At 37.6% G+C, this 122,601-nt stretch overlaps 3 protein-coding genes across 6 annotated transcripts in view; 1 reads left to right on the top strand and 2 right to left on the bottom strand.

Annotated features, from left to right (window-relative positions):
* Positions 1-1,663: 1,663 nt before the first annotated feature.
* gna12a (guanine nucleotide binding protein (G protein) alpha 12a) lies at positions 1,664-41,191 on the bottom strand. The gene is made up of 4 exons (XM_077213321.1): positions 40,334-41,191; positions 31,553-31,768; positions 4,955-5,005; positions 1,664-4,337 (listed from the first exon to the last, which is right to left on the bottom strand). Exons 1-4 carry the CDS (start codon positions 40,652-40,654, stop codon positions 3,768-3,770), a joined length of 1,158 nt encoding a protein of 385 aa, XP_077069436.1. The 5' UTR covers positions 40,655-41,191; the 3' UTR covers positions 1,664-3,767.
* A 5,246-nt stretch (positions 41,192-46,437) lies between these two features.
* Positions 46,438-76,298, bottom strand: card11 (caspase recruitment domain family, member 11). 3 transcript variants are annotated; one of them, XM_077213318.1, is made up of 24 exons: positions 76,072-76,298; positions 63,134-63,349; positions 60,983-61,120; positions 60,346-60,671; positions 60,030-60,209; positions 59,761-59,907; positions 57,855-57,980; positions 57,566-57,760; positions 57,256-57,405; positions 57,109-57,160; positions 56,878-56,984; positions 56,672-56,775; positions 56,430-56,482; positions 56,195-56,330; positions 55,817-56,015; positions 55,608-55,734; positions 55,056-55,296; positions 54,790-54,874; positions 51,578-51,673; positions 51,354-51,474; positions 50,483-50,665; positions 49,341-49,465; positions 48,232-48,347; positions 46,438-48,084 (listed from the first exon to the last, which is right to left on the bottom strand). In XM_077213318.1, exons 2-24 carry the CDS (start codon positions 63,333-63,335, stop codon positions 47,880-47,882), a joined length of 3,414 nt encoding a protein of 1,137 aa, XP_077069433.1. In that variant the 5' UTR covers positions 63,336-63,349; positions 76,072-76,298; the 3' UTR covers positions 46,438-47,879. The 3 variants fall into 3 exon arrangements, with proteins under 3 accessions (XP_077069433.1, XP_077069434.1, XP_077069435.1); XM_077213319.1 differs by lacking the exon at positions 46,438-48,084 and adding an exon at positions 49,183-49,248 and having other exon boundaries at positions 48,260-48,347; positions 49,395-49,465; positions 76,072-76,200; XM_077213320.1 differs by lacking the exon at positions 46,438-48,084 and adding an exon at positions 49,183-49,245 and having other exon boundaries at positions 48,260-48,347; positions 49,395-49,465; positions 76,072-76,200.
* A 26,077-nt stretch (positions 76,299-102,375) lies between these two features.
* The window catches only part of sdk1a (sidekick cell adhesion molecule 1a), a 391,713-nt gene continuing 371,487 nt past the window's right edge, over positions 102,376-122,601 (top strand). For both annotated transcript variants that reach the window (XM_077213331.1, XM_077213330.1), the window contains exon 1: positions 102,376-103,548. In XM_077213331.1, the coding sequence (XP_077069446.1) occupies positions 103,209-103,548 (340 nt within the window). In that variant the 5' untranslated portion in view covers positions 102,376-103,208. The remainder of the gene's footprint in view (positions 103,549-122,601) is intronic.

Raw genomic sequence — 122,601 nt, 5'->3', positions numbered from 1 at the left:
ATAAATGGGAAAATGGCAGATTTAAACTTTACACACAACTACGACATCAGAAAGCTAATAGTAATAAGATGCAGAAACAACAGTAAATGACCCCAAATAATCTGCTTACATACAAAGGCTATTGGCCTTATAGGCTATAAGTGGCTCTCAAACAATGGGTTGTGACCTAAAAATGAATAAGCCATGCAAAATGCAAATGATGAAATGCAACTATTCTTATGATAAGAAATTTTAAACAGGGTGTTGTTGAGGTCAAAAGTTAATCAACCTATGGTATTTGAAAGGACATTCATAAGTCACATGCATGGTAGAAGCCTGCCTATGGCTGATTTTAACGTCTACATACTGTAAAAAAAAAACTACTGTAAAATGCAACAGTACAAACCTTTTAATTGCTTAACAGTAATTAACTTACCACATAGAAGCTAATTTTAACATTGCAGTAATTTTACTTTAAAATAATGTATGTTTTTTTGTAAGTGCAAACTATGAATTACCATATAATTTATGATGAAATACAATAAAAGTACATTCTCAGACATTATGTTCATATCAGTAATGTAAATGTTTTGTTACATTGTATGTTATTTAGATAATGTTTATTGCATTATTTTTGCATCAGACAGTTTGTGTGTGACTCTGGCCACTGTCTGAGTGTTGGCCATGTTTTAAGGACAAGACTTGAAAAAATATGATTGGCATATTAAGGGGACAGTTCACCCAAAAATGAAAATTCTGTCAGTATTTACTCTCCCTCATGTTGTTCCAACCCCGTAAGACCTTCGTTCATCTTCGGAACACGAATTAAGATGTTTTTGATGAAATCTGAGAGCTGGATCATTCCTCCACAGGCTTCTAAAGGATTGAAACTTGGTAGCCCCGAAAAGTTATTAAAGACATCGTTAAAATAGTCCAAGTGACCACAGTGGCTCAATCTTAAGTTTATCAAGTGACGAGAATACTTTTTGTGCACAAACCCCCCCCCCCAAAATAAAGACTTTATTCAACCATCTCTTCTCTTCCATGTCATTCTCCTAAGCTGTTGACATAGTGTAACAGCGCAGCGCTTCTGTGTTGTACGTCACACACAGGCTCACTATTGGCCGACGCTGCGCTGTTACACTACATGAACTCACTCGAGGCTCACAGAGAAGGAAATGAATAGTTGAATAAAGTCGTTATTTTTGCACACAAAAAGTATTAGCCTCGCTTGATAAACTTAAGATTGAGGATTGGACTATTTTAACGATGTCTTTAATAACTTTTCGGGGCTGGCAAGTTTCAGTCCTTTAGAAGCCTGTGGAGGAGTGATCCAGCTCTCAGATTTAATCAAAAATATCTTAAATTGTGTTCCGAAGATGAACGAAAGTCTTACGGGGTTGGAACAACATGAGGGTAAATACTGACAGAATTTTCATTTTTGGGTGAACTAACCTTTTAATAATCTATCACTTAATAAAATAAAGCTACTCTAAAACAAAGCTTTTACACATAATGCCTAAATTGTAAGATATACAGGCACTTATATGCCTTCCTGTAATACCTGAAACATTTACATTGAATTTTATGCTGTATTTCAGTTAACCACAGCTGCCAAAACCAAAAATATAACAGGATATTGTGCATATTGAGTTATACAATATGCAGTAAAGAACAAGGCAAAAACCATAATTTTTTTTATTGTATTTATACAGTTCTTATATACAAAACACACATAATGCAGTTAATCTGGAATTTCACACTTTTTACAATCACTGGATACGTAAAACATTAGGGAAGCAGAATATACAAGTGGAAAAAAGTACAGTAAAACTCAGAAAGGAACAGCAGAGCAGCAAATGTAATGTAAATACTGTAGTTAAATCATCTTCAGCAGAATAAAATCGCAACTGGAAATAGTTTATGTTTATTATTCTCCGAATATAATTTATATCAAATTAAGTACACACCATATGCTTATCTTGATTACGAGTTTTAATAGCCTTTGTACTTGTGTCTGGGTTTCTTCTCCGGTATTTAACTTTTAAACTCTCCCAATGGAGTTACGGTCTTGAAAGAGTAAACAATGATGAACACAGCCTTGAATTAAAGAATCTATTCTGCTTCTTTATGTGCACAAGAGGCAGACATCTTCCAGTAAATGCACGTTTTGCTCCCACTGGGAAGAGCTGTCAGGGACAAAGGTTCAGGGTGTGTCCAATTTCTCAAATCAAATCCCTTCCTGCCAGCGTTCAGTAAGCCAACATGACACTGCAGTGATTACAAGGAAGGACAGAATTTAAATGCCTTTAGGGCACAGAGAAACATTGTCAATGTTGCTTTGTAATAGAAATGAGCCACATTGTCCACTGCAGTACATAAAACAGAAAGAATTCAAGAAAAGAGCTTGATGCTCTTTTTAAAACTTGAAAACTATTTGATAACATATCTCAAGCTGTCTCTCAACACAAAACAACAGCAAAACAAAATTCTGACAAGCGGACACCTGCACTGAAATTGAAACCGCTCGCCCTCCGAGGAAACTGTGAGTCAGCGACTACCTCTGATGACAAAAACAGATGTCTGAAAAACAGATCAAATTGTGCCACCACCACCAACAAACACTCCTCAGCATTAGCAGAAGTCTCAGGGAAGTCACTTCACACCCTGTTCATGGAGTAGTTCAAAATAATAGACCGCAACATGGGTGCAACAAATCGGGGGCTCGTCCGGGATCGCAGCAAGGGACTCTTGCAGCCACATCAGCTAAAACTAAAAGCACACAGCTGTTCACAGCTGCCATTCAACAAGGCCTGGAGAATAAAGCTCAGTCCCTGGCTGAAATCAAGGAAGAACTAAGATCTTAACATCTGCTGATGGAATAACTGAACAGCTAAAGGTCGACTCCCTCTGTTATTCTCCTTGTAGAGTCATGAACTACACAGGTTATATACATTTCGAGAGGCTTAACATCATATGAATAGTCATAAAGTACATATGCTGTGCAATAATGACATTTAAAGAATACCGTTAATGCATTATTCATCTTAAGTTAGTGGTGTTAGGCATAACCAGTGATTTGACCCTACTCTAAATTTCAAAGCTTGTAGCTTACCATGAAGAGACAAATAAAAGCAGACGCAGTTAGCGTACAAAAGCCGCTATTCACTCTATGTACAAAAACCCTGCTTAGTTGTTAATGAGAATTTTGCATGTCATCTATAAACTCACAAGTATAGATAAAGCAAAATGCGATTTAAATGTTAGATTATATCAAAAATAAACCTGTCAAATGACATTAAATTAACTACTTGTACCAAGCAGGATGTTCAGTGCAGGTTTGTCATTTATTTTTAGGATGTTATTTGGGAGATAAGCCAGTATGAAGTTAATGTGCATTGTTTGAGTTTATCCTTAAGAAAGGAGGTGAAAATACTCTAAAATGATTTACTACCAAAATGCTTCATTTTTCTTTGCATTAACAAACTGTAATCCCTTCAAATGTTCTTGGCTTTTCCACCATCTAAGGTGTCTTCAAACCTCCTGTTTCACAGGAAGAAATTAAAATGAGTGATGACAGAGAGATTCATTCATTTTTTTGCATGAATATCATGTCTCTCATATAAAGCTCTGCATAATGGAGTACTTGATCAGCTAACACAAGATGCAAAGTACATTTTGCACTATGATCTTTTTCCTGCACCAGAAGTCCAGATGGCACTTCCTCCTGCGACAGGATGGAAATTGGACTCAAACAATGGCAAAAACAGATCAAACTACTGTAAATGTCACTGCAACATTATGTCCTTAAGGTTCTCCTGAAGAATTGTATCTTTGACGGCATGAAAGACAAAGCGAATGTTCTCAGTGTCAATGGCAGTGGTGAAGTGGTGAAAAAGTGGCTTGCTGCGGTTGCGACGTTTGCGGTTGAAGCACTGCACTAGATAAGCCTGCACGTCCTCCAGTCGGTGAGGGTCTCCCCGGAAGTCGGAAAAGTGCTTGCAAATGCTGACTTTGCGTACCTTCTCCACCAGAAGGTCCATCTTGTTGAGGAAGAGGATTATGGACACATTGGAGAAGAGCTTGTTGTTGACTATGGTTTCAAAGATGTTCATGGACTCCACCAGGCGGTTAGTGTGCCGGTCTTCCATCAGCACCTGGTCATACTCGCTGGAGGACACCATGAAGAGGATGGAGGTGATGCCATCAAAGCACTGAAACCATTTCTGTCTCTGGGAGCGCTGGCCACCCACATCTACCATCTTAAAAGGGATCTTCTTAATGATAAAATCATGCTCCACAATTCCCTTGGTGGCCTTCCTTGCCAATAGGATGTCCTGTCGGCTTGGTAGATAATTCTGTAAGAACAGGTTGAGTTAAATAAAGTCAATTTTAAATATATTTTGTTTGTTGTTGTTGTTTTTTTTAGCACAAATCAAACTTTTTTATTATTAAAATATTTTTATTGACAAGGATAATTATTGGCAGGATCTTCTTTACCTACGTATGCAACTTAAAAAAAGAAAACTACACTTTTTGCAAACTTAACCATTCTGATTTTTGTGAAATCTATGTGGTAAAATAAAAAATAAATCAAAAGCAAAAATAAGAGTGGTTTGAAAATTGACAAAATGATATTTGAAGCAGTTTTCAAAAGGCCCACATCCAACCCAAACTATAACATGTATCTGTTTTGTATTTGGCCTTGGTTTCCATGGTCACACAAAACACTTCCAGGCCTTTTTTAATCACTCATTTGAGACACACTATGTGTTCTTGGCAACCTTGGCTAATATCAATCTCAAATAGACCATTTTACTTTCATTTTCAGCAGTTCACCTCTGCTGGGAAACATTGCATAAAAAACACTATTCTGATTGACTATCTTTTCAAATGACTATCTTTGTTTATATTGCATGGTCATATACCATGAAGAACTGGCACTATTAATTAATGCTGCATTATCATGACTCACCAGTTGGCCAATCCGATCCAAGTTGTCCAGGAAATATTTTACTGATTCACTCTGTAAAAAAAAAAAAGACCACAAAAAGTTAAGTGTTTCACTCTGTACACAGAACAAGAGTAATCCAGCTTATTCCCATTTAGTCAAACTAAAAATAATAATTACATAAATTACATCAGTCCGGCATCAACTAATTAAGTCACTATAATTCATTAAAGGATTCATACCTCGAGGCACTAGTGATACTTATTTTTTGCAAGAAATTACTACTTTTATTCAGCAATGATGCATTATATTGATCAAAATAATGATTTTTTTAATGGAGGAGCTCCGGAAAGATAAAATAAGTGACAACAGTAGAACAAGAGAGAGGACCAGGCTTGGGACATTTATGGTAATGCTTTATCTTTATGAGTGACAGTCGGCCGTGAGGTGGCTGTAACTTTCATTTTGTTTTTGCTTATATTGTGATTAAAGTTCACATTTATAGTTGCCTCCTTAACCTGAACATGAACTGTGTTACATACAACATCATAAAAGACTCTTTCAAAAACATTTAAAAAATCTTACAGACCCCACAGAAGAAGATTTTCTACTTCTACACAAGCAGAACAATAAAAGTTTATATAAAACACATTTTGAGTTTGTATTCTCTTATTCTTTTTTACAATTTTATTAAAATAAATAGGGCAACACGATCCCAAAAGCAGTTCTAATTCAGGAATGGAAAGTCTAAAAGTAACAGGATGTTCCTATATTTGTCTGAGAACTATTCGGGACACTCATACCACACAGTGCCCGTCAGCAGAATTTCAGTTAACTCTAAAACGTAGCTTTTACACATAATGCCTATAATCTCCTGTTACTTCATTAAGTGCTGTAGGGAGATGAATAATCATCCTCAAGTACAGCTCCCTTGGACCAACATTTGGTTAAGTGCACATTAACACATTTTATAGTTGTGACTGCATTACATTAAGGGTGGTTTACATTACAGAACGTTGGCTGTAATAAATGGATCCTTTTATTTCCAAATATTACAAATGAACAGGCACAAGAATGACTGGAGGCTTTTTATCTTGAACTCAGCTCAGACTTTCACTCCTATACAACAGGAGAATCAGGCCAGAGGTCAGAGCCCAATCCATTAATAAACCTGACTGATGAGATGTCTGAAGCTCAGGGTGATCAGAGTCAGTACTGGATGTTCACACTGGTCTCTTCTTCCAAGAATCAATTATATCTGCTGCCTTCATAAGCCACAATCTGCTGATAACTGCATTTATTGGCCAATATCTGGAGACTTTTCCCAGCAAAAAACATGTTCTGTCTTAATGGAATGGACTCCCTAGAATGAAGAAATAGAGAGATGAACTAAATTGCTGTGTTGAGCATTATTTCCTGACAAAGTTGTTTTCACGCAGGCTTTTGTATGGCAGACACTGCGGCCTTGGCGTTTCAGTGAACATTGTCTGGAAAAGCAAATTGTGTCCTCTAGTTTGTGTGTGTGTCTCACAAAGGCCCCTAGCCTGGCCCATGTTCCCAACAGGAAACAGCTGTGTGTGAAAACAGGGGATTAGTAGAACAGCGCTGGCCCTCTATAACAGACTGAAGCCCAACACCCAAAACCTGCACGCACACACACACACACACACACACACAAACACACACACACACGTTGGGTTTCCATGTTTTATGGGGATTTCCATGGACATAATGATTTTTATACTGTACAACAAACTGTATATTCTATCCCCCAAGACTAACCCTACCACCACAGAAAACTTTCTGCATTTTTACATTTTCAAAAAAAATAAAAAAACATATTTTAATATGATTTATATGCTGTTTTCCTCATGGGGACCAAAATATGTCCCCACAAGGACAAGGATTTTGGATATTGCTATCTTTGTGGGGACATTTTGTCTCCATAACGTAGGATATACCTGAACCACACAGACACAAATACACGGCACACTATCATCAGGACTTAATGTAACACCGGAAGGAAATCACGTAGATATCTGATATCGCCTGTGGCATTTATCAGTCTCGGATCTTTCCTAGGAATACGAACAATAAACACACACAATAAAAATTAATCTACTCCACTAAAAAAGTATATATAAATAATTATGTGTAAATATATTATTTTAGATGGGCAATGTATAAAATATTTTTTTATTTATATATTCAAATATTACAACTAAATTGTATTTTTTTAAAAATTTTATTTACATGAAAAAAAAGTCCAAAAGTAGTACGAAATGAAAACTAAATAAAATAATTTTTGTTATCTGAAATAATTAAAATAAGGGAACTAAAATATAGTCGTGACTTGCTATCAATAACACAAGACTGCACTAAAACAGTGTTTAACATTGTTAAATGACATTAGCTAATGCATTAATCTCAGCAGCCCAAAAATAATATTAATATAAAATAAATACTGTGAAAAACTAAAAATAAACACTTAAAAACAGTCAGAATGAAAACTAACAAAACTAAATTACTTTTTTTATAATAATGGTAATGTAATGCTATTGACAAAACTTTAAAAGTACAATTATATAAATGTGTATAAATGTTATTGATAAATTCCTCCCTATGCAGTGTAGTAAGAAGCTGCAGTAGAGCAGAGCTAAAGCACAGGGCTGTCGACCGACCCTTATCTGAGCTCTCTGATTGGTCCCTGCTCTGCACAATAGTATATGCTGTAGGTCATTGGCCAATAAAGCTTGAGGTCTCCCTCCTCCCTCGATCTGAACTCAACGCACACATGACGGCCTGTTGAGAGTGTGGGAAAGATCTACGCTGAGGCCTTGCAGGCCACAGCCACAACTTTAGCACAATGTAGGAAAGTGTGCCCATGGGTATTTGTGCAGTGAGTAAGGGGAAGCATGATTGAGCACGGCCATGTTCAGAGGTCTTAACCCCTCCCTTCCCAGTGGTGATCTCAGTCGCTACAATTCTGCCCAGTCTTCTTCAAATAAACAGCAGATCAGCAGAAATGAGATCCAATTAAAGGCATCCCTCATGACCCTCGACTCAAATACAGACCCTAATCGCAAATAAACTAAGGGAAATGCCTTGAAGGAAAACATCTTTGAAAATTTTGAGAGGAACATGACATAAAACTAAGCCTGATAAATCTTTCTTTAGTCTCTGTTTCACTCAAATGGGATGAGAGTCGTCTTGGGAGAGAGCTTATATGAAGCTGAGTAAAGGGATGAATGCTTTCCTAGAGCTTCAGCGAGTTGATCAGGGCTTCTTTTCACCTCACACTTTGTTGTTAAAGTGATGTTTAACCGCCAGATCCAGCAGCTGTGCTTTGTTGGTGGATAACCGTTCCACAGTGACTGCGAACAGACATATCACCAAATGTTTTCATTTTTCTCTCTGTAGGAAACGTATTGTGCCTAGAAAAGTGAAATACAGCTGTGTGTTCCTATTTTTCGCAAGTGACATTGTTTGGCTGGTTGAAAAGAATACTTTACAATAATAGTTTAAAATAAAAGAAATGCTCGTCCTCATGTCATTCCAAACCTGTATGGCTTTCTTTTTTTACATTGAAAACAAAGACATTTGGAAGAATGTAAAAAATGAATGGGTCCAATTAATGGCAAACATGAATGCTAACGAGCAAATGAGATTTCAGCATTTAAAAAGATTTTCAGCAAATTATGAATTAAATTTAATTCTGTTCATCCCAACAATTTAACATGTATAGCTTCAGAGGACTTTCGATACAAAATATTATCATTTTGGGAGCTTGAATACCCGTGTCCACATTAATTCTAATTCTACTGTTTGGAAAAGAGGAGCTTAGACATTCTGCAAAATATCTCCTCCATGGAAGAGAGAAAGAGTAAATGATGATGGAAATGTCAAAAATGTCAGGTAACACTTTACAATAAGGTTCCATTAGTTAATATTATTTAACAAAGGGAAAAATATTTCTAAAGCATTTATTAATCTTAGTTAATATTCATTTTAAAATTTACTTATGGAAGCTTGTTTCCACCACAGAATAAAAAAGGTAATTGCGACATTTTATCTCACAATTGTGACATTTTTTTCTCAGAATTGCAAGATATAAACTCACAATTGTGAGATATAAACTTGCATTTCTGAGAAAAAAGTTAGTATTTTTCCCCCTCAGAATTGGACTTTATTACTCGTTAATAAAAAAAGTTAGAATTGCGAGAACTCATAATTCTGACTTTATATTACACAATTCTGACTTTATAACCCGCAATTGCCAGTTTATATCACACAATTGTGCGGAAAAAAGTCAGAATTGTGAGAAAATCACAATTACCTTTTTTATTTTTCTTCTGTGGCAGAAACAAGCTTCCATATTTATTAATGCATTATTAAAATCAAAAGTTGTATCTGTTCATATTACTGGTTACACTTTATTTCGATGGTCCACTCCACTTTAGATAGAACTATAAATAACTGCAACTACATGTCAACTAACTCTCATTAGAGTATTATAAGTAGACTTAGGTTAGGGTTCAGGTTAATAAGTTGACATGTAGTCGCAAAGTAACTTAGTAGAATGTCTGTTGTGGAGCATCAAAAAGTGTTAGTAGATATTAAGCTGACAGTCTACTGTTAATCTAATGACTGGTAGTTGCAAAATGTCTAAAGTGGACAATCAAAATAAAGTGTTACCATGTTATTTAATGGACCTGAGCTAACATTAACTAAAAATGAAGTTATATTTCAAATAACATTAACAAAGAATAATAAATGCTGTAACAAATGTATTGCCCATTGTTAGTTAATGTTGGTGAATGCGTTAACTAACGTTAACTAATGGGACCTTATTGTCAAGTGTTACCGAATATCAAGACCATAGCAAAACTTCCAGATTCATTTCTGTTCATTTCAGTCATAAAAAAAATCCCTCTTCTGTGGTGACGATGTCTGCCCTCGCCTCCGTAAATATCAGACTATGTAAATAATCCTCACGCAAAACAAACAGAGTTTGATTTCCCGGTCCTTGGAGTGGGATTGCCTGTTTGGTTTGGATGACAGAAGAGAACTCATATTAATCCCCCACATGGAGCTCCTTCACCTCCAGAACTTCACAGAACCTCGGGCTGCTCCCACACTGTTGATCTAGCTGTAACCGTACACCTTGCCTTTTATCTTTGCGGATAGACTCGTATTAAGATTTTTGAGTTTGGAGGAGACCAGAAGAAGGAAAATGGATGAGTGTCAGGGAACTTACATTATGCCAGAGGTATGTTAGCAATAACATGAGCCGTGCTCCTCAAAACAAAAGACTAGAATTGTGTAACTAAACGCTGATTATTTAGTTACACTACCGTTCAAAAGTTCAAGGTTAGTAAGAAATTAATGACTTTATTCAACAAGGATGCATTAAATTGATCAAAAGTGACAGTATCATGAGACATTTATAATGTTACAAAAGATTTCTATTTCAAATAAATGCTGATCTTTTGAACTTTCTATTCATCAAAGAATCCTGAAATAAAGTTAATCACAGTTTCAGCAAAATATTAAGCAGCACATTGTAGCAAATTAGCTTTAAGAAATATTAATAATCAATAATAACTTCTTATAGTTGATTATGAATATTTGAAACAGTTAATAGAATTAACTTAATGTTGTAAATTAAAATTACAAACAATTAACCTGCTTATCCCGTGAACACTCAGTGTTAATTGTTTATCAATTATAAGAAATGTACATTTCCGGGGTATAGGAAATGTCTTTCTTACTTTACAGTACTACTTAGAGCAAGTAGTCAAAATCTATGATTAGGGACTCCAGTATAAGAGTTTGAGAAACTGACAACTTTACGTGTGACATGAACAAGACTTTATTAACTAGACTACACATTTAAACTACTCTAATATACACAGAGAGCTGAAGTGGAATACAGGAAAGCAAGAAGTTATAGCATCGTTTGAAATTCAGCAGATCAACATCCTTGAGCAAACCATCAGTTTAGTTCTAACATGCCCTTCTTTAAAAGGGGTAAGGTTACTTAATGCATAAAATAATGAGACTAAGTTTGATACTTGCATGTCTCTCCAATTTGAACTAAACTGTCCTGATGCAATTTTGCTGAGGCTCCAGTTGATCTTTGCTGATGTTGTCTTGATGAGAAAGAAGTGGGAGTCAGAGGATCTTTGGTGAATGGAAAGACAAGGCCGCAGCCTTGCACAAGCTTGGGGGTGCTTAGAAAACTTCTAGTTCAGCATCATCTTCATTAAGATTTCAGAAAGGGACTAAGAGACCTTTGGGGGAAATTTTATGACCCATTGTGTTCTAGCAGGGCATTTGAATATATAATTTGATTGGGTGTTTAAGAAAAGAATCTTCATGATTCTTATAATACTAATGCATCACAAATTTAGAAAAAAAATGTAATGTAAATTAACAAATGTGGGACAAAGATTGGAGTTAGAGCATATCCCTTTGTTGGCTGAATTTGCTGGATTATTCATTAAATATAATAATTGAATAATTTGTGTCTGATTGGTCCAGATGCTACATCATCTGTTTTTAACATCGATATTAAGAAATGTTTCTTGAACATTAAATCAGCATATGAGAATGACTTGTGAATTATCATGTGACACTGAAGACTTGAGTAATACATTTTAAATACATTTTAAAATGTAATAGTTATTTTAAATTGTAATAATATTTCACAATATTACAGTTTTACTGTATTTTTGACCAAATAAATGCAACTTTGGTGAGGATAAGGGACTTCAATTCTTTCCATAAAACAATCGACCCAAATCTTTTAAACTGTATTGTATATTAACCACAATAAAAGTTATGCAATTAATCATGATTGACAGCACTATATATATATATATATATATATATATATATATATATATATATAATTTTTGTTAAAATGTAGTTAAATTGTCTGTAGTTAAAATGTAACTTTAATCACTGGATTAAGTTCAGTGGAACAACCGTGATAGATGGGTCTATCATGACTGTTCATATGCGTCTGAAGGAGCTCCGTGCTCTCCAGAGCCCCATCTATATATCTTTATGTGACACATTGCTGCTCGCTCAAAACAGAAAACGGCCAAAATGTCAAACACATGGGCAGACGACCTGAGAAATCTGTCCACAGGTTTCTGACATCTCACATTAGTGGCAGTGGATGGCAACCACTGCTGAAAAATACCATGACAGAAATGTCACTTCCAAGCAGAAGATCTGCACACCCTGTCAATCTAATGCATTGCTCTGGTTCAAATGAGTAATAGAAGAACAGGAGACACCTGTACCGTTGAACCACAAAATAATGTGGTGTAAGCTAGGGCCACAACTAAAAACTGTTGATTAATCTGCAAATTACATGATTGATTTAAGAAGAAAAGAAAAAGTATTTTTTCATAATAAAAAAAAGAAAAAAATATTTGAGTGCTATTACTGACATTACTTGTGCTTATACTGTAAATGTCAATAATTATTTTCTACAATGCCACTAGTCACTGTTCTTATGAAAATATGATTATAAATAGATTTATTTTAAACATTACATTTAATGTCACACAATCAATTTTAATCAAAGGGACAAAATTATTGCTTCATACTTGTCAGATAATGACTTAATTTACAACATTTAAAGAGAACATAAATTAAGTTATGCACTGCAGAAAAAAAAAAGATTTGTTTAATATAAAGTTGGTCATGTTTTTCAGACCTGTAAAAGTTTTCACAACTGTAAAATGAGGTCAATGGGGACAAGTCTCAAGCATCCAACTATTCAACAGAGAACATTTATTATGGATTTGTATTGATTTTATCGGTTAGTTGTTGCAGCTCTAGTGTCATCATTTCCTCAGCTCAATTTAAGTGAACTGTGGCTGTGACCTCAGCAGCAGAAACAGTCTGTCAAGTCCTCTGTAATGTGAGAATGTGTAAAAAGCGTGAGACTGAGAGCCGTGCCGCTGTGTTTGTTCCTCCTTCGGCACTCTATGGCTCTGTGGGCATTTCCCACTTTTCTCTCCTGTGTCTCACCTCAATCAGTTCAGCTCCTATCTTATCCATTCGCCTAATGGCGGCCCCTCAGGGAGACTGACCCTAGACAGGCCTGGAAACAAACCACTGTCGGGTGGAATAAAAACAGTGAGGGAGATAAAAAAATAGTCAAGAAAAACAGTGTGGGTGTGTGATGTTTTCAACAACAGCCAAACATCCAAGGACACGGCTGCCTGTAAAGTCCGTTTTCCTCTTCCAGTACTGTGCTCCCCTTGGGTCTGTTTTCAAAAAGAACCGCCCACTCGCCATCTGTTTCACAGGGACTCAAAACTTAATATCTATTGCTAATCCTCACACTTTTCTAATTAACATGAAAGTGGAATTAAATTTTGTCCTGAGGTTTACTGAACACGCAGATAGAGCAATATGAATTCGTTCAATGTCTCTCTGAGCACATTATTCCCAGAGGACCTTTCTGAAAGCAATTTTGATTTTGGAATTTAAAGTGTGTGTGTGTGTGTGTGTGTGTGTGTGTGTGTGTGTGTGTGTGTGTGTGTGTGTGTGTGTGTGTGTGTGTGTGTGTGTGTGTGTGTATGCGTGCGTGCGTGCGTGCGTGCGTGCGTGCGTGCGTGCGTGCGTGCGTGCGTGCGTGCGTGCGTGCGTGTGCGTACACCCCAGTTCAAAAGTTTGGGGTTGGTAAGATTTGTTTAATGTTTGCTCACTAAGGCTGCATTTATTGAATACAATACAATACATATCTGTATCTGTAAATATCTGTTTTCTATTAATACATTTTAAATTTATTCTTGTCATGGTATTGCTGAATTTTTAGCATCAGTCTTCAGTGTCACATGATCCTTCAGAAATCATTCTAATATGCTGATATGATGCTCAAAAAAACATTTCTTATTCTTATCAAAGTTGAAAACAGGGTAGTTTCGATAAGGCCCCATTAAAGTAACAAAAAAAGAGACCCACATGACTATTTTTCAAGTCTTTTGAAGTCATACAATAGCATTGTGTGAGAAACAGATAAAAAATGATGTTGTTATGCACTGATAATATTATAAACTAATAACCGTTGTGAACGAATCCCTTAGATATTGAGATGAACTCGAAAAACAATTTATGAACAAACCATTCAGACTGACAAACAAATAATTTGATTCATTGAAATGATTAGACTCAAAAAGATGTCCTTTTACAGATTTGAAATGTCCAGTCTTACCTCAAATCGACAGTACATACCTCAAAAAGTTTCCTTTAGCGTTCCACAGAACAAAGAAAGTCATTTAATGTATGAGTTAATGATGAGAGATTTTTTTGGACAAAAAAGACTAAGATTTTGAATAAAAGTAAATAAGATATTTTTTTTTAAAAGACAAAAAAATAATTCCAAAAAAAGGAATCATTGTGAAAAGATTTTTCGAAGGAATTATCACATCATGATATTTTAACCTTATGAATGGGAGTTTAGACTGGAAACCACCTGCAGACACACGAACAAACCTTTCATTTCCATTATAAGGAGTGAATTAACCTTGATAGGCCACTTAGGTGTATAATCCCCAGCCTAGGAATGTCAAGGCAATGGAAGTGTTTGTCACGGTCATATCAAACCTCAGCAATGCCTGTGGAGTACTTTGACTAAGTTGTACTATAATGGCCTAGATAGGGCAGACAGACAGATAGGACACTGGAGGAGCAGGCCAAAATGAGCACACATTTATCGCTCCTGACAGTCTGTCTACAGATAGCACATGACAGATGACAGGGCAGTCGAAGAAATATGGCTGAATGCACCAGTGACACCTCTCAGAGTCAAAAGCCTTTCTGCGCTGTCACTTCTATTATGCCTTCAGAGAAATGAGGGGTTATAGTGATGTTGTGGCCAGAAAAGAGGGAAGAAAGGGGATGTAGGAATGATAGGAATCTGGGAACATTGATTTTACTGCTGTTTGAGATGTTGGATTGCAGGTCAAGGTCTTTAAATGATGTTTTTTGACTAAATTAACTGTTTGTGTCCCTGATCTATAAATGAACGCAAATTCAAAAATGTTTAACTATAGTTCCCCTGGGGACATTTTCCTGGTTGCAGTCACACCACCTTTAGGAACTCAGAAGGTACACAAAGTCTCCGATGTACTTCAGGTGAAATCGAAGAACGAACTGATGTGACGTCATTTCGAACAAAATCAGGCCAAAATTGGGCGTTCAAAACAGCTTGCCAATGCTAACTTTATGGATAGTTTGCTACGGCTGGAAAACACCATTGTATAACCATTGGTCCATGGCAATTGTACAATAGGAAGATGTGTGCAGAGCACCTTCTTTGACGTGAAAATCTTTTACGGTTAATTTCTCCTGTTCAGTCCGTTGAGGCCAGACATCCACGAGTGAAAACATGAACACATCGGAGAGCTGCTTTATAATAAAAACGTCTCGGTTAAGTATGTAACCCTAGTTCCCTGACAGGGAACGAGACGCTGCGTCAAACGCTGTGGGAACGCCCCTGCGTTGTGCGTCATGAAGCACGTATGGAATCAGCCCAATGGAGAGATGGAACGTCATAGGCGGGTGACGTCATCGATCAGGAAACTATAAAGGACCCCATAAACACAAGCGCAACAGCTTCTGATAGGCCTGAAGGAACCGCTAGCGGGAATGCCGGGAGTATGGTGGAATGACGCAGCGTCTCGTTCCCTATCAGGGAACTAGGGTTACATACGTAACCGAGACGTTCCCTTTCAAGGGAACTCGAGCTGCGTCAAACGCCCATACCCACGTCGCCATAGGACCAAGTGACCGCCATGTGAGAACTAGCGCACAGAGGACGAGAGCACCTGTGCCCCAGAGGTAGAACTTAAGTCTAGGTCTTAGAACTTAATGAAAGTATGCGGTGAAGACCATCCAGCCGCATAACAAACGTCACTGAGGGAGACTCCTGACAGTAAGGCTTTAGAAGCCGCCATACTCCTGGTAGAGTGGGCTCGTACAGCCAAAGGTGAAGGCTGACCAGCCGACTCATAGGCAAGTGAGATGGCCTTGACCACCCACTTGCTCATTCTCTGTTTAGACGCGGGACACCCCTTCTTGGGTGGCCCAAAGCACACAAATAGTTGTTCTGACTTCCTCCACAGGGCAGTTCTGTGGACATAGGCGTCTAACGCCCTAACAGGGCAGAGTAAATTAAGTTTCTCCTGGTCAGACGACAGAAATGGAGGAGGACAAAAGGCCTGCAGAACTGTAGGTCTAGCAACATTAGTAGGGACCTTGGGAACGTAACCTGGTCTAGGATGCAGAAAAGCCTTAACCATGCCAGGCGAAAATTCCAGGCACGAGGGTGAAACCGACAGAGCCTGCAAATCTCCGATTCTCTTTAGTGAGGAGATACCAAGAAGAAAGATAGTCTTAAACGTGAGAAACTTCTCAGGAACTTCTTCGATAGGTTCAAGAGGAGCTAGGGAAAGAACTTCTAATACGATGGCCAGATCCCAGGCCGGCACCCTCGTACGAACTGCTGGCCACGAAGGAAACGAGTTATAAGCGGGTGTCTCCCAAGAGAAACTCCACTGAAAGGGACGTGGTAAGCAGCCAGTGCTGCCACATACACCTTTAGTGTGGAGGGGGATAGCCCTGTGGAGAAGTGCTACTGCAGGAATTCCAGCACTGCACCCACTGGGCAGTTAACTGGGTCCTGCAGGTGCTCTCCACACCAAGAAGTGAAGAGTTTCCACTTCAAGGCATAAAGCTTCCTCGTGGATGGAGCTCTGGAGTGAAGAATGGTCTCAACAACCTCGGTTGAGAGACCAGAGTTCATGAGCTGGGCCCCCTAAGAGGCCAAGCCCACAATACTGGGCGGGGGTGAAATATCATGCTGCCCGCCTGAGAGAGTAGATCCCTCCTGACCAGGAGCTCCAAGGAGAGTAGTTCCAGGAGAAAAATCAGGTCCGCAAACCATACTCGGGCCGGCCAGAACGGGGCTACTAATAGTAGCTGACCCCGTCCCGGCGAACCCTCTCCAGAACTCCAGGTAGCAGAGCAATCGGGGGAAAGGCGAACAGACGTGAACTCAGCCACGGCTGCACCATAGCGTCCAACCCCAGAGGGGCTGGATGGCTGATGGAAAACCACAGATGACAATGCGCGGTCTCCTTGGAAGCGAATAGGTCCACCTCGGCGCGACCGAAACTCAACCAAAGGAGCTCCACCACCTCGGGATGGAGTCTCCAATCCCCCGGCCTCGGCCCCTGTCTCGACAGGGAGTCTGCTACCACATTCAAATACCCAGGAAGATACATTGCTCTCAGAAATAGTAACCTCCCTTGGGACCACAGGAGGATCTGACGGGCCAACTTGTAAAGCCGGCGAAACCGCAGGCCCCCCTGATGATTTATATAAGAGACCACCGACGTGTTGTCTGACTGAACTAACACATGATGACCTCTCAGGTCTGCTAGGAAGTGTTTCAGAGCCTGGAAGACCGCCAACATCTCTAGACAATTTATAAGCCGTTGATAGATGATGGTCCTGCGACAGCCCTTGGGCTGGACGACCACTCGTGACCGCCCCCCACCCTGTGAGGGAAGCATCCGTCGTTAGCGTTACGCGACGACAAAGAGCCCCCAACACAGGCCCTTTGAATAGGAACCAAGTTTCTTTCCACATGACCCAAGCCGAAGTCAGCACCGTGTGACTTTGACCGTGCGGAGCGGATTTCCCCTCGCGGAGAATCCCTTGGTCCTGAGCCACCACTGTAGCGATCTCATGTACAACAGGCCGCAAGGTAAAACGTTGGACGCTGCTGCCATCAGACCCGACAGTCTCTAAAACTGTTTTACAGTAAGTAGCTGGCCTAGCTTTACTTGTTTCACAGCTGAGAGAATCGAAACGATGCGGGTCGGAGCGAGTCGCGCCTGCATCGAAACCCAAACCCAAACGACACCCAGAAAAGTGGTCTTCTGAGGAGATAATACACTTTCCTTTGCGTTCAGCCTCAACCCCAACTTCCTGATATGAATGAGAACGACATCTCAATGTTGAACCGCCATCTGCTCTGTCTGAGCTAAAATCAACCAATCGTTGATGTAATTGAGGACACGAACACCCTGAAGCCTCAGGGGCACTAGTGCTGCGTCCATGCATTTCGTGAAAGTGCGGGGAGATAAAGCTAGGCCAAACGGAAGAACCCTGTACTGGTACACCTCGCCCCCGAAGGCGAACTTCAGGAACTTCCTGTGTTGTGGAAGGATGGAAATGTGGAAGTACGCGTCCCTTAGATCTATCGTGATAGACCAGTCCTCGGATCTGATTTGTGACACGATCTGCTTGATAGTGAGCATCTTGAATTTTGGCTTCCCTACCGAGCGATTCAATAGGCGCAGGTCTAAAATTGGACGCAACCCCCCATCCTATTTTGGAACGATGAAATATCGGCTGTAATAGCCTGACTCCACACTGGGAGGAGGAACCCGTTCTATAGCCTCCTTTTGAAGGAGTGCTTTCACCTCTTGTTCCATAACCAGAGCCTGCTCGGGGCCCACCACTGTAGGCAGAACCCCTCTGAATCTTGGTGGACGACACCTGAATTGGATAGCATAATCCCTTTCTATCGTCTGCAGGACCCAATGAGATATTTTTGGAATGCTTTTCCACTCTGCCAGAAATTCTACTAAGGGTACCAGTCTCTCGAGACTGGCCTCTGGTGTAACTTGAGCAGCAAACGCAGCGCCCTGTAATGGCACACCGGCAGGGAACAACTGGTCTAACCGCTCTGAAACCCTCCTCAGAGGGAGCGAGCGTCCCTCGGGAAATCGCTCGCTGGGACCGTCTGCGCCCCGGCATGAAGGCGGGGTTGGCAGAACGGGCCCCTGAGGGCACCGAGGAAGAATGGGCACCGTAGAAAGAGGTGCACACCTTTCCGCCTCGGTGGGGACCACCTCTCAGTGTCCTGCGCGCCGTGGCGCCAGGACTTCTTCTTAGCCGAAGCCTTCTTAGCTAATATAACTGTCCTCAGATCAGTTCTATTACTGGAAGATTTCGGCTGAGAGTGCCGCGGCTGAGCCCACTGTCCAGCAGGGGGAGCACGAGACGCAACACTCTGCTTCAGCCCTATACGATGAGCTCGCAGACGGCCGGGGCTGCTCCCGCCCAGCAGCCCCAGGGACATGAATTTTTAAAGGGAGAAATTTCTTAAAAGCTGTTGTTTGCTTTTCCTTCTCCTGGAATTTATCGATGACAGAATTTACAGCACCGCCAAATAAACCCAGGGGGAGAGAGGAGTGTCTAAAAGGAAAGCTTTTTCTTTTTCTTTTATATTTGTCTGATTTAACCACAGATGACTTTCTGCGGCCACCAGAGCTGCCATAGATCGACCCACTAGCTTGGCCGACTCTCTGGTTGCGCGCAGGGATAAATCAGCAGCCTGACGTAGTTCGCGAACCACGTCAGCACAGACCTCCTCACTCTCACTCACGTCCCTCAGCAGGTCAGCCTGGTATGCCTGCATAATAGACATAGTATGCAGACATGACGCAGCCTGACCCGCCGCCGAATACGCTTTACCCACAAAAACCGAAATATTTCTAAGAGGCTTGGTGGGTAATGCCGGTGCCTTAACAGATGACGCAGCCTCGAGGGAGAGAACACTCGCAAGCGTCTCTTTTACGCGAGGCATAGCCGAATAACCATATGATTTTGCCCCCACAATATTAGAATATGTTGAAGTCTGGGGACTAAACACTCTATATGACACCGTTTTTTTCCACGATTTTGACACCTCAGTGTGGAGATCGGGAAAAAACTGCAAGCACCAGCGTGGAGGTTGCACTCGTGACGGCAAAAATCTCTCATCTAATTTTGATTTAGAAACAGACTCCTGTCTAGTCACTGGCCATACAATGCTGAGTTTTTCTACAGCTCTTGTTAATACCTCCACTAGCTCATCACTTTCGGGAGTGTAAGGTGACGAATCCTCCACATCTCCCTCATTTATAACTGGTGCCTCAGCCCGAGCGGAAGAAACCGCAGCGCGTGCTTCCGAACATGGGACTGAGGCACTGGATCTCACAGGTGAAGGGAGAGATAAGGCAGAGCCCGTCTCTAACCCCGCTGAGAGATCCATATGCGATCCCCACGATACGCGTCGTCGCTCTGCCTCGGCAAGAGCGGGACCCGAACCGCGGGGAGCGCGCACCGAACCGCTCTCCTCGAAGAGCGCCCGGCGGGAGCGGAGCGTCCTTAATGGCAGACGCTCGCAATGCTCACAATCAGCTCCCTCGAGAGCTGACTGGGCATGCTGCACTCCCAAACAAACAACACAAAGAACGTGTGTATCCCCACTAGTAAAATAACGCGAGCAGGGAGGGACACACTTCCTAAACTGCTGTTCATTCGCCATATCTCTCTTAATATATATATATATATATATATATATATATACATACATATATAAATTGTTTGTGTGGGGCAGAGTATGTAAAGACAGACAATATTCACACAGGGACAGATTCACATATAGCGCGACTGAAGGCACAAAAAGCTGTTGCGCTTGTGTTTATGGGGTGCTTTATAGTTTCATGGTCGATGACGTCACCCGCCTATGACGTTCCATCTCTCCATTGGGCTGATTCCATACGTGCTTCATGACGCACAACGCAGGGGCGTTCCCACAGCGTTTGACGCAGCTCGAGTTCCCTTGAGAGGGAAAGCTGTACTTCTGATGAAACAAGTCACTGATTTTAAGCAATCCATTGTATAAAGTGCTATAAATAAATGTGACGTAACTTTACTAGAGTGCCAAATAGCAGAGCTTGTGCAAACATATCCACAATGTTTTTCTTATGCTTTATTAAAAAAATGCTTGCTGATTTATACATTTGTGTATAATAGTTGTGTGTTTAATTTGTTATTGAGAGGAAAGCGGACAGCACCTATTTACAAATTCATCTAATCATAGCTCCCAGCAATGTGGGTGGCGTCTGGATGTTCGGCAATGTCATGTCTTTTGAACTTCATTTAACCGACTAAGTGAAGAATGAAAAAGTACTTCGCCGTGAGTATATCGGGGCCTAAAGCCGGCCAACAGCGATATCATTTAGGCACGGCAATCAACAATGCAACAACTGGAGCTGTGTTTGTGTGGTGTGTCATGGGTTTCGTGATAACGGAGATGTAGACGTATAAGTTATGCGATTGATAGAGCAAAGAAAGGAGGGCTAAGAGACAAAATCTCCTACGACAACTTGCAGTGCTAAACATCATTAAGGTTGAGAAAAGAACACAACGTCGCAGACAAATGCGGCAAGTAAATGCCGTTAACATTATCTTTTTATATATTCATGTGTTTGTGGAGTAAGTATATGCAAGCTGTGTGTTTACAGATGGCTTTTTAAAAATGGCGCGTGCAGGTGTTTCGTATGGCATGCGTCCCAGACAGCAACAAAGTGTCAGCTCAGATCAGGCACACATCTGGTATGTATGGAAACCACATGTACTAGATTTGGCCCGGATCTGGGGCAACACTGTTGCTTTCTGGGGTTCGACCAATACATGTACAGTTCACTTTGTCACTGGTAGTTCGTATTGTGCTGGGTTAGACTACTCTGAAGTAGTAGCTAATTTAGTTCCCTTAAAAGGCGTTCCTATAACTAAAATCGTTCCCAGTTCCTGCGGTGCAAACATGCCAAAAAGCGGGTACTCCCGCCAATAGTTATAGGAACCATGAAAACGTTCTTCTGGTGAGAAAACCCCGAAAGTGAAGCCATTTTATCTAAGATGCAGAGGAAATTATGGGCCTGAAAATAAAAGTCTGATTGGGTGAATCTCACAAAACGTATCAAGAACACATTTAATAACAAAAAAAGTGATGTAAATAATAAATAATAAAACTATAAATAATAAAAAAAAATATTACAGGAAGGAGAATGAGAATTTTTACATCGTCACAATGCAAAAAAATAGGATTCATTTCCTTTATGCAAAATATAATTAATCACTTTTTCCTTCGGTTTGAGGGTAAAATAGTGCCAACACGTTTCGTTTGTAAGATTCCTACTGCAAGTAAAACATTAATCTGCAAGAAAACACTATTCTTCTGTTTGTTTCAGAAGAACAGAAATGAGATGCATCAAAGATGCCTTGTTGTAAATTTCCACCAAAAATCCAGTGTTTGGAAGTGTGTTACATAACAGATATCCAAATATAGTGAAATATACATGTCTATTTTCATCTCATTTCTGGATGCCCTAAACGGAGGGGAAGTATTATAATTGCTTTAAAGCTATTTGTATAGATTAGCTATGTGAAACAATTCAGTGGATGAACACAAACAATTAAGGTTTGAAAGTAGCAATAATGTCATGAAGCCATTTAGTAGCAAAGGTATTTATCTAATGTCTACATCTCCCTCATTATGTGCTTTTCTTGCTCTCTGTAAATAAATAAAAAACCTGAGGAATTAATAAAATGTTTTCTGGAAATGATCTCAGCAAATCTCTCGGCCAAAACCCACAAACCATCTGGTCAGTATGCCTTCATCAATCTTGCCACTACCGATTAACTGCAGTAATTAACCGTAACCCTCTCTGAACCATGAATGACATTGTGTCTGTGTTTCCTCCATTTATTCATACATTTCAAACCGGACTCTGCTATGAATGTCCCAGTACAGTGTCTATATCCCAGCTGTGTGAATAAGTCTGGCTGTGTTCCGGGGTGGAGAGTGTTACCCGTTGACCGGGAGTCAACTGAGCAACAACAAGGCATTATTTACCCTGGCCACAACCAAAGAAGTGGTGGGACTCAGCGAGAAAACTTCTCCCACAGCTCAGCACTTATATTATTGCTTATTGCACACACTCTTAGATGGATTTGCTTTAATTACAGAGTGTGTAAAAACCAGGCAACTATTGACTAAGCATACTCGGCTCCAGCAGCCACAAACGCTCAGCAGTAATCGCAGCCACATCCGCTGGAGGGAGAAGCCAGATTGATTCAACAAGAAGATGGGATTTACGAAAGCGCGAAGTCTTGAGAAGTTCCGATACAAATTGAGATGTCACAAGCCAAAAATGGAAGATATCCACAATGAGATCTATATGAAACATACAACTGTACTTACTCAAAAGGATTTAAAGGAATAGTAAATGAAAATTCTGTCATCATTTACTCAGCTGAATGGTCGTTCCAAACAAATTTTTGCCAAGGACACACAAGCATCCAAGTGGACTCCCTTCCTAAAGTATAACGGCAACCTTTATGTATAAAATCCTATTTAGAATGTGTGAAAAAAGTTATTCAAATTTCATTGGGAAAATGTTTGCTTTGTATAATGCTGACAGTGAACTTTTTTATTCTCACTATTAAGGCTTGTTCACACCAAGACGAATATTCGGTGCGTTAAATTTTTTACTTTGAACAAACAGCCATTAAAGGGACAATGTGTAGTTTTTTAGGTACTTTATTATCTAAAATCAATATTTGTATTAATTAATATGTCCTCAATGGTGTACAAATACCTCTGCCAATTATCTGACTTATCCTAGTAAACGAAGAATTTATTATCTTAGAGAAGAATTTATGTGACGGGTAGGTCCACGGAGGCTTCCATGTTGTTCCGCCATCTTGAAAAACTATATCAGCAGAGAGGGTCAAAAAGTACTAGGCCAACGCGTTTCCACAACGCGTTTTCGTTCAGAGCAAGCGTCACGTAACTGAAAGCAGCAGAAACGGAGGAGCAGAGCAGAGCAGTGAGAGGCGCTTCTCACTGCCCCGGTAAAGTCAGTCAGTAATTCATACTGTAACATTTGTTTGTTCGTTGTGTCAAGTTGCAGTTTGTTTGAAATAACAAACCTTTTCACCCGAAGGAAAACTCGACGAAGTGCTATTAGAAGACATCCTGTCATAGCTTTTTGGTACATAACAGCTACCGTAGATGGAACACGCATTTGAAAAAGCGAGGTGCTGGAGAGCACAATTCGTTTGAATGCAAAATACAATTTCACCGCTAGATGGGAGAAATTCATACACAATGTCCCTTTAATGTCTGTTCATGCCGACATTAACATTTGCATGCCATCAATGCAATGGATTTATTTATGGAGAAATCTTCTAATTTCTTTTCTATCGCACTGTAAATAAAACTGGCCAACCAGTAAGATTTGCACTTTTGGTCACAAGCCTAGAGCTGCAGCTGTTACTTAAAACTGCAACTTGAAGACACTAACAAACATTATTTTCAGCGACAAATAGCGATAGACCTAGCTAACGACCTGAAAAAATATGTTCAATCCATTTTTATTTGTTTCATTCTTAAAAAGTGAGTATAAATATTGTTCCAAAGCAGTTTCACAGAGGATACTGTCTCCATAGGAAGCAAAGAAAACGTTAAAAAATATATATTTTAACAAAATTAAATGTATGTAATTGTCAATAATATCAAAATGGGCACATGCGTTTAAATGTATTGTGTTAAACATGTTAATTGCTGTCTATATTTAATACATTAAATTTGAAAGTACAAAAAATGCATTTTGTAAAAAAAAATCACAATTCAATTCAATTGACCCTTCGCAGGGAGCTTGATTGACAGGTGATCTGACCAATCATACTTCGCCATCCGCCATTTTGTCCGACAAAGCAGTCAGGAGAGTTAGTAGATTAACATGGGAGGATTTGAACTTGAAAAACTGAATATACTGACGCCTTTCCGCGGTTAAAACAACATTCCTTCTTATGTTCATTCATGTTTATTTGATGCTATAAATGAACTAGAAGGAAGAGATGATCGGTTCACGAGCAGCTTTAACTGAGGCTCTACAGCGATCTGTCACGACACATTAAAGAGCCACAAAACGGTATTTATAGTTTAAATTTCTTTTCAAAAATGACCAAATTTGAAAGGTGAGACTTTGTTTAACGTGTTTAATATCAAAAGTAACCGAAAAGTAACCTGGTCTGTCCTGTCTGTCAGCGTATTGTCAGACTCCTCTCTGATCCGCGATGTATTTTTCACTGCATGAGAACATGGTGTGTGCGTGAGAGCGGCGTAGCTTTTCGGACATAGCGACAGTAACTAATGGGGGCGGGTCTTTGCGAAGGGTCAATTCAATAATACAATATCATACTTCAAATAAGAAGTTGGATCAGAAGTTTGAAGTTTGAAGTGTTGAAACAGTGAATTTCAGTTGATCTTGTTAAGGTAAATTTTTTACTTATTTTGCCATGTGTAAATAATGGTTAAAAAAAATTCCACTGAAACAATACATAATCATATTTAGATTAAACACAAGAGTTACATTTCAACTAAGTTTAATAGTGCAAAATAGTAAGTAGTGTGTAAGTTAGTGCCCCTTTACATCACAATTAGGCTAAGTTGTAACTTACGCACAACTGATGCAACTTGGTTTAGAGGAGCACACAAGGAGAAGTTTAGCATAATGTTAAAGCTGCACTTTTCCACCCTTTTTCAACTCATTCCCATATGCATATCTTCAAATAAGCACTTTAAGATGCTCGTCTGTAAAATATACCTTAAGTTATCCACAGAAAAAGGAAATGGGTTTCAAAATGAGTTTGGAACTGCACATGTTAACAAATTAACTTATTTGTCATTAACAAATCTGGAAGAAAAAAAACAATTAAACATATATAAGTACTAACACTAGCTTTTGACAGAAATAGCCATCCATTGGCTTCTAGTTATGCTTTTTGTTTGTGTTGTGCTGATGTCTAGGCTGAGTGTGTTATTGGGGAGGTGGACCGGTCTCTGGAGATCTACTCTGCAGCTGCTCAGGAATGTGAGCTGTTTTGCTTATCTCCAACTCTTCTGAGGACGGCTTATGTTCTGCTATAAGCCATCGCTCCTAGCTCGCTCAGTAAACAAATACACTCTTCCTCTGTATGGATTCACTTTATATATTTTGGATTGGCCCTCTAAGACCATCAAACAATTCAAATGGTCCCCACATTTACAGAGTGGAAACTGAAAAATAGAGCGAGGCAGGCCCAGACCTGGCGAGACCGCCAGGAGGCATTGTAAACTACTAAAGATCATCCTTAAAATTGTTGTTTCTGGGTAACAATGTGAACAGCACGGTCGCTCGGTCTGCTGCCAGGAATCTCATTAAACATCTCGTACAGAAAAAGTTGGGTAACAGGAAGCTTACCAGCACCCATCGTATTTTCAGCCGTGAGGAATGTAAGACACATCCCAGAAACATCAATCTCCCTGAGGAATGTTGAATGCCGCCCAGCTCTTGGGCAGCGGCAGGGATATCTTTCTTGGGGCTCGACCTGAAATGTTCTTATGCAGGGCGGATGTGTGAAACCTGAAAAATGTCTTCATTTCTGCTCTTTGTGTACATGAGATAACAAGCTCACTAGTGGAATGGTATATAACGATGTTCTGCATGACAAGCCCCACTGTTCTTTGGGAAGGTTCTCTGTGTAAATGACACAGCCCTCCCTCCTTTGCACAAATAGACATCATTACTCCTCCCGCAGATTCGTCCGCTAGCAAAATCACAGCGAGCTTCCCTTCGTGGTTGAGGTGGCTTTTCACGGATGAAATATGGCTGAGCCTTGACTTAAGAAACTGACATTTAAGAAACATAGATCTTGTCCTCTGACAAAGCTCTCACATATGTGCTACAAAATGCATTGGAATCCATTCATCAGATCCCGACCATCACGGGGCAAAAAAAAAGATCAATTAAATGTCTACTTCATGTCCTTAGGGTGGACAACAACAACTAACAGAATATAAGATGATCATACCATGTCAAGAACATATCTAGGTTATATTTCTATGTATTTCTAAGTTTACAAAAAAGTAATGTGAAAGTGTATAAAGTCACAATTATGAGAAATTAGAACCATAATGAGATTTGTATATTATGTGTACTTATACTATAGATCTCACAATATAAACTTATATTGCAAGTGCGACTTTATTTTAAATATATAAATAAATATAAAAGTCGCAATAACAAGATTTGTGTTACAGAAACTGGATTCTGTATGTTTCATTTCCGAATCAAAAATATTTATATTTTTTGAATAATTAATTGTATAGTGTACTGTAATAAAAATAATGTCACAATGCAAATAAGTCTTAATGGGATAGTTCACCTAAAAATGAAATTTACCCCATGATTTACTCACCCTCAAGCCATCCTAGGTGTATATGACATTCTTCTCTCAGACAAATACAATCGTAGTTATGTTAAAAAAATGTACTGGCTAATAAAATGGCAGTGAACGAGAACCCAAAATTTGAAGCCCAAAAAAGTGCATCCATCCATAATAAAAGCTTCCACATGGCACCGGGGGTTAATAAAGGCCTTCTGAAGTAAAGTGATGCGTTTGTGTAAGAAAAATATTCATATTTATAACTATCAACTAAAATAACTAGCTTCCGACAGATGGCCATTCACTGCCATTATAAAACTGGGAAGAGCCAGGACATTTTTTTTATATAACTCCGATTGTATTCGTCTGAAAGAAGAATGTCATATACACCTAGGATGACTTGAGGGTGAGTAAATCATGGGCTAATTTTCATTTTTGTGAAATGGGGGTGAACTATCCCTTTAATGGCTCTATTTTCTTTATGCAAAATATAATGTCCTTTTTTTCTGTTTATATTGAGAAGAAACATTATCCAAAATACAAACCACGATCTCTGGGAAAATCACCCAGTTGTGGATGCACAGGCTCTGCCAATACTAGTAACATTGTGATTACTCAATTTTTGTTTTCGGTTTCAAACCAAATACCTTCATTTAAAATGAATTAAGCTTTCCTATAAATCTTAAAAATATTCAGGAAGTTTTATGAAGATTATTCAACAGTGTCTCACTTTACCTGATATACAAGCGACCCACCCTTTTTTGTGTGTATGTGAAGATCATGGTGTGTTTGCCAGGAAGGAATTTATGATGGCTCTGACTCAACAGCTGTGAAGCTGCATTGCTCATACAGATCTGCTGGTCTGGGCCGTGAGATCTAGTGTGGTTTCTTGGAGGGGCAGCGGGATCAGCCTTCAACAAAGCAGCAATACAGACTTCCTGTCCATGAACTCTCCGCAGCCTTCAAGCAAAGCAACGTTTGTGTTCAATCACAGTATGACCAGAGCCGCCCTACCGCTAATGGCGAGTCTTGGGATTTTGGCAGCCTTACTGACAATGAATACAATCCATTTTCTTTGTGTTTTTTTTTTTGTATGATAATGTGCAAGTCTCACACACATTAAAGCCAGTTTTCCTTTAAATTTTTCCTCATATAAATGCTAGAAGAAGGAAATTACATCTCAGCACAAATCCCTTTACTCAACCATTAAATTCAAATCACACAAATTGATCAAGATCCATTCAGCAAGTCAATACAATCCCTCGCATCCAATGGTCATATGGAATTTTGACATCAATTTAGGGTTGCATACTGACAAAAAGTCTTATGTTTGTTTCTCATAGTCAATGCCAATACTTTTCCCCCAAAGAGATCCTCTAATAGGCTACAACCGAGGGATGAAGGACCGCCCTCGCACCACCACAATCCTCCCAAGAGCTTAAGGAACAGAGCAGAGACTGGTGAGATCCGGGCCAAGATTCTCACAAAGAGATGCATGAACTCCACAAGTATGTCAAATCTGATGATCATGTTCTCCAGCATGATTTGAGATGATGCAAAGAACATCTGACCGAAATATCTGATCAAAGTGACAAATTTACTTAAATTACTGAAATATTTCTTAATTTCCTATCATAGCATTTCTTTGGTATTAGATGTTCAAAATCCAGAATCTACATGGTGTAATTCAGATTCAGTCTCTGAATTTTGTAGTATTACTAGCCTACACCCTGTGTACTGTTTGGTCACAAACTGATGGTTGGTGGGACTAGAGAGAGAGTTTCTGGTCTCAAATTTTGTCCTTTACTCAATGTTTCATAGGACTGGTAGAAAAGAGAATTTCTGTAAAGCGAAAAAAGAGCAGCATTCCCACAGGCGCACTTTTGTTTGGGGCAGAAACTAAAACTTGTAGGACAGGGTTAATGCTTGGTCTCTGGTCAAAAGGGAACAGGAGTTGCTCAGTCGGACAGGCTGAGCCCTGTAATGTCCTCCCACTCACAGGATTTTGAATGAACTCACAAACAAACAGGCCTTCACAGTACATAGAGAACAAAAGAGACTGAGGGAGGCAGGGGCACCAAACCTTTGGCCAAGTCTGCCAGTACAACGTAACCCTTATAGGGTCAAAAGACTCATGTCACGGACAGAATTGGAAAAACAGCTGGGTCAAACTCCACAGTCGTCACACATGTTTCATTAAGGCAAACATATGCAAATAATGGCTTTAAAATGACAGAAGCGAACTTAAAAAGCTTACCCAGCTAGATGTTGAATGTTAAGAGATTCTTAGTTCTTCTCACTAAATGATCACTTTGATGGACTGGGTTGCAAAGTCTCAGTCAAGGTCTATTTTATCTTTCATTAAAGTGCTGTGTTGTTAGTTCTTGGCCTTTCTTTTTAGTCTGTTCTCATAATGGGGAAAAGACAACAGATATCACTTGAGATCTGTTCACTTTATTCAATGAAATAAATGGGAAAAAAACAGCACTCTTCTTCATCTGCTCCCATAAAACTTTAATATAATATATCATTTTCTTTACTTCTAATCCATATTAGCATACTATAGTATAAATCTCCATTCTGGGCGTCAACAGTTCAAAATTATATGTTATGTTTTTGTTTTTTTTAGTTAATATTTAAATAATTGCAGAATTTTGTATAAATATTATCGACTACTATCATTAAAATGTATTATGGACTATATCAGCATTATAGATATCAACATTGATCTTTGCAAATAAAAAATCCATTCGACCACTAATTAAACCAAAGCATTACTCTAAAAAGTTTTCACATTTTTCTAGTCACAATTAAATTGACAAAATCACTGTGACTTTAATTGGGAAGTATATAAATTTTTAATACACAATAAATTGTCTAACTTATTAAATATCTTAAACTTTTTAAACTTTTATACAAAGATTATTACAAGTAAATAGTATTTATTGATGAACACGTCCTCAATCAGGACCATCTGCGTTTCATCACAGTAGCAAAGGCTGATGATGTAAACCCACTTGTAAAAAAGAAAAAAAAAGACAAGGGGTTTTGGGGGCGAAGCTCTGCCAACAGATGACCTCATCATATCAGAGCCAAAGACAGAAATCTGATTTAGCAGATTACAGCCTCTGTTCTCAGCCTTTGAAATGAGTATTATCGTAGCAAAAGATCAGGAGCCACTTCATCAAAATAATCAATGAGATGCTTCAGACACTTTATACTCCTAACTTCAGAGAAAAAGTAGATTTTATGAAAAACGTGAGCAGTGAGAAGTCAAACCATCTCATGCATGAAGGGAAATTTGTGCCATTTCCTCATAGGTTTCCTCACTGTCTATCCTATCCTCCATCCTGCACCACTGACCTAGATCTTCAGGACTCTCACCAAAGTTTAAAAATTCATAAAGATCCAGAGGTGCTGTGACAGAGACGTGTATGTGAATCGCATCGCTCCAGTGCGCAGTCAGAGCGATTAAAGTTTGAGAGACTCCTGTGCACAGCTTCTGAACTCATTAAACTCCTGTGGAAACGTACACGCTAAGATGAAATGCACATAAATAAGTCAAGCTTCCTCTGCTTTTCTGCACTCAGCAGGTTTAATTAAGGTCTCCCATTGTCTAGCTTTAATAGCTAGGCCAACGATTTACATCTAAATGACACTGAAATATTACTGTATTTCCCGTAACCTCTAGACTATCAAATGGTAGAGCTTGTGGCTTTGATTCCCAGGGAACACACATACAAGTAAAATGTATTGAATAGTCAGGAAGTATATTATTTAACATAACATATTTATTTATTTTTATATGAATATACACCACTGTTCGAAAGTTTGGGGTTGGTAATATTTTTTGAAAAGAAATCTCTTATGATTAATTTGATTGATTATATTAAATTAATATTAACAGTAATATGAAATATTATTACCATTGAAAATACCTTTTTTTTTTATTTGAATACATATAAAATGGAATTAATTATTGTGATGGAAAAGCTGGATTTTCAGCATCATTACTCACATGGTCCTTTAGAAATCATTCTAAAATGCTGGTTTACTGCTCAAGAAATATTTATTTTTACTATCAATGTTGAAAACATTTGTGCCGCTTATTATTTTTAGTGGAAACCATGATACATTTTTTCAGGATACTTTGATGAATAGAATTAAAAAAAAACAGCATTTATTTGAAATAGAAATCTTTTAATTTATAAATGGGTACACTGTCACAATTTAGCTAAATAATATCACTATATTTCAAAGGTTAGTCAGATTGAAGCTCCACTATAGCAGGCTATCCGTGAGCAAACCACTGTGCCCTTGAGCAATGCACTTAACCCAGGTGAATACAGGTAAATAATACATCAGTTGTTTTATGAGAACACTCGTCGGCAACTACCCAAAGAACCGTGTGGCGCTTCCTGTGAAGTGTAAGAGTATCCAGATGGCACAGGTTGTCAGGAAATGTATTATGATTACACTCACCAGCTGAAACTCACTCCGTCGGCCATAGGCTTCCTGGATGCCACTGTCATTCCAGAGCGCCTGCAGGGCCGGGGCGTATAGCTGAAAGGTACAAGGTTCGACGGGCATGCCTGCTTTGTTCTCAAAGGACATCACAAACATGCCATGCTTCTCGTTCTCTGAGTTCTGCCAGGAAACGCCAAGTTTGTCTCGGGCATCCACCAGTACCCGCATCCCCTTTGAAGAAAAAAAAAAGACAAAGAGAAGGAGAGAGAGATGAATACCATGTTTTTATGTCAAGGGTGCATAACAACAGCAGGGTGTGTCCTCTGGAGCTGGAAGCAGGAAGCTGGATGTAGCAATTCTTCTGGAGACAAAATAAAGATATAAGCAATGTCTTCACGGTACCTACAGCACACTTTAAACATGCTAAAATCCTGCCTCTGTAAATCTTCCAAGCACAGTTTCAAACTATTTACCAACTTATGTTTAAGTAAAAAGGCTTTGGAAAAATACAATCATGAGCCCATACCACTCCAATTCAGTATTCAGCCACATGGCATGCCTGCCCTGATGATCAGCAGTGTTAACTACACCAATATGAGTTAAGCCAATCATATTAGAGGCATTTTACCTATATTGGCCTGAACAGACAAATCGCATGCGACAATCATACAGAATTTTTGTGCCGAACATTTATGTTGGTGTGGACAAGCTTTTATTGTAAGTAAAAGTGTCAGAGAGAGAGAAGAACATTTAGTAAAACTACTACTGTTGGTGCAAGAAACGGTTTTGCCTAGCATTATATTTTGTACCTCAGGATAAAAATTCAATAAAAAATTTTTTTTAAAAGATGCAAAATAAAATAAAGTCAATAAAATGGTCCCTTTAAATACGCACCACTGTTAGTTAAAACAGTGACTAATCTGAAGTGTGTTTAAACTGCATTTGGGCGAGGATTGCTGCTGTTCAGTCATGACATGTATTTCCAAAACACAAGATTTGTGCCTATGCCTGAAACACTCCATTCTGAAGCCAAAAATGAAAACGTCTCCAGAAAGCCCTGTTAAGGACAGCTAATGCACTGAAACTAAACTTCCACGATGAGCCTCCTCACTTCCAAGCATAACACGGAATACACAAAACCCTGAACTGAGACTCTTTGGCAGTAACCAGGAGGGTTGGGCTCTGTGGACGAGCAGACGCTTTGTAAATGTACATAAGGACAATGACTTTTCAATCGAGGCAAAATGGGGGGGTAGTGATGGCGCAGTGGATAAGACGCATGCCTTTGGTGTGAGAGACCCGGGTTCGAATCCACTGTGAGACACCAATGTGTCCCTGAGCAAGATACTTAACCTCTAGTTGCGTGCGACCTCTGAAATATATAGCAATTGTAAGTCGCTTTGGATAAAAGCGTCAGATAAATGTAAATGTAAAATCCTGCTTTGCAGCACATTTCACCCTCCTTTTGTTTCACTGGAATAACATCCTGATGTTCAGGGTCCCAGATGGGGGTCCTAGGCCTCTCTTTCTGCTCTACGGGCCACGTATGAATCATCGACACTAGCACTCAAAAGTGCCCTAGGCAAATGTATGCTTCAGTAATTAGTGCGCCCAGCCAGATTTTGCCTCCAAAGAAGATAAAGGGCCCCTCAGGCACAGGTGCTTTATGGGATTTGAACCTGTGACCCGGAAAAGTCCGTTAAATGCCATTCCAGCACGACAAGTCATTGGGTTGGGTGTAAACGCAACAGAGACTCTTAGTCTGTCTGCATGTACAAGTGATCTGCATGTCAACACGAGACGCATGCATTGCAAAACCAATAAAACAGTAGGACAGCAACAGGAAATGAATGTGGTACAGTTCTGTTAGTCTGACTGATTCCATCAAATCCATCAGATTCCCCCACCTCCCAAATCCCAAGATTTCCCAAGCCATCAAACAGTTTACAAATGTAAACAGTTGTTCATGCTTAAGGCCTCCCTGCTGGTTAGGCTGAATGATCTTAATAGTGTGCTTTGGTTCAGGGTTGTCAGGGTACTTTCCTAGCGGCCAAACTCACTCACACTTCTTTATTTGTCTCCAAGAGGCAGCCCCCAAAACCTTTCCAACCATCTTTGACCTTTCACCCACTTCTGGCCAACACTATCTGGGAAGCGTAGACGTATCTTCCTGCCCTCATTGGCTTGATCTGTTGACACAGTCAGGGCAAGAGGAGAGAGAGAGCGGTGAGGCGGCTTTATCACAGCGGAGAGGTCAGCTGCAGGGCTTCCAATCTCTTCCTGAGATGTGGCAAAGTCCCAAAAATATCACTGAAAACCACCAAAACCTCACCTCGCCGTGAGTATGTCTCCTAGCGTTTCTTGAATGCCTCCTGAAAACAAGCCCTTAGCATTTGTTTTAAATGGCATCTTTCGAAGCGACTTTTTTTTTAAGTCTTCAACAAAAAGCCACAGACTTTTCCATGTCTAAAACAGACATTCATTATATTCTCGTTGTTGTTTGTTGAAAAAGGAGGGGATTTCCTGAATCTTCAGTCAACAAAGAGTAAAAATGAAATTCAGGGATATTGGTTTCTGTCGAGAGACACAGCTGACAGCGAATCCCAACCATCGGCCCTCATCTGACACGCATTAGACGGGCCCTGCGTGTCAGGCGTAGTAATTACTCCAGTGGTGGTAATGGCAGCGCTGTGATTTTGCAGCGTAAGCAGATGTGGGGAGCAATCCAGGCAGCCGCTCATGGGTTCCCCACCGGTGAGCAACCACATCTAAATCAGCAACAACTCTTTAGCCATAAACAAGACGCCTGTGAGGGAGCCTCCCAAGACTCTAGTCACAGAGGAACTCTCAGATTTATCACACAGGAAGATGGGCTTGATATATGCTTGCTCCCTGTGTCACCCTTCAGCTACTTCCTGTATCCTCCCCCACAAACTTCTTGCAAACAGGACGCATGAATTCAAACCTTTCAGTGTGGCACAAATTATTGATAATTTGCTCCTCCGTACGCGGTCCCCTTGGGATGATGGAGCAAAAAATCATTCTGGGCAGTTACTGAATACCGCAACTATTTTCTCAAGGATGTAGTAAACAGAGGAAATGCTTCAATGCCAGTGGTGTCCCATTGCACAAGAGACCTTAGCAATAGGGACATTGACTCTTGGAGGATCAAATGATAAGTGAGGGGTACGAGGGGCCAAACAGAGGTGAGATCTTATCGTGTTCCGACACGTCATGTCAGTCTCAGGGCAGACTTTAAATCACTCTCACAAAGAGTTAACAGTAATGAATAGATAGCTAGCTACTGATCTAGGAAGTAATAAATTCCCAGACATAAATTACACAACCTACTCAAAGTGGGTTAACAACAACAAGGCAGGAAAGGAAAGACTGACTGTGGTGAATATAACAATTTATTTGGACATTAAAGACTGCACTCACAGCACATTTAGCTTTTGTTATGCATATTTGTAAATCAAATGACATTCATTGGGAAATAGTATGGGATGGGATTTGATTTGATTGTATCCATCTAGTTTTGGATCGGATCATAACTACATCAGTAACATGAACAATAATACTTCAGCAGCATTTAGAAACTTATTTAAAAAAAAATTTTTTTAGATCAAAAGCATCTGTTAACATTACTTAATGCACTGTCAACTAACATGAACAACAGCATTTTTACTATATAACATTAGCAAAGGTAAATAAATGCTGTAAAAAAAAATACTGCTCGTTGTTGGTCAATGCATTAACTAATGTTAACAAATTAGACCTTATAGTAAAGTGTTATCCACTTTTTTCCAATAATGTGCACTGACAAATCATGTATAATATGCCCGGGGACGATAATAAAGGATTTATTTTAAATTTGATTTTAGCTAACAAGGTTGTCTTTTCAAAAATCATTGATTGTAAAAACATTTTACATTCTTTCCAGATCACCTCTACAGGCAAATGGTGCCGTAATACCCAAAAGGCATTAATAGAAGGATCTGGAAGGAGTTGAGAGGACTATGTCCTGGACTTTTGCCACTGTAAAGTGGCTGAAATGAAGATAATGTTATCTTTAAAATAACCAATAATTTGATCAGCACATAGGCTGAGATTGGCTCACGTAACTGTTAACCTCTCTAATTGTGTGTTCATGTTTTTTTCCACCCCTGAGGAAAAGTCTGGACTGGGGTTCCTCCAAATTGGTATCGGTGAAACAAACATAACCGACACTGTCATCATCCTAAAGCCTACAGAGGGATGGGCTGAACAACAGGGTGATGACAAATGGTCAGAGGGGAGATGATGGCACGACTAAATCGCCATTGTTTGCGGCATTCGCTGTCTGCACTGAGGAGAGGCATTTCCTTTGGCTCTGTGGACTGTGCGATACCAAGAGCCCATAGAGACCACCATTGTGGAGATATTCCAATCTGACCTTGACTTCATCGCTAACAAACAAGGTCTCCAGTCCGGCATGGCATCCAATTCACTTTTGGGCTGTAAAATAATGTTTTGTCACATCATGCTTTACTTTTACTGGCCACTTGTTCTACAAAAAACATTTTGCTCCAGTAATGGGAACTGTTTGACCTAAACTAACTGAAATTCCCAAACAATTTTATACAATTATTCACACCAATTCTAATGTAGAATTTTTATACTTCCTAAAAAAAGAAAGCTGCATGAATTGTTCAAAAAACCTCTGAATTAAAAAAAAACTTACAATATTTCTGACTCACCATTAGAAACTCAATAAAATCAAACGTTTTAGGCTTTTAGTCAAACTGTGTGATCTCTATGCTAGTGTAATCCACAAAAAATAAATATTTTTAGCAAATATACGTCATCAAAATGCTCATTGTGGGGGAAACGGCTAAAATCGCACCACAAGGGCATATTAAAGGGTTAGGGTTTTTGTTGCTGTAACCTTGATTCAGCCAAAAAATATTTTGACTTGAATATAAGCAGTTTTTTATTCTCATAAAATTATTCAAATTTTATGAGAGTAGAAAAGTCCACACTACAACTATAAGGTTAACGACACAGAGTAATGATATTGTTGGAATCACTAGTGGAATGATTTTCTCGAGCTGATGAATGATAAAAACCTTGACTGCCACCTGACTTTAGAGAGTTAGCTAGTGCATTTAGAGTGCCATAGCTGTGGCAGGTTTATAATATACTTACTGTCCGTTGCGGTGAACGCCAATATAGTTAGCATTACCGTTCTTGGTGTTAAAGAGTCTTTAGTGTAAATAGGCCTTTGCTCCATTTTTATTCCTGGACCCTGATAATCTAAGCTTTTCAAATCTACACAAAGTGTTTCATAAAGCTTTTTGACATCTACAGTTAATGAAACCAAGTGTGGTGACTGGTGACAAGAATCCATGGTAAACTATTTAGAAAACACAAAACATTAGGCACATTCTTCATGCCCATTTCACTTGACTGAAAGGGCAGTGAGTGGACCATGTAATCAGTGCCAACACATACACTTTTTAGGCCGTTTAGTGCGACTAGTCATAAAACTCACTTCAAGTTCTCATATACAAATAGATGCTCCAAAACATAGACCTCAACATTTGCCTCTGAAGCTAATTATTTACTGTGTGGGGAAGGGGTCTTATTAAAAATAAACTGATGACATCATCTGCACAAAGAAAGCTCAGTTCTGCAGCTTTGCTCCCCAGGTCCTCTGCTGGGTTAGAAGAGGATCTGATCGCAATCAGTCCCAGTCGAACAAAGTCAATCTTTGAGTTCTGTCTCAGTCGTGTCATTGTACGACATATTCTCCTGGAGTCTGAACAAAAGCTTACATGAGAACATTTCACTGGCTTTGGGAAGGATGCATGATGTGATGCCTGACAGTTTTTGGAGGACAAGAATCATGGAGATGGAACATGTGGACCTCTGCACTGATATTCTGAGAAACAGATCCTTTTCCATATAAAGCAAAACTCTTCCACTGAGCCAAACCTCTGATCTGGCCCTGCTTTTGGCCAAACTGTGGGTAAGATAACAAGACCAAGGATAGGAATATTTATTATTTCAGTTTCCCACTTAATAAATGATCACCATAGTTTGCCAGAATACAGACATATTCGTGTTCAGTAGAGCAAAAAAAGCACTTTGTATTGAATTTGGTTTGAAAAACTTTGTGGCATTTTTAAAAACTAAAGTTTAATGACTCTAAAAATGTCATGTGGTGTAGCCATCACTTAAAACGTACTAACTTTTCTTTAAACCTTGAAAACATGTAAGTGTACAAATCTTAATGTTTACTTTCAAAATATGCCATTTATTTGTGTTTCTCATTTGTCTGGCCCATGCATGTGGCGGCAGGAAACTAGCAGGTTTGGGCAAGTAAACTTGGCTTTGGTAAACTTAGATTAATCTGACTCAACATCATTTTTAAGATGTTTTGATGCAATACAACAGTGATGATTAATGTAGTTGCATTTAATAAAATAATTTACAAACTTTTTCAAGGTAAAGGGTGTTTTCTTTTTACAATATCATGAATTATTAATTCATAATTCATCATTGCGTTTTGGGGAGTTGCACTGCATGACATTTTACAACCTGAACTAACCCGGCCTTGTCAAAAAGGTAAAACTGTTTGATATTTTGACTTACTGACCTCAACAAATAACAGTCATGAAGGTCTGCAGGGGTCCACCTCACTATGATATCATTTCCTGTTTTGCATTACTGCATGTTTTCTGCATGTTGTATAAACAGCATTTTGTTATTTATTATTAATAAATTATTAGATAAGGCAAATGAGCATCATGACATTGATCATATAATTTCAGCTCATCTAACATTAAATCAAAGCAACAAAAAAGACGACAATGACAAGACAATGCACAATGACAATACACTGATTTTTTAAACAAAGGACACGCTCTTTTATAAATAAACGCCACGGACTTTTTCAAAGCACACAGACATATTGAACAACATGAAAGAGTGTTAGATCTTCTCTATCTCTAATGTAACATGGAGAGCATGTCTTGTGCTATCAGCAGCTCATCTTAAAGTCTTTACTATGATCACATCAGTAAACTTCCCAAACCTAATGTGAAACCAAGTAAGAGATTAAGAGAGGAAGGAACAAGAGCAGAAAGTACACAGATTGGGGAAAATAACAGAAGTCTTATTTATCAAGACATATTGAGACATCCAAAGACACGTGAGCTCAGAAAGCACATGAGCTGATCACAATGATAAGTGAGACAGTCTCTCCGTTCATAGCAGAGTGAGGGATGAACCTAGACAAAACAAAGTGACTCAATGTACTGCTTAATTTTAAGGTCAGCTAAACTTAGTCTTATAATTCTGGAGAACATTTGCCAGCCTGCAAATGTTAAGTTTCTGATTTGTGATTACTGATTTGTAAAAAAAAAAAAAAAAAAAATTAAGTTGCTTCTACCAGATCAGGCCAAACATTGTTCCTCATGATCCTCGCCAACTCCAAAAAGCCCCAGGCCCATGTCTTCTCACACACACACTCTGGGACGCATTTTCATTCTTTTCCTGTTAACTCTGAACTGTGAGTCAAGCCATGCACTGTTATTAAACACAGGCATCTTAAATAGACATGCTTATAGGGAAATGACCCAAGAATGATCCCCATGGATTTTGCTTTGCGGTAGAGCAGACGCCTAAAACCATCACATGACTAACAGCAAAATGAATCAGTCAGATCCACACATTTTTTCACATGGCCATGGGTGTCCAAACACCTTAGTCTAATTAAACTGATCTGGACTAGATTTAGACTGATCTGATATAGGCTTACATGAAGAAAGAATTGGTTTGATAGCAACTCATGTGAGACTGCATGTTTGACAGCATAAGAAGGATCGTGTACATGTGATGGAAGTTCATGTGAGCACTTGCTGATGACTGACACACAGACACTGAGGAAGTGGGCTATTAATTATGCTGAATGCAAAATTGCATTTATTTGTGTTTCTCATTTGTGAGGTGCATGTTTAGCTTACTTATTGTGACAAATGAGCCTGTCTCAACAGAAAACAGGCAAAATTGGAAAAGAAACTTCTCCTTAGTGACCTTAGAATGAATAAATAATCTGGCACATAATTTTAAGACGCTTTGAATTTTGATGCTAAAAGTATTATTTTATTAAGATTATTGATTCAGTAGTTGCATTTAATGAAATCTATTTATTACTAACTTGAATAATAAATTATTCTGACTATTGATCTAGTCATATGTCCATTGGAAATTCAAGTTTAAGTAAATTATAAATATTGATAGACTATGTTTTTTTCATGTAGCCTATATTAGCACTGTCAAATCGATGAATCGGGATTAATCACATATAACATAAAAGTTTGTTAATATAATTTATATGTATGTTATAGCCTATACACGTTATATAAACAAATTTATGTTAGATGCGATTAATCGCAATTAATCGAGTTGGCAGCACTTAACTTATATAATTATATAAACTAACAAGTAATTTATATCAGTAACATTTAAATCAACCTATCTATCTATCTATCTATCTATCTATCTATCTATCTATCTATCACTAACTTGAACAATTAATTAATATTGTCTCTATCTAGAAGGCTAGTCAAGTCCGCTTTTAAAGTTAATTCAGATTGTTTGCATGAATAAACAATATCATTGATCATCCCATTTAGTGTATGACTTAACAAACTTAAAAGGCACCATATCCACAAAATTATTGACAAACAAAACAGACAATTATGACGTCAGAAACAACAAAAACTTAAGCAAACTATCTGAAACCGTTACCTTGATGACATTCTCAAAGATCGTGTCCCTGAAGTCGAGTAGCGCTTTCTGGTCAAACTCTTTTCCGTGGATGATCCTCATTTGTTTGAGGAATGTGGATTTGCCGCTTTCTCCGGCGCCTAGCAGCAGGATCTTCACCAGACGCCGCACCGAGCGCCTCTCGCGCGCGAGCATGGCATCTATCTCGCGACTGCGCCGCTTCGCCTCGCGCTCCGGGTTCACATCGCGCTCGCGGGCTCGTTCTTTCCCGGTACTCCTGTCATCGTGAGCGGCCTCAGCGGGCAGCAGACACCGGCTCAGGGTGCGTACCACGCCAGCCATCCTTTACAACTTCGACACGGTTAGTTACCACCTGATGTATTCATTAAAGTGCCCGAGAACTTTGACTTTATGTTTTGTACAAAATCTACATGGAATAACGTTAGACTCAGCGGGCGCCGGCAAATATCTAACGTTATCTGTGAATATTTAGCGGTTAAAACAAACAATAAACGGAAAAAGCTGAAACACAATAAGCATTTTCCTCCATTATAAAGACATTTGTGATGGAAAAACCGTTGACACTGTAACGTTAGAAGTTCTTCCCCAGCAAAGCGACCACTGCTTTCCGCTGAAACTATGAAAAAAAGCAGCTGCCCACTAAACAAATCCGTTGGTCGTGGTAATGAAAAAGCACCAAGCGGTAAATGTTGTCAGGAAATGTTAATTAGCTGAAACACTTATTCCTTTATAATCTGGTAGCGACGTAAGTCCCGAAAGTTCATTCTGGAGGAGCGCGAGCGGCTTTCTGATGTTTCCTCTCAGTCAGTTTTGTGAAGTTTCTTTGCTGGACTGATCAGATGCCCCTCCTGCTGTGTAGCGCCTGGTCGGTAGGGGGCGCCAGCGAAATGGGCGTTTGAATGGACCTGAGCGGACCTGAATGAACCTGAGGGGGATTGCAGTGCCAGAAATGTCATACAGTGGCCCCAAGTCTGTCGTGGACTATTGTCGATGTGGCAGTGCTTACTAAAACTCGAAACTTAGCAAACGGCGTATCAAAAATGTATTATTGGCTAAAACAATTTGCATGATACACTCTGTACAAAGCAACTGGATCAGTGACAAATAAGGATGTCTGAGATGTAAATGGAGCAATCTTCATTTTGGTGTCATAATTTTTTTCCCAACATGTTAGGTCTACAGTGTCCAGCGGTGTAACATTGCAGGGCAAAAGTCATTAAAAAAATCAACCTTCTGAGTTGGTTCTTTTAAAGTCACCCTGTGCATCTGTGCACCCTGTGCATTTTTAGCATCTTTATGGATACTTAAGCTATAAGACATGAAGATTTTTTTTTTTCACAGGACCAAATGTAATTTTGGTGATCAAAGATGAGTTTTAAGGGATAGAATTATTGACTAAAGGGGACAAGATCTAATTTAAAATAGTCTTTAACATTGCCCTGTATAGCCGCGAGGGTTTCTTAATAAGCAAAATTGACACTAAATATACCGAAACAAATCGAAATCAAAGCGAATCGTAAAGCGAATCAAGAGCTTGTGAATCGAATCAGGAAACATGGAGACCAAGACCTTGTCACATGACAACAAAGTGGCTTTTTGATTGACAAACTTTTTTCAAATATTAATATTTTAAATGAAATCGATTCACTGCTTATCATAGAAAAATATTATGCAAAGCTACCTTTTTTCAGCCTTTTATTGATAAACAAGACAGTCAATTTTTTAAAAGTCAGTTTAATGTAATTTAGGTTGAAATAACTTAAAACATCCACGTTGATTGTACTTAAAAATTTAAGGGAGCAACTTTTTTTACATTGTATTTTTCTTACATATAGTTTTAGTACAATCTCATTATACGTAGGATAATAAATTCCTGCATTAATATTTTAGCAGGTCAAAGTGAGCTGCAATGTTGATATGGTATGACCAACTGAAGCCCACTTTATCACACACTTATTTAATCATGCCTGACAAATATTCTCTCTCTCTCTCTCTCTCTCTCTCTCTCTCTCTCTCTCTCTCTATATATATATATATATATATATATATATATATATATATATATATATATATATATAAACACATATTAATGGGTTGTTATGGGGACAAAAAAGGTTAATAAAATAAACTGTTCATTCAGCAGAGGGCAGTGTTAACCTGTACATACATTCATACATTTCCTTTTAGTCATGTTTTGCTAGTGGATGTACATCATTGTTTTTTTGTTTTTTAAAATGAACTCTGTCTGTTAGATTCATACGTGTCGAGCCGAAAGAAAAGAAAAGAAAAATCCCCTTTATTTATCTAGCGCTTTAGAATAGGCCTACAGATTGTTTCAAAGTTTTACAGTGATAACAGGAAAATGATGCATTTCGGCTGAAGTCAGTTCAGTGTTGGTTCAGTCATGTTGTAAAGTTCATTACAGTTATTAAATTAGTTCATTTCATCTATAAAGCAATTCTGCAAAAAATGATGTCTTTGTCCATGCTCAGTTCAGTTCTCATACAACAGCGTCAGTACAGTCAGATAAATAATATTGTTGAAAAGAAAAGTTTATAGCTTCATCCGCAAGTTAAAAAAACATAATGAGCTAATTTATTAAAACACCTTGAATGCAAATCAGTCATCATTAGTATGGCTTTGTTCTATTTTGTCTAATAAGACACTCTCATTATGTGATTAGACATACTGTCAACAATATAAAATAATATTTAATATTTAAATGTTTGCCCATGCACATGCAGCACAGTATCACAAACATATTTTTCTTATTAAAACCACAGGTGCAGTAAAGTAGAGCGGGCTAATTTAGTCCCACTGACCACCTACATATGAAAATCAGGGCTTCCGAAATTAGCATATAAATAGTGACAATTTTTTCGTTCCTCCTCCAAGTAGATTATTCAATGCCATTCACAGCACTGTAAAAAAAACACTCTCTGATTACTTTGGTCCCGATGCAGAGTTCTTAAACCTATTTGTCGAGTTGATGTGCTCAAGGAAAACATTTAATGGAAAAGCTTTCAAGTTGATTTTCAAGCAGGAGGTTAATTGGACTGGGTTTTGGAGGAAAAATGAAATTAACATGCACATGAAATGCAGCTGAAGAGGCTTTCAGAAAGCAACACGGCCATGATAACACATTTTCATCACCAAATCAGAAAGCAGCACAGAAATACAAGTATCCATTCTTCTCATTGGAGTAAATTGCACATTATAGCATTCTTGGAAAATGTGTTGAGGCGAGCTTAGGCTGAATAACCATCACCGCCATCCATGTTTCACACTATATGCTTTCAAGCAAAGGTGGCAATGGAGCACCAAGTGCTATAACTTTGGGTATTCATGTAGTTCATTCATGGGATAAAGCAAGAGTTTTATTTAATTCACCATGTAAGCATTGGAGCTTTTTAAATGTTACTGTTCTAACGTACTAAAATCAGACAACAATTATTATGGCATTAATAGCTGAATATAAACTGTTGGCAAGTCACTGAATAGGAGCCTTAAATATAGATGTCATTTCTTTCTCTTCTTTTCTTTTCTTTTTGGTGTATCGGTCAAAGTTATTGTATTCTGGTAAGTCTTTTACATATTCTGGCAAATGAGCATGTTGTCTATGTCAGCAAAAAAAAAAAAAAAAACATTCATTTGTGCATAACATTCAACATGCACTTTACATATGAAATCAGAACAGCATAGACTCTTTAAAAATATAGTCTTTAAAAGCCTTTTAAAAATCTTGTTAATAAACAGTCGTTTTAAAGGGACAAGTCACGCAAAAAATGAAACATTTGTCCTTTTGTACTCCCCTTCATGTTGTCAACCTGTACATCAAAAGGAGAATTTTTGAGGGATCTTTACCAAGCTCTTTTTTCTCAAGCAAGTACATAGTAGTGCAAAAAGTCCTATTTTTATGGTGATTTTTTGTTTTGGCGATGAACAATTGTTATAGGCCAAGAGCTTTAAAAAAAATGATGATTACAGAATGTTCATTTTTGGGTGAGCTAATCCTTTAACTTTGTTTTCTAAAGGTTATTTAAGACTATTCCTTAAGAACATTTAGAACAAAGCCTCCTTGAGCGGATAAAATAATGTTTTCAGGCACAAATGCTCGGAAAACACATTTTGCAAGGGAGTCAGAAAGTAAAACAGTCAGAAAACAGATTCAAAGCTTTGTCCAGTCTAATTAAGTGAGATAAGAATTCACTAAACCCAGCAGGCATCTGGTCTCAGAGGACTATACAGGGAAATGTCTAATTAAATAAACGGCAAATAATTAAATTTATGCTACTCTTTGATTCCAGCATATTGACGCTCTAACTCTCATACATGGAAAAGTGTACGTGTCATTAATAGAGGTCCGGACTTGATGGCCAGGTTTGAAGGTTTGCTGGAAGAAAAACAAACAAGGCCATGTTTATCAGGGGGAGGGAGAAAGAAATAATAACAAAAGAAAATAGCAATTGTATTTTTCACAAGCAGATACCAAATAAATAACATCAAATTTAAAGTGATAATATTAACATAAAAGAGCAGTGAACATTAAAGTCTGCATGAAATGGAAGTTGCAATAGTTTTTTCTTCCCAACTGTAAAATATTATCTTCCCTATAGGGAAGCCTGTTCCCTATTTTTACTAATTGTGAGTGAAATTGCTTCTTGAACAAGAAAAAAAAAGTAGGGCGGGACTTGATTTTGTCTATGGAAATTGATTGGATGGTTATTTGGATGGTTACTATTGGTCGATCTCATGTGAGTGACAGATTGTCCCGCCCTCACGCCAGTAAACGCGTCATCAGAGAAGAGAAGGGATGTAAAAGGAAGGAAAAGTTATTTTGATCAAAGATTATGAGGGCACATTTTTTAAATAAATTAAAAATGATGTGCACGGAAAAATCATTCATAATAAATACTGCAATATTCCATAAAGAAACAAGGTTTCACGGTGACTTTAAACACCTTCCAATGGTGCAGCTGATAACCTCTCCTAATCAAGGCAATGATCTTGAAAATGTGTTTTTGTTAACAAAGTTCTGAAACAGCACAATTTTCTCCGCACATTCACACATGAAAACATATTTAACAATGCGGAAAACATATTTATCTGTGCTTTGGTAAGCAGCTAGAAGAGGACCTGAACGCCTGGTGCTTCTCAGAAGCAAGGATGAGTGAAATCTGATCGCTTATAAGGTTGTGGGTGAAATAGGGAGATGTAGATGGCCTGAGACACAAAGGTTCTGATGTCTGTGACAGACACACTCCTTCATGGAGTCCTTTATGACATTTCAGTGCCGGTGCTCCTTGCAGATTTGATTGATGGATGCAGGGACCACTGCATTCAACAGATTGGCAAGCCATCTGCCATAGCAAATTGACACGCTCGAGACGTACGCAACACTTCCTGTAGCGATCTTCTGTGGAAGAAAGGCACAAACAAAAACCGCTGTAAGTGTGGCAATGAAAAGCTCAAAGTAGACTGAATTTTCATGTTGTGGGTTTTGAATATATTATGATAAAGGATACAAATTAGTTTGTGAATAATCTCTAAAGTACATGCCCAAGATTTTCAAAATATAATGTGTTTGCATTGATGTGCAAATTATATTTCTATATCTCTACTTGGCCTTTTACATATGCACTAATCCTAAACAAGAACCTGTCGCATTCAAAAGGAAGCAAACACACAGCGTTTCATTCTGAACAACACGAGATGCCCAGTCTTTTCAGGTCGTAAACATCTAATGTGATGTGTTTTGTTGAACGAAACGGATTTCTCCTCGTTTCAGTGAGCGGCGACAGATCCGAGGGCCTCTTCAATGGTGTTTACAATCACAGTGGAAAGTTGGTTTACCGTCAGAGTTGTTGTCTGCGAGTGACGCTTACTCTGAGAGGAACCCCCACCAACACCACATAAAGCAACAAGTTGTCTGCTTGTCAGGGCCCAACTGAAATTTCCACTGCGCTGCTCGTGACACACTCTCTCCAGGATTTTTCCTCTTTTCAAGCCCTTTTACTGTTTTTGACTTCTCATTTCAACAGCACAAATGTGTCAGTTACTTTCTGAAACACATGTGCATGAAGAGTGAGTATTAACCCATAAACGCTGCTACTCAAATCCTTTTATTACATAAAACACACCATGCAATGTTGTGTCAGCTGCAAAGTACATTCCTGTGTCCGTTTATGAAACAATATGTACAAATAGCATTAAAATCAAGGCTTTGGAGTAGGATATTACACAAAAAAAGTTTCTATATATCTTGGACATAATAGTGACAAATTTGTGTTGTTTTTCCAAAATTAATACCCCTCGAAACAAGGATGTACATCCCTGGATAAGATGCCATACAAACATTAACTAAAAAACATCCTGTCATTTAGATAAACACTGCTGTTTCATTTTATTAAACAGGTGATAAGGCTGGCATCAATCTCAACAATAAATATATATATATATATATATAATTATATACACATCTGTATGCTGTGTTTAAAATCGCAAGGGTCAGAATAAGGGTAGTTGACATCAATCATTCAATATTTCTTTTCATAACTCTTTTATAATTATTACACTAGAAGTTTTAATGACTTCATACATTCAGGGCGTGAATGACAATAAACACCTAAAATATACATTTTCCCTTATAAATTCACATTAACCTAAAATGTGAAAATCCTATTATTTGTAAGCTAGCCGTAAATCATGGTGTGTATAAATGGCAAACAGTAAATCATCTCTAAAGACGGTACATGGATAATAATATTTGGATAAGGCTTACAATCAGAAACAGCTCTCATTGTGATAACATCTAGAGAACATGAGAGCCCACTTTAGTACGTCAATGACAGCTTAAACGGCCTCCAAAATAATGCCAACATAAAAATAAAAAAAATAAAATCCACAAAGTTGAGCTCAGCATGTAAATACATATAATGCCAATGAACTACAGTATGCTTAAAACCTTGGCAAGTATTTAGGTAGCAGCTGAAATGGGCACTGAGAAAAAACACATGTGTGTTATCTGTATAAAGACTAACCTAGAAAACACATTACAATATGGGCTTTTATTAAAATAAATATAGAAGTGACAAACAAACTATATTAACTTCTGTAATGTGCCTTTAAAGATAAAAAGTACATACTGTATACTCCAACATTAATTGCATCTGATTGAATTTACAGTTATACACAGATATCAGCCAGAATAAAACTTTAGCAAAATGCAGTGGGCAGCACTATATTGAGCATTACAGGTGAATGCTGGAAAGGATAATGTTTTATTGACAACAGCTTCGGTTCAGGAGAATAATAGAAAAGAATCTCAGGGGTGAGAACATTTCCACTGCCTACTATGTGACCCTCAGGTGCAACACATGGAGCCGTTCCTCGACCGTGCGTTTTCTTTTTTTTGACAGCAGAGAGAAACGCACCTCACCAAGCTGTGGCCTATGACAGAGTCACTTCCTGTTCACAAGCCTGTGCTGCATGCACACATTTCCCCCAATGTGGAAACAGACGGCAGAAACTTGCTTCCGTGATTAGGTTACAGCAGGTCCTGCTCCACCCAGACCGTCTTCTTCTGCTCCTCAAAAATCTTGTCCTTGATGATCTTGACGAGATCCTCCACCCCACCCCACGAGTCAGGCTCCACGCTCGCGTACAAGCACGGCAGCGTCTCCAGCTCCTTCTCCTTGGAGCGACACATCTTCAAGAACTCCTCCTCAGAGTCCACCTTCAGAGGGAGCCGTCTGCTCGAAGAAAACATCACAAACTATTACTAAGATGTCTAAGGATCAGCCGCCCATGAATAATGAATCTTCAGACTGGAACTGAATAATTAATATGACATGCATTCAAGGGTGCAATGAGTCTGAAGAGCTTGAAAGACTGCTTGCCTTAATTTTTTGATGTTCCTTTCACAGATTTTGATGAAGATCACGATGGGGTAGATCTCTCTCCTCAACAGGTCTTTCACACAGCTCAGATCAGCTTCCAGAAGACAGTGCTTATTCTAAGAAGCAAAAGACTGATTTAATAGAATGTATTTTCTTTTTTAAACTATACACTTTCATTTTGTTGTGTTTGTGTGTTAACAATTAAAGACACACTTAATAAACTATATTGTAAATGTCCATGTATCATTTAAACCAGAAAAGAGAATTGAGAACTCATTCAGCAAGGTGTCGGTTCTCGTTTTTGTCCTGTTTTTGGCACACATCTCTTAACAAGATTTGCAGTGGAAAATTAGACTCATCTCCTGACACATTAGCAAGTGAAAAACAATATGATGCCTCTCATCTAACCACCTGATAAAACCCCAACAAGCAGATTGCATCTGCAGCCATCAGGAGCCGTCTGTCTCCTACATACTACTGCCGATTCCCCTCTCAGTGAGACTTTTTGAGTTTCCATGTTTACCATATGTGATAGGCTTTTACATTAAAGCAATGACCGACGCACACATATAGAGCACAAGTTAAATCTGTTTATCATACAGTATAAAGCGATCATATCTTGGATTAAAGCGCTCAATTCATATGGATTTGTTTTATGGCGCCTTTTTGGATCTTCGAAATTTTGGTTACCTGAACTTTCAAATGGAGGGACAGAAACTTCTCAGGTTTCATTAAAAATATCCTAATTTGTGTTTCTTATGGATTTGTAATGAGAGACATGAGGGTCAGTAATGAATTTTCGGTTTTTGGGGTGAACTAACCCTTTAACCCCTTTTAAAAATGACAAGTGTGAAACATTCCTGGCCTTAATTATTATTTAAAAAGTTAGGCCAGGGCTAGGTGTAGTGTGAAAATCCCATTGGTGTCTTAAGGAAAGGGTTAAGCACTCACCAAGAGGAAGCTCTTCTAAACGATACTGCTTGGCAAAACAGCAAGCACACACATACTGACAAGCTTCTTGAGTAAGCAGAAGATGTGACAGCACATAAAAGCAAAAATATAATTTAACTGTTATTAAATTATTCTGAAAAGAACATTTATTACTGTACCTTAAAGGCAACCGCTTCGATATTTTCTGGGGTGATGCATTCATATGTGCCTGCCTGCTTTTCCTTGGAATAAATGATGGGCTCTATCTTCTGTTTCATGAGGAATTCATCTTTTGTCACAATGTCTGGAAAGAAGATGAATTCATAGTTCTTGTAAGCAGGCATGTCAAGGAAAACATTGCTTGCAGGGAAGACAATCGCAAGGATATGGTACTGATTCGATCATTCTTAAGTAGTTACAGTTCGTTAAATGTTATATTTATGATTAACTTGGTACTTTTGAAGCACACCATTACAATTAAACTCTGTTGTGGACACTTAAGTCTCACATTCAATTAAACAAAGAGTCTTTTCGACTGATTCATTAAAAGACCAGGTAATAAGATTCAATTCTTTCATGAATCTGACTATGGCACCTCTCTCTTCGCATTCAGATTCTTACAACCTCTGAAGCTGAAACTATTTATTTTGCCATGGCGCAGCAGAGTCAGTATAGCACAACAAAAAAAAACGTTTATGAATGCAGATTTTACTTGAACCATTAATGAATTGAATGTCGTCAAAAATCATGGGGTTTCTTCATTTTACTCGTTTAAAAAAAATAAAATAAATATGGTGCCAATTAAAGATAGCCTGACGATCGGTTAATTCAGTTTTCAGTTCTTAGATATTACCAATAAATGGTGCCATCAAATGAATACAAACAAACAGACAAACAAAAACAAATAAATTAATGCATATAGTCCTGAATATTGGTTATTAGGCACTTACGCATAACCACCAGTCGATCTCTATGCCCTGCTCTACTGAAAACCCACTCTACATTAATAACTGATAAAGTTCATTTCTAACTGTAACAGCTGGATTTGTCTGATATATTTAGTAAGGTTTATTACATACATTAAAAATGCTATGCAAACACTTGTGCTAAACAAGGACTGAGTGGGTTGCTGCCTGTGACATAATAGTTGAAGTCATGGAACAAATTAAAATAAGGATCCATTTATTAAGATGAATATATCATATGTGTGACCCATATTTGGCAGCCACTGTTTCTATATACAGAACAATATCTCTATCATCATTACCACCACAGTGTGCTGCTATAATTAGAAGGATAAACCTCTTCCAGCTATTTTTACCTGGTTTGCAGATATTGAACTCCATAGCCCCTCCAAGATTAAGGAACTTCTGGACGATGGTCTTGGCTAGGATGTTGGGGGTGAAGAGGATGGGTCTTTTGCGTTGGCAGTGGTGTGGGGTCACTAGACTGTAAGGGATCAGATTCAAGCTCTTGTTTAAGTCGCTCTCTGGGTCAGATGTGTCTGAAAGAATGGAAAAATACTGCTAAATGTCAAATGTGAATCAGCATAAACACTAGAAATGGACATAAGTGGACTGTGAATAAGCATTTTGTTCCCATCCCTTAAACCAATACATTTACCAGCAAATTTTTTTTGGAGATTGTACTTAAAAAGGGCAATTACTAGCTGATCAAACAATTTAGAGCATAAAAATTCTGTTTCCAATTGCATTTCCAATTGCAGTCCTGGAAATCAAGCTTTAAAGTTTCAGCATGGGGGCAAATCAAGCATGGGGGCAGTCATGGCCTAATGGTAGCAGAGTTGGACTGGTGACCCAAAGGTTGCTGGTTCAATTCCAGTACCGGCAGGAATATGACTGAGGTGTCCTTGAGCAAGGCACCTAACCCCCAATCGCTCCCCGGGCGCCACTCAAGGCTTCCCGCTGCTCCGGGTGTGTGTATCCACGTTTGCAGTGTGTGTGTGTGTACACTACTCACTACTCTGCTCCTAATGTGTGTGCACTTACTTGGATGGGTTAAATGCAGAGGTCAAATTCCAAGTATGGGTTACCATACTTGGCCATCACGTGTCACTTTCACTTTCACTTAAAAAAAATCCCTAAAATTTAGTACAAAAACCCATCTATATGGCATCCACTGCAAAGATTTTGCTGAAATAAACAAGTAAAGACAAGGGTGGGCAGTCTTACCCTCGGGCCTCAGGGTTTCAAAACCTGGTCTGGTAACTGATGATGTATTTCCTCCATTGACAATGCGGACACGCTCACTGCTGTTCATCCTCTTGTACTTGTTATCCACCCTGCTGACAAACTGACACCAGGGATCGGTTTTAATCTCAGCAAGACTCCACTATTTTAATAAGATAAGACCTCAGCCCTATGGCAGTGTGAGCAAACTCAAGAGGACCTGTTACCTGTAATAACTGAAAGATGAAGACACTGGCTCTGGACAGACGTGGACTAGACTTGGGGTCTAGAGAAGGTGTGGGTTCCTCAGGTTGTAGAGTGTTCTGCGAGCACAAATGGAAGAGAGAGAATTCATTAGAAGGAAATACATGGAAAGTGAGATTTACCAGTAGAATTTTTGAAAACTAAGCTGAACAACGTCTCATTCCAAAACCATTGTAGTTATAACATCACGACTATTAATAATGTGACCTATGACCATACACACATCAACACCTACAATGTATTGAGCAACACTGATCAACAACAGTGCGAACTACTGTAATATGGAGGTTAGCCAATCATAACAGAGGTGCAGTAGCAAAAACAGTTTGTTTAATTCTGATGGTCAAATTATGACTGTTTTGGTCCAAGAAGCATTGACTGACATTATAAATAGACTTAAAAAGGCCTGTTTACACCAAGGACAATAAAAAGATAACTTATATAGCTGCAAGAACAATTAAGGGACCAAGCACAAAGGCGGCCTAATAAGGCATGCAAGCATGGCTGGGCATTAGAGCAACTGCAACAATGAGCAATTAAAAGGCATATTAAGATAATTTTTAGCAAAATGCCTGAAAAATCATAAATACAGTCGCTAGTTATGATTTAATTGTCTATCACTTTAGACTAATAGATGGCACTGTGACCAAATTGATGTGGTGTGGTCAGAGTAAGGTGACAATGACATGCAAAGTTTGGTGTCAATATGCCAAAGCATTGCTGAGATACAGCCTCAGAATCATTTTGGCATCATGTCTCAAATTTGCTGCTGTGGTATACACAGCTATTGACACAAAATCATTTTTGTCGGCACAGTCTGAAGATGGCCTAGGAGGAGTTCGAAAAGGTAGATTTTAAAGAAAATCAAAATAGCGGACAGGAAGTTCGGCCAAAAATGGCAAAATTGGTATCTATGTTCTCAGCATGACCAAATTAATTATTGAGACCAGTGTCATTACAATAGGCTAATTTATTCAAATTGTTCAATAATTTCATTTTAACTTTTGACCACAAGTTGGCGCTGCCCAGAAACATTTTGAGTACTGTCAGTACATGGTGCCGAAGACATACTGAGTTGCGTAACAATATGGCAATGTGTAAAATGTAGCATTTTCAATTCAAATTCAAAATGGCCGAAATGGGAAAATTGTGTGTATCGTACGACTCGGCATGATGCACTAAATATAAAGAGATCAGTTTTGTGATTTTTGGCCAAACCGTTCCGAAGTGTTATGAAAAAACTTATAATTTTTCATATCTCCTGACCACTAGATGGCACTGCGACAAAACTGTGCAGGTAGCCTCAGGTCATGGTTGTCATAACACTTGCTGTGATTTATGATGGGAGTGTGCTCTATCAGTTTGCCAAATTTCATAACTTTGCCTAAAGCGGTTCTATGGGCTACCATAGATTCAAGAGCGGAAAAAGATGAAACGGAAGAAGAAGAAGAATAAGAAAGCCAACGGATACAATAGGTGACAACCAAATGGCAACCTCCATGTCTCTCTGCAACTGCAATTCAACTGCAAACTGCAATTCATTGAGTGGCTGCTTAAGGCTGGATGCAAAAGTGAGTCAAATCTGTATCTCCCCCATGTTAAAATGCCCAAATTTACAGCAGAAAAAAATAATTTTACAGCCTGGTGCAAAACGTGGTTTTGGTCTATATAGCTAATTTTGCCCTACATGACAACTGTGAGGGGGGCGAATTATTTTACAACTCATCCGTTTAAATGATATTAAGCCTTAAAGTTCTGCATAATTAAGGGCGTGCCCACTTGAGTGACAGGTGGATTGCCGCTGCTGTCACTACTAGCAGTTTGTCTGCTGTTAGCCGTCATGTCACTTCAGCTAATTCCAGCTGCTGAACTTGGCATCTCTGCAGCGTTTGCGCTTTTTTTTGGGATTATTTCATACAATTTAATACTCGCATTATACCTTCGCCCCTGCTGTTGGATTCAATCGTTGCCGAGTATCGAGAGAACAACCATCGCTGTTTTTCACTTGTTTTCTTCTATGAACATGTACTTAATTGATATATGACAATGTCATTGCTTTTTGGAGTTCAGATTTAAACTGAACTCGGTACCGTTGCTCTCAGGGAAAAATAGACTAGGCCTATGCTTATTTAACTATTTAAGCGATAAAAAAAGTACCGTCAGATAAAATCCTGCAGGTGTCAGTGATTTCTGTCCATGCAATAGATGCACGTTCCACACCATTGAATGAGCGTAGATTTCTAGTCCATTTACTTGAACTTCTGAGGTAATATCTTTGGTTTAACCCATTCGAGAGGCGTCCAAAATCAGAATTTAAAATGGTCGGAATAAAGCTCTGTTCAAACTTGACATGAGATGCCGCACTGACTGACATGTATGCACATGAATCTCTGTCAGCTCCACCCACATCCCGCCTCTTTGCTCATTTTCTTTTATCCGGGAGTGACGCACTGCCAAGATGGCGACGGCTGGCTCTGCCAACTTAAGGCTTCAAAAGCGCTCTTCAGAAACCTACGGTTGACGTCACGGACACTACATCCATATTTTTTTAGTCTATGGTGCCAACGCAGTACGCACCTTCGGTGCTTTGCCCCTAATAAAGTTTTAATAATCATTCTGATTCTGTGAGAATGGCGCAATCCACATCCATAACATTATTGATAGAAGAACAATATCACTGCAATATCGCTGATAAAAACATTGATAGTCAATCAGAATCCACCAACTTTAAAGAGCTTGGAAGATGACAAAACTGCAGTGTGTCCTTATAATTAACAGAACTTTACCGTGCGATGTTGTGGATGCTGCTAATATTGTTATTGTTATAGTTTTCTGTATAGCTATCATTCTTGCTGTGAACGGGCCTTTAGACCTACAGTTGACCAGTACACAAAAGAAGATATTTTGTCATTAGATGGACAAAAACAGTCAAAATATCTTTATGTTCCACAGTAGAAAGTCAGTCATATAGGTTTGGAATGACATGAAGGTAAGTAAATGACAGAATTTTCATTTATTAGGAGAACTATCCCTTCAAAATGATAAAAAGCTGCAAAAAGTGTTGAATATGGTCCCTTTAATTGGCATTCAAGTTGTGTCCTGTCAGCTCTGACTCATCTACAAATGTAAAAGCCGAAAGTGGGCACAATTCTCCAACAATCTAGAAGGAACTGACCCGGAGCCCTTTCAGAGTTTCGGCTTCCTCTCGACCTCCTCGACACATCAGCTTCTGAATCTTCACCAAGAGGAGCTGCTGGGCTCTGGGGAGGAGGTGACAGCTAAGTTTGCTTAACAGCTTCTCGTCACAGTCAACAGATATAAAAATGCACGCCCACACACTCACCCACACACTGACAAACAATCTGCAGCAGACAATAGACAAATGTTCACACATGATTTGAAACTGACACTATAATGGTCACTCATTATCAGTGTCCTCACCTGGAGTAGCTCGGTATGGTACCTCTCTCCAGGTCCTTGTCGGTGAAAGCATCCACACGGGCGCACAGCCACTCGCATTTGCCCTGGTGCATGGTGTCCAGAACATGGAGAACCTCGTCACATCGTACGTTCAGTGAGCAGCTGTCCGACTGGCTGTATATGTTCAGATTGAGACGTATGTAGAAGGAGTCTCCAGACACCACTGTGCCATCTTCAATATCCTTAAGCAGCCGTCTGTAGCCTGGAAACAAGAAAGCGGGCTCAAAACAAGACATTTTGTGGTCTAATAAATAACACCTGAGCACAGGAGCCATTGAGGTGCTGAGAATTGAATGCAACCCAACACCACACTGAATATGATTCAGAGTAGACTTTTACACCAAACAGAACAGCAGCACATTTGATTTAGACAGAACTGTGGGCTTAAAGACCAAAGCCCTGTCTTTTCTTTAGAGTCTGCATACGTTATTAGGCTCTTCCCAAGGCTTGTCAAAATATTGGACCCACGCACTGAAATCTTGAAACTCTTTCCTTTTAAGAGTCTGGACTCACCATCATAGTTTAACTTGTAATGGAGATGCACCTGTCCGGTGCATCTCTGCAGGGTCCAGTGAGCTTCCTCCTTGGTACAGGTGTCCAAAGCCACACTCTGGGCTTCTCCACGGATACTGCCCTCCAGCTGGGGGGGGAAATGAAATCACCACTACTACAGGTTTTTTAATTTATTTTGGTTGTACAACAAATGCAGGAGTTCAACTCACCATTAAAAGATGGTGTCCGATTTTAACTCCGGCCTGTTCTGCATCAGAGCCAGACTGGACAAAGGACACAAAGATGCCACTATCATTTCCACCAATCATAGTGATTTCTGACAGTAGGTCTTCACCAGAGAGAAAAAGGCTTTGCACTGGCCGCAATGAGTTTCGCTGAGGGCCAGAGGTCAATGAAGGACGAAATGGTCTGAAAAACAAAAAGAATAGACACGTGCACAGATCAAAGAGAAGTTATATTATTGATTTATAATTTTGTAAAGTGAGGACAAACTGAGATGACGGAGACAAAACAATTTTTTTTTCTCAAAGTCACCAAAAGGGAATTCAATGCAGTGTTCAAAGAATGGTCATAAATAAATAAAAAACCTCTCCAAAGAGAATTTCCTAAAGATGTTATTGACTTGCTCCAGATCATACGAGTCCATTGTCTCAGATTGGTGGGAAGACGAAGATGAATGAATGGATGAAGGCCCATAGGAGGACATGTCTAAGTCGTGGTCATCTACAGCAAAAGAAAGAGCCCTTTTTACAAAGACGAGTCTTTTAAGTGTATGATTCAGACGGTGAGTGGGCAGAATAAATGATTTATGCATGTTCATACCCATGTCGGCATTGTCTCCACTGTCAGTATCTGCAGTTTCTGAACAGGGAAGACTGAAAGACAGATTCAGTAAATTTTACTCTGCAATACCAACAACAACAATTTGACTTTACTATTGTTACTGCGTTAACTATGGTATTTTTTGTGTAAATGCAGTCTAAATAATCTATGAAAGTAGCAACAATATAGCCACAGCTAGTTTTAAAGATATACAGCTACACAAGTTTTCATGTTACACTTACCACCTGTGTTGAGAGTTTGGGTTCTCCTTGATCCTCCTGACAATGGATTGAGGGCCCGGAGGCTCTGGCGCAGTGGACAAGATGCTGTCGTTACGGGGACGCAGCTAAAAAAAAAAAAGCACATACACAACAGTTGCCTTCAAATAAAGATAAAGATAATAAAGATACTTGGAGATATAAACAAATGAGATGAAAATGAGTCATACATTTTTACAGAAGATTTCTGCAGGGGAAATCATTACGCTGGCACTGGTAAGTCCTGTGTTGTCAGAGGCTGCATGGTCCGACAGATCTCCATTGGTGAAAGGCACGGCTACATAATAAGAGATTAAATTAAAAGAAGCCAAGCTCATTCTTATTGAAAACATATGGTGAACGTTATCATGCTTTAACCTCATATTAACTGCAAGTTCAGAGCATTTTAATAAACATTTTACCTTGGAATTGAGGACTTTTGGGTCCAGCTGCTGGAGATTTTGGTCTGTTAATCTAATAAATGAGAATGACAAATGTTGAAATGCAGAAATAATAGCTTATAACCGTATAATAATTACAAAGACATTCAATGAGAAGTTTCTACTCACTCTGCCCTTTAGGTTACATCTGCGTTGGAGCTTAGACTCTCGATCATCAACAGCTTCTTCTCCAGAGTCCTCTGAAGGACCTCCTGTATTTGCATCAGGTTGCCCAAAGTGCTGAGCTATAATTAGTGGAGTAATGTCTCGTGGCAGACTCTGAGGTGGAAATATCATGAAAGAATCAGAAGAAATATTCAGTGGCTTGGAATAAAGCATATGCACCAACAACTGATATTGTGACATCACAGCAGAAAGGGGGAGGGAGTTTCAAAATATAAAAAAACACAACTTGTCAGTCGGACAGATAATGTCTCACCTGATCCAAACCATTTTCCTTGGCCGACCGTCTCAGTTTGCACTCCAGGTTGACTATCTTGGCTTCTTTGCGTACAATTTCAATTTGAAGTTCATCGCTCTTCTCTTCCAGCTCCCGTATTTGCTTGCGGTACTTGTCTTTGTCAATCAGGCATTGAGACACGAGGTGTTGAGCATCATCTCTTGACTTGAAAGCCTGTGAGACAAAGTAAGCAATACTATCGATAACTCTTAAGTAACAGGAAGTGAACTGATTTAAAGCCATCGCTAGGAACACATTAGTACTCAACCTGGTCCCGTTCACGCTCCACCTCTTCCAGCTGCACCATGACTGTATTCATGCGGTTCTTGTACATTTCACAGTCCTTCACCAACGTGGAGCACTTCAATTCAAGGTCCTCCTTCTCTTCCAGGTACTGTGCATTATTAGATTAAACGTTTTTCATTTAAACCCATCAGTAGAATAAAGAGCACAGTGGCATCATTCAACACTGTATCACATGAACCTAAGAGGAAACCTTCTAAACTGTAAAAAAGATTTATAAACAACAGTTTGTAGGGTTTCTTTTCAGCACTTTATTAATACCTACCCCTCAGAACAACATTTCACACTTCACAATGGTGTTATACAGCTCAAACCCTGCGGACTGCTTCATCATTTACAGAGAAAAAGCTCTGCAACGGCATGCATTTACATTTTGCTGTAGCACAAATTTCAGTATAGCACACCAATCCTTTCAAACTAGGATTACTTTCCATGTCAATAAACAAACAAACACCAAAGATCTATTTGGGAATGTGGAAGATATTTTTTGGCTTTGACAAGCATTCTGCATGTATTAAGCATGGTTGCAGAGTTGCAGAGAGATGCTAGTAAGACTAACTAAAATGCTTTTTTTTGGCCGAAAGTAGGCCTTCAAGTTCAACACTATAACATTTGATGCAAGAATTGGAACATTTGAAAAGCTCCAAAAGAGGGCTGACTGTGATAAGTCGTCACTGCCACCACCCCTCCCCCCTTCCTGCCGTACCCTGAATTCTGACACTTTTCACACGTCACTTCAGATGCACTTCTAATTAGAGCTGCAGCACATTGCAGAAGGGGCCACTTAGAGCAGCCAGTCCTCATCAGCCTCTGTCACTTCTCGTTCATGTGTGACAAGAAAAAAAACAACCTTTGCCTACACTTCATTATTTCTAGCCGTCATCTAAAAACTCATGCGGAGTCCATATTAAGCACACTTAATGCCCCATGATGCCAATGTAATATCACATTTGGCATGTTGATTATTACATTTAAACATTCAGGATGTCACCAAAAAGTCACCAATATGACCCCACTCTGAAGCTCTCTTCCAAAAGTGAGCTGCCTATCCAGACAGCATTTTAAGGCATCATTTACAGTATCATGACATAAAGACTGATCTAAACAGTAGGCAGCAAAGTTGTGCTGTTATATGACATGACTAATTTTGGCAAAAAAGTACTGCATTACTTGCAGATAAGGTAATGCCAGAACGCAGTGCAACTAGCACACCTATGAATAAAGCCTAGTTGTATTGTATCATGAAAAATGGATAAATATTCATAACTTTTCAAAAGTTTGGGGTCGGTAAGATGTTTTTGAAAAGTCTCTACAATGTAAAATAACTGTTTTCTATATAAATATATTTTAAAATGTAATTTATTCACCATTTAGCTGAATCTTCAGCGTCATTACTCCAGTGTCACATGATCCTTCAGAAATCATTTTAATATGATGATTTGACGCTCAAGAAACATTTCCTATTATCAACGATGTTGAAAACAGCTGTGTTGCTTCATATTTTTGTTTCAGGAGTCTTTGATGAATACAAAGATCGAAAGAGCAGCCTATATTTGAAATGTAAAATCTTTTGTAACATTATCTTTACTGTCACTTTTGATTAAATTCAGTTATCCTTGTTAAATAAAAGTTATAATTTCTTCTTCTTTTTTTTTAATCATACTGACCCATACTTTTGAATAGTAATATATTTCAATTTGATGTTTGAACATTCTTTAAGTTTTTCCTAGCGAGGCCTTTTTTAAAAAGCATCCATTACTTTGATCTAATTAAAAATAAACTATTTTACCCAACATGTATATTTGCAATGCATTGTTTGGGAAGGAGCTAAAAACTGAAACGATTATTCAAGGCATAAGGCTAGTCCTGACCTTGTCCCGAAGCTCCTCGGCCTGTCGGACTTCTTCGTGCAGGTTATAGAGTCTGTTGACTAACTCCTGACGATCCTCCAGAGCCTCCTGTCGGTCATGCTCCAGAATATCCAAGATGGCCTTGTCTGAATCAGGTAGAGGACCGGGCTATGCATGAAAAACAAAAGAAACATACAAAACAACTGTGAAATCTCTAACTTTGTATAACCTTTCCCCACTGTTTGCTTTTCACTGTCTTCTATTTACTGTGATGCAGAAAGGGTCTTCACCTGTATGATGGACTGCAGCTCCTGGAGTTTGATCTTCAAGACCTCATTCTCCCGCTCCAGCTCAAATATCTGCTCTTTCCGAGGGCGGTTCTCAATGTCATTCTTCAATTTCAGAGATTGCCTTCTCTCCATTTTGCACTCCTCATCCAACTTGTTCAACTTGTGCTTTAGTTGGTCGATCTGGAGGAAATGGAGAGACAGCAGCCAACATTTGTCTCAAATAATTCATGTAAATATGAGTGACCCATCGCTTTTAGTAGTAAATCTAGGAGACAGAGACTCAAATCATCCTGCAATGCTTTCAGAGCCCTCTGACCTCAAGCTGAAGGTCTCGGCTCCTCATCACGGCCATATTCTTCTCCTCGCTGAGCTGAGCGTACCGCATGGCCAGCTGATAGTTGTCATCCTTCACCTTTATAAGTTCATCATTATAATTATTGCGCTCTTCTTTCATCTTATTGTAGCGCTCCTGGAAAGTCAGCAACTCCCGGTTGGCCAGCCGTAGCTTCTTGGAATCATCCTCTAGTGTGCGACATTTGGTCAAGATATCCACTCGCTGCACGTCTTTAGCCTTGGACTGCTGCTGTAGTTTTATGACTTCGTTCATTAAGAACTGGATGAGTCCTTCCTGGCCCTCTTCCACTACAGGCAAAGAACCAAATACAGTCAAAGAAACACAACTGCACAAAAAAGTACCATGTTATTATTGAGATGTAACCTAAATACCACAGTGTATGAGTATGGTAATCATTTATCACCAAAGTGCCCTCTGATACCATTAGTGCACCATAGTACCACCACAGTACTGGTTTATTAGGCTACTACACATATCTGAAGGAGGATTTAAGGCAGATGCTCATCCCAGAGGGGAAGCAGGTGGAAGGCAACAGACATTTTAAGGCATGGTTGTAGGTCATTTATATGGGTGGCATTTTAATTTTAAAGCGTCTCACCGACTATAGTGGAACATCTGCGAGTGGGCTCCTTCCCCGTGACGAGTTTGTAGAGGTCAGGGTAGTACAACTCCAAACTCTCTAGAAAAACCACATAGCCTCGCTCTCCCTTCGTGTGCAGGATATCCATCAACCGACCTGAAACAAAAACACTGCAGCATTACACTTGTTGAACTGAGAAAAGTACAATGTGGTTTTTCTACCTGATGTGACCCTTAAAAAATACTTAGTATATGTTAATAGTATCAGGTTGAATCATTTATATCAAACCGCAGCAGCGGTAATATTTTTACACAGTTGTGTTTTTACTTTAAATTTAGTAATTTTATGTGACAATTATCATTGTTATTGTTTATGTTGTTCCTCAATAAAACAGCATCTTAGTTTAGTTATTTAGCTGACAAAAAAGATTAGAATAAATATTGATACATTTTATATATTAAAGTCAGAATAAAATGGAAATTCACCCCATCTATTCTCTGAGTGCATGTTAGTGATCTTATTGTTAATAATTCACCCATGCATAGGTTTCATTTATTTATTTTTTGACCTCATAATGCAAAATGTCATAAACCTTCCAGTAAAACATCAGACTTCTCTCTGGTGACTTCTCCAATCATTCAATTTGCTTAAAGGGTTAGTTGACTCACAAATGTAAAGATATTATAATGAAACTTGTTTAAGCGACAAAGTTGTAGTTCTGTAGGCTGTCAATGAAGGGAAAGACATCTCTCAAATTTTATTAAAAATATCTTCATTTGTGTTCCAAAGATGAATGAAAATCTCACAGGTTTGGACAGACATGAGGGTGAGTAATTAATGACAAATCTTTCCATTTTACAGTGAACTATCTTACAATCAGCTGCATGTTCACATTCAGATCTGACTCCATCCCATCAACAAGTGCCCTCCGTTTTTTTCTGTTTTACTCAGATGTTCGTCATAATATGGGAAAAAAAATAGCGCCTTGCATCAACATTTTAAACAATCAACATGAAAACAACATTCCCTGACATTACTGACTATGTTAAGATTATGTGAAAATATCATAATCTTTCCACATTTTTATTTTCAAATTTGTTATTTGTTCCATTATTGTTGATGACATCTTTTTTTTAAATGTGAAAAATGAGTGTCAGTAATTTAGTTTCTCAGGCCCTCAGACTTGCTTCTCTAAACTGTATTAGCCAATCACACTTGGTGTATTGCTTAAAGTGGGATTAAAGGTCCATCACCCCTTGAGGGGGTTCCCAAGACATAGTCCCAATGGGCGCACAGGACCACCATCATGCAAATCACAAATCATTTCACAAACGTAACTGACAGCTTAGGTACTGATTGTGATCTGCATTATATTAAAATGAGACAGAAATGCACTTGCAGAGAAAGCTCCGCCCACACAGTATTCTGATTAGCTGTGATTTGCAATTTATTAATTAGCTTTTTATTTTGTCGCCTCTGGTGAGGACAGACAAATTGCTTGAAGCTGGAATTATACTTTGTAGTTTTGTTGCACTGCAGGAATGTCCAGATTTGTCTTTTATAAAAGCGATGCATTGTATTTTAACTCACTAGAGAAAGTCGTGGCGCAAAAAGTACTTGAAAGATCTTCTGTGTTACATGCCAAACTACTAGTCCCAAAGGGAAAAGAGAATCATTAGGGGGCTGTGAAAATCCCAGCCGTGGTAAAAAAGCATTTTGATGTGCTGCTTTGTGACAAACAAACAGTGCAGACTTTAGCAAGCTGCTCGGCGAAATCCTTGTCATCCGCTCTGCCTCTGGCCGTTCGGAAGTTGAAAAATGATACGAAGGTTCAGGAAGGAGTCGTTGGGAAAGAAAAACTACAGCAGCAGCTCACAGGATTAAAAGCGTCCATTCATCATCAAATTACACCACTGGAAAAAACACAGTGAAAGATGGGGTGACCGAGTTACTGATTGATGATGTGATTTGCATGTAAATGTTTTCGGCAAGGAATTTGCATTTCCATATTCCACAGTGTTTAGTATTTTCTGTCACTGGCATCTATGAATGTTGATGTCTCCTCAATCCGACTTAGAGAGTGAAACCAACCGTAGATGGATCCGTATCACATTATCAACAGTGCTATAGTATAGTATATGCTTAAACGCACACAAGAACACATAATACCTGCTCGGTTGGCTTTGGACTCTAGCAGACGTGAGTTGAGCACCTCGTCTTCGTCTTGTTCGTCGATGACCTTGCATTGCCGCAGATATGAGGTTAGCTTGTTGGGGTTGATGAAACGGCATAAGATGTACCGGTTCTTCTCTGCATTCTCCCACAATGCCTCCCCATAGTCTAGCAAGTTCATTAAGCCTCCGTTCTCCATTCCTGCAGAGACCCCTATGAGACAATGAGGGAGAATAAAGTTTCAGATGCTATTTCGACACTCCTTTCACAGCCACAGCATTGGCAGCACATCAAATAAAAAATTTTGAAAAAACATATTGCATGCACAAAGATAGATGTGGGCTGAATGATTAATCGAAATAAAACCAAAATCACAATAGTGCTCTTTGAATAAACACAGCACTGTGTTCTTTTACAAGCTTTAAGCGCTACCTGCAGTTTCCCACCAAAATATAAGTTTGCTGGTTTAACTTTTGAAATTGAAGAACACATACATAAATATTAGCACTGTAAATTTACAATTACACTGTAAAATAAAAATTACAATAGTCATATTTCATATTATGTACAATAGTAATATTTCATATTATGTTCAATATTAATAATAAACAATTATTATTACAATTTTAACTTTACAATAAGGTCTCAATTGTTAATGTATTAACCAACATGAACTAACAATGAGCAATACATGTGTTACGGAATGTATTAATCTTTGTTAAATGTTAGTTAATAAAAACCCAGCTGTTCATTATTTGTTCAAGTTAGTTCACACTGCATTAACTTATGTTAACAAATACAACATTTGATTTTAATAATGTATTAGAAAAAATTAATATAGACAAACTAAGAATAATAAATGCGGTAGAATTAGTTCATTCTTAGTTCATGTTAACTAAAGTAGTTAACTAATGTTAACTAATGAAACATTATTAGGTGCTAAGATTATTATTATTATTATTATAAGCATCATCATCATTATTATTATTTTATTGTTTATATGTAATCCTTTTTTTTAGCCAAATTGTGCAGCACAACCCAAAAAACAGCAATTTTTAAGTTGTATTTTAAATCTCAGAAACTGTAGTTTATTCCCAAAATCATAGAGGCTTTAAATGTAATCTTTTTTTATATTTTCTTTTTTTCCTTTTATGCTGATGTCTCTGACTGTGCAGACAATAAACTTAAATCAGGGTAAATGCCATAATGAATTTAACACAAATGAAAATGAGGCTGTGATGGATAGACGTACAGTTTTACAGATCACACGTTTCAAACTCACAATTGTCAAAACTGTTTTATAGCGTTTTTAGCTACTGACATTTTTTGTCAGCTGAACTCACATGTCTCACTCACATTAGAAATTTTAAATCTGAAAACAGGGTTTCATGTAGATTTATTTGCCAAATGGTTAATTATAATTTATTTAAATACAACTTCTTGTTACAAGAGAGTAATACAATATGTTATTAAACTGTCACTGACACTTGCAACTGTATACATTTTCAGCGACAACGAAAATTATTGTTTCCACAATTGCAAAGTTACTTTAACACTACTACCTTTAATAGCCATTTATTGTCTTTAAATATCTTCATAAAACATGCAAGAGTGACCTGCAGCTGTAGTGGGCATTCATGTCCTGTGGTGGGCATGCTTTTGTGTTCTACCACACACTGCCTCATTTAAGAGAGGTGTGACAAACCATATCTTTTTTTAAACCTTGTGGACGGCGGCTGTAAAGATGTCACAGCACACCGCCGATGTGAAAGAGTTTGTCTCCACTACTGCTGAACTGAGCTTCTGAATAGCTGATGGCTGCAGCTCAAACAGACACTCACATACACGTGTGACTCGCACTGCGGCACAGTGATTAACAGTTGAATGTTATGAATGCCGAGAGCAGGCCTGCAGATGGCTGATAAAATGCTGATAAAGGTTATACATAATACAGTACGAAAACTCAAAAATACTGGAATTAAACAAGCCTTTTAAAGTGAGGAGGTGCATTTACTTATGAACGCTTGCTGCTAATTTCATACTAGATTAATAAATTAAGGGGTTTCTTAATGTAATGAACAGCTTTGAGATCGTTGCTCTATATGTATTGGTACAGGGCACAATAAAAGCAGATATGTGGATATTTTTGGGTGAACTATCCCTTTAAACATACAGACCAACAACTAGAGAAACAGTCCAGAGGAAACACAGAACGCATCCTGTGTCAACAGTTCTCGGACAGATTGACAAGTGATTGCGAAATGAAGAACAACCCTAGCAACCATCTAATTTGTCATGACAACCTTTTCCAGTGGAAAAAGAGTAGCAAATAAATAAATTGACCTAATTTAATGCTGCTGAATCTAGTCTCTGGAGCTCGAACCTGATTGGTCGATTGTTAATGAACATTGAACATTCAGTGCAGTCTTTTATGCTCACCAAGTAGAAATGCTGATTTAATGTTCAAGAAACATTTCTTATTTTCAATGTTGAAAATAGTTGTGCTCCTTCATATTTTTGTGGAAACTGTTTTTTTTAGATTCATTAATTAACAGAAAGAACAACAGCACTGGTTTGAAATGGAAGTCTTTTGTAACATTATGCAAGTATTAAAGGAGAACTCCGGCGCAAAATGAACCTGGGGTGTAAAACACATTGGTACCGAGTCGACTGTTCTCTGGGATTTGTTTTCATGACATGACTAACACGGTAGCTTAATGAGGGTCTCTACATACAAACCGAAGCACTGAGAACTTTGTAAGTGTACAGACAGTTTAATAATAATATACTTTATAAAGACAGTACCATCGCGGAGCCATCTTTGGAAAACAGTCTCGACCAGTCGAACCACGAACGCCGTGCTACGAGCTGAACTGTAACTTGGAATCTCACAGTTCAGCTCACTTAGCACGGTGTTAGTGGTTCGACTGGTCGAGGCTGTTTTCCAATTTCCGCCGGAGTTCTCCTTTAATTGTCACGTTTGATCAAATGAATGCATCTGAACCTTTGGCTGTAAACTGAATCTTTTAAGATGTTTAAGAGTGTACACGAGTTCATCTCATGAAACGGTTCATCATCCAATGGCAAAAAGGGTTTAAATTCCAGCCAATTCCTCAGACATTCATCATGTCACAGTTCCATTCTCTGGAAGAAACTGAATCACAATGAAACTGATAAAAGAGACTTTCTCTAGTGAGAATACTTTGATGTCTCACCTACTTTAAAGAGACAATACAAGGTGTGTCTTTTTCTGGCCTCTGAGTCAATTTAGTCTTACCAAAAAAAAAAGTTCCCGCATGCTCTTGATAAGCTTTCATATTTCCCTGATTTTCTGTGGGGCGTAGATGTAAATTAACGAGCAGAAACATGTTAATTCAAGACTCTGCATGACAAATTTCTTGTTGCAGGTGAAGGTGCAGTCGGTCTCCTTCAGCGGCATAATACCAGCATTGTTTTCCAGCGCTCCATGGGCCTTTGCAAATGAAATCCAAACATTACTACTGATATGCCCACACACACTTTTGCATATCCCTGTGTATCCATCATACCAAACATCCCTATATCTGCCCTTTCACTTTTGCACCCCTAGGCTCAGCAACAACTGCATATGCAGTGTTGGGGAGTAACGGAATACATGTACCGGCGTTACGTATTCAGAATACAAATTATGAGTAACTGTATTCCGTTACAGTTACAATTTAAATAGTTGGTATTTAGAATACAGTTACATTGTTGAGATCAATGGATTACATGACGATACTTTTCTGTTTCATGAGTTTATTCACTCTCCAAATAAATTAAGGCAACTCCATGCATTTCCCAGAAGCCCCAATATGAAAACGAAAAAATGAGCGGTTTGCGTGATCAGTCACAATGGAGTCTGAAGAGGAGAAGTGGGAGCTAGAGGTAGAGATGGAGCTGGGACAACAGAGCCAGGGCAAGAATGCGTTTCTATCTTGGAAATTCAAACAGCATTTCACATTAAAGAAAGAGAAAGGAGAACAAATGTAACTGTTTATAAGTTATTAGTTTTTAATAGTTATTAAATATACTTTTTTTTTTATTAGCCAGGGGTAGTCGTCTGCTTTAGTTTTACTAGTCACCTTGCTATTTTATAGTTGTATCAGGTAGGCTACTAGCTACAGGGCTGTAACGATATGCGATATGAAACCGAAATCGTGACACTCAGATCCATGAACCTGTGTCTCGTGTGAGAAGGCAGAATCGCGACACTCACCTTCCAACTCCCAGAGTTATCCTTCCCGTTCAGATCCAATGCTAACACATCTTTAAATTACTATTAGTATTATTTGAAGTTAACATTAGGCTATAAAATACGTAGACCTACACCACAAAACTAGTTGCGGAATAATTATTTAAAATTTAGCAATTGCGTTGGACGTGACATTTGCAGTCAAAACTTGAAATATAAATTCTCAGAAAATGCATTTAATACGCTTTTATAAAATAATCGAAACGTCTGTTTGTGTATCCATACTCCCTTAATAAAGGAGTCCAGACATTAGAAAAAATCTGTCTACACATGTGTTTTATATTTAATATGAGGGAAATAAACATGCGTGACACAAAAAATATTTAACTTTTAGGCCAAATATTTTTTAGTAGGCTACTTCTGTGAATTAGGCTACTGCGCAAAGCAAAAGTAATACCCACCGGATGAAGACGGGTTGGCTCTCTACAGAACATAAAATATTAATTTTATTTTATTTTTCTTGTTAGCATTTATGGGGAAAAAACAATGTTACGGACGTGACCACTCTGAAAAGCGGCACTAAGAGACTGCTTTAAAACTTTCACAGAGACATCAAACAGATGCACAAAGCCTTTCTTTAAAGTGAATTTCCATTTGTTTTAATTGTATGTTAATTTTAATCAATGTTTCATCAACCAATTGCCTGGAATAAATAAATAAGTTGTAAATATAGCAGACAATAGATATAATGGCACGGAGGCGCCGGTGCGTGAACTTGGGCTAGTCTCATCGATGAACCGAAACTTAGCGTATAAGGTAGGCTATAGCCTACTTGCCTCACAGACATGTCTACTTTTAAACAGAACAATTCAAAACGAAAGAAAAAAGACTGCTCTCTGTTTATGTAATCCGTATGAAATGTGCATTTCTCTCCGGCGCGTTCACTAGGGTGCTGCGAAGATCGCGAGTCAGCATCGTCAACTTCATCTTTGCAGCCGACACTAACATATTCAGTCATTAGGCTACTTTTGCCGGTTCTTTGAGACAGCTTTTAGGTGCTTTATTGGCAGCGCCACCTTTACATGTTACATGAACGTGTCACCACCTCATCACCGCACCGGTGACCGCAACATACATAGTCTTTGTTCTTCTATAGCAAATTATAATATATTGCACTTTCAGGGAGACATGGGCCTAACACATTCAGCCAGTTGGAACAGAAAAACACACCAGAATAGGTCTGTTTAGCAAGCAGGATTTGATGGCCGCATTCCTACACTTATAAAATGCAATTCAATGTGGAAGTAATCCAAGTATTCAGAATACGTTACTCAGATTGAGTAACGTAACGGAATACGTTACAAATTACATTTTTCGGCATGTATTCTGTATTCTGTAACGAAATACGTTTTGAAAGTATCCTTCCCAACACTGTGCATATGTGAGCGCAAACTAACTGTAATGGCCTCACTTCCCCATCCCTAGCAGAACGGAGGCATTTGACCAGACATCAGTGGGTGTGTGAAACAGGAGGATGGTTTCTGGTTAAAGGGAAAGAAGAACTGCAGATTTCAGCCAGCGGTTGCAATTTTCAAGTGCAACATGCAGTCAATCCGATGTCGGAAGGATGAAGATTCAAGAACTTATGTCGTCATACATCTAATATTAGGCATCAGCATCGTCTCATAAAAGCCAGTTTCTCATATTTGGAAATCAGAAAAATGAGTGGGAGACTGTGTCAACATAGAGCTTTGAAAGCACTAGGGCGTGTGCATTCTCCCACGCTGAAAACGCCCACCTTTTGAGAGAGAGGGCCTTTAACGGCGCTCTTGCTTGCGAAACGATGGGTTTCTCACCCCACGTTTTAATGCGCTGATTAAGAGATACGGCATTAAACTGTCATTCATCACATTGGCATTGTGTTCATGTCAGGACGTGACTCAGCCGAGTTCAAAATGAAGCATCAGATACTACAGCGGTTCACCCCGACAGACACACAAACACACAGTCCACCCCCAACACTGTGTTATATACCTTGACCAGATTTCCTCTTGACTTATTTTGAAGTGAGTGAGTAAGAGAGCGCTCTTCACTTCCTCATTTCATTAGCAGGTGTTTAGCGGGGCCTCTTAAAAGGAGAAATGTTGGGAACACATTTAAAGTTGCACAGCAGAAGTGATACTCATTTTGCAGTATATTTAAATACAAATTATCAGGAGATCAACTTCCACTTACCAGTGAAAGTCAATATATCTGTATCTGCATCATTGTCTAATGAGACTCATAGAACATCTGAAAGTCATTGATAGAGTGGAAAGAGAATAGGATAACTGACTTTTTTGACTTCAAGACTTGTTCACTACCTAGTTTGCAATATGAGGAAAGAGTAAATTAGTGAATTTGGACACAACTCCTAAAAAATATACTGCACTTTGTATTAAACTACCTGAAATGTGATCTGACCACTGAGACGCACGGAATCAAAATTCTGATTGAATCGGATTTCTTTTGAAAAAAAGTTTATGCTCAACAAGACTGCATTTATTTGATCAAAAATACAGTAAAGTAGTAATCTTGTGAAATATTAATACAGTTTAAAATAACCGATATTCATTTATTTAAAAATTTCATGTATTCCTGTGATGTCAAAGTTGAAATATAAGCATCATTACGCCAGTCTTCAGTGTCACATGATCCTTCAGAAATGATTCTAATATGACGATGATGCTGAAGAGAAATGTTTTCATTATCATACATTAGATTTGGAAGTGTTTTACTAATTACTAATCCGGAACGAGTCAGACACAAATCTAATCAAACTAAGGTCAAAGACCTATCATTTTGTGTTGTTTAACAGATAATTATTTACATTGTTTCAAGATCACCGAGCAGTCAAGAACAATGAAATTGTGTTACATCTACAGGTTGTTTCCCTGCGGGACCCTGCTTGAGTGATTTTCATGTTGAAGAGCCGCGTAAAACCAAGCTAGCGGAAGCCCCTACCACGTGCTCTGAGACGCCATCCGATTTTAGAAAAAAAACCACAAACCAAAAGCGCCTCAGCCAATGGGCTGCAGCCCTGCTCCACCAAGCTACAAGTTCGGGGGAACTGCACTAAACTGTTTTGTGTGAAAGTGAAACAGTCCTGATGTGGGGCCTGCTCTCTTACAATGACTGAAATTTTACACTCTAAATACCAGGATCTAGAGTAAATTTTGACCTAATTAAGACTGCGCTGATGAGAAATCTAAATATAGCACATTTGTAGATAAAAACTGATATGCGTCATGTATTATTACACAAACATAACAGGAACAGTTTACTCAAAAATGAAAATGATTTAAATCCTTATATCGTTCTAAACCCGTATATGACTTTCTTTCTGTTTGAACACCAAAGGACAGGTGTTTGACAAAACAAACAACGCACCATAAAAGTGTCCATGAAAGTCATAGGCAATATTCCAAGCCTTCTGAAGTCATGCAATGGCTTTCTGTGAGGAAGTGGGCAAAATGTTTTCTGCTGTCGAAGCTCTCAAATCTCACGCAGTCACACTAATGCCATGTTGGGTTTGTACACAAAGTTTGACATCACTGACCTGACGCACCGTATACGTTTAACGTATACAAGCAAGGCTGAGATCTGAGAACCATGGAGCAGGAGATGCTCAGCAAATCATTTGTTTTGGTATGACTTCAGAAAACTTGCAATATACTGCATACAGTAAGTTGTATGTTCTGTGGGGTTTTTTAGACGTTTTTGAAGTTGTGCAAAGCTTCTTGTGTATTTTGAACCACAGAGGAAAGTTACAGAGACAACAACATGGCAATTCTCACATTTGGTTGAACTATCCCTTAGGTTGTGAACTTTAACCATGGAGACCCAGACCACTAATAGGTTTGAACAATTTGTTTCTCATGAGCTTAAAAACATTGTGTTATTTGACATTAATTTTGTAGCTGAATATAAAGTGTGGGGTGGAGGGTGAAAGAAATTACTTTTATTCAGCAAGAATGCATTTAATTAACCGATAGTGAGTAAAGACATTTATAATGTTACAAAATATTTCTATTTCAAATAAATGCTGGTCTTTTGAACTTTGTTTATTAAAAAAACTGAATTATCATCATGGTTTCCTCACAAATATTAAGCACCAAATCTATTCACAACATTGATGATAATATTAAGAAATGTTTCTTGAGCACCTAGTCATCATATTATAATGATTTCTGAAGGATCATGTGACACTGAAGACTGGAGTAATGATGCAGAAAATTCAGATTTGCATCACATACAGTTTTTACTGTATTTTTGATCAAATAAATGTGGCCTTGGTGAACAGAAACCTTTTAATGGTATTTTTTCTTCTACTTTTAATTCTCATACTTACATTTGTGTTATTTTATACGTTTGATGACTTTGTAATATTATTCTAACATGGTATTATTATAACACTATGTTATTTACAGCACTTCCTTCCATGAGGTGTGTCATTTATGTGAAACTAACATCACCAAACAGAACTGAACAAACACTGACTGTTTTCAAACAAGTTTCTTAAATACTAATCACAAACTGGGCAAACAAATAAGACAATCCAACGCCTCTTTTCATTGTCAAAATACTGACTCATTTTAATACATGGGCTACAGAAGCCAAAAAATAAACAAGTGAATGATTAAGACAGTCCTCAAAGCTTGCTTCCTGGATTTTTGGTGATAGTGTGGCTATTGACAGGCATGCAAATAGCAGCCTCAGATCACAAACCACATTTCAAATTAAAGTTGATGACAGACTCGTAAAGATGCAACCGAAACATTCTAAAAATGCCATTCCCAGATCGATGACAGAAACATGCAGTTGCTTCAAATTAACCATAAGAAATCCATTGTTTTGGGTTTAAGAGCGAATCTGCACATTCCAGCTGTAATGCAATTGCTCGAAACTGGACCCAGCAAACACTAACAATTCAACCTTTGTGAAGTACGATGCCGTGCACATGAACCTAAGAGCCGATCTGATGACATTCACAATACAGAAACAGGAGCCTTCTCCTCTCCCTCAGTCAGGTTTGGCATACTGTATGTTGACATGGCATGCTTTTCAAGTGTATTTGTGGAGTACAAAAAAATCTGTGCTTGCTCATTTCTATTTAGGATTCTGAGCGAAACATCAAAATGCTCATATTGTTCAGACGTTACAACATCTCTGCTTGCACTTCACCATTAAGTGAGCTTAAAAATTTCATATTTAAAGCTGTTTCATGACATTACAAATGTTGTCCATGTGTAGCACATATGTGTTGATTATGTACAGATGCATAATTATGATTCTGGACATAATGCATTTGATGCATAAATATTTTGTCCAGGAAATCACTACATGCTGTATCACTATAAGGTTTGAAAATAATTTGAATGCCTTTGTGGTGAAACACTCTTTGTGCTACCAGAATTATTTTTGTTCATAAAGACAACAGAAGATCGTCCGTGAGTTTTCCCTCATCATTTCTTCATAAAACAGCACTTTTTCTAAGACCCACATTCATAATTCATATCGCATGATAAATAAATTTGTCAGTGGTACGTTAAAGCACTGTCATCATTATGCCACAGATTGGTATTGAGTATTATTTAGTATATTGGTCAAATTGTACTGTATATAATAAACATATTTTGTATGTCACGCCACATATCTGTAACACCACAGTATAGAACAAGATACACAGAACTGTGTATTCAACCAGTGTGTTGCTTCAACCAAATTAGATGTTGTATCTCTGCTTGATGTAAGAAGTACTGTACATAATACATCACATACACAAACATCATCATGCCTTACTTTGAAGGTGCCTTAAATATTCAATTGTGTACTTGAGGAACTTCAAAATATATCTGAACCCTGTTCATAATGATAAGGTTATTGAAGGTACTATGGACAGATTGTGGAGTTCCTGCAAGGGACTTTACTATTTATAAGTTCCCCAAAAAACTGCCTTACCAAAAAGAGTGCCTAACATTTCTCCAGAAGAAAAAAGTAAGAGATTTGAAAAAAAAAAAAAAAAAAAGTGTTGGTATTGTGTTATTGTAAGGTTGTTGTTGTTTTTTCCATGCACTATGAAATTTCAGCCAATTTGTGAACTTGCACTTGAATAACTTTACAATCCTTCTCCAGACGATTCCACCAGTTTGGCCGTCTGAAGGAACTGGGATTGGGACCCCCAATAATACCTTTCGATTTTTACAGATTGACTCTTTCATTACTGGGTGATATATGACCCCTAAAATGCATTTTGGAAAGGAGTGGCATATTACATTTGGTAATCCTTTACAATAAGGTTTCATTAGTAAACATTAGTTAACTATGTTAAGTTAACAGGAACTAATAATGAACTGTACTTTTATTAATTAACAACAGCATTTATTAATCTTTGTTAATGTTAATTTCAACATTTACTAATACATTATTAAAAATCAAAAGTTGTATTTGTCAACATTAGTTAATGCACTGTGAAGTAACACGAACAAACAATGAACAACTGGATTTATATTAACTAACGTTAACAGAGATGAACAAATACAGTAACAAATGTATTGCTCATGGTTAGTTCATGTTAATTAATAAACTAACTAATGTTAACAATAAGAATTTATTGTAAAGTGTTACCTTACTTTTGAACAATATACAAACACATTGAGTGTGGATCAAATACTTCAGCCAAACCAGTTAAAAATAAACACTCAATTTGAACAAATTATGCTGTTAAATCAAAAGTACTGTAGATGTAAATAATACATAGGCACTGGTAAAACACGTTTAATATTTGTTATTTCAGTTGTTTCTTTTGCTAGCTGTACATAAACACTCAACACTGAAATAGTGATTTGACATATTTGAAATATAGCATTTTTACCCTCATATCTTAAATATTTATTACCACTCAATGTTAATTTCTCTGTGAACCCTATAATTCTGACCATTGTATTTTTTTTTTTTAATGAATTGTCTCATTTTATCTGGAACCTAGACAATCTTAGATCAAATCGATTTTAATTATAAAATTAGAAAGACAAATAACCTGAACTATTTCAGAAGATCCAGATCATGTGTTTGATGTCAACTATTTCGTACATTCATTAAATACTTAGTAGCCAATGATAGGTGCAATCTTTTTCACTAGGATTTTTCTTGTCCCCAAACAGTTATAATATTATTATATATTAAAGGTATGTCATCATGTCTATAATTAAAACATGTTATGAAATAAATATGCCATGAATTATTTATCACTCTGACATTTCAGCATTCGAAATTCATTTACAAAAACATTCACTCATAAATAGTCTGTCAAATCCAAAATAGTGATTATATTCATAAGGCATTACTGTTTGCTGATCTGCAACAATGCAAATCCCACATTGAGTTTTATTCTTTAGTCACTGATTTATCAACTGGGAGTGGATGAGAAGTCAACATGTTCTTGCAGAACATCACGAAACTTGCTAGGCCCACGGCAGGGCGGACACATCATGCATACTGAGGCATCCTACAACAACTACTATTCCTGTAGAGCAAGCTGTCTTTTAAAGGAAAAGCTTTCCTAATTTTTTTAGGACTCGCCTAAAGTCTTTATCAAAGAAAACATGCCATGACATGTGGCTCATTTTGTTAAGCAAATCTGAGGTCAGGATAGTGCTTCTGTTACCTAGTGGAACCTCCCATTTATAAACGATCACATCATGACATCTTCACACTATACACATCTCACAAGCAGGACGAGGGGGACAAAGACAGATCGTGTGAGTCTCATTATGGCAACAGCAGCTATTTACATTAGTTGCATTAGTGATTGTGAAATGAAGGATTTTGTCTTAAATAACACACAAAAATTAATCTAAATAAATTAATCGGATTAAAGACAGCAAAAATGCACCAAATCCCATGAATATTGCAAAAACTCACCAGTAACAGCTACAAGTTGATATATGGAGCAAGCAAGAAGAGAGACAAATAGAGGTTGACAGTAGATTGATGTTTATGTGCTCTTCATAAATAACAGAACAACCATGCACAACAACACAAATTGTCATTGGATCAATGGTGTCAGATTAATGTGGCAATGCATGATCCTTTCACTCCCTGACTTTTCAATGTGTGCACACAGTATGCACACTTGTTAGATTCCTTCATTCATTTTATGATGTTATCAGAATTAGTTTAGAGTTCATGTTGGAACTGCAAGATTAAACTCATTGCATCCTATTAGCTGGTTATTAGATTATTATGAGGGAGGATGAGTGACTAATAAATGGAGAGAACGATAGATTTCATGAGTAAGATAACAACCCAAACATAGTTTTTATATTTATGCCAAGAAGATAATCTAATCACACTAATTCATCTGTTGCATGACTTTAACATGCTTCGTTTATGCGCGCGACACTGGAAAGGACTTATACGAACCTAATTCTACACTTAAGTCAAGTAATGTACACATATACTATAGTTCAAGATACCAAAAACCACACAAGCACAGCCGTTGTTTTGTTCATATTTTGAAAAAATAAAAAACCTGATACGCATTAGTTTCCTGCGTACTGTCGGACGCCGAGGTGCGTCGAAAAGTTTGTGATTAAGTTCAGCTCTGAAATGTTTAGGCTACTTACTAAAAAGTTACATGAATCATCGTGTTCCTCCTTAAATCTACAGTAAAGTGATTTACCTTTTGAAGATCACTCCTCGGGGTCTAATTCGACAGATCCATTCTAGTTACTTGAAGACGCCAGAGTTTCAAACAGCTCAACTCTGTCGTAACAAGCTGGATGATTGCACCTGCAGCCTCACAGTAAGCTGTCACTCAAAGCGCTAGTGGGCGGGGCTAATGGAGCTTATCACTATATTAACGTGCAGCTGCAGTGAACGACATGTTAGGCTATGTGTCCGAAGTGCGAAAAGCAAACAGCAGTACTTTCTGACTGTCTAGCTCTCCTTGGAAAAATATATTGGTAACACTTTACTATAAGGTTTCAATAGTTAACATGAGTTAACTAACATGAACAATGAATTGCACTTCTACAGCATTTATTCTGGTAACACTTTACTATAAGGTTTCAATAGTTAACATGAGTTAAATAACATGAACTAATGATGAACTGCACTTCTACAGCATTTATTAATCTTCTTTGTTAATGTTAATCTAAACATTTACTAATACATTATTAAAATCAAAAGCTATATTTCTGAACATTAGGTAATGCACTGTGAAGTAACATGAACAAACAAGCTGGATTTTTAACTAAGCTTAAGGTGAACAAATACAAATTTATTGCTCAGGTTAATTCATGTTAGTTAATATATTAACTTATATTAACTTATGTTAACAAATGAAAACTTATTGTAAATGTAGATATGTGCACTTTAAGTGAGAAATACAAACATTAAATTAGATTTACTGAATATGTGTAATACTGCTGAACAGAAACCACAATTTAACAGAGTATTGCACAAAGTAAAATAACATATTTTTTTCATTTTCTCATCATCAAGCATTAGCTTCTCAGTTCTACTTAATTGCAGTTTAGTTTGCTTTCTTCACTTAATTTGGCTTACCTGTTAACATTTAGAAATTTCTTATTCATATTCCATTATCATCTAAGATATTGTTTGTAATCCATTGGTGAGGTATTGTTTTGTGCTGGATGAATAGCCTGATTTGCTTATGTATGTCTAACTAAACCAAAGGCTATGATGTGATAGCCTGATACGAATCTTAATTATTCTAACAATCATGGCACACTTCTGAAAGCCTCCTATTGGTGGTTCATCCCTATAACACAAAATCTGTAAAATGATCTCTCATCTAAAGCTCAAAATATCAGATCTGGAAGATGAACAAAGTGCCCTAAATAACGTTGGAGTGCCATGAATTTGTTGAGATACAGCTGTCAGACAGATTTAGGAATCTATGTGTAAAGTCTTTATTTATGTGCTTATTTGTTGTCTTACAGGGGGCAATGTTCTCCAGCGTCTGACAGATAGTTTCATCATGGTTCAGAACATGCAAATATAACCCCAAAACATTTGTTTATGGCAACAGTTACACAAATGTCACACCTCAATTCCAGAGGGACAGTTTCATTCTTATTTTACACAGAACAGAAATGAGCAGAACAAAAAATAGGCCTAAACCTGATTTAACTTGATTTCAATTTAACCGTCGTGGTGTAGGGAGAAATTATTTGCAATAAATGAATGAATGAAACTCTGGAAATCCTTCTGAGATGAGGTCTCAGTCATTAAAATAGCACATTGCCTATTGTGTAGACTTCCTACTTAATAAGCATAAAAATGGTTCATATTGGGGTTATGTACAAGGAACAATACAGACAACACTTAATATCATAGATCTAATTCAGACCTTTTAAGTTTTGACGCTTCACAGTGTCACATACCGTATCAAACAAAGAGAGTCAGTCAATTAGCTAAAGAGTGTTCCCTCTAGTGGCAAAAACAAAGCAACTCGTCAATTAAAAGTTTAGTTTCAGTATGTATATTTTATTGATTGTTACAGGGGTTTTTTGTTTTGTTTTTTACATTCGCTAGGACACATTTCTCAATACACTATTTCAAAACACTTCACACAGTCCTCCAAACCAACATTCAACTTGGCACAGCAGTTAATTGACTCATCCTGTCATTGTTGACTAGATATTTAGGGCACATCGAAGACCACACTTGTTGAGCAGCATTCCTAACATTCTGCTGCCCTATTAATAAGTGCCTATTAAACCACTTTATGACAGGTGAAACAAAATGTTTATTCAGTTGTATTCACATTTACGAAAGATTGGAGTTCAAAATAGATTGAACATAAAAAAAGAACATTAGAAAAATATTTGATGACCATTTTCTGAATATAATCACATTGAGTGAAAGAAAACAAGCTCTTGAAGCAGGTGAGTACCTTTGGCTTATAATTACACAGCGTTTCAGTGATCTATATGCACTGCAAAGATAAAATCATGCTGAAAATAATAACCACCAAACACTTGAAGTGTTTTGATTTACATATGATTCCTAACACTAAAATAATAATTGAGAAACATAAGTATGCATCCTTTTGATGCACTCCTATTTTTCAATCAATCAACCAACCAACAGCAAATTGATGAAATCTTTTTTTTTTCTATTCACCCTTTTTCTCATCATGTTGCCCTGTCTCTTCTTTTTGCCGTCCTTTGCATTCTAATGTACATGTTTAAATCCAGTTTGTGTATTTTCTTAATAGGGAATGGAATTCCCTTTGCAATGCTCAATGAAATGTCACAATGAATAGTTAAGTGGTAGACATAATGTATCAGATAGATCATTTTAATGTTTTTTATAGCTAGAAATAGAGTTTTGCCATTAGAGCAGGACAAGATGTGATATTTCTGCTTTCTCCTTAAACCGATGATGCAGTCCTTGGGGAATCCGAATTGTGAGGCAAAACCATTACAGCTTTCCAAATATCAAGGGTTTATGCGGTAATCTTATTTGTTTGATCGTAACTTAAAAATGATAAATTGTTTTCAAAAAAAGTCTCCATTACTGTGAGCCATAATGGACCCTGGCTCTGAACGAGTCCACCAATTTCCTTAGAAGTGGGTAAATCGATGAACATCAGCCTCGATACAACGTCTCTGATCGGGTTAAAGTCTCCTACTGGTCTACTTGAGTACTCTGTCGGACTTCATTCATTCTCAAGCCCTGTTGGACAAATATAAATTAATAATGTAATCAAAGCTAATGTCTTTTCTGATCGAATGGTTAATTTTTGGACACAAACATGAGCGAAATTAATTTATACACACTGGCATGTGTCTGTGCTCCATAAATATTTGATTAGGCTCAATGCACATTTAGTTAATGCCTCTAATCACAGACCTGAAAGAAGGCACCTATCAATGGGGAGGTCTTAAGTTTCTGAAAGCAATTTTCATCTTAGTCTCTCATTCTCATTTTCATCCGCCAGCTCTGCTCAGTCAAGTTCATTAATAACAGCGGTTTGACCAAGAATCCATTTCCGTGCCCATCCACTGAGCAAAAGGAACAATAGGCCTGAAAATGTTATAACAAATGGACTACTTATTGAAGGCAGTGGAAAGCATTGTGTTTGCCTTCTTGCACAGAAATGAGACTGCATGGGTGAGATGCGGAATGAGCTGTGTGCTCATTAGAGGAATATAGGAAAGATTCTCAGAAACGTGACCTGCAGGCAAAAATTGGCTTTGGCAATTTTGTCCTTTTAGATTAGCCATTTATATATATATATCTTGTGTGCTGCGTAACACATGAGAATAAACCTCATTGGTTCTTGTTGAAGCTCAAATGTGTATAAGCTTCCGTTTACCACAACTGATGTATGAGTTCATGAATGTTCATGTGAATAAAAGCTTAAAATCAATCTGTTAATCATATAAAGTGATCTCTTCAGATAATTTGGACTAAACCGCTCAATTCGGATTAGTTTTACGATCTCTTTATGAACTTTTTGAAGCATCAAAGTGCCAGTAGCATGGCTGACAATGGGACAGAAATCACACAAATTTGATCAAAAAGATCTTCCTTTGTGTTCTGAAGACAAGCGAAAGTCTTATGGGTTTGGAACGACATGAGGGCGAGAAATTAATGACATTTTTCATTTTAGGGTGAACTATCCGTTTAAAGCTGCAGTAGCTAACTTTTGTAAACAAATATTTGTTAAAACTGTCATTATGTCCTGACAGTAGAATATGAGACAGATAATCTGTGAAAAAATCAAGCTCCTCTGGCTCCTCCCTTTGATCCTACTGCCATTTGCAGAAATACACCGCTCCCGGTCAGAAACAACCAATCAGAGCCAGGAGGAATGTCTTAGCAGTGTCAATCACGCTCGTGTACGCGCTGATCACCCCTCTCTTGCACAGCGCGAGCGCGTACCGTCGTTCGTGACTCTCCTGTTCGAACTCATTCATCCAAATGAACGAATCTTTTTCAGAGTCATTTCGTTCATTCAACGAACGAAATGACTCGAAAAAAGATTTGTTCATTTGATGATGAACGAATTCGAACAGGAGAGTCACGAACATGCATCACAGAACAGAGCAAGGTGAGAATTTGTGCTTATAAAACTTCAAGTTTTTTATTTATTTTTGGAATGACCGATCGTTTCACTAGATAAGACCCTTATTCATCGTCTGGTATCGTTTAAAACCCTTTGAAGCTGCACTGAAACTTTCATTTGGTCCTTGAAACGTTTTTGTCCTATTGAAGTCCATTATATGGAGAAAAAGCCTGGAATGTTTTCATCAAAAACCTTCATTTCTTTTCGACTGAAGAAAGAAAGACATGGACATCTTGGATGACATGGGGGTGAGTAAATTATCAGCAAAAGTTTTTTTAAAAGTGAACTAATCCTTTAACGTTATCTTACTAGCTATTTATAACTTATAGAAAGAGTGCAACGTTATAAAGTTACATGTATTGCAAAATACATAATGATTTGAGGACCAAGTTTGTAGTCAAAGTATGGGCAGGCCATAGTCAATGTAAAGCATATTGTTGATGTTTCGTCCCTATTATTGAATGTTCCATAACTGTTTATAATCCGCCGTCATCGGTGGTCCTGCTTACTAGCCTACGTGTTCACGGCAGGCTCCGCTGTGGGGGAGGAGCTGTGGAGGGAGGGCTGTAGCGCAGCAGAGAGCAAGGGGGTTGGACCTGTAAGTTGTGCTTGTTAAAATTTTCAGCCTAAGTCAACATTTTCTCAAAACTCCCTACTGCAGCTTTAAGTGCAATCAATGAGCAAAATTTTAAAAATTAGAGGTTATTAGTAGAGATATATCTCATTAGGCCTATAGGCTTCATCTTGATTTGATGCATCTTAATCTAAGGGGCCTCTCTTATACTACATCCACTGGTATTAAGTGCATTAGACCAGATGGAGAGAGTTATGGGAAGGTCATGTCCTTCACTCGTAATGTGATTTTAGTCTCACAAAAGGCAGACATGTCCTCATCCCATTCATTGTCATAATCTACTCACACAGTGTGTGGGTAAAGTCAGCCAGATCTCTATTATCACATTACTTAAATACAATTGATTTATCTAACGAGGGGATATGAAACTTAAGCGGGATGTTATTCAGAAGAACAGAGGAAAGATGAATCATCACCCTCGGTTTTGAAGCCATTCATTCATGTTTAAACTGCTCATTTGTCTCCATACAAGCAGCCCACTATTATTTGAATCAAAGACATCGCTGATTATCAGTGAAATTAATATAATACATCAATTTAAGATGAGGACACAGACACATACAGCCTAAAGACTCTAAGGTAAACCAAGATAATGTGATAGAGTTTGATATAGTGCATTTTACGGACCATGTGGCTGACATGATAAAATGCTGAACCTAAATTGTTTCTTCACTGTAATTCTTTTAGAACATTTTTACGGGTCATTTTCAACACAGAATAAAAATACATCACCAGATAATGTAAATATTTATTTTTTTGCGACGCAGTTCCCGGTAGCGGTAGTCCCGCCCACAGTGAAACCTTATTGTACCGAAGCATATAATAAACATCAAACATGAAAGATGTCTGTGTGTGTGTGCCTCGGAAGGCGTGACGAAGGCTTTCCCAATTCAAAGGATCCTTCGAATGCGGCCCACAGTCGGTGGGTGCTTCTCAATTCTTATTTGTGCATCCTCGTTTCCTTCCTCGCTTCCTTTCCTTGCGTCTCAGCTCCACCCCCTGTAGGATGCGAGGGAAGGCTGCAAGGAAAGAAAATGAGGACGGAGGAATCGAATGAAAGCTTTTTTATACATTGGAATACTTGATCACTCGAGCGTCACTTCATAGTGTTATCAGCTGCGCTCAAAGTAACTGGTCTTATGTTGTTTTAGTTTGCCTATTTAAGAAATTCATAATAAATAATAAAGCAAGATACCCTGTTGAAATATGTGAGATGTGTGGTTTATCTAAACTGCAAAGGTAAAATATAAATTCAAATGATTGTGACCGATGTGAAGGGGGAGGAGAATTTATACGTACGTCACGTTTAGTCGATAAAACTCTCCACATAGGATATACCCGTGTATCCTTGCTTATAACTCCTCAGGAAGCCACCTCACTCCTCGATCCTCGCCTCCTTGCGGAGAAATCCAAGAGGGTAATCCATCAGCCAGAAACTGAAGCCTCACGGGAGCCGCCATTGTAGCAGAACTTCACCTGCTGTTAGCATTCCATTGACTCCCATTCATTTTGGCGTCACTTTGACAGCGAATAACTTTACATCTGAGGCGTCCAAAGACTTAATTTGTCCATTAATTATTTCTAAAGAAACACGACAATTTATAAAAGGCTCCATTACTTTGTATCTTACGTCATGGCCCCCGTAGAAGTCGTTTTTGTAAAAATAGGCTAACGATTGCATCATGCACGCGACTCTGTCGCACTGTAGAGAAATTAGCATATAGACAGGAGAAGAAGCTTGCAGGCAATCGTTTACTGTCTATGAGGCAATCGGGGGGACATAGAGGCATAAAGTCAAGGGAAAAGCCCATAGATAGAGAGTCCATTAAAAACAACGGGACAAAATATTTCAACAATGTTTTTGAGGAATTAGGTGATTCAGATTAGTCTTAGCACAGCTACTAGAAGATTTACAACTGTCAGACTGTCGTCAAGCTCAGTTGAGCCTGCGCAGTCGCTCAGCCATCAGGAAGTGAGGGAGTCTAATTGGGCTTTAGTTTTCTCCGTTGAAATCAAGGGGGTCGCTGTGTCCATTTCTTTTACTGTCTATGGGAGCAATTAGGGCAATTATGGGAGCAATTAGCATGAGATGTCCTTCAAGATGGCTGCGCTCGATCGGTTTCCAGGTCATAGGATGGAGGACGGAGGAGCGAGGAAACGAGGAGGGATATTGAGAAGCACCCCCACATTGAAAAAAGTGAAACATCAGTGCAATTCATTAAAAATATATATTTACATTGGTCCAATGGAAAATTGTGATTTTCAGTTTATACCTTCTGTTTTCACTTTGCCTCAAAGTACGTGTTACGCCCTAATAAGAACACAAACCTTGTATTTTCATGACTCCCAAATGTTTCATTGGACGCTTTCTTAGATTTCCTGTAGAATCTTCTCATATCCGATTCTAGACTTCCCATAATCAGTCTCTCATCAAAAAACACTGTGTCCCAATTCAGGGGCTGCATCCTTTGAAGGCCGAGTCCTTCGAAGTGCGCGGCCGACACGCGCTTGTCACGATCCAATTTACAAAAAGTGGAGAAGAGGACTCAACTGCAGTAAAAGGATTATTTATTAACAAATGAAAACAAAAACACAAAGCAAAAACCCACAAGGGGGAAAACATAATCAATGAAACATAAAACAGAACTGAACTAGAATGACAAACACTGACCAAGAACAGGAAGACCATCACAAGGAACAGGGGTAACATAAGACAAAGATCCGACCAAGACAGCAAACAAGAAGAGACTTAAATAGGGAACAAATCAAGAGGGAACAGGTGGAAGAACTCAAACACTAATCAGGTAACGAGGGGGAGGGATCAAACAATGACAAGAGCACATGGCCCAACATAACAAAGACACCCATGTGCAATACGAGACAGGACAGACACGTGACAGGTCTTCAAAGGCCGCACCGAGGGAAAAGCATAGCTGATGCGAAGGCTGTCCCAATTCGAAGGCTCCTTCAAAATGCGTCCTTCTTTTTTTTCGTGAAATCAGGATACATCAGAAGGATCCTTCGCAGCCATAGAAATTGCCAGATTACACTTTTAAATGTAAGTATTTCATATTGTATTTCAATTTAATCGAGTAATCTAATGTATCTAATGATAAAAATGAAAGAAAAATATATAATAAAGGTTCAAATGTTGACTTATATGTTACGAGCATGTGATTTTATATAGGCTGGTTTATACTCTTTAGACTTTTTTTTGTCTAAATTGACCATGGTGAAACATTTTAGATTTAGTTTTTAGGCAGTTATAATTTTAAAAAGTCAAGTACAACGGCTGTCACCAGTTGCTAGGCGACAAAAACCAGATCGTCCCATTGAACAAATCTTGGGACAAAAATTTGTTAATGTGAAAATAAATTTTGTTAGTTTAATTTTCCAAATAACCAGTGGTAGAATGTAACGAAATACATGTACTCTGTATTTAAGTAAACATTTGAAGTACTTTAGATTGTTATTCACCTCCACTTCATCTCAGAGTCAAATATTGTACTTTTTCTGAAAAACTGACTTTTTACACATGGATATTAGATTTTGATACTAGATAGTATCAATATAGATAGTAGCCTATATAATAGAAAAACTAAAAATATGTCTTCTAGTTCAGGGATATAGGCAAACTCAGTCCTGGAGGGCCGCTATCCTGCAGAGTTCAGCTCATAGGACAGTTTTGCATGTTAAAATAATTTATTGTTTGATTTTTGATTAATCGATTAATTAATTGACATGACAAATATAAATGTAGCCTAAAGAATTATTTATTTATTACATTTACAAATTATAACTTGCATTACAAAAATAAAACATGTATAGAAATTATTTTTTGTTTAATTTACAAATATAACTTACATTAAAAAATGTATAAGATTGTTTCATTTACAAACTTTATTTCACATAACCAAACATTTATTTCTCTACCAATCTGTCAAGAAGAGAAAACAATCTGCTCATTCTCTCCCTACTCTCCCAATGATCTCCTCTCCTCTGTCTCTCTGAAACTTCATGTCCTCCCTAACTAGCTCGATCAGCTCATCCTCTTGGTCTCGTTTTCTCTTGGCTGGTGCTGTTTCCTCGTTCTATCCTTCGCGGCTAGGGGAAAGAAGGACGCTAGGCAGGGTTGCCAGGTCTGTGCAACAAAAATAACCCAAAAAGCACATTGGCTCTTCTCCATCGGGCGGCCGAATTCTCAATTGGATTTGTGAGTATGAGGGATGTTTTGGGGGTGTTGGAGCACCGAAATCGTACTTACGCGGGGTGAAATCAATCCGCGGAAATTGTTTTTACCCGCGGCAACAACTTAAAAGTAACACTTAAAGGCAACACTGCTCTGAAAAAAAATTATACTTTGGATCAACTTCAAAAAATTTATGTAATTTGTTACAAGTAATTTTTTTAGATTTTCTCAAATTGTATTTATGATTTAGTTAAAACCATAAATTTTGATTTAATGTCAAACCAAAATTTTTATTTTTTCCAACACAACGTTTTACCTTAAGTAACCCAAAGTAATAATATCGTTTGTTAAAAAAGAATGTGTAATTATTTTGCTTTGATACAACCTACACTGTAAAAAATAAAATCTAAAAAAAACGGTAAATGACTGGCAAACGCCAAATGCCAAACAAAAACCGTAAAAATAAAGTACCGTGCAAACCGTTTTGAAATTAGACGTTGCGTTACCATAGAAACGATATTTTTTATTAGGCCCCTCCCCTTTTGGGCATCATCTTTCATAATTTATTATCAAAACCTTTTCTAATCTTGACAAAATACATATTGTCAGAAAGGTCTGAGTCTCAAGGTTCCATATTTAGTGACAGAAGTGATATTCGGATAGACATTTATTATTTTTTATGGCAGAATGTATACAATTAAATTCAATGGAATTCAATGGCACCCGGTGGCTATTTTTGGTATTACGCCTAAACAAAATCTCATGGGAACTTCAATTTTTGTGATATCAACTTTAAATTTGGAACACAACTTGTGTAGATATATAGCTTTCATTTTATAGTAATTTTATAGTAAAACATATTTTGTAAAATATTTATTTTATATAAAAAAATATATTAATAAATTATATTTGATTTACTGTAAATTATAACTTCCATAAGTTTTTCCTACTTTAATTTTTTGAAGTGCTTTCACTGCAGTAATAATCTGCTGATTGTTTTCTTTAAAACAAGACCAAACTTAAGTCTATATTCCAAAGCATTCTTGAATTACAACCATTTAAGTTTGTATAGTGCATTTTAATGTCAATTATCAAAAGGGGGGGGGGGGGGGGTTGACAGTTAAGGGGTTAAAATTCTTAGTCAAGACTATATATTAATGAAAGTTAAGCAAGCACTACAAAATTGAGGACATTGACTTTAGACTAGGTTTTTTCTGGTCAGTGGCGCAATTGTTTTATAGAACACCAAAATAGCATAAGGGAAAGTTTGCGCCGGAACACGCCTCCTCTTTGCGCTGAACCGCCCCGGGGAGCACAAGTGTATTTCTTAGTTAACCGACGTGTGTCTGTGGAGGGAAAAGTCCGCTTTGCGCGGGTGCAAAATAGGAATGATACATGCGTCAGTGTACAAAGTCATTTCCGCCGGGTGCAAGATAGGGCCCCATATCTTGTGTAATATCAAAAAAGTTATTAAAGGATGTAAAAATCGAGACTGAAATCTCTGTCCAAAATGATACTGTGAAGGGACATCTGAAAAAAAAATGATGCACAGATTTATGTTCAGATCCACAAAGCAAGGGACAGTTAAAGGTTCTCTAAGCGATGTCGGGTGATGTCACTTCTTGTTGACGTTTAAAGTATTGTCAAACAAAACAGAGGCAAGCTAGACCCTCCTTCCTCCTAATTACTAACCCCACTAACCCCCCAATCCCCACCCCCAAATCCTTCTTGTCGGTTATTGGCTGGAACAGTTTGTTATGTTTTGTGGTGTGGGTTAGCCCAGTTTGTTTTTGTTGCCGTTTGTGGAGCCTGAGATGTCTGCAGAGACCGCGTTTTTTTACAGTGTGTTCAGGGGACAGACAGCTAGCGGATAGTGAGGAGATGTTTGCTGTGGTGCTGGTCATATAATTAGAATATCATCAAAAAGTTGATTTATTTCAGTAATTGCATTCAAAAAGTTAAACTTGGATATTATGTTCATTCATTACACACAGACCCACTGTAGTCACTTGGACTATTTTAACGGTTTCTTGAATAACTTTTCAGGCCGGGAAGTTTCAATCCCTTAGAAGCCTATGGAGGAGTGATCCAGCTCTCAGATTTAATCAAAAATATCTTAATTCGTGTTCCTAAGATGAACAAAGGTCTTACGGGGTTGGAACAACATGAGGGTGAGTACTGTCAGAATTTTCAATGTTTGGGTGAACTATCCCTTTAAGTATAGGGTTTAGATAACAGCGGGTTATATAACCTGACAAAGAGATATTTATCCAATGTTATCTACATTATATTTCATCTGCAACAGCATTGGGAACTTTTATGAAGATACGTATGGTCATTAACCTTTAAATGCATCATTATGCAAACACACGAAGAGAGTTCTCATGAAAGACTGGCAGATCAACGTGCTATTACATTTCTCTCCGATACGGTAGGAAATTAAATTAAATTGAATGTGGAGGATTTTAACTGTGACAAGATGATTGACAGCCGGGCATGCTTAAACGGTAACAGGACACACGTAACTAGTGACCGAGCGGTCAGGTCAGTTAAAGACACAATTGTGATGAAGTAGTATGTCCCAAAGCTTGCATTCTTGACTGCAAAGCACTCAACCGTGTGTAGCCTACTTTTTCTTCACAAAAACAATACAATATTTCCTATAAGTAGGCGAACTGGGACGCAGGAAGAAGAAAGAAGAAAGTAAGTCATACATGTTTGTAATTAGCCTACATGAGGGTGTGTAAATGATGACATAATGTCAATTTTTCGGTGAACTATCCCTTTCAGTCTGCAAGGCAATGCTTGTGAATGAAGTGCCGTGTTTCAAATAAACAAGAAGGCAGGATACACTTCAAACCTTACATAGAATTCTGTGGTTTCGACAATAAACACTGATCCAGGAACCTCCGACTCGACCTTTAATTTCACCCCAGGAAAAGAAATCTGTGCCGTAACAAAGCCATCAGCCACACGCGCTGAACTCTACAGGAGTTCCCTGCGTTCATTTCCCCTCATTTTAAAAGCTGTCTTCACTCTGCATCAGAAAGACTTCACTGATGGTCTATCATATCTCTTTTTCATTTTTAGTGCTCACAACCGAACCAAGTAGGAGTGTGTACTGTAATTTCAGCAGGGAAAACAGCTTCCATTAAATATTATTTTTCCTGGCATGATAAATTATTTGAGCAGCGAGTGCATCATTTTCAAATTTGGATTGAAATCAAGCATGTTTTCCCCATATAAACATATTTAATTTGAATCAAAGTGAATATGTTATGATCTAATTATATTCTTGTGTGCCTTGTTGTGTTTCTAATGCGCCATGGAACATAATTCGTCATTAGGAATATTTATGCAGTATAGTGTTTATTCAATAAATTATATCTTTGATGTTCTTTTCGAAATGTTTAAGCTTAATATTTTGGGAACTGATTAAGTTGCTGATTTTGGGTAGGATGATTCTCTTGGGTAGTCTTATATGATATGAACTTACACATTTGATCCCTAATGATCAATGCGGAGTAAACAATAGTCCTCTTAAGACCTGTGTTTGCGGCAATAATTAATGAATGTGGAGAACGACTACAACAGGGTTGAAATAGATTCCTGCATAATTATACTCTTGGCACAAAATGCTAAATCTTAACCATCTCGTAATTTGACAGTGTCTATTTACACTGAATGCATAGTTCCAACCTTGTTGTCAAATTAATTATTAAATTTACCAATAAGTTGAAATAGGATATTACTTATATTTGTTACTTCAGCATATATAACTTTTTGCACAATATACTATTTATTGCTGTTTATACTTGGTGCAAACAATATCTATCTGCCATATATGCCAATATCTGCCATATTTGTTCCAATGATATTTTTACTGTTCATACTTTACCTTGGGTGAGTAATTATGAAGGATAGGTGTTTATCATTCAGGTGTTTATTATTCAGGTGTCAGATTTCACCCAGTAAATTGAGTTAATATACTTATTTGTACATTTATGAGGTTGTTATATATTGACTGAGCAAAAACATGACTGAACATGGACCGGTTAGCCCACGCTGGTAGATTTTTGAAAGCAACATATTGCATTATATGTTATATTTATATTTCTATGCAATACTTTATATGATAACATTCTCTGTGTGTGCAGAGTAATTAGTCATATGGTCAGCAGGTATGGATCAAAAACTGTGAAATGAGTAGACCTGTTTTTTTTTTAAAGATATTTCAAATGGCATACTTTACTGTCATTTATATGAATGACTACCCTAGGGAATAAGAAGTATGCTTAACTGTTTTGAATATATATATATATATATATATACACACACACAAACACATTTTTTTTAAACTGTACGGCAGATAATAAATTGACATTTGACATTCATCAATACACTTATACTTAACATATTTCTATAATTTCATAATTACTCTTAAGTACTTAAGTATAATATTATATATATATATATATATATATATATATACTTAAGTGAACTTATACTTAAGTGGGTCAAATTGCACTCTAAAATTCAGCTAATTGAAAATAATACAAATTTTAACTCTAATATATTTTAATTTAATTACAAATAAAGTGCAATTAAGTGTTCAAAAACATCACATTCTTCATATTCAAGTATATTCTTTTAAAATATATAATTTCTGTAATAAGTAGTTTTCTTTTAAAATTATTAACAATGGTTAAGTTTATGCAACGGGGCACAGGTTATCTAATAACTTATTCTTCATCACTCCAGTTGATGTAATTGCCATCTCTTCTGACATTTTTAAAAACAGCCCGTGAAAGTTTCTGTGTCAGTACAAAGTGTATTTAATGAATCAGCATCGTTTAGTTTATGGTTGGCTGTCTGATGCCAAACAATTAGCAGTAACATTCTAGTACCGCAGTGTTTTACACAGTAGCTCTGGCACCTCAATTTTAGGTCAGAGCCACTTCGGATTATGACTTTGTAACCCATGATTAAAGGGTTAGTTCACCCAAAAATCTTACGGGTTTGAATTACATGTTTGAAATATTGCTTAACCCATGGCGATGATTAAAGTCGCCATGAAACGGAAGTTGCGATTCGTCTTTTTTAAATGGTTTTTCGAACAAGAAAAATATTATAATGCGGAACTTGATTTTCCGCATTATAATATTTTGTCCCAATGGACAAAACTTGATTTTGTCCATTGGGAAATGATAGAATAGTTGGATGAAATTTGGTTTGCTATTGGTTGATCTCATGAAAGTGACAGGTTGCCCCATCACAGAAGAGATGTCGCTGAAAGAGGGAGGGGAAGTTATTCTGAATAAAGATTACAACGGCAAAAAATATGACCTGCAGAGATAAGAAATAAGAATGGTCAATTCTGATTTCATGATGACCTTGAATTTTGATCATCAAGAGCGTATTTCCATATGAAAACTAGTCTGCCTTCTGCTTTAAGAAACAGGACAGAGTGTCACATTCATTGCTCATGCCTTCCATGTTTGAAGGTCTGAACTTATCCACAATAAAGACAGGCACGGTGAAGTGACCGCAGGGGACACAGATTTCCTGCTGCAATTTCAGGTCAAATGTTATTTGGGGGCATGCTTTGCTGACTTAATTACATTTTCAAGTGCCTTCCCTGATAAGTCCTGAACCTCAGGACAGCAAACTGAAATGTGCACCTGATAAATTTTATCTGAGGTAAATTAAACTATCAGTATGACTTTTGTGCGTCTCCACGGCAACATTCTGGTCACTCGGACTCACACTCATCAAAGGTTTACATGCTTCCAGAGAGCTTGCGATGTGGGCTGCCAGCCTGTTGCCCCCTGTGATTGGTTCATGGCCTTTGTTGAAGCAGCAGTTCAAGTCTAATCATACAGGGAAATTGTGCATGGATTGGAATGGGTGGATTCATTTTATCATATAGCGAGACATCCTGTGTGACCTCCGTTAGTGTGGTGAGGCATAACAAGCCACAGCCACAGCCGAGTAAAGTTTTTTTTTCAACGCCTCTTCGCATATTCGTAACTGAAAAATGAGTTCATAGGGGTCCCCAGGAGCCTCAATGAATGAAGTCGAATTTATATGTGCACTTTTTCTGTACAAATTCACAAGGGACCCACGGATAAAAGGAAAAGCCATGCAACCAGTAAACACTAATAGACTGCAACTTCATCACAGAATAGAGCTAATAATTATACAAAGAAATGAAACAACACATATGAGAACAAGGTTGTATTCTCGTTGTGTTATCAACTAGTTTTGCTAACACTACTCTATTACTGATCAGACTAGTGCATAGCACTTTATATTTGAGTATTTCTTCAATGGACTCTTTTGGCCCTGTGTGAGAAAATAAACTTCTCTCATTCTCATTAGTTTATTTGTTCACTAGCAGCAACATCATCAGTGGACAAACATGCATCCTTTTTTCCCCTGAAATGAAATGAAGATATTGTGTCATTTCCATTAAATCTTGCAATATTAATTGAGAGTAAATAATAGGATTTTTAAAATAGGAATTACATTTTACATGTGTTAGGAATAAAATGGGTGACTCCTTTTGCTAAAGCTCATTTCATAACTATATATATATATATGTGTGTGAGTGTGTGTGTGTGTGTGTGTGTATATATATATATATATATATATATATATATATATATAACAAATTTGTTTAATTGTTTCTTGAAAAAATATGTTTGCACAATAAATGTTGTTTATATAAATTATGATTATTAAATAATTAATTAATAGCGTCTTACAGTAAATCATGTGAAAGAATGTCACTTGAATGTCACTACAAAATATTACTTTGTATGAAGTCACTGAACTTGTTCAAACTGTAAAGATGAAAAGTTTGTATTTTCTGTATTGGTGTTTGATGCTAATGTTTTTACTCTCAGTGTGTTCTCAGTGACAGTGTGTGTTATCTCAGTGAGGGTTGTGCATAGTGTTTGGCTGCACTGAGCCTGTTTTGAGCGTGTGTTAAGAGTTGTGATGCTTGGAATGTGTTTTGCAGGTTATGTGAACTGTTTAGCTCAGGTGACTGTTGGTAGTGCAGACTGTAGTTAGAGTTTTGCACATGTAGCTCCAGTTGTGCTCACTGTCGTTTAGCAATCGAAAAAAACTGTAATGTAATCTTGTAATTATGCATTTTCACTAAAAACAACACATTAAAATCTCTCTCTCTCTCTCTATATATATATAAAAAACATTTGTATAGCGAAACAAATAATGAAGGCAAGGCATAATAAAGTGTCCAAAACAGTTTTAATGTGGCCTTCATATAACAAAAAGAAAAGAGTTAAATCTGTGTGTGTGTGTGTGTCTGTGATTGTGTGTGTGTGTGTGTGTGTGTGTGTGTGTGTGTCTGTGTCTGTGATTGTGTGTGTGTGTGTGTGTGTGTGTGTGTGTGTGTGTGTGTGTGTGTGTGTGTGTGTGTGTGTGTGTGTGTGTGTGTGCGATGCGTGAAAGAGACATAATAGTTGCGGCAGTTTAAGTAAGGATTCTCAGCACTGCTCTCCACTCTTCACACACATGCATGTAATGTACAGGCAGTTCATTCACTGTGCCAAAGAGGGCAGTGTGGGGCTGTGCTTCATGGACTACACCGCAATGACTAGTTGGGGCACTACTGTAGGGTAGTTAAAGGGTGGCATGATTTTTGGAAAGATCACATTTGATGGCAAATTTAGCATATATATCTGTTACATTTTTTTTTTTGCTTAAATGTAGAGTATTTAATCTCATATTTAATAGTATTTTTTTCATTTTTTGTACAGTCTATATCTTAAAATGATTTCTACCTTTAATCTTGTTAAACATGCTTAAAGATGCTTAAAGTCTCATTAGTTTCTATGCATTTGGTTTACCATCGGCACAAACTTGAATTAATATAGCATTCTATCTCATTACAGTCTGCTGTACTCACTCCCACACATGCAGTACATTGTGTACACTATAACTTTATGATAGCAAACCAAATAGCACCTACACTTTTAAACCTCACTATATGTTCAGTGTCATCTAGGTTTAGACAGACCGTAATTAACGCCTCAGTCTTTCAGGGTCATTCATAAGGTTTCAAGGTTTTCAAATCCAATAACCAATATGTGTTTGTCATGCTTGCCGGTGCTAATACAGAAGTTTGTACTACCATCCAGATGCTATCCTGGTGCTGTAGCTCGCAGCAGTGTCTTCCTCCCTTATGAAGGATTTTCTGCATCTGCTTGGTCTGTTGTGAGCCACACTGAGTGTTGGCAAGGAGACAGTCATTCAGGCCTCTTAATGAGTAATAGAGGCTGCTTATCAAAGCAAAAGACGAATGCAGACTTGTTTAGAGTTCCTAGTGTGCTTCAAACAAAACAGATACAACAAAGCATTGCGATTTCTGGTTGCCTGAAAGATTGCTCCCATAGGACATCATTCTTGCATGATGATTGTGCGACAAAATAAGACAGTACGCGCCAACCCTTTTAGCTCAAGGCAGTGCACGGCACATAATTTACTTAAAAAGTGATGCACTTCCTTTTAAAGGGATAGTTCACCTAAAAATGTCATCATTAATTCACCCTCATGTCATTCCAAACCTGTATTATTTAAATTCTTATGTCAAATGCATATTGTTACAAGCTCAGACATTCTTTCATCTGTGCAACACAAAATGAGATGTTTTAAAGTAAAAATGGTGAACAAATAGGACAAAAAAGACAGTTGCTGTGTTCGAAAACGCCCCCTATACCCTAGTTCACTATTCCCTACATTACTCCACTAATATAGTCCACTTGAAAGAGTTGATAAAAATAAGGGAGTGAATTTGGACACTGAGTGCACCACAAGTGCTGCCGCTTTTGCATTGTTTCTGCTTAGCCTACTGTTTAATAATAATCATTTGAAACTTGGTAAACTGGCAGCTCCTGTACTAATGAAAAGATTTATCTTGAAACCTGACATGGAAGTTAGCATATAAAACGTAATAAAAAGTTTTTTATAACAAATTAAAAAGGAATTTTGTGTGTGTGTGTGTGAATATTTCTGTCATGACAACTCTCAGAGAGATTGGAATGGTAATGGATATGGCAATGTTGTTGTATTTGGTCTCGGCAGAACAGATCTGCTACGCTGCTGCTGCTGCTGCTGCTGCTGCTGCTGCTGCTGCTGCAGAGAAAGTACAGAGAGTTGCTACTTCCAATACATTCACAGACATGCTGCTGTGAGCAAGACATGCTGCTGCTGCTGCTGCACAAATAACATACAGACATAACCCCGTATGCAGATCTATACGGGAGGAGCTGGGGAAGGTGGAGGGTTTCTGAACGCTGAGCACTGCAGACTGCTAACGGAAACCAATTCCAAGTATTTGAATGTTGAGCAGCGAGCTCATTGGCTACTGATTACACAGCAACCAATCAGCTGCACTATGTAGATAACGGTGTGATCGCTAACAAATTGAGTTGAGGACCCATCTAGAGTTTCATGACAGAACTTTTTATGTCACGTGCTATTTATTTATTGTGTTATGTTCCTCAGATGCTTCAAAACAAATGTAATTCATCTCATTCCACAGACATGTTTTCAACTTAAATTGTTTTTATGACATTTTTTAATCACTTTATTTTAATCATTTTTTTAATTTGTTTGTCACCCTTCACTTTCACTGACTGGAAAAAGCAGCATCTGTCATTTCCACCACCTCATTCAATTATCATTTATTCAACCACATCATTCCAAATCTGTATGATTTGATCTCTTATTTCAAATACAAAGAGAGAAGTGTAGCAGAATGTTCAAGCTGTCAAGCTAGATATACGTATAGGAGATTCAAAAGACTTGGAATATATGTCATGTTAGTCCAGATGATGATGATGGAGTTAAAACAGGTTCAAATGAAGAAAAGATTTATTAAGAAAACTCTAGTAATCCACAAGGTGGAAGGCAACAGAATAGCGTGTAGAGACGACACACGAACAATACTAGACCTTAAACTGAATGAAACGAGGAACTTAAATACACAAGGTGACTGAATTAATTGAATGACGAACAGACAATGGTAACAAACGAAGAGCGGGAAACTGGAAAGGATTACAGGTACTGAGAGAAACAAACTAAAAGTCCAAGAAAACAAAACAGGCAGTCCGTCATTTACATTGTTTTACGGTTGTCCTTTTTGGTCACCATTTACTTTCATTGAATGGAAAAAGCATCATAAACCTTATTTAATACATCTCCTTTGGTTTTCCACAGAAGAAAAAAAAGTAATATGGGTTTGAAACGACATAGGGATGAGTAAATGAAGACTGAATTTTAATTTTTGGGTGAATTCTCCATTAAACCCTGAGGCACTTGAGGAACCAATCAGAAATTTCACTTGCACGTTTTAAGGAGAAGTAGATAAATATACTCTTGAATCTATCCAGAGAGCCTATCTTTCTTCCAAGAGAGGGAAACATTTATTGCCATGACGATAATACATTTATCATCCTAAAAAAAGAAGATACATTTGCACAGATATTCAGTTGATCTGTATCTGACAAGGGGGTTGAGGTACTTCACAGAAGGAGGATGACTTCTTAAGCCGGACCGTGTGTTATCTCATCTCTTTGATATCCAGCACCTCTCAGCCCCCCAGCGTGGTGACAACAAACCCCATGGCCACACCAGCTCAACAGGCTTGACATATCCTTTTCATCTGATTGCGGGGTCCTTGTGGTTCTAGCTTAGATAAGAGGAAGAAATTATTTATTGGACGCCAGTGAGGAAAGGTAGCCCAGTTTGCCCCAAGTCAAAGCTCTGCTCACTGAGATCCGACCATGAACGTGGCCAGCAGGGGATGGACTATGACAGGCTTGAGGAAACGTGGGATTTGAGTGATCTTGAGGCCACACAAGCACAGAAGTAACCCATTTTCAGCATATATAATGGACTGTTCCCAGACAAACAGTTTACACTAACTATTTATTGACAGGAAACAGGAGCTGGATCTGAAAGGCATTAGGTAAACAGGACCTGCTGTTGCTGGCTTTGTCTCAACGCTGTTTGCCACGCAGACAAGGCTCTGAAATAAACAGATGCAGAAGTATTTATGCAGAGTGTCTCGCCATATGCATCATCTCTTATCAGAAACACAAAACAGCTGAGCACGAAAACAATGTGCACCTTCAGTCGGGCGCAGCGACTAACACGCAATAATCATGTCGGCTGTCTTAATACCATAACGGGGCTCTTTGATTATGGAAAATCTGTAGCTGATGAATCACATATAGATCACAGCGATGAGGTGATAAATAACCCAGGCATCATGTGACTCAGCCTTATCAAATAGCCTCTCAGCGTTGACAGTTATAACTCAGGTAAACAAAGAGAGCTCCATTCACAAGAATTCATTGACATAATCGGTCTTGCTCAAATTTGTTAACATAGAGAAGATGAAAGGACTGCTTGTTTGGCATGATGGAGTCGGCACTGATTATTTGTATTGCATTAATAGAACAATCTGCACTCATGAAACGAAGGTTTCCTGCTGTGATGACAAAGGCATTTGTTTTGCCTTTTCTTTCTTGCTCACACAAATATCAGTCACGGAATGAATTATTACACTGGCCTGAGCAATTAAAGTCCCCAGGTGTCTAGACTCAATGAGACATTCAGGTGGATTATATGTGGCATTTAAAGTCTTAATTACAAAGCGTTAAGCTCAAGGTTTGGGTTTCTAAATCTAAAGGGTTTGGTGTAAGCATTTGATTATATAAGAACAATTATGTTCATGAAGGCCAAAATGAGCAAAAATGGACAGTTGAGCCCTTTACCGTGTTAAAAGGAAAAAGAGATATTAAAAGAGATATTAAGATATGGGGATAGCTTTAATATTTTTTGTAACTGGCTATGTTTAGGCATAAAGTAATAATTAAAACATATATAAAAATATGGACCATATATGGAATAATGTTTGGTATTATTTGAAATGTCTCGGTGCGACTGGTACAAATGTCTCATTCCCAAAGTAGTAAATCAAAAGGTAATAAAGTTCTTAAGAAGTTTAGAAACATCTTCCACAATGGAGGCTGTGTCTTTGAGTTAACACCTTCTGACCATTTGACTGAATGCTAATTTTCCACTAGTAGCAAATGGTGACTTAAAGGTAAATTTCCACTGTGAATGATGTTTAGATTTGAAATGAGGTCTGGGTATATAATGAAACGCAGCGAGAGCTCTGGGCTCTTTTTCTGTATCCAGATCAGCCCGTGAGGTCGAGAGCCGAGTCTTTCTGCCTCATGTATTTCTTGTCAGGTTATTTTCCTCTTTGTTCTAGAGCATTTGATGTTTTGCATTGATTACCTTTGAATTGATTATGGAATTGTAATGATACATTTACCTGACATATTAAATTGTGATATTTGATTATTCTAATTGACTTTGACATTATTTTCATTCAAGAGTTTAAAGGAATAGTAAAACATTTTCTCACATTTAATGATACACGGATATCATTAAAACCCTTTTCATTTATGGAGTCAGATGAAATAACGAGTTAATACATGAGAAAATCAATTGCATTTAACCAAAAATACTTTGCCACGAGAAAAGACAGTAACACGCAAAGACCTTCACCGCTAATTCGAATACCGCCATTGGATCGAGTTAGACCGCCTTACAATTGCATTAATGAGAAATTGAGCAGGTGTTCCTAATAATCCTTTAGGTGAGTGTGTATATATATATATATATATATATATATATATATATATATATATAAACACATACACATACATTTTCAGTCCAATGTTATATAACAAAGAGAGATAAACTACTATTCTTCTTTTAAATTACTTACTAAAGTAATACTGGATTTAGAGGGTGACAAATCAGCAGACCCAAAAGGTCAACTATGGGAAATATAGGGCACTAAATATAAGGCACTAGAAGACCCGTAAAAGCATGTGGATGTCCACTTTACCTGCACACTAGACAATGCCATGTTTTGGTTTCAATATTTTTAAAAATGAATATGCATAATAAAATTAAATATGCACTACCGTTCAGAAGTTGAGATCGATACGATTTGTAAAATGTTTTTAAAACAAGTCTCTTCTGCTCAAAGCTGCATTGATATGAAAAAAAAAACAGTAATATTTGGAATATTGTGACTGTTTTCTATGTGAATATAGTCAAATGTAATTTATTCCTCTGATCAAAGCTGAATTTTCAGCATGATTACTCCAGTCTTCAGTGTCACATGATCCTTCAGAAATCATTCTAATATAATGATTTGATGATCAACAAACATAAACATTTATGATTATTATCAATGTTGAATACAGTTCATATTTGTGTGGAAACCGTCATACATTTATTTTTCAGGATTTTTTAAACCGAGTGGAGGTTTATTATCTTCCTTTTTTTTAAAGCTAAAATTAGCTTCACCTGAGCGGCGCCAATCAAGCAGTCCTGTTAACGATGTCATGCACACAGCGCTCTTTAGATGTGGGGCGGGGCGTTTACATTTTAAAGAAATTCTTGTAAGTAATTAATTCACGACATTTACCATATCCATTACATGCATTTAATCAGATTTGCCATTATTCATTTTATTAAAATAAAAATATCCTAAGTCTATTTATACTTCTTATGGGGGGTCCCTAATACCTTGCCTGGTTAAAACCAGACCCTTCTCAGTCGTAACTGAGTTGGGGCAAAGCCTTCTAAGGAAAGCCTGGCCACTCCCTATTAAGCCCTATTGTACCGAATTTTGGTTGTAGTTCCACCAGAGTTCCACTGGGGGGGCGATCGTCCGAGTGCAAAATGAATGGGAGTCTATGGAGCTAGACGGCTAAATTTGTCTCTTTCACCCGATTGCCGTTGAGAAATCTCAGATTTGAATGTAGATTTTGCAAGGTCAACATGGGCTATAGGTCCAAATTTGAATGAACAAATACTTGTCCTTTCGATTTCTTACAGGTTGAGTTGTGGTTGCCCATAACATGCTAGCATTCTGCTAATGGACTTTGATTGGTCAGTGAAGGACTGATTACGTCCAGAGATACCACTTGATGGCATCGTGGCATCTGAAGTATTTTCGGTGTGGTCTTTTAAAACAACAAAACAAAAACTCTTCTAGCACGTGTATTTACCCGTGTTAGCGGTGTTGTCGATGCCTCGAGAGAAAAGAAAGTGCAGAGCGCGAAAGCACCAAAGTGACTGAAGGATTGCCATAAAGCAGTTCTCTGGTCGTACGATGTGTATGACGTCATTGCCATTTTAAAAGACTTTTTAATGCAAATAAGTGACTCTAAAAAAATCTAACACCCAGTAATCTGTAATTTATTTGCATCTCCTTTCGAAAACAACATTCAAATTACTATACAAAAAATTATATCCTGAGAAAAGTGGATTTTTTGGGGTATAGCTCCATAGACCTTAGATTCCATAGATTCATTCTGCACTCGTCCTGTGAGCGCCCTCATATGGAGCCAGAGTGGAACTGCAACCAGTTCAGAACCTGGAAGTTTACTGGCAGTGAAACTTCTATCCATATTAGACATTCTCTGGCCAGACTAATGCTGCGTTCCAGTCCACTTTTAGACATGCACTTGCGAACTTCCCTAAGCACTTCCCCTCTGGGGAATCCCTGCCGCCATTTTGATGTGCTCCACTTCGTGAAGTGGACGAGGGAAGTTTATATGGACAGACCCTTGTTCCCTCGATTTTGACCGAGGGAGCGAGTCTACTTCATATGTACACTTCAGGCAGTTCCATAATGCAACACGATTGTGACGTCACCGCAGATCTCGTCTACTCACCACCACCACAAACAATATTAATTAGATTTTTTTTTTTATAAAAAGCAACCCAAACACACCTGATTCCAAGTGATCAAGGGCTTAGGACGTTCCAGTTCAGCCCATTGCAGTTTCCACCAGAAGTGGACACTCGTGCAACGTAAGCAATGACGCACATCCGAGTGAACGAGACGGAGGGAAGTTAGCGAGTGAAGGGCATGTCAATTTGACGGGAACGCAGCCTAACTTGCAGAGCAAATCTAAATTTGCCGGAAGTTCGTCTGGGTCTTCCCAGGCTACCTAATACCCGGATCCCCCCCTTAATTCGTTCGATCACTGTTGCAATTTTTAAAGTTATAATTTATAGACATTATAGAAAGAAATAATTTACCTGTTGAGAGTATGTTGACAGTCTGCGTAGTTTTAGCTGAGCTCCAGAAAATTAGTAATGAGGAGGTGGCTGTGACAGTTACCGATTTGAAAAAGAAAAAGGCGGGAATAAAGAACCCTAAACACTAAAACAAAGAACCATTTCAGCAAATGGTTCTTCAGGACGATTTGGTTCTAAATAGAACTGTTACTGTTATGTGTAAAGAACCTTTAAAGAACCATCTTTTATTTAGAGTGTAAAGTGGGATATATAAACTCTTAAGAGCTCAAACTTTTCTATTATTAATTTACGTTAACAGGAAAAACAAGCAACTTTGTGCCCTTTTGAGTCAATTTCCTTGGTACTACCAAGCTATTTATCTCTGCAGAACAGAAAGCTGATTCACATATATTTACATAGCCTGAGTTGTGTTAATTATTATAAACAACCAGGAAGTGTGTGAGATGACTTGATCTGATGATAGAAGACAGAATAACACAAAACTCTGTGAATGAGAGAAGTGTAAGGATAACATGTGTCAAAACAAGGTCCATAGATTTCATAGGACCTTTCGTATTACCGTTGCAACTTCATGAGCAATACTTTAAAACAATAACAAATTAATGTGAGATTAATCTTTTCAAAAGGTACATTTTCTTAGTCTGATGACAAAAAGGTTACAGGAAGTTATAAAAAAGTCAAACTGTCCACTTTCCAGAGTAATTTCTACACCTGAAATTATCCTTAAAATTAATTTTGTTGAGGCAACCTAATTCAGTTAGGTATGTTTGTTTTTAACAATTGAATTTTTTGGTGAAATTACAATTGCAATGAAATTATCTGTTGTTAAGAGGTAAATTGAGGCTCAATCTTGTGGGGTTTCTCTTGCAAACATGTGTCCTCCCTATCTAAAACTTTGAAGAAGTTATTTTTAGTTTTCTTTTTTTTTATTGCCTACACATTTGAACGGTAATAGCCTAAATAATGACAATAATTTTATTTTACTTACTTCTAAGGGGCAGTTCACCCAAAAATTATAATTCTGTCATCATTTACATACCCTTATGTTGTTCCAAACCTGCATGAGTTTCTTCTCTTGAACACAAAAGAACATTCTTCAAAATATCTTATTTTGCGTTCTACAGAAGAAAGAAACTCATAGAGGTGTGGTTGACATTTTTGGGTGAACTAACTCTTTAAAGTCGGCATGAAACATAAGTTGTGATAGATATACGTCCCAATTTGGAAGAAAAGACTGAGTTAAACAGCTTCTGAAGAAGAAAAAATGAAAGACGGGACTTGATTTTTTCAATGGGGAATTGATTGGATGGTCGTGGTTTGCTATGGCTGTGATGTCATGTGAGTGACAGGTTGCCCCGCCCTCAAGCCAGTAAAAACGTCATCAGAGAAGAGATGTTGCTGCAAGAAGGAAAATTTATTTTGATTAAAGTTTACAAGGGCACATGATTTATTTTAAACGATGTGAATGGATAAATCATTTATAAGAAAATGCAATATTCCATAAAAAATAAGAATAATCAATTTTGATTTATGGCCACTTCAAAGGCAAGGCGATTTTGTTTGCAAATGCGTTTGAGGTTACTGAAAAGTGGTTTGTAAATAATACTGGTATGATCCTTTTTAATACAATTAAATTTGTACTTTTAACGCCCCTCAACAGTTTGTTTTGAAATCCTTTATGGTTTATTTATGGCGACAAGAGACCCCCCCCCAAACCTCCATTTAATTCGCACCCGTTTTTTATCAGTATTTATGCAAATACGGCATGCAGCAATAGTACTAGGAGTGTATAAAGTATTGCCTCCAGCTGCAGCAGCCAATGAGTCTTTAGTGGGGCGGAGGTGAGTCAGTGAGTGAGTGAGTGAGAGGGAGCGCGGCTGCAGCTCTCAATGGAAGTTGCTGTAAGTGTAAGTGCGCTGCTGGACCTGTCCGCTACATTTCACTACTCGCTTCAGTTCGCTGTGAGCCGTAGCTCTGCTCACACGTACACAACGACCAGCCGCTTGTTGCTTTAGCTCGCAGGGCATTTCCAAAGTACGCCGGAGCACCTGGGATACCTTGCGATATACATGTATTTATTGATTTGTTCCTATCATCATATGCGCTTTCGACGTTTCATCAGGCACTGCCGGTTAATTTAAGAGGGGTCATATTAGTACGCATACTGTTTTTGGGTGTCTTTGACATGGTTCGCGGGCTGCATACAACCGTATGGATTCTTGTCGATAGCTATTGTACATCAGTTGACTGGTAGTTTTAGTTTGGTTGGTTATGGTTTTCTTTGCAATCCCTTCAATATGTTGAAATAACAGCAAACAGGAGGAGCAGCTCTGCATACAACTGGATCTGCAAAGTAAGAGGGGATCTTGCGAATCTTCACGCATGAGACTTGAGGGGATATATTGTGAGAGTGTGCTTTGAAAGTGAGCTAAATACTGTTTACGAGACTTTCTATTGCAAGAAATAAAAAAAGACTGGCGGGATCCTGTAAAGTGAATCAATGTGGTGTCATCAGTGTAATGCATACATTTGATTACAGCAGGACTCAGTATATTTATAAACCCATAATGACGTGTGTGCAATTTGCGGGCTTCACGCGCAGGAGCTGCATTTAACTGTTAATGAAAAACACGTCTTTGCCTGGAACTTTCGACTGGACAGAATGTACGCTTTCTAACTGTCACTTCTCGTGAATAAAACGTACGGAGAGCGGAGACCGGAATGGACGCCAGTGGATGTGATCCCACAGAGAGAAAATTCACAGGTCTGTCTAAAGCACACAGACCTGGGAGACACAACACGGCAGTGGAGGAGGACAGTGTTTACTCAGGAGGCAACGGCTCCCGTAAAGCCACAGCGCGGGCTTACTCGACATCATTTCTCACATGCGTGGACAGTAATGCCATCATGTGTGATCACAGGAGCTCTTCTTCCAAGATTTTTACACGTTTCTCCGGGAGGAATGTGAGCGGGAATGGAAAGAGAAAGTTTGCATTGTGCACTTGGAGTTGGTGGGCGTTTTTCTGCATGCACGTCCACGTGTTGAAAGCGGTCGCACAAGGTGAGTAAAACGTAAAACATGCCAGTATTCCGATATATGAGGGATTCTTCAATTATGGAGGCACTTTTGACTACTTGAAATTACTGTCGAAACGTGTATCAATAAATTCCTGACCATTGCCTTGATAATTTTTCAATTTAATTTCGGTGTAATGTGTGATGGTGTGAAGTTTTGATATTATGTCTGACGGTAATGAGCCCTTAGAGAAGTTGATTAAGCCGTGAACATTTTAACACAAGTTATCTAGCTAGCAGTTAGCGTTAAATGTATAGCCTACTATTAAATGGTAATTGATTATTTCTGATATTAAAATTAGTTAAAACTTTGAATTAAATGTTAACCGTTTGGTAATGACCATTTATTTATTTATTTTATTTATTGCAGAAACACGCCCTCTGTCATTTGCACTAACGTCATCGTATTCTAAAATAAAGTTTTATGGAAAGTATTTTTGAAAAAAGTAGGCTACACATCAATATCAAATGAACTGAAAATGTGTGTTTTTAAAAGTTCTTATGACAAATTAAAAGTAGAATTGATCTGATGTTAACCCTTTTTAATCCTTTACTTGTTGAAGAGGGGAAGTTTGGAGAAATACTGGCTAATCTAACATATCTTTGAAATTAGCATTGGCACAGTACATAATCTGTTTTAATTTGTTCTTTAAAATGAGAGATGATTTTAGATGTTTTTTCTTCTTCTTCCAAAATCAGTTTAATTAGACCAAAAAACTACCCCCAGCCTACTTGAAGAATCACCTAAATTCCAAAGATCGACCTAATGGTGGCATATTGGAAAATATGAACGTGCATGATCAATGTGTTTGACACTGATGTCTTAAGACTGCCATACTTCATTTCAATGATAATAGAACGTCAAATATCTGTCTGTCTGTGCAACAGACAGTCGAGCTGAGATCTCTGGACCTGAACAATAGAGGAGTCATTAGGTCAGACTGCATGCATGGTCACAGATGGCATATGCATCATTTGGCTGTTATTCCTCTGTAATGTTTCATATACAGGGTATAATGATATGCATAGTAGGGCACTTGGGGAAAAGAGTAACAGTTGGCATGCTGAGAAAAGAAAGTGACTGGTTAGTGCTGTTATAAGAACTCTATAGCCCCCGGTTTCACAGACAAAGCTTAAGCCCAGTCTCAGACTAAAATGCATGTTTGAGCTGTTTTAACTGAAAGCAACTTGCACTGACATATCTTAAAATATGTCAGTGCCATTGTTTTATCTCAAGATACGCACCAGTAATGTTTTTTTTTTTTTTCACCAGTAATCCTGGTTTAGTGTAAGCCAGGGGTGTCCAAAGTCGGTCCTGGAGGGCCAATGTCCTGCATAGTTTAGCTCCAAATTGCCTCATCACCCCTGACGCAGTTTCTAGAATGCCTAGTAAAACCTTGATTAGCTTGGACACCCCTGGTCTAAGCCCTGTGTGTGAAACCAGGCCTTGATGTGTTTGCTTTATGTATTGCGCTCTTACAAAGTACTTTTTAATGTGATTATTCAGGTGAGCATAAAACAGAACTGGTCTTATCAGAATTAGTGCCATTTATTTTTGTGAATTAGTTATTTTAGACATCGGGGGGTATAATAGAAATGATCAGCCATGTGTGACTATTAATGACAGGCTTTTTTATGCCTCTGTCAAATTATTTTTTATTGAAAAATAACCAAAACAGCATGCCTCGTTAAAAAGAACATTTATAATTCTTTAATACTCCACAGATTAGAGTCATTTTCTTCCCGTAATCAAAAGGATAAATGATCTAAAAAAAAAAAAGACTCAAATTCTCATGAATTTAAACCTCATCCTGCTCTAAGCTCTTTCCACCCACAATGCATGTATTTTTGTCACTTGTGCTATTTGCATTTCTGAAGGCACCATAAAAACAACAACAACAACAGATGTTTAGTCAGGGATTTGAAGATGTTTTAATCGGCTACTAACTAGATTAAGTTATAAATGAAAGAAATAAGTCAATCTGAAGCCTAAAACTACATGGTGAATTTGTTTTTGAATTGTACGACTAGACAACAAGAAACAGGAATACTATCCATGTAATTTACTTTGACATGACGGTATCTGAAATATTCAAGTGTGAGGTTCTGTTTTGTCTGTTAAGTTTCGTGTCCTTCAAGATAAACACTCACTGAAGATAAAGTCTTAGAGAAAGTGTGTCGTCTTAAGGTATATATTCCTTTCATATTGAGTATCTTTAGAGTAAATCATATCTTATCATATCATTTATCATATCTTAATACACCATTGCAAGACCAATCTGTCATTTATTTGTATAATGAATGCTGTCAGAGGTAGCCTATGCTCCAAAGTCTACTTTATATACACTGCTGTGGTTACTAATTAACTTTGAACATACGGAAACCGTCCTTAAATACTCTCTTAAGAGGATGCATTGACCCCATATCAGTCGAGAAATTGTAAAGCAGACAACCTTTTTTTTGTGTGTGTGTGTGGAGTGTAGTTACCGTAACTCAGGGTTGCAGTCTCTTATTGCATGCTTCAAACTTATATACTTTATTTAATTTCTAAAGGTTCAGCAAAGTTGTTGAGGTGCATGCATTGTCAGCCAGTTCCCAAGTCCTGTGTCAAGGTCTTTTGATGTTTGGAGAGCTCCCAGCACTGTTCTGGGAATGAGCTAGATATTATTGATCTGAATTGAGGAGCCAACAGCATTATCGGAGCTAGCATATTGGAATGAGGTTGACATGTTAACCTTTCTGTTTCATTTCACATGGCAATATACATCTGAGTGTTAAGATTAGGTTTTTAAATCCGAAAGCTGCTGTAATTTTTTTATTTTTTAGATAAGCCAAATGTAAGAACAGTAAGTACTGTATGTGGTCACACACAGTTAATGTTCGAATGAAAAAGCTGCCTATTATACTCTCAAAATGCTCTTGGCTCTCATTTTGATGCAGAAAAACCTGGTCAAATCTATATATTTGCAGGTGTTTATATTTGTCTCAAATCATAAACTTCTGCTGGCAGTTGAATTCTCTGGCTGCTTGGGTCTGGCAGAGGACCACAATGCCCTTAAAACCAAACACCCGGGCAGAGAGGGAGTTTGTCAAGCAGTAGCAGGTGCACAATCCCCTGCCGTGCTTCTAGAAAGGTCTCTGGGCTAATGATGTTTGTGCCAGAGCATTGTGAAGGTAAATGTAGTTTCATTCACAAGAAAGTTCCCTGTACTTCATCTGCTAGATGTGCAAGCAGACACATCCACATACTCATTTATGGCTGTAATCTTTTAAATTTCATTGCCTCGCCATCTGTGCAATCAGCAACTGTCCTTCTGTATCTAAATAATATGATACTTTAGATGAAAGAGTCAATTTTCATATACTGTACATGGTTTTTAATGAATTGTAAACACAGGGCCTGAATTTCGTTTCGGAAAATAGGGGGGAAATCCCACTTTAGGTTGTTCTTATGGGGGGGATTTTTTAATTTGAGGGGGGAGTTTTTTTAGACAATTTTTAAAAATACGTTCAGCTAAATGTTTGCTCACTCATTGTATTTGTGTTTTTACAATGGGGTCATTTTTTTTAGTTTACACAACAAAAGAAAGCTTGATTTCAATCTTTGAATTAAATTGAAAAAAGTAGCAATCAATAAATACATGAAATAAAGAGAAAAGTTTAGGTCTAATAACACTAGTATTCAGAAATACTACAGAAACGGAAAAAAGTAATCAAATGTAAAATACCACGGAATAGTCTTTTAGTCCTGTATAATTTGAATACATGGGCTATTAATCCTGATTCCTTACAATTAATGCTATCCTTTGTTGTTTTATATACAATAATGACAGACACATTTTAGGCTACTCTTACTTTAAGAGCTAGTGCACGGATCCAACGTTCACATGTTGCATGTAAAGCGCAGTCCGCGCCACTTTCTCTTCTTTTAAAAAGGGCTCCCTGTTGCTTAGCAATCATGAGCCACGTTCTCCATGAAGACGAAGACGTTTCAGTAAAGGATGAGCGCGCAAAAGACGTAACGTGAACGGCCCATACTGTTTTCATTATAGTGTCACATGCATTTTCTTTTTGTATTATTTTTTTTAAGACATAACCGATTGTGTTTGAGAGGATACTCCCCAAGACCGGACAATGTTGTGTGCTTTTGACCGTTAAAGCGCTATAATTCGCGAAAAATAACTCAGTTTTGTTACTCACGAGCTGTTTGTTATGCGGTTTAAAATCGCTTGAATGTTTAAATAGGTAAGACTTAAAAAGACGCACAAATTATAAACATTAGTGACGATGCAATGGCCCGATTGTGCATGTGACATTTCCATCATATGTCCCGACTCCTGAAACGCGAGAGTCTAGAGTCGCCGCCTGCAGTGCAGCGCGATTGACTTGCCTTGTGCAACACATTTTGAGAGACAGAGAAGACGCGGGATTGGCAGAATCACTCACGCTGTTTGTGAAATTGCGTCTCGCATAAAGTTTTAAAATGACTGATTTGATCTTATAATCTGTTAGGTTAAATTCACTCATAGGCCTACATGCTAGATTGAATGAATGTTTGCGGGAATTTCCCGCATTATAAACACAAGACCTGCGGGAATGATTAAAATGATGCGCAATCCCCGCAATCCCGCACCGAAATTCGAGCCCTGAAACATTTGGTTTTATGTAGTGTATTGAACATTATTGTGAATTCAGGTATAAATATGTCTATTGGTTTTTTGCACATGTTTTGTTTTGGTTCTGTTTCATGTGTTTGAGTTTGTTTATGGTTCCTCATTGATTGATGAAGTTGTACATCTGTTGCTTGTTTCGTTGGTTGGTTTGGTCTTGTTTATAGCTATGGAGCTTGTTTTCTGTCTCTCTTTGTTTGGTATTTGTCGTGTTAAGTTGGTTGTTCCGTTCTTTTTGTTATTCCATTAAGTTTTTGATGTAGATTATTCTTTGAGTTTTGTTAATAAATAACTCCTGTAAATAGATCCAGCTCACATACTCTTACACATTTCACATTTCCTGCATTTCAACCGGCTGTGACAAGAACAGTTACAAATCAGTAATATTTTATAAATTTTTTTGAAAAAAACGTGTTTGTATAAATTCAGAATTGTTGCTTTTATTTCATTTGCATTACATTCAAGATATTTGTAAAATAATATGTATACATTTGTTATTTTACAATTATCTTGAATATACTGTATGTGTATATTTTACGGGTGTAACGGTTCACAAAATTCACGGTTCGGTTTGTTACGATACAGTGGTGTCACAGTTCGGTATGTTTTCGATACAGCAAAAAGAAAGAAATTCCAGAGAAAAGGCGCATAAGGTCGATTTTTAGACGCACAAGCAGAACATTTAGGGGTACGCCTAACAGTGCAGCTGTTATCAACCTGCAGCGGTTATTCACAATTCCCCCCATTTGGACTTAATTACTGACAAATGCCTTGGTAATAAATAGACTTAAATTACAGAAATTACAATGTGCAGTTTTATTTTAAGTTTGCAAGGCTCCAGATTAACATTTTGAGGGCAGCATTTTTATTCATAATTTTGAAATAATAATTCAAAACTAAAACGATTAAAAAAATTATACTTGGGAGTGGAAATGGCACCCACCTACTGGTTATAATGGTAATTACTTGTCTTTTTTATTTTTAAATAAGTGTGAGTTTTCCTACATCGTGAAACTTTTAGTTTTGGGTGTGATCTTTGAAGAATGAAAAAATAATGTTTTCACATTATCATCAATGTCATCACATCAACAATAATCAATAATAATATTAGAGTTTTGAAGTGCTGGAAAAAGATGTGTGAGGTAGGCCTACTTGAAACCATTTTACTACACAATTCATTGTACATCATTGTACCTGCCAAACTTCCATGGTTCCAGTTAAGCCCAATTTATACTTCTGTGTTGAACTCACGCTGTAGCTATGTCATAGGCTGTGTGTAGTGCGCGTACCCTTCGACGCACCTCTCCAAAAATGTAACAAAGCGTCAATTCTACGTGGACGCAAGCGCTGCGATTGGTCTGCTAGAACCCCTCCCTTGGGTTTCACATGCTCCCTCTGCATTTGTAATTGCACGTCAACGCGGACAATGACACAGAAGTATAAATGAAAACCAACGCGTAGTCTATAGCATAGAGGCTCCAGCGTAGGTCCGAAGCAGAAGTATAAATCAGCCTTTAGTGTTACTTACTACATTAAATCCATTGTGAATGTTGCTGATCTGTGGACTTAAAGTCTTTAAGTTCATTCATGTTACAATGTTTCTCCTGGTTTCCACGTCAGCACTGTTTGATCTAATAGAGACCTACGGTTAATAACAGAGAAATTTGAATGCTTCTCACTAGATCTCACAACGATGTTATTACTTCTTTGGCAAATTCAAATGCTTTCTTTACTTGATCTCTTAGCGTTGTGTAGTAACAGTGTCGCTTGATCAAGATCGGCTCGCGCTGCACTGACATTGATGGTCCAAGCTGATAAAGCACAAATGAGTAGCGCAGTTTCGTTCTGCTTTCATTAAGTTTGACATCTGATGTTGGGAGACTGCTAACAAAATTTTGGTCGCACCGGCAGGAAAAATGGTCAAACGAATCATTCGGTTCCGAACTGAAAGCCTCGTGCCGAACGGTTCAATACGAATACATGTATCGTTACTAGTGGTCGACCGATATGGGTTTTTTGATGGCCGATGCCGATATCTTAGAGAGCAGGGTGGCCGATGGCCGATATAAAGCCGATATTTATATTTATATATCAAACATATATATATATATATATATATATATATATATATATATATATATATATATATATACACACACATACATATATATATATATATATATATATATATACACACACACACTTTATATTTATATAAATCAATATTTAATAAATTAGATAAATATTTAAAATAAACATGCTTAGGCCCTATACTTTAGATGGCAACTTCTTGAATCTGCAGTCCTATTACAGTATTTTTCACAAATAAAGTAATTGTTTAAAAATATATGAATATGTGAATAAAAAGGAAGTAAACACTGTAACAGGGCACTCAGTAATCTGGTAATTTCATGCGTACTGATAATCATATTTTTTTCACTTTGACTTTTGACAAGGTAACGCTAATTTTACATACAGCACACAGTGAAAACGACATGAATATGACACATTTTAAAATGAAGGATTTAAAGTGTTTCGATCGCGTCTCCTGTAAAGCTGATCTTCTGTTCGCATTCACTCACTGCGCACGGACCGACCGTCACTCGCAGGAACACATTCATGCAGGCTACAAATGCACACTTCACAAGATATCACAGCTGGATTCGATAAAATCTGCAAGGTTTGTGAAATTAAATGTTTATTAGATATTCAGAGATTTGTTTAAATTATGTAGATGCGCATTTGCTGAATGTTGACGGTAAATGAGAAAGTATTCTAGCCTGATTGTTTGCCTAATAATATAAAAGAAAACGCATTACTTTTTCGCATACCATTTACTTTCTTTGATTACCAGTTCTGTAGCCACCGGTTCTGTCTAACAAAGTATTAGACATGACTGACAGAGAGACGGAGAATGTGAGTGAGCGCTGTGTGATCAGAATCAGATTCAGGTCAAAATAAAAGTCCCGCTTCCAACACATCGGCCAATCAGAAAAACTTATTGGCCGATGCCGATATTTTAAAAAAGCCAAATATCGGCCGATATATCAGCTGTGGCGATATATCGGTCGACCACTAATCGTTACACCCCATGTTTATATACATATATAAAAAACACAGTTTTTTATTTTTAAACCATTTGCTTTATGAGGACAAAGGAAGTGTCCTCATAAACCACCTTTATGTTGTAAAAACCATGTCATTACAGGGCTCCAGACTGCAACCAATTGGTCGCATTTTGTGATAATTTTCCTGCCGCTGTGACTAAATATTTATTTAGGTCGCTCTGGCGCCGAGCAGCGAATGCAAACAAAATGAAAGCGGAATGAAAATGCGCTACTCATTTATGCTTCATGGACCATTTATTAGTTCGGACCAATGATACACAGCGCACCGAACTTGCCAGTCGCGGGTCGATCTCGATCACGCGACACTGTTACTAGGAGATCCAAACTCTGGAGATCCAGTGTAGAAATCCATTGAATTTGCATCAGAATGAATAACATCATCGCGACGAGATCCAGTGAGAAACACTGATCCAGCACTTCAAAACTATAATATCATATATAAGTGTTATGTTATTTTTAATGTGATGACCAACACATTTTTTGTTCATCCTTCAAAGATTGTCCTTAAACTAAAAATTTTAAGGTGTAGGAAAACTCTTATTTTAAACACTTATTTTAAAATAAATCAAATTACCATTGTAAACAGTAGGATAATTATTAGCTATTTTCACTCCCTAATATAATTTTTTTTCACTCATTTTGCTAAATTAAGCTTAGTGCTTTATTGTCAGCCCCAGTGCTACCAGATATTGCTATGCTCCAGTGCTGTTAGTCTGGAGCCCCGTGATCTTAACGTACAGATATTACAATGTGCAATTTTATTTTAAGTTTTAAATTATTAATAATTTGTCAGTATTATACCTATTTTGGGGAAATTTGAATAATTGCATTGCAAGCTGATTTAAAGTGTGCCCCTAAATTTTCTGCTTGCACTCCTAAAATTTTCAGTCAGGGGCTACAGCGCTCCTAGTAAAAAAAGTTAGTCTGGAGCCCTGAATTATACACATTTCATTTGTGTCCTAAACCACATTTGCCAGATCTCTCTCTCTCTCTCACACACACACACACACACACGCACGCACGCACGCACGCACGCACGCACGCACGCACGCACGCACGCACGCACGCACGCACGCACGCACGCACACACATATACATACTCAGTTGAAGTACCCTTTGATTTTATGGATAGGAGCTCAGCTTGATCGGCGATCAGCTTGGCACATCTTGTAAAGACAAATTAAATTAACAAACACATATATACATTTTTTTTTCTGTGGAGGGGCAATTGAAAATTTCAAAAAAATTATAACTACTGGGGGTCGAGCCCTCCTGCCACCATTTTGATTATTGATTTGTACACAAATCATTGTGAATGCATGTAATTCAAGAGCAGACATTCATTTCACAGCTGCAGCGCTGCCAGCTCGTCCAGGTGAAGGATACATAGTATTTCATGTCAAAGTTAAGGAATTGCCTTCTATTTTCTAAATTAAAATGATGAGTACAACTCCTGTCATGACAAATTGTGTCAGTGCTGCTTAACATAAATTCATTTTTTTTCCAGTTCCTTTTCATGTGCTGCTTTAAAGCAAGGTTAATAATCATATCTGTTGTTTTCCTAAAGGTTAATTAAATTTATGAATTGTTTTTCGAAGGCATAAGATTGGGTTAATTAGCCGTTATTTTATTTCCTTGATTGTATTGCTCAAACTTTGATTGCATTTCCTGCTAATTGCAACTTGAATTAATTTCTAGGACTGGATTTGACACTTCAAGTTATATCTCAAAAAGATACTACAAACTCTTCATTGAAACTAGATTCAGAAAACAGTGAATGAATGCATTTAATGTACACAATACAATAAAGGCTAAATATGTACCAATTTGGCAGTTTAATGTAAGCTTTTACTTTAAGAAAAGCTTGTTTTCTTATAAACAAAAAGTCATACTGAAGGCATCACTGAGCCTTGGTACTTGACTAAACCACATCTCATCACAATTAACAAGATGCGCGAGTCATTATGTTATCAGTAAGGCCTGTCAGAGTATGTCAAAGCAATCATGAGCAATCTGTAATCAGTAGGGTTTTAAATATACAAAATGCATCAATACCTTATTAAATTTTCATTGTTTTTAAAGTTTTTTTAAGTATTGCTTTCTTTATTTTTTTATTTAGTGGTCCTTGCCGATTATGTAATATATCACGCTGTGTTTAGCTTTAAAAAGGCATCTTCAGGCCCCTTTGCACTCTGTCCTTATCCTCTCTCAAGCCCAAACCATGCTACATTTATTTACACTCTTAAAAATAAAGGGTATTTTTGCAGTGATGCCACACATAGAAGAACCAGTTTGAAGAATAGGGGGAAGGATTCATGAAACATTCTTAAAATGCCCCTATTATGGATCTTTGAAAATGAGCTTTCATGTAGTGTGAAACATAGCTCTAAGTGAATGAAAACATCCTGCAAAGTTTTAAATCTGAAAGTGCACCGTATATAAAGTTATTGTCTTTCAAAAGTAAGAGTCGACTTTGAGTCAATGAAATTAATCGTTTTTCAAACGAGTCATAAGCCGTTTCGTTGTGACGTCAAGATGAAACATTAGCATATTGCTACTTGAAAGGTGGTGTTCAAAATACTTAGTTTTTAGATTTATATTGTGTAGGTGTCCTGCTAACTGGTTAAGTCACATCATTACTGTCTTACTGAAATACTTCTGCTTATCAGTTGTGTGCCACTATTACCAAAAACTTTCACCAACGTTTATGTTACATCAGTCATTCATGCTATAGCTCGGCTAATGTATGCACTGTTATTGATACAGTTTCCACATGCTTACCACAATGAATTAGAAAAAAACTCTGTAAATAAATAAGTACAAGTAAAATAAGCGGTTTGTTGATGGAGATGCACTTGTTAATGCTGATGGTGAGAAATTAGAGTTGCAACATCTCATAATGTAACTGAGTAGTGTATCACTGAGAAACGTCCTGCTCGAGTCATCATTGCGATGGAGGTTCGGGTTGAATGAATAGTTCTTCCAGTGTTTCATCTTCGGACTCGTGCTCGGATTGATATTGCAAAATCGACGTCATCGTTTGTTACTGTGTTTAGTTTACGCTGTAGGAAGCCTCAGGACATAGCTGATGGGCAATGGGCGTTTCTGTATTCGACATGTGCGCTGTACGCGGTAGACCAATCACAACAGACTGAGCTGTCTGGCCAATCAGAGCAGAGTAGCTTACGGAAAGGAGGGCTTTAGAGAGACTGATTCATCTGACGAGTCGTTTGAGAATCATTGAAAATGTGGTGATGTATGAGAAAATTAAACACTTTTTTTTTTTTTTTACCTTTGATGCATTTAAACCTGTTGTAGGAGACTCCAAAACACCATTAGGAAACTTTAAATGAACATAATAGGGACACTTTAACTGCCAGCGTTTTTGAAAAAAGTTGCCAGCCTATGTTGGCATTTTTTTTATAATTTTCACAAAATGTATTTGGCCCCCGGAATAATTTGTTGTATGAATATCTGAACAATACATCAAAATAAATAACAGACCATCTGCTTTTAAACAACAACAAAATATTTTTTTATTCTAGCTTCATGCATTTTTCTTTAAATCAAATTCAACACTTGAATGTGGGTAAGTTTTATAAAATAAGCAAGATTTTCGAGTCAATCAATATCCCCAAAACTTCACAGTCCTGTAGCTTGAGTCGACATTTCATTCAGTAACATAGTCAGTTTTGATTTACATGCTGTTGGTGATGCATCTGCTTGCATATTGCATTGTGCAAAACGCAGCTGCTACCCTCCTCACTGGGACCCGTAAGTATGAGTCGGTCACCCCTATTTTATCCACACTGCACTGGCTACCGGTCAAATTTAGAATTGATTTAAAATTTGTATTATTTGTTTATAAAGCTCTCAACAAATTGTCCCCTCAGTACCTGACCGATCTGCTCTGTCTGTACACTGCTTCTAGAACACTGAGATCCAATGATTACTGTCTACTCATTGTGCCTAGATCCAGACCTGAAAAACTTTTCTTTTTTAAGAGTAAGTTACTATTACTCTTTCAGGAGATGTGTAATACCACCAAGTAACAGTGGAAACACAGAAATCTGCAGGCATTGCAAAAACATAGGCTTTGAGGTGTTTTTCCTTCCGGGAGTAAATATTTGAGAACTTCGTAAGGATTTAAAACTTAAAAAAAATTCTCAAGATAAAGAAGTTTGTAATAATGTTCCTAACTTCTTTCTTAAGAAGATTTTCATGAATCCGGCACCAGTTCTTAAAATAACCATTTTTTATTTAGTGCGAAGAAACCATGGATTTTAAAGGTTCTGATAGAACTATAGATGCCAATAAAGAACTTTTATTTTTAAAGGCCACGACACACCAAGCTGACGGTCGGCTGTCTGCAAACATCGGCCATCGGTGAGAGTCTGTCGGGCTAGTTTTTGCAGTGTGTTCAACACGTCAGCTCTGTGTCTGTTACTGTGTCTATTTTTGCAAAAATAGTAAGTTGATAAACAAAACAAATACTGCAGAACTGTTATAACATGATTCATTCATAAACAATTCAATGTTTTTAGTAAATGATTCAATGACTCATTGATAAAGAGAGAATTAGTGAATTAGTGGTTTGGAACAAATTGGTTGAACGAATGATTCAAGTGACTCATTCATAATCACTCACTTATAAAGTCTCTTATTGCCACCTACTAGTGTAACAATTTGACTTCCAGAAAGAGTCACTGAAAAATCCCACCACTAATATTGACAGTCTGTCTAAACGGGCAAACATGGAACTAACTGTTGTAAAAAAAGTTAATAAATAGCCTATATTGCTGAACAAGATTGACACCAATGAACGGTGTTCAATATTGTAGCACTAGGTTGTATTTAATAGGCTGCTCATTCTTTTGAAGTGAAAAATACTCACAGGGAGATGAATGAGTCAAACCTCTATAAAATGAATGCTTGCAAAGAAAAAGTGATTAATTGCTACGTCGATTAGCTAAGCAGATCCTACTAAATGTCAAAACAAATGTGATTGAGAAGCAAGCATTTCAGAGGCTCATATATTTTTAAAGAATACCTGAAACAACTCATGGGTAAAACTGCTTTGTTGATCCGATAAGACGGATGATTTACACGTATATAAAATGTGTCAGCTCTGTCATGTCTTTAACATTCAAAGGGTTTCAGGCTGTCGAACAACTCATGTTCATCAGATACAACAGACATGTTTGTTGTGAATAATTTATCAGATGATAGTTGCTCAGCCTGTCTGACTGTCAATCCCTAACAGATTTAGTCAGGGCTTTTTGATTTTCCTCTTATTTTAGCTGACATTAGAGCCCATTTTAAAGAGTGCTCTCACCTGTTGCGAAACTTGGCAGGCTTGTAATCTACCGCAACAATAAAAGTCTTTGAACAATAACAGTACTTCTGTTTAAAATGACTCCCATATGTAAGATAATAAGCTAATTCCTGAGGTTCATTTGGCACCCTTTCAGCTATTGTGCATTATAAACACAAGATGGGCTTGACTCATGTTAGATAATGGGGCTTTGCTAACTCGGTAGTCTAAACCATGGCCAGCAGTGACCTTTCAACAGCACTAGACATTTTTGTGTGGGAACCAAAATACTTTAGCTTTAAAATTCAAATCACACCAACACTTCTAGCATTCCAGCCTAGTAATGTTTTTGAACCTAATGTTATTCACTTTTAGGCTACCATTTTTTATACATAAGTGTGAACTAAATGTAATGTTCACAGACAAATTGCAGGTTAATTGCAATTCAATTAAAATATAGTTTATATGGATATTAAATGCAATTGGCTGAATTCTAAGAGATTTCTTGACCCTCTAAAGTAAGGACTCAAGTACATCTTTATTTGTATTTTCATAAGTCTGTTGTTTTTCCAAATATGGTATACTGCCGATTAACTTTAAAACAATTTTTGCTAAGAATTTCACAAATAATTACACCTTAAATTATACGTGGAATTTTGAAGTAGAAAGACTGAAATAGTATTTTCTTGTATAACGTATTTTTTTACAACGTCAAATACTTACAAATTTTCACAATGTCTAAATATATTAGTAATTACAGATTTGTAAGGTTGCAATTCAGAACATTTATAATATATTATCTTTAAATGTAATATTGATTACTTCAAATTACAGTTATTTAGTATGTTAGTCTATGTAGATTTATTTAAAGCATGAGAATAGATTATTAAAACATAAGGATTTAAAATTTACTTTAAAGTAATACTCTTAATTTGCCATTATTACAAATTGAACTTTTCAAAAAAAGAAACCATCATGAAAGTGTACTTTCTCTAAAGGGGCTATGTGTAATAGAGGTCTAGCGATTAGCATTTACTAATAATTGTTTACATTTTAAAGTTGTATCTCTTAACATTAGTTAATGCACGATTAACTAATATAAATTATCATAATAATATCTTTTATATTTTAAAAGTACAGTACATGTTCATGGTTGAGTACTATTTTTAAATTTTTGTAATAAAGTTAAGCACTTTATGTGGTATGCTTGTTTTCATTCAGTATCCATTTTAAAAACTATTGGTTGATCAATCGGTTATCGGCCAGTGTTGTCCAACCTAGGTATTGTTGTTATCGGTAAAATCAACTATCGGTCGTCTAATATGTAGAATTCAGAAACCCTTGTTATTAGCGACACTGGTGGCTATAAAGTGAACTCCAGCCAGCAACTTATTGCTAATGCTTGCACTCCTGCACACCTTATTAAAATGACACTGTTATGATATTTGATTAAAAAGTATTTTTTAGCGTATATAGATTCGGCTATGTGAGACTAGTTTGAATTAATCCGTTTACTTTGCATGACATTACAGTACAGAATGGCTCTTTCAGCATTTTCCTGGACATTGTATAAACATTTGTTTCATGCGTCATCGAACAGAAGAGAGGCTCTCGGTGCGTGTGTAAACGTCACATCATATCGATTTTCTCAACAAAAATGTCCCGAGTCCTTCACATAAAAATCTATCGTATAAGTCTACATCTAATATAAAAGTCTAGAGGCTTTCATTGAAAACCTAGGAAGTTGGGGGAGGTCTTGTTTTTTTAAGTTTTGTTACAGACTGTTCACATATTATAAATAAATAAGTGATTTAATACATGAAAATTCTTAGTACACTTAAGTAGCCGTTAATTTCATTACAATTATATTAAATGCAAGTGTAGATTTTTTAAAAATGTAAATTTGAATTACACTACTGGTGCACATTCAGTACAATTAAGCACACTACTTTTTCACATTATACATTACAATGTTAGTTTAAATTAGTTCAGATACTAAATACAGATTATATATGCACTAAACCTACATCTATGACAGTCTATGATGTTCTTAGGCACTAAGTTTCTACCCTGCTTGTCTAATGTAAACAACCCAACCCCTTCAGTTATGTTAATGAACTGTGATTAGAGTTTTTTTTTTATGTTGTTGTTAGGCACAATGTAGAGCAAAATGAAATTGTATGTAAAAATAGAAATGCATTTATCCAAAGCATATTTTATATTTCAGTATATGTATTCCCTGGGAATCATTCTTATTAACTTGGCGGTACTAGCGCCGTGTTCTACCAGTTAAACTAAAGGAACATAATGAAAATTCCTGGTTGGATAGATGTTTTGGCAGAATAATTTAACTATGGGATAGTCCTTAATTCTGATTGGATAGACTTATGTCGTCCAACATGGAGAATAGGGAACTGAATTGTGTGATTTGTTTCTTCATATAATAGCACACTCACCCACACAATTATTGATTACACCAAACAAATTCCTCTCGCTCCCATGTCCACAATTTTATCTAGAATCGTCCGCTCGTCCGCAGAACATTATGTTGAATATTAACTTCAGCAAATATTTTCTGACCCTTCAGTGTTTTCTTTCTGATACTGAATTGGAGCGGTTTTCCTTCATGAAAGAACCCATTTTGTTCAGTATTACTGATAAGTAGGTCAACTGAAATGTGTTTAGACACTAGACACATGTGAAGAGCAGCATGGGAACCGGGTTTTGATTTCACAATAACACAGTTGTTATCAGTTGAAGTTTCTCTGTAGGCCACAAGAGCAAAAGGATAGGGTTCAGTCAAGCAGGGGCAGGAAGCAGAAGCACATGTTGAAATGAGCCGCAGCGCCACTACGCAGAGATTGGCATGGTGATATTCAAAAGCAAATTCACGCAATAAGCCACTTTAATCACTGGAATCGTAAAATTGCAGGACCACCTATTAGCCCGAGCTTTCTTATTTGAAAAGAAAGGCAGTGAATACTGGGCTCAATCTCCTGCCAAATGGCTTCAAATAGTGTGGAATAATTTTTTTACACTCAGCATTTTCTCTCACTGCCGGATCGTTGTCACCGTAGTCATACTTTTACCGCAGGACTCCATAGGCAATCTGTCATCTGAATCTGGTGAAATGATGAGGTCATTTACATTTCTTCACTTCTTATATGCAAACATGCTCCGTGCCCTGAATGTCATTATGAGTGGGAATGGATTTGCTTATGATTTGCACAGATGATGCCCCGTGTTATTGAAAATGAAACTGCTTAAGCTTTTCAGCTTAATAACTTGTGTCCATGATAAATAAAAGGACAAATATTTTAAAACTCTACTTTAAAACATGTCAAGTTCTTAGGCGTGTACTCTTTAATTCATATTGGCTTCATTTGGTTTTGAAACACTTTTATACCATTTTCAAGGAGTTTTAAAAGAAGAAAAGTATTTTTTTTACATGAATACTTAAATACATGTGAGTGTACACATCTTAATAAATTCAAAAACATTTATTCATTCGTAAATATCAATAAATATCATTAAGGGTTTTTAGGAGACTTAGCACAAGACATTTTAAAACCTGAACTAACCTGAACTGCAGTATAATAATAATAATAATAATAATAATAATAGTAATAAAAGATTATGCCAAATTGCAGTACTTGAGTTTTTATACATTTTTGAATTACCCTCCTCCCATATGTATATACTATATATATGTGTGCTGCATTTGTTTTGGCTTCCTTTTACAACCCTGTGTAAACATGTTGGATGAACATTTAGTCCATGTTGTCAGAATGCGTCTGCCATGGAATGGGCATTTCTCAGATGCATTGGAGATGTAGATGAAGTCGATTCCATTATGGTCTTTTTATGCTTCATTAGTTAAATTCAGGACTTGCACAAACAAATACTGATGTGCCATTCCTATATGCTTTGTCTTCAACAGAACATTTTTATTTGATTTTGCTTGGATTGTTCTCGTATAAAAAGATCAAGGCTGATAAACCTGGTTGTCCTTTCAGGCTAACTTCCTAAAATGAATCCCTCAGAGGATGCCTGGTGGGTTTATGGGTAAGCTTTTCCATGCTACTTTCAGTCAAAGCTGAATGTTTTCAGGAAAAAGCTGAACCGTCTGTTTGGGCTGGGCGGTATGTACGATATATCGATATATATATTTTGAAACGTTATGGAATCAGGCAATACCGTTTATATCGATACAGTAGTTTGATACGAGCACATCTGAAAAATAACAGAAGACGCCATGTGAGCTGGTGCAGTGAAAGTACATATAGCTTTTGTCATGTTTAGGAAAAAATAGTACTATTAAGGGTTTCTGGAAGTGAATCTCCGCTAAAGTTCAAGCTTCCGTGAATGAGCGCCACCACCGCGCGTCAAACAGACGGAGTACAATAGAATAGTAGCGCAATAATTCTGACTAAAATATACATATTGCTAAAACTTTTGTTCTTGGAAACAATGAATGTGCCATATGTGGAATTTAGAAAAAGTCTTAGATCTTTGAGTTCAGCTCATGAAAAATGGGGGCAAAAACAAAAGTAGTGTGTTTATAATTTTGTTCAGTGTAGTATATTACATTTTTAATGATATTAATATTAATAATATCCATAATTTTAAATATTGCAACATGCAATTATTGTAAACTGTTTTATCCATAACCTTCAACTATTAAACGGATTATAAGTATATTTATGATATTTTACAGAATTTCACTGAGCTTGTTGCAATGCATTTTGGGTTTATTTTGCTGTGATGCTGCTTTAAAATCTGATTAAAACAAAAGCATCTTAGTAGCAGAATTATGATGCTTTTTGAAGTAACCTTTCCATTGGGAGCCTACCTGTGATGCCTAAAAATACTGCTTCTGGAGGCAGCTCACTAGGTTTTGGAGCAGAGCGCATTATTTAACTCCTAGTACGTCTATGAGGTCATTATCATCATCTTTATGCCTCTACAACTCATCCTAATGGATCCGTGATTTGGAGCGATGCACCAGTACGATATTGTTGACCCAAAATGTCAACGGATAGTGAGATGGCACTTGATGAACCATTTCTAATTCAGAGTTCCCACTATGTGTGCACACTATTGGCAAGGCCATGATAATCAGGTTAATCACGCCTGCAAAATGTAATTGTTCTCGTAATGTGAAGAAATAGCTGGTGGATGCTCGCTCTCGTGTCTGCGTTGTTGGGTAATCCACTCCTCGATTATACCGGAGGCTGTCGGATCCACACCATTAAATTGTTAACATCCACGTCCCTTAAATATTACCATAAACATTGCTGCAGCCTAATTGATCTTCAGTTATTGTCGGCGCAAATGGGCAAAATTCGCTTGAATTATTGTTTTTAAGTTATCATCCCATGTAAAAAATATGGATGACAATGAATGTGGCTGAATGAATCCACATGGTTGTTCAAATGCAATTTGCATGTCCTTTTACCCTGGACAAATTTTGATTGGACAGATTACTGCAAGTTTTATTGAAATCCAGCAAAGCCAATGTGTTTTGATTGTGTATGATGCATGATGAAGGGCCTATTAAGATGCATTATCAAACGAATGAGATGCAAATCTGCTCTCTCACTGGGCCATTTCTGACTCTTGACATAAAGATGTACTACTTTCCCAGTGCAAGCCAAGTTTATTTCACAATCATCAGCACAATGAAAACAGCGACGACAGAACCTTGACAAAAAACTATATATAATATACACACATTCCTTAAAGCACTCAAGGGGCATTTTACTGCCAATCATGGACAAAAGAGCAATCTAGCTGACATTTGCATCATATAAACCTACAAAGTATTGCTTCAAGCATTTGAATTAGTTTCTGCAGTTCATAACCAAGAAATGAGCCGGTGTGTCACCAATGATTGTGTGTCAGTAAAATGAAATCCCTCTAATGCC

Source organism: Siphateles boraxobius, unplaced genomic scaffold, assembly GCF_051911475.1.
Source record: "Siphateles boraxobius isolate OS27281-9 unplaced genomic scaffold, OSU_SipBor_1 66, whole genome shotgun sequence".
In the NCBI taxonomy this organism is placed as follows: Eukaryota; Metazoa; Chordata; class Actinopteri; order Cypriniformes; family Leuciscidae; genus Siphateles; species Siphateles boraxobius.
The sequence above is the reverse complement of the archived record's forward strand: the minus strand, read 5'-3'. Positions and strand labels throughout refer to the sequence as shown.

Bases quoted from the DNA above. Each gene is read 5' to 3' on its own strand.
- card11 (XM_077213318.1), bottom strand. From the start codon at position 63,335: ATGGAGAACGGAGGCTTAATGAACTTGCTAGACTATGGGGAGGCATTG. The intron at 60,210-60,345 runs GTCAGAGGGCTC...CATTTCCTCCAG, and splicing joins GCCGAGACCTTCAGCTTGAG to ATCGACCAACTAAAGCACAA. The intron at 56,016-56,194 runs GTTTTTTATTTA...TTTGTTTTTCAG, and splicing joins AGGAAATTCTCTTTGGAGAG to ACCATTTCGTCCTTCATTGA.
- gna12a (XM_077213321.1), bottom strand. From the start codon at position 40,654: ATGGCTGGCGTGGTACGCACCCTGAGCCGGTGTCTGCTGCCCGCTGAG. The intron at 31,769-40,333 runs GTAACGGTTTCA...TTTTCTTCAAAG, and splicing joins TCTTTGAGAATGTCATCAAG to GGGATGCGGGTACTGGTGGA. The intron at 4,338-4,954 runs GTGAGTCATGAT...CTGTTCTTACAG, and splicing joins TGGATCGGATTGGCCAACTG to AATTATCTACCAAGCCGACA.